The sequence below is a fragment of the Papio anubis genome, chromosome 13 (genome assembly GCF_008728515.1).
Source record: "Papio anubis isolate 15944 chromosome 13, Panubis1.0, whole genome shotgun sequence".
In the NCBI taxonomy this organism is placed as follows: domain Eukaryota; kingdom Metazoa; phylum Chordata; class Mammalia; order Primates; family Cercopithecidae; genus Papio; species Papio anubis.
In genome coordinates, this window is record NC_044988.1 from 101,899,498 (window position 1) to 102,041,443 (window position 141,946).

General features: G+C 51.7%; 2 protein-coding genes across 8 annotated transcripts in view; one reads left to right on the plus strand and one right to left on the minus strand.

The window, feature by feature from the left end:
• Positions 1 to 11,570: 11,570 nt before the first annotated feature.
• NTNG2 (netrin G2) lies at positions 11,571 to 92,718 on the plus strand. Its single transcript, XM_031654670.1, is given in 11 exon segments — positions 11,571 to 11,692; positions 14,919 to 15,008; positions 15,371 to 15,503; positions 15,739 to 16,433; positions 46,245 to 46,888; positions 76,440 to 76,612; positions 80,066 to 80,089; positions 88,801 to 88,968; positions 90,581 to 90,671; positions 90,673 to 90,713; positions 91,774 to 92,718. Coding segments are annotated over 8 exon segments (1,590 nt in total). The 5' UTR covers positions 11,571 to 11,692; positions 14,919 to 15,008; positions 15,371 to 15,503; positions 15,739 to 16,220; the 3' UTR covers positions 92,010 to 92,718.
• Positions 92,719 to 117,558: 24,840 nt separating this feature from the next.
• SETX (senataxin) overlaps positions 117,559 to 141,946 on the minus strand; it is a 99,926-nt gene continuing 75,538 nt past the window's right edge. For 2 of the 7 annotated variants that reach the window (XM_017949528.3, XM_009187954.4), the window contains exons 19-28: positions 139,384 to 139,533; positions 137,283 to 137,390; positions 134,063 to 134,250; positions 133,085 to 133,177; positions 131,215 to 131,379; positions 127,602 to 127,700; positions 126,404 to 126,442; positions 125,787 to 125,874; positions 125,575 to 125,661; positions 117,561 to 121,078 (exon numbers count right to left, since the gene is read on the minus strand). In XM_017949528.3, the coding sequence (XP_017805017.2) occupies positions 120,335 to 121,078; positions 125,575 to 125,661; positions 125,787 to 125,874; positions 126,404 to 126,442; positions 127,602 to 127,700; positions 131,215 to 131,379; positions 133,085 to 133,177; positions 134,063 to 134,250; positions 137,283 to 137,390; positions 139,384 to 139,533 (1,761 nt within the window). In that variant the 3' untranslated portion in view covers positions 117,561 to 120,334. Of the gene's footprint in view, positions 121,079 to 125,574; positions 125,662 to 125,786; positions 125,875 to 126,403; positions 126,443 to 127,601; positions 127,701 to 131,214; positions 131,380 to 133,084; positions 133,178 to 134,062; positions 134,251 to 137,282; positions 137,391 to 137,416; positions 137,528 to 139,383; positions 139,534 to 141,946 lie in introns of those variants that run through there. The other 5 variants (XM_031654671.1, XM_009187956.4, XM_009187955.4 and 2 more) reach the window with 5 other exon arrangements.

Consider the following 141,946-nt stretch of genomic DNA (forward strand, 5'->3'; position numbering starts at 1 on the left):
CGTGGTGCACTGAAGGCACTCAATAAATAACTGTGAAGGGAATGAGTGAATGGATGGATGGACGGATATATAAATGAACCTTCAAAATTCCTAGAAACATCCCTCCCAGTTCCTCTCCCTACTTTATCATCTAGTTGCACATAACATGTGCTCAATGAGCATGGGTTGGCCGGGCACAGTGGCCCACACCTGTAATTCCAGCACTTTGGGAGGCTGAGGTGGGAGGATCGTTTGAGCCCAGGAGTTTGAGACCAGCCTGGGCAACATAGTGAGACCCCTGTCTCTACAAAAAATTTAAAAAAATAGCCAGGCATGGGGGCACACACTTGTAGTCACAGCTACATGGAAGGCTGAGGTGGGAGAATTGCCTGAACCTGGGAGGTAGAGGCATGTCCTCACCACTGCAGCAGTCCTCGTGGATAGCAGCAAACCCACATGCAGATGCCTCATGCCAAGAGGTTCTTTCTGGAAACTGCCTGGTCATACCCGGTTAAGAGGTTCCAGCCTCACTCTGGCCTGGACAACAGAGTGAGATCCTGTCTCAAATAGTAGCAGTAGTAGTAATAATAATAATAAATACACACATATTCATGTTTAACATTGCCCTCAACTGAATGCACTTTTCAAGCATTGTGTGTGTCTGATGTGGCCCTGGGCTGACTATAGGGTGGGCAGAGACTCATCCTCATCCTCTAGAACAGGGAGAACATGGAGTCCAATGCGCCTCTCCCCCATCCCAGACAGACATGACGAATCCATCGCCAGGCAGCCATGACTAGTCAATCACGGCACTCTGTCCTGATAACCTGGGGTCCAGCTCAACACAGTCCCCTCGTCAACAATAATACTTGGAATTATCCCCCTCTATGCCTGCTGCACTTCTCCATCTGAGTCTAAGAGACCACAGACGAGGGCAGCCGGAGAAGAGCCCCCTCTTCCATAGGCAGAAGCTACTCTCCTCTCTGGTTATAAAATGCAGAGTCGTGGGTGGGCTTAGCTGGGGGAAGGTTTCTGGGGACAGTAAAGCATAGGCTGTATAGGACCAGAAGTTGCCTTCCTGCTCTGCTGTGGGGAGACCCCAAGGTGGCCCAACCCCAGTGACCTGGGCTCTGAGGGGGATGCTTGGGGGTCGGGTCTTCCTGAAAACACCCTAGGAAATCCCAGTGGACAGCAGAGAACCACATCACCCCAAAGTCTGGGCTGTGGGCATGTGCACATGTATGTTTGAGGTCAGCAGTGATTATCAGGATACTGAACAACCAGCAGGCCATGGGTGCTGCTCAAGGGGACAGGCAGGTGCCAGGTGAGTGCAGGAGTGAGATCTAGAGGTCCTGCTGCTGTGCCAGGCACTAGTCCAGGTAGCTGCTGGGTTTGGGGTAGGTCCAAGTATCTAGAGGTTTCCAGGGAAAGGTGCTGAATGGCCTGGGAAGTGGCATGGGGAGACCCTCCAGGGGCCCAGAATCGTGGCTCTTTGCCAACAGTAAATGCATGAAGTATTTCAATGTTTCAACAAATGGCAGTGGTGACCCTCGTGCATTTCAGCCGGATAGCAGCAGCCCCACGGGCGGATGCTTCATGCCAAGAGGTTCTTTCTGGCAACTGCCTGGTCATACCTGGTTAAGAGGTTCCAGCGTCACCCTTGGGCTCCCAAGGCCCTGCAGACACAGAGCAGTTGCTAGGTACATGTTTGGCCATTTAGCTAAAAAGGAGAGTTTTTCCCAGTGTACTGTAAGGCATTTCTGGAGCTCACATTGGCAAAAATTAAAAATCAAAGCGCAGACCGGAAGCTCAGGCCTGTCTACCCGGTCTGCCGCCTCCGTGTTCCCCAGTGGCCGCGCCGCTGGCTGCCCAGGGCGTCACCTGTGCCGTGTGCGTGGCATGTTAATGTCAGGCTTCTAACAATCCTGTTCTTAACACGTGTCTCTCCTCTCCTTAGGGAGTTGTCATTCTGTTGATCGTTCAAGGAAACATTTGTACTGGGTGAGCTGAGACTCCTGTGTCAGGAGAGGACCTAGGAGGTTAGCAGCTTATCTGAAAATGTTAGCACTGGAAGGACCCTCAGGGCCACCAGCTCAAACTCCTCCCCTGACGGATGAAGATCCTGAAGCCCAGAAATGGAGTCAGGGACTCAGCTACAGTCCCAAAGCTTTCAGGGGACAGAATTGGGGCAAGACATTCTGAGAAGTGTGGGAGGGGAAGGGTCAAGGCACTGGCCGTGGGGTCACAGGCGTGTGTTTGGATCCTGGTGTAGGACTTGGATAAAGTTGTTTCACCTTTCAGAGCCTCAGTTTCCCTATCTGTAAGGTGGGGACAAGGAAGAGCCCCCTCCTTCCAGGTCTGGCACATGTTCTGTTTTGTGGGGTGCGAGTCGGGGTTTGGAAGAGAGAGGCGGTGCTTTTGGCTTCACGGTGGCTGGATGATGTAAGCTGACCTCAGAGAATGAGTTCATTTGAATAGCAGTTCAGGGATATGTCCCTCTATTTGACAGGAAAGTATTTTCTTTGCCTTCCAATGTCACCCCAGTTCACTGTCTTATGAATTCAAAGCCAAAGGTGGCCTTTCCCCCTTTGAGGTGGGGTGAGCACTCCCTGTTGCTAGAGGCCCAAAGGCTGTTCTAGGTAAGGAGAGGTCCTTCTGCTCAGGCTGGGGACACTTTCCAGGGTCAAGGGTTCACCTGCTCCTGGCAGGGTGATCACCTGCAGGGCTCCTACACCCTTCTGAGCACTCTGCAGTCATGATTACATTCTTATCTTCTCACGACAACCCTGAGAAGTGGTGCTGTTGTGCCCATTGTACAGATGGAAAAATTGAGGTGAGAAGGCGTGTCCAAGGATATAAGTGGCAGCACAGGGACTCTCAACCTCGGCTGTCAGGTTCTGAGGCCAGGCTCATAAATGTCAGGCTTACCGCGAATGTGGCCAAAGACCATCAGATAGGCCACTGGAGGACCATCCTGGGGCCATCTCAGCGTCCCCAGGTGACCACGCCACACATGCTTGGCTCAGGGCCCCATAGGCCTCAAGGTGATCTCCAAAAGCAGTAAAAGGAGCAGGGGTCATCAGAGCTACGGAGAGGGGTCCCGGAGGAGCCTCTGGGCAGGGCAGGGCAGGGAGTGGCCCAGATAACCACAGAACTGCATCGTGCAGCCAAGTTGGACTCCAGAACCAGCAGGAACGAGAAGAGAGGAAGTCGGGCCCAGAACTTTTCTTTTCCTGTATTCAAAAGAAAATCTCCTGGGAGTCCTTTTGAATGTGAAAAGCCATGTCCCTCCAACTCCCAGGTGACACAAAAAGCAAAGCATGTGGCTAAGTGACCCTGGCCGCTTCTCCCTCCCAGCCTGCACGTCTGTGTTTACTCCACCAGTAAAAAAAAAAAAATGAACCCAGTGAAAAAGGAGTGAAGGGTAGGGATGGGAGGCAGAAGAGCCTGTGAGGAATCCCCAGGGGGGACAACTCACCAGGACCCCCAGGAGGAGGAGGAGTCCCACCCACAGAAATGGGGGCAGCTTGGGTTAAGTGTGGACATCCTAGAGGTCATGGGCAGCGGCCAGCCAAGTCCACGGAGCGAGAGACCAGTGGCAGCTGAAGCTGTCTCCATCCATTAGGTCGAGCGTCATGAAACGAGAAATCCATGCTGGTTCCCAAGATCAAGAGTTGACTCTGTGAGCAATGGTACCTGCTACCTTCTAGGGAGCCCTGATCCCAAGGCCTTCCTTTGAATAGAAAAGATTGACCAAGAGTATGGTAGGAGGAGGAAGAGAGAGGGACTCTGTCTCACCGTGTCTTACAGCCTGGACTGCCGGAAAGCACGGACGTGGGGATGTCTGGGGAAATATCACTGTTTCCTTTTGGCAGGATTCAGAGCAAGGGTCAGGGTCAAGGTCATAGGACTCAGAATTCAATGCTTTGATGGACCAAGAGTTTGTATGCCAATGGTGACAACTTAATGAGGAAATGGTTGCACACAACACAGCGTGTGTGAATGTGCACGTGAGATCAGGACAGAAGCAGCCAGGGAATACCTTTCTGTAGATCAGTTTGTCTCGTCGTGGGTCGTCGTTCAGATTTTTCAGCTGCCTTTCGTTACAAAGATTGCTGCGCCCGGCTTGCCTACAGCTGTCGTTCATCTGTGCAGGACTTTGCATGGTTGCAAGTGGGTGCTTTTGGGGTGGGGCCTACATGGGCCTCTTTTTGAATGAAGACAATGATGAGGGGAGTGGGGGTGGGGGTGCGGTGCTCTGAAGGTCGCTGCCATGAGCTCCCCAGGGCAGTGGGAGGCAGAGGGCTGAGGCGCAGAGCAGGTCGTTCTATAACTGGGTCAATTACTTCGTGACCAGCACATGTCTGAGAGGAAGGCCACATCTGCTTTGCTGTCCTGGAGGCCCAGATCACCTGCCCGGTAAGGAAGAAAGATGTTTTCCTCTAGGTGAGGAGTCACCGGTGGGAGGGGGAAGCAGCTTCCTCCCGCTGATAATGTGTTTTCCCTTCTGATTGCAGCCTTTCCTCAGCTCCTGCTCTCCTTGCTGATGCAAACCTCTTCCCAATCACCTCCACACACCCCTGCTGCCCCGAACGGGAGCCTGTGAGAAGCTTGCACACCTGGCGAGGGGATCAGGTGGACCCAGGAGAAAGATTCCGTGGCTCAGCCAGCTGCGGCTCCTTCCACAACTTCTCCAGCTCCCCACACTGGGAGTTGGGAGAAACTGTCCCAAAAGCAGGAGGGGAATGGGCGGGGTGAGGATGGAAATTCAGATTCAGATCCAAGAGCCGATTCTGAATTGCTTATGTGTGAAAAGAGACACTGTGGCTGGGAGGAGAGCTGCGGCTGGTGTTCCCATTTATTTCCCAGGCTTGATGGCCAGGTGACACTGGAGAGTCTAACCCCATTGCTCTTCTGACACGGAGCGGTGTTCCCCTGGACTCCCCATCACCGTGGAACAGAGAGCCTTGGCCAGAGGAGAGTCTTGGCCAATGATGACTAATGAGAACCGACATTTCTTGAGCACCTACTACCTGTAGCAATTCCTACACATTTTCTCAGTGAATCCATCCAACAATCCCAGGAGGTAGGTGCCATGACTATCCCCACTTGACAGATGAGGTAACTGAGGCCCAGAGAGGTGGGAGTGGAGTTCTGGGTTCCCACCAAGCCTGGGGATTGCTCTTGGCACTCCTGGTTTGAGCTTTCCTTGTCTCCTATCCTGAGAGGTAGGACTTGCCTCCACCATCGACTTTGTGTTGTCTAGTGTTTTTGGCAACACCGCCAGGCCAGCACGCTCACACTCGGCCTGCATGCATGTGTGTGTGCATATGCATCCTTATACGCACTCACACTTCCTCAGACTGCACCGCCTCCCTGATTTGGCCTGTGTCTGGCACATAGTAGGTGCTTAGACAACCTAGGTGAGGTGCACAGGCAGCCTGGTCGATGTGATATGAATAATCCCACTAAGACTTGCTGCACCCCAGAGGCAGGACCCAGTGGATCTGTCACCATGGGCATCCCCAGGGCTGGGGGATGCTGGCACACAGTAGGTACTCAGTGGGTAGCCCATAATTGCCCAGAAGATGCCCCCTGAGCTCGAAGCTGGCAGGACTGGGCAGTTACCCACTCTCACTGAGAAAGGGGTGCCAAGGCTCCTTTGCATCCTGTCTCCTGAGCCTGAGGAGTCCTCAGAGGCTCCGAAATTCATGGCAGTGAGCAGCAGTGGGTCCTGCCTCTGGGGCTTCCAGACGACAGACCGGCTGCCTGCGATCCCTGGCTCTCTGCTGCTCCATGGAGGGTGGAGGGGGCGGGCTTCCTTCTCACAGCAGAGACCCCTCCCCGGGGAGCTGAGCAGCTTTGCCTGGAGGAGCCTGGACTCTTCTGGGCTGAGCTTTGCTGCTTTCCTCTCCCTGTCATGCTGCTGGAACTCGGGAAAGAGACATTTCCATGGGAACTCACGGATTGGAGGGATCCCCGCCAGGCTCCCGGTGGAAGAAACTTTGCAGAGAAAGGCACGGTGGCTCAGTAGTATTTCCACCCAGTCCACAGGGGCTGTTCTCACTGCCCAGGGCTCACATGCCATGAGCCCTGGAGAAGGCACCAAGTCACTCCCAGCTCCCAGTCCCTGTATCTCCTTTTTTTTTTTTTTTTTTTTTTTTTTTTTTGGCTCTGTCACCCAGGCTAGAGTGCAGTAGTGCAATTTGATCTCAGCTCACTGCAACCTCCACCTCCCAGGTTCAAGTGATTTTCATGCCTCAGCCTCCCAAGTAGCTGGGACTACAGGCACGCACCACCACGCCTGGCTAATTTTTGTATTTTTAGTAGAGATAGGGTTTCACCATGTTAGCCAGGCTGGTCTCAAGCTCCTGACATCAAGCGATCCGCCCACATCAGGCTCCCAAAGTGCTGGGATTACAGGTGTGAGCCACCGCGCCCAGCTAGTCCCTGTATCTTTTGCTGGCAAGTGGAGACTGCAATGCTGGTTCCCTCCCAGGTCTGTTGGGAAGAAACAGTCTTGGAATGATAAGCTTGGGACCGAGACCATGTATCAGTGAGCCCAACCATGAGGCCTGGATTCAAATAGGAGCCCTGCCCTCCCAGAATAACCCAGGACACATCCTTCAACCTCGGGATTCTTGTCTGAAGAATGGCCAGGATAAAAGTCTCTTTCACAGAGTGGTGGTTAAAGCAGAAATTGGAGATCGTCAGTAAACTGCTGTGCTTCGTGCCTGAGTGTGTAATACCAGAGCCACCTTGTGTTAAGCACTTTCTAGGAGTCAAATTGATTTCAAGCATTAGTTCACTAAATCGTTAGACCAAGCCGAGGTATTGGAGAACATTCTAACCTCCATCTTCCAGATGAAACAACTGAGGCTTGGCAAGGTGAGTCACAGAGCCAGGAATGGGACCCCAGGGCTGCTTGACCCTGAAGCCCCAGATTTCAACTGTGACTGTATTAGGTGCTCATTTAAGATCTGGAAGGACCAACAAGGTTCAGCCACCATCCCATTTCACAGCTGAGAAAACTGAGACCCAGAGCAGGGAAGAGACCAGTTGAGTCACAGAACTGCTGGTGCTGGAACCAGGCCTAAGGTTCCACAATTGCTGCTCATGTTTATCGAGCACTTACTGCGTGCTAGGTTTGAAATTGCTTTCTGTCTATCGTTGTAGATCTTGACCATAACTCTAGGAAGATGGAGACTATCATAATCCCATTTTGCATTTGGGTAAAGTGAGGCAGAGAAGGAAGTAGCTTACTCAAGGTCGCACAGCTAATTAGCGGGAGAGGCACAACTCATACCCAGAGAGTCAGGCTCTAGGGCCCTCATCCAAGCCACTCTATGGCACTGCCTCCCAGCCAGGGCAGGCTGGCCTTGCCCGGCAGCCTGGGGCCTAGGCCGACTTGCCTGCCAAGGGGGTGGGATCTGCATGACTCCTACGGTACGGCTGCCACTGGGCAAGGCAGGGTGCTACTGAGCTGCAGTACTCAGGGAGACGGGCACGGAGCTGGGACTGGCAAGCTCCGTGTGCTCGAAGGCCATTAGCCCCCTGCCTCTCCGAAGAGAAGTTTATCCAACAAAATGCAGGCAAGCAAAGAACACGTTCCGCTTTATGTGTCTCTTGTTGTAGGCAGTGCACATCTTGGGAGACGTGTGGATGAAAGGCGCCATATAAAATGCAATCAATTATGAATCACCATTACTGAATTAATCACATGTATGATTAATACAGTAATAATAATTAATGGGAGTATGGTCTAGAGATTAGAGCTGAGGACTGACAGGGAGGGGTCAGATTGCTTCTAGCAGCCTCTGCCACTGCCTGGAGGTGTCACCTTGGGGAAGGCTGCAGGTTCCCCCTTCCCCTACCTTGGCAGTAGAAGGGGCCCCAGGACGTCTTGAATACCCCTAGATGGTCCTGGGCACAGGATCTTACCACTTCCTTAACAGCTGCATCTCAACTGCTCAAGGTCAAGGGGACAAAGAGTTTCTCAAAGAATCAAAATCTTGGCCTGGCATAAGTGAACAGAGTGAGCGAGGAGACGGGTGAGAACTTGGTAGGGGTGTCCTTTGAGCTTGCACTTGACTTAAATCTGCAATGTGAGCTCATTTTTTCTGTCTGTCTGTCTGCATCAGGACTTGTCTTCTCTTGGAAGTCCCCAGAGGGCCTGGACCTCATCTGTTACCTCTCATTACAAAGCTAGTAGATCATTTTTGCTTGTGACTTTATAATTTCCTGTTACTCATCTATACCATGCATATTTCCTCATTGTAAAGGAGTCAAGCAACCCAGAGAGGATATCTATAATAAAGCCCATTGGTCCTCCCTCATCTCCCCTGTTCATACTTTGGTGTATATCTTCATTGTCCACATATATAATGGATGTGTCCGTATATATAGTGGACTTGTATACAATCATATGGATATAATCATATATATGTATGGTTATATACAAATCCTTTTAAAAAATATAGATGGAATAAAATTAAATGCATTGTTCTGCAGATGCTTTTTGATAGCAAATTCCGCATACACAATTCAAATTAAAACTGTGCATTGGAGCCAAAATCCCACCAGTGAAGAGGATGATTAGGCTGCTGGTGAGAGGGGAGCCAGCGGTTATTTTCGGGGAGATTCATTAACACTTTCCTGCCCCTGGTGCTCAGCTTCTTTTCATGGCTGGAAAAAGGTCCTTTTTCAGAAGCTACCTTAATGAAGTTTAAAAATGAACGTCCCTCAACCACCTGGTCCCCGCATGGCCGAAATCCTATTTGTTCCCTATCTTGGAAAATAAGTGCTTTATGGTTCACTTGAAAGGAACATCGTCTCCTGGAGGCTGCTGTGGAGTGCAGTCAACTCAGGATCATAGCACAGGGACCACCCTCCTGGGCAAATCCCCTCATTGTCAGATGGGGAAACTGAAGCCAAGAGCAGGGAAGGGATCTTCCCCAGCCACACACAGTGTGGTAAGTGCTGAGCCAAGAAAAGCCCATTATCCCAACTCTCAGTGCAGTGCTCTTTCCATTATCCTGGGGTCTGGAAATAAGACCAGAAGACAGCTTCTGGCATAGGTCCCCGAAAAAACCCTGTTGGCATCAGCTTGTTGCAGAGGCAGGGAGTATTGAGGGGGGTGGGGGCTGGCGGGGAGGCACGTTAAAAATTGTTTCTAGTGGCACATATCTTTGCATACGGGTCACTGAAACCCTCCTGGCAGGGCCAGGGAGGAGGCACCCCTGGTCCCTCTGCTGTGTTTAGATGAACTACAAATAAGAAGCAGCCCCTCCATCTCTTTGGCTGTTCCCGACAGCATCCAGTCCACAGTGATGATGGAGGAGCAGGGCGGTTCCCAGGGACTGATGACCCTGCCCCGGGGTGACAGCAGGCTGAGGGCTGACCCTGGTCATCACTCACCCTGTGCAGGAGCCCCACACCCTGCCCTTCACTGCTGCCTGCAGGCTGAGTGCTTAAAAATCACGCCACTAAGATCTGTTCTCTTCTCCCAAGGAGCTTCCTCCTGCATAGAACAGGTAAACAGGGGCTGGCCCATGTCTGCCTTCCTGAACTGCTTGGTGGGATAGGCCCATCTCCGGTGGTAGGCATCTGAGAGCGTGTGCAGGTAGAGGCACACAATGGCCCTGTTTTGACCCCTCTTTGAAAAAAGAAGGATTTACCATTCATATCTCACATATGGGGAAACTGAGCCCCAAAGCAATCTGGGCCGTATTCCAAGTTAATCAGCCAGCCAGGCCAGTGACAGAGCATCACCCAGGAACCCAAGAGCCCTGCCTCCCCAGCCAGAGTCCTTAGCTATGTGACCTTGGGCAAGTTATTTAACATCTCTAACTTGAGGCTTTGCTACTAGCAGTGAAGTCACTGGGCTTTGGCGAAGATTCAGTGAATAATGCACACAAGCTGGTTTGCATGGAGTCTGGCATAAAACAGGTGTTCAATAAATATATTATTATTATTACAGCAGATGACAATCTTTAATTCTGCATCCTCTGCCTGTTATGTCACAATATTCTAAATATTATTCAGCAGTATAACTCCCTCGCCAGTTTTCAGGGCAGCTGAGAGCAGGGAAGGGTTAAGGTGGAGGTGAAGGGTGGCAGCAGGGCCGGGCACTGAGGTGCCATGTCTTGCTCCATTCCCAACACCCTCTATGACCTTGGGCTGGTCTCTCTCTCTGCCTCTCTCTCTGTCTGTCCTCAGGCCCTTTGTTCTTGATGCATCCAAATGATAGTGCTGGCTGCTCAAGGCTGCAGTGAGCCCACCCCAGGAGGCCAGGAGTGTCCGAAAACCACATGTGCTTTTGGAAGATGTGGAAACTCTCCCAGAAGCCCTGGGAGGCAGCCTGGTAGGAAACCACCCGGGGGTCGGAGAGTACAGGGCTGCCCGATGTGATGTTGCCAACTGGGTGGCCTCTGCCCTGGGTTGCTGCTGCGGGAGGCCTCCCACACCTGCCTCCCATGCTTGCAGGGGAGGGAGGCAGAGAACCCCTTAGCCAGGCCCCTCCTGCCCCCCTACTCTGCACTCTCTGCAGAGCTGGCTTGGCTTCGTCAAAAGCAGGGCCCATCAGGGTGGAGGCGGCGATGTGTCAGCTGGTATTCAGGCTCTGGTTGTGCGCTCAGATCGCTCCCCCTCCCCATCTCCCCAAATCCACCCACCCACCCCGGTACCCACTGCTTGGGGCCTTCTGGGTGGCAGCACTTCACAGGGAGAGACCGAGGAGCAGCCCTGAGCCCCTGGCTGTGGGGGGTGGGGGAACTGACTCACTTGGCCCCCCTCCCTCGTGCCGATGGGGCAGCCCCCACACCCATGGGTGCTGGCACCCCAGCAGGCCCCCGGGTTTTGGAAAAGGAAGCTGCAGCCCGGCTGCGCCTGACCGGAGCCGGCTGAGGATGCGCTCTGGGCGCAGGGACCCGCTGGCCCCCGGGCCGGGAGGCGATGTTTAGGCAGCGACCCCCCAGAGGCTGCCAGGGCCACCCTGGCCGCGGGCCCGCGGGGACTCCCCTGCTCGCCGCGCCCCTCCCCGGGCCGTGGCGCGTCCCCCGAGCCGCGCAGTATTTCCTTCCTGCACCTTTAAGAAGACCGTTGCTCCGTGGTGGGATGGTGTGTTAAAGCCACACAGAGGAAGTTACGCAGCCCGGATCAGACCGAGAGATAAAAGCCCCGATGGTGATCGTGAGTGATGGCAAGAGGATTTAGCCTCGGCATTAACTTGGAGCGGAGTGCAGGGGGGCAGTGAAGCGCCCGCCATCTGGCCCGCGCCGCGCCGGGGGGATGCCCCGGCTCCCCGACGAGCCGCCGCGAAGCCCACCCGGGCCGGGGGCCGCCCGGCGCCGGAGCGCGGGTCCTCCCCGGGCCGCCCAGGGGGGCCAAAAAGTTTGCACTTGTTAGCGGCGACCTCCCGCTCCTCCCGGGCGGGCGATGCGGGCGGCGCGGGCGGCCCCCTCCCCCGGCCCGCGTCTCCGGGACGGCTGCGGGCGGCCCCCCCGGCGGCCGGAGGGCTCCCCGGCCCCGATCTGACGGCGGCGGCGGCGGCGGCGGCCACAGCGGCGGGAGCGGCGCGGGGAAGGAGCAGCGGCTTGCAGCCCTCGGCCCGCGCCCCCACCCAGCGCCAGCCCGAGGGGGGAGGCGCAGCGCCGGAGGGTGGCGGTCCTCGGCCCTCCCGGGTCTCCGCGCCGGGAAGCCGCTCCGAGCCGGGGTAAGGCGGGCGGGGAGAGCCCGGGAGGCGGGCGGGGGAGAGGCTGCAGCTTGGCCAGGCTGGTTTCATTTTTAAAGGGCTTCGGTGACCATGCAGGCTTGCCGGGGCCCGGGAGCCACTTACAGCGGCCCGGCAAAGGCTCGGATGCAAAAGTTGTTTGGTGGCGGCTGCTACGAGCTGAGGACTGGAGTCGCCCCAGAGGGGTGTGTGAGGGTGCGTTCTTAGCAGCATCTTAAAGGGGTAGCTTGTCTTTCTGGCCGGCTTCCCCCGGGTCCTTTCCTTCGTGTGTGTGTGTGTGTGTGTGTGTGTGTGTGTCTATGTGTGTCGGGGAGGGATGTTGCAAGGATGCTCGGATGTGTCTCGAAAAAGGAAATTAACCCTACTCCCGCGCCTCTCCCCCACCCCAATTTCACCGCCACCGCTTAGAACCACCCCCATCCCGTGCCCTCCCATCTCTCTGCAAACCGGGAGCCTGTGAGTTGCACAGAGAAACTCCCGCGGCCGGGGCTGGAAACTTCTCCTGGCGCCGGGAGGGGGTCGGGAGGTGAGGGGGCGCAGGCACCGGCTTGGGGCCCGCGTGGAGTCGAACCTGGAACTGAGCGGCGCGCAGGTTGGGGGAGCAGAGGCGGCGGGAAGGCGGGAAGAGAGGACCGCGGGCTCTCAGGGTCCGCCCGCTCTGGAGTAAGTTGGCCGTCTGGGCGGGGGGCGGCGGCAGCCGGGTCGCCGCAGTCTACAGCGCCGGGGCAAAGGATCCAACTAGTTCCTGGGCGCCCTGCTCGGTGTCTTTTAATTAAGTGAGGCAGTGCCGAAAAAGGGGGCACCTCAGTCCGGGCCGGGCCTTTATTACAGGCTTAATTATTAATTGCTCCCGTGGCTTGCACGCAACTTTGGGAAGACAAAAAGCAGCTGCGGGGCTGCCGGGTCGTCGGTGTCCCAGGCTCGCAGCCGGCCCGAAGCACTGACTCGACCCCGGCCCCGGCCTCGACCCCGCCCGCCGGGACCCACCCGAGGCTGGATGCTCGCGCCCCGCCTCCCGCGCCCAACTTTCCAGGGCTCCTGCGGGCGGGGACCCAGGGGCCAGATAAAGGGCCCGCTCCGGAGCAGGGGACACCGGAGCCGCCGCAATTAGGACGCCCGCTGAGGCTGCGGTGAGCGCCGGGCGCCCGCTGGACCCCGCCCGGGGCGGAGGACGGGAAGGTGACCCCGCGGACCAAGCTTCCTTTCCCTCCCGGCAACCCCTACCCTCCCCCGAAGGCAGATTTCACCCCCCTCCGCCGCCCCTGCCGAGGAGGGAGAGGGAACCCCGGGGTGGGCTGAGTCCCCTCCAGTCCCAGGAGCCCCCAGCGCCCTCCCTCCGGTGCCCCCAGGGGCCCCGCGCCCGCCGCGGCAAGTTTCCCACACGGCGAGGGCGCAGCCGGCAACTCCAAGAGGAACCTGCTGGCGAGCCCAGCCAGCTCGGGAGGCGCTAATTCAATAAGACAGAGAAATCTGAGTTCAGAAATCCTGATAAAATCTAATTTTCGGGTTTTAATACCCTGGCTATCAGCCCCCCTCGGTTCCTGAGGACTCTTAAAAGAAAATAAAGCACATTGATTCTATTTGTTTCTGGGAGCTGCAGTTTCTTAATAATATCAGGTGAAGATAAATTTTCCACGGAGAAAACGATCCTCCGGGATGCAGCCTTTTACTCTGAAAATTTCCCTGCCGACTCCTCACTCTCTGCGTTCCTCCTCGTTATCCGGGGACTCCTGTGTCTCTTCCCCCCTTCTCTTTTTTCTTTTTGGCAGAACCCGCCTGTAATATTCGTGTGCTGAGCTCATAATTCCCCCTGCGATGCCAGCAACGCCCAATTGATTGACTAGTTGTAAACACATTTTTCCCCTGGCAGATTTTGTTGTTGTTAGGGGTTTTATTTATTTATTTATTTATTTATTTATTTTCCAGGGAATGCGTGGCATTTAAACCAACAGGACTGCAATTAATAGATTTGCGAGTTGCGCCGTGCGCGCCGCTCGCCCCAGCCTGCCGGCCTCCGGGCCTCGCTGCCTCCCCGCGCCCGGCGGCGTCCAGCGCCCTGCAAGCCCCGAGCAGCCGCGGGTCCTGCAGCTGAAGGAAGGCGGCAGCTGCGCCCTCCTTGCAAGCCGCAGCCCGGCGTCCTGGTTGTCCCAGCAGCCAGGAGCTCCCTACCTGTTAGTGAACAGTTGGGAGTCGACTGCTGGAAGAATTAATTAGGAACGTGCTGTGCTCTGGGCAGCGCGAGCTCGGGTAGTGGCATCCAAACCTTTGCCGGCCGCGCTATTTTATTTTTACTACATTTTCTCAGGTTGCAAAAATAGACACCGGGCACGTTCTTTCTGAGAGTTTTCTAGCAAGGAGCGCCTTCAAGGCCGGGCAGGCTCTATAACAGGTTCCTCTTTAAACAGCCAGAGGTGAGACGGGGAAAATGGTCCTGGCTGGGTTCTCATTCATCTCCATCAGCAGCCCTTCACCCAGAGAGAGGGGCAGGGGTCGCCCTGACGCAGATGAATGAGTCCCATGCCTGGAGCCCTGGGGCCCTGGCTGGGGGCTGCTCCCAACCTGAGGTGCTCAGGGCAGCAAGTGTCCGCCACTTCGGTTTGTCATTTTTGGCAGGAGCGTTTTTCTGTCTGGGTAGAGAATGGAGTTTCATGGAAGCACAGTTAACTCTTCAGGGGCCTTGCATGCACAGAAGGTGAAGAGGATGTCAGGGGAGAGCCAGGCTCAGACTGGACATTTGGGGCGGTTTGGGAAGTCAAATGCAATCATTGGAGGCATAGTAACCAGAATAATTAATCATGCAGGCACTTCTGCTGTAACTTATTGCAGTAACCTTTGCCCTATTGGCCAATATTTTTGGCCAGAATCCCATGCTGGCTGGACTTGGATTCTCCGGGTGATGTATCCAGTGTCTGGAACACACCACAGTACTGCAGTCATGTTATTTCCCGATGTAATGTTCATGTAACTGGCATCTATTTTGATATAACAGTTATATCTATTTTGATTTTAAATAATTAACAGAAGCTTAAAATAGCACAGCAATAATCATAATAGTAACCTGTTTATAGACCTACCCTCTAAGAATGATTTGCAAAATGCTGGCCTTGATCAGAAAAATCTGAACTCACAAAACAGTGTCACCTCTTTGGCAGTCTTCAGTATCCCTAGTTTCTTACAGTTAAAAAAAAAATTAAATTTGCCATTTCAGATTGTGCCTATGATTGGGGAGCTGTTTCTCAGTGCCTGGCTCTTCGTGGTTGGCCAGCACGTGGAGCACTCTGTTCATCTGTACATATAGGTATGGGCTCATCTGCACCTATAGTTACATTCTCATCTTTGCCTTCAACAACTTTGACATTCTGACTTGACAGTCACAGTATTTTAAAGCAACCATTAAATCTTGGCTCCTGGAGATGCTTTCAAAAGTCTCTGACCCCCAAACAGGGGCACTTCTGCTGAACTAACCCTCCCATAAATGAGAGAAAAATGCATCATCTTTTAAAGAACATGCCCGATCTCCAAATGTGCAACTCTGATATTAATAAAAATAACCCAGTTTTCTCGGGAGACTTTGCTAATGCAACCTCATTTTTTGCACATTTTGCCGGAGAGCTTTTGTTCTTATACGTCTCTATTCTCCCCCTCTTTAATTTGTTGCAGGTGTTGTTGCTAATGAGCTCTCTCTCTCCTCCCCTCTTACAATGAAAGACAAGCCAGACCCCAGGTACCTGGATGGATTGAGAGCTGAGATCTCAGAAACTTCATAATAAGTTGCCGATGGCTACCAGCCAAGGTCAGCTGGGCCCCATTAGTGCCGGCCCCCACCAAAGCAGAGCCAAATAGCCTTCTCCCCGGTTAGCACCTCAGTAGCTTTTTATTCTAGTCCAGTCACACAGCTGTTGCCACCTTAAGCTCATATGAAAGAAATCTCTTTTATTGGTCTGAGAACCCAAGTCCAGTCCCAAAGAGGGAACATGTTTCCAGCTAACATGTCCACCTCCTGATTTTATTTTATCTTTACAATGCAGGCTGGAGGGTTGTTTTGCAGTGGTGTTGAGCACGTCACCCATTAAGAGCCCTTTAAAGACCTGGATTGATTGGAAGGACAAAAATTAAAAGCAATCTGATCCGGCCTCATGCAGGATCCCTGCGGATTTTCTCCTTATCCCATTTCCATCCACTGTCACAATTTGAGAGTCTGCCTGATTTGATCAGATTCACCTCCGGGGGAGGTGTGATGACAAGGTTAGGAGGACGTGAAGTTGTGGGCAACTTTCTGATCTGTCCATCAGCGGTCTGAGAAACACTGGCTCTGAATTTTCCATATCGGCCTTTTGGAAACAACAAGTTCCTCGCTGTTTGCAAAGCTTCAGTGCTTGGGTCCCTGGGACACCCGGCCACCCTCGCCTGGTAGATGTGGCATTTCCATGCTGAGGCCACAAGTCCCGCCTGACCCCGTCGCTGCCTCTCCAGGGCTTCTCTGGGCCGCGCCCCTGCGGACTGCGCAGCCATGCTGCACCTGCTGGCGCTCTTCCTGCACTGCCTCCCTCTGGCCTCTGGGGACTACGACATCTGCAAATCCTGGGTGACCACAGATGAGGGCCCCACCTGGGAGTTCTACGCCTGCCAGCCCAAGGTGATGCGCTTGAAGGACTACGTCAAGGTGAAGGTGGAACCCTCAGGCATCACGTGCGGAGACCCCCCTGAGAGGTTCTGCTCCCATGTAAGTCCACTTACTGCTCTTTTGCTTGTCCAGGCCAAGTGGGAGGAGGTCTGGAGTAGATCCTTGGGGTGGATGAGCAGAGCTGGGGGACTGAGATGCAAGGCTGACTTTTCTGCCTCTTGATCAGGTCTGGACCAGACCTGGACCAGACCTGGACCAGGTCTTTGTCCCATCTTGGAAATGTGTCAAAACAGAGGCCACCCTGAGGACACTGGGGTCATGTGACATTGTTCTCTGGGGTAGGGGCATTCTCGGCCAGCTGGCCACTAGATTAGTTCCTTCGGGTAGCCCATAGTATTCGGCTCCCCAGCCTTGAGGGTAAGCCCCACCTCCTGTGTAGGAAGTCAGCATTCTGGGCGAGTGAGCGAGATGCTACCTGCAACATGATACCCCTCTGTTCATCCTTTCTGCGGTGCAACCTCTTAGCCCCCTCAATCCAATCCAGCAGACTGTACCATGAAGCTAGAGCATGCCAAGCACTGAGCTGGCCCTTTGCATGGGGAGGTTTGACGGAGGCTCAGAGGGGATTCACAAAGGAGGAAGTTGGGGGTCAGGCCGGGACAGACAGTGCAGCTGGGTCCCCTTCCAGTTCCATTCCTACATGCAATGGCGATAGCCCCCAGATAAGTCCGGAGAAGGCAGACATTCAGGCGTTGTCCCTTGCCTCCCTAGTTAGAGAAGGAGTAGTCCTAGGGGCACGGAGTACTTCAGTACTCAAGTAATGTTAACAGCAACAACAACAGCAGAGATGGTTGCACGCGAGCTGCCTGAGTGTGTGGGCTGAGCCTGATGCCATTGCCAGGAGTCCTCCCTTCAGCCAGCCAGGTGGATTCTGTGTTGTATAAAGAAGGAGTGTCAGGGGAAGGCTCTGACCCAGTGACGTCTGTGGGCTTCTGTTCTGTCATCTGCAAAATGGGCACACTAAGAGCACACACTCCTAGGATCATTGTGAGGAGTTTGTGGTTTAATTAATGTAGGTAAAGAGTTCGGAATAGGACCTGGCACAGAGTAAGCGCATGCAGATGTTAGCCACTGTCATTCCGGTCATACAGGTGGGGTAACTGAGGCAGTCCAGGGGTGGTGGGTGAAGGCATCTGGCCAAGGTCACGCTCCAGGAGGTGGCGAAGCTGTGATTCCAGCTTAGAGTGGCTCCAGTGTCTCTGAGCTAAGCTGCTTCCCGCTGGGCAGTGCTTTGGAGGCCGTCCCTGAAGGCAGGGCAGAGCCGGGTAGGACAGCCAGGCTGCAGGAACTCACAGGAGGGGGTCGATGCCATCCCCCAGGCAGCTTGTGCCTCTGCATGTCCTTGGAGGAGCCTCCAGGTCTCCGGGCTTATGGTGGGGCTGACCCGGTGCCCCCACCTCAGAGTCCTGAGGACTCGATCTCATGGGCCGGCTTTGCTCACATCACAGGGCAGTCAGCCCGAGAAGGTAGCTTCTTACTTGGGCTTGTCAGTGGCGATGAGGCTGTCGTTGTGGGTGGTGGCTGGGCCAGGGCCAGCTGGGGAGAGAGGGAGGGAGGGAGGGAAGAAGGCGGCACGAAGCCAGGAGCTGGGGCTGGATAGTCTGTGGTCATAACTGCCCCGGGGACCGCAGGGCCAAGCAAGGGGGCTGGGCTCTGGAAGCCAGGAGGAAAGCCAGGATGGGGGCTGGTGCTCCATCCACATCTCAGAGCCGGTGGGAGGGTTCTCTACACACTCCCGGGCACAGTCAACCTCTGTCATGTATTAGAGTCTTGACTGTATTTTTTCTCTTAAATATTAATCACTGCCTCAATGTGCTTGGGGGAGCAGTTAAATCATAATTCTAGAACCAGCTTCGGATCGAGGGCTTGAGGTGGGGAGATGACCCTCAGAGGCAAGTCTGAGGCCCTCTCCTGGCCAAAGCTGGCTAGGATGTCATTGGCCCTGGACCTCTGCCCCACCCCCACCCTCAGACAGAGAACCCAGCGCAGTGGGCAGCTGCCCTGGGGAGGTGGTCACCCCTCCCAGTCCCAGTGCTGGCAGAGCCTCATCCCAGGCAGCCGTCCTCAAGCCCTGGGGTCTGGAAGAGTGCACTCTCCCATCCCACCCCCTGCTCCTCTCCTGGGCAGACAGGTGGGGAAGGCAGGGGAGAAAGAATAGTCCCTCCACAATCTACCACATGGGCGAGTCCTCAGTGTCTCGCCACCTGTTTGATGGACTTAAATATTTCATCATGGGCTGCCATCCGGCTCTGCTTTGATTACAAATGTGCGTCCGATGAGGATGGGGAGGCCGCTGTGGCAGGCTGCCGGCTTTTGGAGGGCTGGCTTTTGGAGGGGTGGTTTTTGGAGGGCTGGCTTTTGGAGGGGATGGTTACTTCCAGACAGATCTGGATTCAAACCCTGATGTCACAGTTTATTGTGGCTTCCCTGGGAGGGTCCGGGCAGGTCTCATTTAATCATCTCTAGGATGCTCTGAGGTGGGTCCTAGTCTAATCTCATCTTAGGGATTAGAAAATGTTGCCTAAATCCTGCCAAGGTCACTTTGTTGAGAAGGCAGGCTGGGAACTGCCTGTGGCCAAGGCCCATGCCCACCCACCAGGTGGCACAGCCTCCCCTCTCTCAACTTCTGACCTCTCTGAGTTTCACTGTCTTCCTCTGCCCAGTAGAAGCCATAATGTAGGAGTGTCACGGTGCTGGTGGGACAGCGCAGCCTGGCCATGCTGCCGTGGTACGCACAGACACATAGTAGGTATTCAATGTGCAATACTAGTCACTGGCTTATTACTGTTGTGATTATGGCCTTGGTGACTTTCCTGGCTTCTCTACTTCCCCAGAGTCCTTTGCCTCTCCCCAGCCTTGGGGACACCACGCCTTGTATTTCTAGTCTCTGGCAGCAGGTGGAAGATGCAGGCTGGGGGAGCTTCCATGCCTAAGCCCCAGCAGCTGTTGTTAACCAGCCACCAGGGGGCGCCCTCATGGCGGCCAGATGCCCACTGCCCCCCTTAGCCTTGCCATCACCCATGGGTCCTTGCTCTCCTTCGCCCCTTCTGCAGCGGGTGCTAGGTGTGTCCTAACATCCAGCCTACGGGAGCGCAAGCCTGGCTGCACTCTGAGGGTACAAGAGGGGCCCGGGGCGGACGGCCTTTTCAGATGCAGATTGCAGACCCTCTCTCTCTCCCAGGCTTCTTGTCCTTCAGCAAGGCCACCTGAGAACTGAATTGTAAATTCCAGCCTTGCAAGGAAGGGGAGGAGGCTGAAAGACAAGATAAATGAATAAATAAAAACCTATTGGCTCTAAATGCACAATGAGAATTAATAGGGATGAGCTCTCAACCGAGGATTCTTGGGCAAGGACAAAATTGCAATGAGGGCTGTGGGAGAAGAGAAGCCGCCCCCACCCAGATTCCCAGGGCCTGCCCCAGAGGTCAGCCCGCCAAGGCTGTGGGCCGGGGAGGAAGCAGGAAGGGCGGCGGGCAAAGGCGTCTCAGCCCCTCACAGGGTAACAGCTGCTTGCAGGACCCCTTCGAGATGGGGAGGGCATGACTGGCATTGGGAGGTACCCCTTAGCGCTCTGCAAGGCAGGGCTCCCGCCGGCTACCAGTGCTCCCCGTGACAGGAAGGGGGAAACCTTTCCTTTGTGCCTTGGAGACAAAAGCTGGCCACCCGAGACTCAGGGGCAAGCTGATGGGCAGGAGAGAGATGGAGAGAGCTACTGCCCAGGCAGCCTCACCTTGATAGAGGTGCAGAATCCTAGACTCCGCCCCACACCTGCTGAGCCAGAATCTGCCTTTCAACAGGAAGTCTCTGGAGCGCTGGGGTGGGATTGGTCCACGGTGGTGGATGAAGCCTGTCATTGACAAAGTGGCCTGAGGTCTGTGGGTCCCATGGGGTCTGTGCAGGTTAAGGGGAGGGCATTGCTGAGGGGAGACAGGAGCCAACAGGAGAGCAGCAGGGGTCCTGGGAATGGGGGAATGGAGCTGGGAGCCTCGCTTACCAAGGCGGGGCAGGGGATCTGTGCTTCTGAGCAAGAGCCAGTGGAAGGTACCAGAGAGAGGCAGCACTAGCTCCTGACAAGAGCTACAGGCCTGGAATCTGAAGCCCTGAGCTCACATCCCAGTGTTGTCACTTGGGGGCTGGGTGGTCTGAGGTGAGTCATTGAAATTCTCCAAGCCTCGGTTTCCCTATCTGTAAAAGGGGTATGATCGTGACTGCCTTGCCCACCTCACTGACTTCCTGGGAGAGGAAATGCCTCTCACAACGTACCGGAAGGTGCTTGGCGGAGACTGTAAGTTCTGTTCTAGTGTGAGGCTTGAATATTATTGTTTATCCAATCTTGATAAGCTTGATGTTTCCACATTGACATGGGTGAACATTCGAATTTCAGCCATGTTGGAGTCTCCAGCATACAGAGGCATCTTGGCTTTGGTGGACAGGAAAGCCGAGGGCAGGCTGTGAACGTGCATCTTTGAACACACATCTTACTCAGTTAGAACCTGCTTTAGCTTCTCTGTGCCTCAGTTTACCCAGCTGCAGAGCAAATGGTTCCATTCCTCCCCCAGGGGGTCTGCTGGGCTGATGAATGCAGATAGCAGGCAGGTCCTGGAGTCCTCGAGCCACTCCCCACCGTGACACTGAACACCACATGCAGAATCAAGGTCAGAGACACTCTGCCTCCTGCCGGACCTCGATGATCATGAAATGTTTCCATCCAACAATGCAGAGCTGACCAGCCCAATGGCTCTGGCCTCCTTCCCCCTCTGTGTTTCTGGCCGCAGCCTCCCTCCTCTCGCCATCACACCCATCCAGTTGGTAGGTGTTTCCAGGTCTGACCTCATGCCAGGCGCAGTTGTGATGGGAAAGTGAGATGACTAGAGAGAACTGAAGCGAAAAACAAGAGAAAACACAACAGACATTGAAGACAATGCCCAGCTAACAACAAATGGTGACATCGGCACCTGATATGACAGGAGCTAGGGAAGGAGGAGGGCGTGTCCCTGCCCATGAGCTCTCCCGGCCGCTCCAGCCTTGGCCCGTGCTGTCTCCTCCACCCGAAGGCCTGCCCCTTCCTTCCTTTGTTTTCAAGGCTACCGCTTCTACCCAGATAACCCTGGCTCCTTTTTCAAGGTTCAGGTTGGACTCCACCTCCTCCTCCAGGAGGCTTTCTCTGACTCCCTTGCCCAGTGAGGTGACGAGGCCCCGTTTGGTCATCACCCTGCTTACTGACTGGCCTAGCAGTGAAGAGCTCTGGCCCTAGGGATGGAGAGTTTAGAATCCCGTGCTGTGTGATCTTTGATGTGAGACCTAACCTCTCTGAACCTTAGTTTCTCCAATGGGAGCTATTAATAGAACGTGCATAGGAGACTGTCATGAGCATGATGCTCGGCACATAGTAGGTGCTCACTGCGTGCTGGCTGTTGGGACCAATTCTCTAACTTTAGATGCCTGCTTTCCCCCTGGACTGTGAGTTCCTCAAAGGCAGGGCTGTCTCGCTATCTTTGCATCCCCAGCACCTCCCTCTGGGCTTGATCAGTGCTCAGTAAGCATTTCCTGAATGATTGGATGCATGGGAGGAAACATGGTGTGATCCAGGAACGCTTCTCAGAGGAGGTAGGATCAGGGCTGAGTCTTTTTTTTTTTTGGAGTCAGAGTCTGGCTCAGTCACCCAGGCTGGAGTGCAGTGGCACGATCTCGGCTCACTGAAAGCTCCGCCTCCCGGGTTCACGCCATTCTCCTGCCTCAGCCTCCCAAGTAGCTGGGACTACAGGTGCCTGCCACCACGCCCGGCTAATTTTTTGTATTTTTAGTAGAGATGGGGTTTCACCATGTTAGCCAGGATGGTCTCGATCTCCTGACCTCGTGATCCACTTGCCTCGGCCTCCCAAAGTGCTGGGATTACAGGCATGAGCCACCGCACCCGGCCAGGGCTGAGTCTTGAAGGAAAAACTGGGGTTTGGGTCACAACAGAGGAGACCCTGGAAGCCCCTGATTCTCACCTCTGCAGTCCCTGTTCTGTGGGATTTGCAACTGGATGAAGCCGGCAGGTTTGCACAGCTCTGTCCTTAAGTCAGTTGCAAGTGACTTTGGTGCCTGAGCTTCACCAGCCGTTAAAGCCACTCAGTCTCTTGAAATGCCCGAGGCAGGGCCCAGCCTAGGACAAGAATAGTTCCGTGAAATGACATCTTGTTGCACAGTGAAGTCTCCCTCCTGGGCAGTAGACAATGAGAAGACCGAGGCCCGGGGCCCACGGAGTGAGATCCTTGCTTCTGACTTCCCTTGAGGGAATGGGGTTGAGTCCAGACACCCCGTGGAAGGCAGGCAGCCATGCGAAAGGGCCCAGCGGGGACATCTTTCCAAAGAATGTCAGAGACTTACAGACCCCAGACCTTTCTGGTTTGCGCATCCCCACCTTCCTGGGCTGTCTTCCTCTATGCTCCCTAGCCCTGATGTTTACTCCATTTCCCTGTTTCTCATTTATTGTGGGTATAATCACAAGCTGCCTCCAATCCCACCTGCAACGAGGCAGGCAGTGGACGGACGGATGGATGGACAGGCAGGCAGGTCGCACCATGCTGTGGATGTGAACTTGGGCTTCCGGAGGGAGCAGACGGGACTCAGGCACATCCCACACTTCTGGGATGTGGAACTTGGGATAAGTCCCTGGTGACACTAAGCCTTGGTTTTCTCGTCTGAAACTGGGCGTGGCGCTGGACACAACCTCAAAGGAAATGTGTACGAATAAGATGAGACCAGGTGTGTGATGCCCTCAGCTGGGTGCCAGCACAAAAGGAATGCTCAAAAAAAGGGCCAGGCGTGGTGGCTCACGCCTGTAATCCCAGCACTGTGGGAAGCCAAGGTGGGTGGATCACCTGAGGCCAGGAGTTCAAGAATAGCCTGGCCAACATGGTGAAACGCTGTCTCTGCTAAAATTACAAAAATTAGCCGGGCGTGGTGGCGCTCGCCTGTAGTCCCAGCTACTTGGGAGGCTGAGGCAAGAGAATCACTTGAACCTGGGAGATGGAGGTTGCAGTGAACCAAGATCGTGCCACTGCACTCCAGCCTGGGCGACAGAGCGAGACTCCGTCTCAAAAAAAAAAAAAAAAAAAGTTGCATTTTTTATTTTTTTTAATTCTAGGATTTAGCTTGAGGGACAAAAGAGGACCCCACAGGCCAAACCCACAGCCAGAGGCACAGGCTGTGGGCTCAGAGGTGGGCCTTGCAGGATGGGAAGGGTCAGGAGAGCGAGGGTGTGGGCGGAAGGAATGGTTGGTGCAGAGATGCAGGGAAGGGGGCCGGATGATTCAAGAGGAAAGTGTGTGGGCGACAGACAGGAGACAGTCCGCACCCCTTTTCCACCTCATCCAAGCCCCTGGAGGTCTATTACTGTGCATCTGACTGGTAAATAGTCTGAGACTTCTCAAAACCCACTGAGTGTAGGAGCTGGGGATCAGCCTTTTAGTGTCTGGCTCCTGACTGCTCGCTAGGGTTAGGAGGAATTAGGCCACGGGCTCTGAAGAAGCAAGAGGGGCAGGAGGGCAACTGAGAGGCAATGGTGGGAACTCAGAGCAGGGAAGCCCTGCGCCACGGGGCTGGTCCAGAGCTCACCAGGCTGGACCACGTGGGTGCTGAGCCGTGGCCCCTGACCGGGGCTGACCTGGCCAGAGTCCCTGTGGCCAGTGCTGATGCAGGGCTCCTTCCTGGAGTGGCCGGGCGATGAGGAATGGGAGAAACAGCAGATGATGCAGGAACCCGTTCTGTTCGGCTTTGGTTTGCAGGTTCCGATTTGTCTTTCATCAGCAGCAGATTTGCTTCAATATATGAAAATGTGTTTCCTAGGCCGGGCGCGGTGGCTCAAGCCTGTAATCCCAGCACTTTGGGAGGCGAGGCCCAGGGGTGGATCGAGGTCCAGGAGATCGAGACTATCCTGTAGCTAACATGGGTAAATCCCGTCTCTACTAAAAATACAAAAAAGCAGGCCGGTGGCGCCCAGCCTGTAGTCCCAGCTGCCCAGGGAGGCTGAGGCGGGGAGAATGGCGTGAACCGAGGCGGAGCTTGCAGTGAGCGAGATGCAGCCACCTCCAACCTGGGAACCTGAGTGAGACTCCGTCTCAAAAAAAAAAAAAAAAAAAAGAAAGAAAATGTGTTTCTAATTCCCCGAGCACACACCAACTGCTGGCGGGGGAGGGGGTAGTGCATAGGAGCAGAATGAATGCCACGGGGAGCCAGAGTTCTAGGCCCTGGCTGCTGAGAGACCGAGGATACGCACCAGCCTCAGTTTCCCCAACTGAGCAACAGGGGGTTTGGCTAGATTAACCAGTTCATTCGATGTTCCCTGGTGATTGCCAGGTACATTCTGGGAGTTTAGGGAAATCCAGATTGGTCAGAGACAAAACCACAAAAAACGGTGGACTCCGGTGCAGACAGAGGGATCCCAGATGTATATACCTCGGGCTCAGCATAGCAATAAACATTTTAAAAAAGATTTTAAAACATTTTTTAAACTCAGGTGAAATTCACATAATATAAAATTAACCAGTTAAACAATGTTTTGGCGGGTGCAGTAGCTCACACCTATAATCCCAGTGCTTTGGGAGGCCGAGGCAGGAGGATCACTTGCAGCCGAGAGTTTGAGACCAGACTGGGCAACATAGTGAGAACCCATATCTAAAAAAAAAAAAGAAAAGAAAAGAAAAAAAAAGTCTTACTGTGTCTAACATAAAACTTGCCTTTTAAACTATTTTACAATATCCAATTCAGTACATTCACAGTGTTGTGCAACTAGCATCTCTACCTAGTCCCAGCATGTTTCCATCACCCCGATAGAAAACCCTGCACCCGTTAGTTACTCCTCATCCCCTTCCCCTGCCCCTGAAAACCACGAGTCTACTTTTTATCTCCATGAATTTACTTATGCTAGACATTTCATACAAATGGAATCAGACAATATGAGGCTCTTTGTGACGGCCTTCTTTCACTGGCAAAATGTTTCCAGGGTTCGTCCACATTGTCGCGTGAATCAGTGCTTTGTTCCTGTTTATGGCTGCATAATATGCCATCGTGTGGACACACCATATTTTGTGTATCCATTTCCTAACTGATGGACATCTGAGCTGCTTCCACTTTCTGGCTATTAGGAGTGATACTACTGTGGACATTTGGGTCCCAGTTTTTGTATGCGTGTACGTTTTCATTTCTCTTGGGTGTCTACCTGAAAGTGGAGTTTCTGGGTCACAAGATAATTCTATGTTTAACTTTTTGGGGAACCGCCAAACTTTTCTACAGGTGCTGCACCTCTTATGTTCCCACCAGCAATGTACGAGAGTTCCAGTTTCTCCAAATCCTTGTCAACACTTCTTATTTTCTGGTTTTGTTTTGTATCATTAGGATGAGCCTAGTGGGCATGGGGCAGTATCTCATTATGGTCTTGATTTGCATTTCCCTGATGGCTAATGATGTTAGCCATCATGTGCTTATTAGTTGTTTTTTGTTTGTTTGTTTTTGTTTTGTGTTGTTTTAAGACAGAGTCTCATTCTGTCACCCAGGCTGGAGTGCGGTGTTGCGATCTTGGCTCACTGCAACCTTCACCTCCCGGGTTCAAATCATTCTCCTGCCTCAGCTCCCAAGTAGCTGGGATTCCAGGTACACACCACCACACCCGCCTAATTTTTGTGTTTTTAATAGAGACAGGGTTTCACCTGTCTCAAACTCCTGGCCTCAAACGATCTGCCCACCTGGGCCTCCCAAAGTGCTGGGACCACAGGCGTGAGCCACCACCCCCAGCCTATTTTAACTTTAATAAACTCCAATGTATGTATTTTTTCCTTTTGTTGCTTGTGTTTTTGGTGTCATATCTAAGAAACCATTGCTAAATCCAAGGTCAGCAGTATTTACCCCCATGTTTTCTTCTAAGACTTTTATAGTTTTAGCTCTTGTATCTAGGTCTTTGATCCATTTTGAGTTAATTTTGTATCTGGTATAAGGAAAAAGGTCTATCTTTATTCTTTTGCATGTGGAGATTCAGTTTCCCCAACACTATTTGTTGAAGAGCCTATTCTTCCCCCACTAAATGTTCTTGGCAACCTCACTGAAAATCAATTGAGCATAATCTATGCACTTACTTCTGGACTCTCAAATCTCTTTTTTTTTTTTTTTGGAATCAGAGTCTTGCTCTGTCACCCAGGCTGGAGTGCAGTGGTGCAATCTCAGCTCACTGCAGCCTCCACCTCCCGGGTTCAAGCGATTCTCCTGCCTCAGCCTCCCAAGCAGCTGGGATTACAGGCACTCGCCACCACGCCCAGCTAATTTTTGTATTTTTAGTAGCGACGGGGTTTCACCACTTGGCCAGGCTGGTCTTGAACTCCTGGACTCAAGGGATCCGCCTGCCTCGGCCTCCCAAAGTGCTGGGATTACAGGCGTGAGCTACCGCACCTGGCCTCAAATCTATTCCTCTGAAGCATCGAACATTCTATGTGCACTACTTCATCGAACCCTCCGGGATAATCCACACAGTAGAAACTATTACTCTCCTGTTGTGCCCATTTTATAGATGAGGAAACTGAGACTACAAAACTGAGTGAAGTCAAGACTCAAACTCAGATCCCAGTCATTTAATGCCTATGCCACAGTGAGGCCTGAGGAGGGGAAAAACCCAAACGGTTACCCTCTCCTCCCTCTCCCCACCCTCATTTTCTTCTTCTGCTTTCAGGCTGGGATGTTGACTTGGATTCTCAGAGCAGGGGCCTTGGAAGGAGATGCTGTGACTTCTCTCTGGCCTCCAAATACCTCCTCAGCCTCCACTCCACCTCCGTCCCTCTCCCACACAGCCAGGCACTGTTCTATCCTCTTCTTTGTCGCACAGTCAGTGCTTGCATGTAGCAGGTACTTAATAAATGCTAAAGATAATTATCCATCATTTCAAATACAGACACACAACTTAGAAGGCATGCTGGAGATTGTCTAAGGCCAGAGAAACCCCAACATCAATAAGCATGGTACAGTGAAATTGACGGCTCCCGGGAAAGGGGACCCCAGAAGCAAGTGGCTGGTGTCCCTCCACCTTGCCCTAGGCCCCTGAGTTCCCCAATCCACCCCCAGGAAGTCCTGGGCTCCTGTGAAGACAATATAAACCACTAATCAGGTCAAGTGCAGTGGCTCACACCTGTAAATCCTAGCACTCTGGGAGGCCGAGGCGGGTGGATTGTCTGAGCTCAGGAGTTCGAAACCAGGCTGGGCGACACAGTGAAACCTTGTCTCTACTAAAAATACAAAAAAAAAAAAAAAAAAAAAAATTAGCTGGGCGTGGTGGTGATGTGCACCTGTAGTCCTAGCTACTCAGGAGGCTGAGGCAGAAGAATTGCTTGAACCCAGGAGGCAGAGGTTGTGGTGAGCCAGGATTGTGCCACTGCACTCCATCCAGCCTGGGCAACAGGCGAGACTCCTTCTCAAAAAAAAAAGAAAAAGAAAAAGAAAAAACCACCGATGAGACCCATCCCTCTCCCTTCTCATTTCCTATGGGGAAACTGAGACCCAGAGGGTTGGAGTGACTTCCTTGAGCCCCCATGAGGAGCTTCAGACCCTGGAGGCTCCACCCTAGGCCAAGGGCTCTCAAAGAGGTAGACTGGAGCCATGAGGACCCTCCCCAACCAGGTCTCTGTCCATCTACACACGCCCTGGATCTGACTTCACGTGATGGCATCTGGTAGGGGACACGGGATGCCTGCCCAGATGCCACTGCAGCCAGCGGGGGCTGGAGCTGCCTCTTCAGGGTCAGTGAGGGTGATGCATCCACTTCCCAGCCTGCTTAGGTGAGCTCCCGCCTATGTGTCACTACTGGTGACTCTGGCACGGCTCAGAGCCAGATCTTGGGGGCCCTGAGGGGATCAAGAGCGCGCCCTAAGCCCAACTGCCAGCCGTGGTCCTCTCTGTGGTGGAGAGCGTCACGGAAGGTGGACAGAAAGAGTGCTCTGTGCCAGGAGGGGGAGGCCGGATAGGATGGTGGTGGGAATGCTGGCGGTTGCAGCAATGCAGGCGATCATGGCGTGGGTCTCAGTGGTGTGCTGGACGCCTGGGAGCCTCAAGAGTGAGGCTGGGGCACACGTGCTTCCGTCGTGCCACACACCAGTGGTGATTCAGGGAAAGGCGCTGTGCAAAGCAACCCATGCGCGCGGCTTTTTGCCTGCTCATAACAGGACGGAACCAGTTCAGTGTGCAGATGAGGAGAGGGAGGTGCGGGGAGGGGGAGACGCTGACCCAAGTTTGCACGGCCAAAACTAGGATCAATCTCCAGGGCCTCCGTCACCGTCCTGTCCTGCCTTCTGTCACACAGGAGTCCAAATGGTAATTCTGAAATTGAGAGCTAGCAGGGCTGGGATCTCACTGGGTGGCCACAGAGGGATCCCCCTGACCTCTTGGGGTCTCATTGGCAGGAGGGAATTGTATTGGAATATCCAGGGGTGTGGATCCCTGTGAATCTAGCCCTGGAGTGTTCCAGAACTGCTCACTCTGTGGAAAGGGACTCGGGCCTGTCTTCAAGGACCTGGCATCCTTCTCTCCCAGTGCAGTTTATCTTGGGGACCGTTTGGGCCTCCTCAGCCCCTCATTCCACCTCCCTTCTGCTGCCCAAGTCATTCGTCCACTTGACTCCAAGAGTCGGCTGGGGAAATAAAAGGATATGAAACACGACCAGGCATTTTCCCTCGGCCGGAGCAGAAGTCTGCTGTCGGGCAAAAGGTGAAGAAGAGACCAGTGAGAGATGAGCCCACAGTGCTCCTGCCCTCTGCCAAGGCAGGCCGTCCTCGGCTGCCAGCCTGCAGTGGGGGCGGTGTCCTTCTGGGAGGTGTCCCTCCCTCTCGGAGATCAAGAGATGGCCAAAAGCAGGTGGAGAAGCCTGTTATCCAGAGCGCACCTTGTCTCTGTCCCTGTCCCCACTCAGGCACAATCCAAAACCTTTGCCCACAGTTCTGGGACTGGCACTGTCCTGGGGCCCAGCTCCTGGGGACGGGTGCTTCCCCAGGCACTGGCTGCCAGGAGCTGGGTGGCCCCGGGGAAGTCTCTTCCCATTTCAGGGTATAGATTTCCTGCCTGTAAAATGAGGGAGTCTGCAGGTCAACCTCAGAGTCCCACTGTACCCCCAGATTCTGCTTCAGGGAAACAGAGAGAGAGAGAGAGAGAGAGAGAAGGGAGAGGTGAAATAACCTCCCAGCATCCAGGAAGACCCGGAGGGGAGAAAGGCAGGGAACCAACCCAGAGAACCCTGGAGCAGGAGCTTCTCACTTTTAATGGTCATGGCCCCACTTGAGAATCCACGGTGCTCTTCACAGAACCATGCATGTGCACATGTGTGTGCAAACGCTGGGCTCATGCAGAGGCACACACACACAGATAAGGTTGCAAACACTTTCAGGGACTTCCCAGATTACCCTGAGTCCACCTGTGGTCACTTTCGGTCAACCATCTGGCCTGAGCAGGTTCTGCCCTCTCGGGTCTCTTTACCCTCAGGGAAATCAGTCTTTGGTTTCCTGTAATTGACAGGTCCAACTGTCTCAGGACTTTCTTTTTTTTTTTTTTTTTTGAGACAGGGTTTCACACGGTCACCCAGGCTGGAGTGCAGTGGTGCAATCTTGGCTCACTGCAGCCTCGACCTCCTGGGCTCCAGTGATCCTCCCACCTCAGCCTCCTGAGCACCTGGGATCACAGGCATGCACCACCATGCCTGGCTAATTTTTGTATTTTTGTAGAGATGGAGTTTTGCCATGTTGCCCAGGCTGGTCTTAAACTCCTGGGCTCACTTTCTTTTTTTTTTTTCTGAGACAGAGTCTTGCCCTGTCACCCAGGCTGGAGTGCAAGCGGCATGATCTTGGCTCACTACAACCTCCACCTCCCAAGTTCAAGCAATCCTTCTTCCTCAGCCTCCCAAGTAGCTGGGATTACAGGCACCACCACCATGCCTGGCTAGTTTTTGTATTTTTAGTAGAGACGAAGTTTCACCATGTTGGCCAGGCTGATCTCCTGACCTTAAGTGATCCATCCACCTTGGCCTCCCAAAGTGTTGGGATTACAGGCGTGAGCCACCGCACCCAGCCATAGCCAGACTGTCTTGATTCTATATCTTTCTCCTCCTCAGAGAAGCAACATCGAACATTTGTTGAGTGCCTCATGTATATCAAGCCCTTAACCTAAGTTATAGCTCATTGAACCCTCACAGAAGACTTAAGGTAGAGCTTGTATTTAGACCCATTTTGAATATGAGGAATCTCAGGTTCAGAGAAGTTAAGCCACTTGCCCAAGGCCACACAGCTTCAAAGTAGAAGAGCCTGGCACCTCCAGCCTGGGCCGCCTGGCCCGGCGTCCAGGTTCCTAAACAGGCTGCTCAGCTGACACGGGTCTCTCTGGATCTCAGAAAGCGCCTGATAGACGGAGGCGGCTGTCATCTGTGTGTGTGTGCGTGCATGCGGCCATGTGTGCTGGTGAGCATACTGTCCCTGTCAGCCTCTCCTCCTCCAGCACACCCCGGCGGTCTGGAGGAGGGAGGGCCCGGAGGAGTGACGGTGGCGTTCCCCACCCCCTGCCCTTTGAGACACGATGGAGTCTGTTAATCCAGTTACTTGATAATTCACTTATTTCATGTCTATTTGGCAGCAAGCGTGCTCCCACGCACCAGCTCCGGGGAAGGCGAGATGGTTTTGCCTGGAGGAACCCGATCTGTTTTTCTGGGGAAGGAGTGGGGAAAAAAACTGCACCTAACAATGGACAATAATGGGCCTAAAAATAGAGGGTGGAGGGTGCAGGGGGCGGAGGAGTGCGGTGTCTGCCAAGGGAGGGCTCCAGGCCTGTCTGCTTGGCATGAGGCAGGCCTACTCTCCTGCCCAGTTACCTGCCCCTGCAGTGGGTTGGCCGCCTCTCAGCCTAGAGGAGGGGCACAAGAAGGAGGAGGCCCAAGCGGGTGGGGGGCTGGGTGGCCTTCCTTGCTGCCTCTGCCCGCTCCAAAACGGAAAACTGTCCCACCCAGGGGGTCCTCGAGGCAGCAGCCACGACCTCGGGTGGACACTGCACCCCATCTGTCCTGACTAGCCGTGATGCCCGGGACCTTCCCCCAAGGGGCTCAGGCATCAGCTGAGAACTGCAGCTTTGGGTATGAGCTGTCTCCCAGCAAGAAAGGGAGGTGTCAGGGTTTTGTGGCTCTTTTCCATCTCCCAAGACTTGGGGCAGTCTTCTCGAAGGCGTCAAGTCCGGCGGGCAGCTATGACCCCACCAGGGGCGGAGCAGGCAGGGACCGGGCTGCCCTCCGAGCCACTTGGATGGCTCTCAGTCGGGGTGCACACTGGACTTGCCTGGGAGCTTTCCATTCCCCCCGCTGCCTCAGCTGCCTCCCAGACCAGCTTCAGCAGCCTCTCTGGGCAGCCCAGCAGGAGTAAGCATTAAACCTCCCCAGGTGGTCCCAGTGCACAGCCAAGTTTGAGAAGCACCGATTGAAACCTCTCCCAGGCCTGCCCTGGAGCCCTTCCAGCCTGAAGCATCTTGTTGTCTTAAAACTGAAAGACCAGGAGGAAGAGAATTCCATGGCCTGCCTTGGCCCTCTCGGAGCCTCTCTCACATCTGAGCTGCAGGTTCTCCGTCCTCCTTCTGGCTTCCTGGGTGCCGAGGGGTGCCGGCTCTCCAGTCTTGGGAGAGGGACACCTGAGCCCTCATACTTTGTTCCCAGGCTCTTCACCTGTCTTCCTGGAAGGAGAAGGAGGGGGGCTGGCCAGCATCAGGGCTCTCCCTGGCGCTGCTTAATGTCAAGCTGCCCATCTGGCTCCTGGCCTCCCTTTGGCCTTCTCTCCTGTGCTCCCCACCAAGCTCCTGGCTCAGCGGCGTGCATGTGTTAACCCATCGCTCCCTGCAGCATTTTGTGCGTCTGGCCTGGCCCTTTGCTCAGTCCACCTAGAGCACCATCCTCCCAGACTAGTCGAATCTCCCTCCACCTGTCCTGAGCCCAGATGAAATCCCACCTCCCCCAGGAAGTCTTCTGACTGCCCCAGCCTGTCACCTCCAGGGCGTGTCATCTGTGCCACTCATGGGGACCAGGACACAGGTGACTTCTCTGGTGGACACAGCAGAACGGTCGACATTCCCGTAAGCGAGCAAAGTGCCCGAGTCACCCCAAGTGTGACCTTGAGCAAGCGCCTGGCTTGGGGGGCCTTGGCTCCCCCACCTGTAGGTAAAATAACAGGAACAGTGCCATCGTGTGGGTGCCCTTCCCTGGGCCACCTGGACCAGCCTCTTAAACCTGGCCGCACATCTGAGTCACCTGCTGAGGGTTTTGGTTAGTTGGTGGGTTAATTACTTGATCGGTTAGTTTGTTGGTTTGTTTGTTAGCTTTCTTTTTTTTTTTTTTTTTTTTTTTTTGAGACGGAGTCTCGCTCTGTCGCCCAAGCGGGAGTGCAGTGGCCGGATCTCAGCTCACTGCAAGCTCCGCCTCCCGGGTTTACGCCATTCTCCTGCCTCAGCCTCCCGAGTAGCTGGGACTACAGGCGCCCGCCACCTCGCCCGGCTAGTTTTTTGTATTTTTTAGTAGAGATGGGGTTTCACCGTGTTAGCCAGGATGGTCTCGATCTCCTGACCTCGTGATCCACCCGTCTCGGCCTCCCAAAATGCTGGGATTACAGGCTTGAGCCACCGCACCCGGCCTGTTTGTTAGCTTTCAATCTGGAGTAGAATTTCTGACCTCAGGGCCCAGGAATGTTGCCACACCCCTCCCGTCCCCAAGTATTGTCATTGTTTTCATGGGTGGCCAGATCTAAGCGCTGCTTCTCTGGGGCTACTTGGTGCAGGAAGGATGTTCACAAATAGTTGATGAATAAGTGAATGAATAAATAAATGAAACTTACCAGCCCAGCCTCACTACTCACACCCGCCCCCCACCGCCAGCCAGGGTTTCATCCACAAAGGGGTGTACCTGTCCACGTGTCCCCAGGCAGACCCAGTGGCTTTACTCCTTCCTTGGCCCCGCCGCCTCTTAACTCCTCAGAGACCAGCAGGAAGAAACCCTTGGAGGTTGCAGCTTCTGGCTGTTCTCATGGGCAGACCCCGTCCATCGGGTGCTGTGTCTGTCCTGAACCCTCGTTCTGACTATGGAACACCCGGAGAGGGAAGGGGCTGAGGACGGGGAGTCACTCCACTGTGTCAGGCTCTGCCCCTGCCTTCCTGGAGTTCACAGTGGGGAGGGGACACATCCGTCATTAACCGAAGAAGCCACCGGGGAAAACTGTGACCCAGTGCTCCCCTGGGACTGGGGGACAGTGGCCAGGGGTGTTTTCCCTGAGGAAGATACATTTAAGCAGACACCTATAAAAGGCTGGAGGGAGAGCTGCAGACAGAAGGTGACTCAACCTGAAAGCTCAGTGGGGTGGAGGGGGCGTCCAAAAGGTGGGAGAGACTGGCCGGTAGAAAACGAGGCCAGAAGCCGGGCATGGTGGCCCACACCTGTAATCCCAGCACTTTGGGAGGCCAAGGCGGGTGGATCACCTGAGGTCAGGAGTTTGAGACCAGCCTAGCCAACATGGTGAAACCCAGTCTCTACTAAAAGTATGAAATTAGCCAGGCGTGGAGGCACATCCGGTAATCCCAGCTACTTGGGAGGCTGAGGCAGGAGAATCGCTTGAACCCGGGAGGCGGAGGTCGCAGTCAGCCAAGATCGTACCAGCGCACTCCAGCCTGGACATCAAGAGCGAAACTCTGTCTCAAAGAAAACAAGGCTGGAAAGACTCGAGAGAGAGGCAGGGCTGGTGGCAGAGCCAGGCCCAGGGTTTGGACTTCAGAAGGGGAAGGCGCTGGGGCTCTGAGGGGTAGCTGGAGACACGTGGATGTTTAGGAAGGGAAGGGCGGCTGGCTGCAGGTTGAGAATGGGCTGGGGGTGGGGAGGCTGGAGGGGTCGGTGCAGGCCCCAACCAAGGCAGGGCAGGGGAGAGCACAGTGAGCCTTTAGGAGAAACCACTGCTGGGGACCAGGCTTCACTCTCAGCCCATCTGGAAACCTCTTTCAGTTGATGCTTCCCTGCAACCCCCTTCCCCGGCCTGGGCCTCTGTTGGAACCTGGCTGAGGCCCTGTTGACCAGCAAGAAAGCCCAGCACAGCTCTCAGAGAAGAGGAGAGGGGCCCCCTAAAATGCCCCCAGGATCCAGGGAGGGGATCCGAAGAGAGGCAGCTACCAAGCGCCCCAGCCAGGGGGGCCTGCCCCTCACCCCACCCCGGCACTGAAATCCTCACAGCCACTTTTTTCCTCCCTCCGTGATGAAATATTCATGGTGGCAGAGTAGGCCCTCTTTGGGAAGGCTGCCTGGGTCTAGCTTATGCTTTGCACAAGCTTTTAAAGAGCAGGGCGCTGTTCCTACTCTCTAAGCATTTTCTAAGTCCTGAATCAATAATGCACTTTCCTGGGCTTCTCCGGATGTAGCCCTCTTCCTCTCGGTGCCCTTCCCCCACCCGCCCCCTTCTCTTTCTTTCCCTTTTCTTCTCTCCCTTTCTTTCCTCCTTCCATCTCTCCTTTTCTTTTATTTACTTTTTTAAAAAGTATGAAAGTGTTGAGCTGTTTGGGTGGCCAGTGAAGCCTTGAGTAGGGAGTGGGCAGGAAGGGAGGCACCAGATTGAGCCCCTGTGTGTGCAGGGAGGAGGAGGAGGAGGAGGGGGAGGAGGAGGAATGGGAGGAGGAAGAGGAGGGAAAGGAGGAGGAGCAGCAGCAGCTGAGCACTCCCGCTGGCCCTGGTAGGGAAGTGTTTGAGGATCACTGAGTTCCTGGTGTGGGGGAGGAGGAGGGCTTAGCCTCGCCCAGCCTCCCTCTCTCCTTTTTCTGATCAATTAGAAAATGTTTGCAGCATAGCCAGAGGAAAATAGGGAATCTGGGACAAAGAAAAGATGCAAAGCACCCGCCAAATTACAGCCCCACACTCAAAGGAGGGAGCAGTGGGGTTTGACCTATCTGCCTTCTGTGGTAATAAAACCCCTGTCGCTGGAGGTATGCAAAAGAAGGAGAGCCTTGCCCTGTCTGAGACAGGTGCCCATGTGTCTGGTCTGTCTTGTCAGTCGCCTGTGGGGGGCCCCAGGGATGCACGGGCACTCTTCAGCTGGGATAGCATTTCCCACCCCAAACATTCCTGGAAATCTGGCTGTGGGAAGAATCCACATATGCCCAGGGCAAAGCAGAATGTGTCCTTTAAAAACACAATAATACAGTTTTAAGTTCCTGGAGAGATTAACCCTTGTCTAGCCAGAGCCATGGCAATGTCTCTCTGCCCACCACACTCTGGCAGTTCAGCTGATGGAGATCAGTCATTCAGGGGTCTGCAGTCCTGGTGAGCAGTGGGTGCCCACGCCAGGCCTGGCATTTCATCCTTGCTCTCTGACCCTGGCTTCTCCGTGGACCCTCTCCCGGGCAGCTCGTCCGTCAGGGCAGCCCAATGCCCTCAGGTCCTCCGGAAGGATTTCAGGGTGTTCTGTGGGGACAACCCGAATTGGGATAAGAATACTAAGCAGTCATTCTGCTAGAACAGCATCTCCAAAGCAGCGTGAGGCCCACGGGTGCCCACCGCCTCTCCCCCAGGCAGCGTCCTACCTGGGCAGAACTGCCTGGAGCCACTGCAGAGGGTCCTTGCTCAGTTAGGAAATGTTTGTCAAACACCGCTGTGTGCAAACAGCTGTCGGGAGTGTGGCGCAAAGGCAGGCAAGGCCCCTGCTCTCCCAGAGTTCACACTCACAGAAGGTTCTAGAAGGAGGAACACTGTGGGCAGGGTTGAAAGGCCTAAAGTGCTCCCTTTCCTCCCAAATAATGCGGGGTGAGGGGTGGCGGGGAGAGCTGCTCTGGGCAACCAAAGAACTGAGATGCATTTTCTGGAGTTCTGCTTGGGCCAAGGGAGTTCGAGAGGTGGCCAGAGACTCTGGGTTCAAGGTGGACCTGTGCCCAGGCGACGCCCACTGTGGCCCGCCTGGGGGAGGGGCAGGGGCGGTCGCCGTGGCTTCTGGAGGCTCATTGCTGGGATAAGCGAGTCCCTGGGGAAGCAGCACGCAGAGGCTTGGAGGCGGAGGCTCGCTTGCCTGCGCCTGCCTTAGTAATTGCTTGGAGCTGGGAGGAAAATTGCTCCAACCAGAAAACAAAACAGAAAAACCACCTTGGCCAGCTGCAGCTCCAGCCCTGAAATGCCAGGTCGGTTTACGCTGATTCACGAGCAGGGAGGGTGACCTTGCTGTCTGTCGTCCAGGGCCTGTGCACGAAGAGAATCCGGAAAGGGAAGGAGAGAGAAGCCTGAACGCTGGGGAAGGAGTTAGCGGCACAGAGAGCAAGAGGGACAGCGATCAATGAAACCATAGAAGAAGAATAAGACACTCACACACACACACACACAGCGAGAGAGACAGAGAGAGAGAGAGAGAGACAGAAAGAGAGAGGGAGGGAGGGAGGGAGAGCTCAGAGAGTTAGAGACCATCAGGGCCGCTAGAATTAGAATCAGCTCTGAACAGAATCTCCGTTTCCGCTTTGTTAATAATTTATCCCCTCTGCAACTTTTCTTACCAATAAATAGGAAGTAATCTGTTAAGGAGAATTCCCCCAGCACCCCGGCTTTCTCCCTAGAGTCAGGGGAGGAGGATGTGTCTCTGTGCCCTTCCTCCTCAGCAGCACGAGGGGCCTGAGGAACATGCAGAACTTGAGACTTTAGGATGTTAGGGTCAGAGGCGGACAGCGCACTCCTGCCCGGTCATTTCGTGAATGGGGAAACCAAGGCACAGATAGGGCAAGGCCCCAACCAAGGTCACACATGGTGTTAGGGGCAGTCCCCTGAGTCCTCATTCCATGGCCCCATGGGTCAGGGCACCTACTGATTTATGCACCTGCGCAAGCCATAGGGTTTCCCCCAGGTGGCAGAGGCCATGTCCAAGGAGGAGGGTGGGGCTAGCTCGGCTGCCTTCCCTTGCCTTCTCCCACCATTGCTTCCCCCTGTGCTCGAGTCCTGGCCCTCTACCTGGGCACCCACACCCAGGGCCTCTCCTGGGCAGCCTCCAGGCTCCCACCTTGGATGCGGCAGCAGCCTCCCGTCCTGGTGAGGCTGAAGGGCTGAGGATGAGAAGGGTTCCGCTGGCAAATCAGCAGACAGGTTCAAAAACAATCTGTCAGCTGCTAAACTGTTCCCCAGGCCTGCCCATGCACCTTGGTGTCAAGAGCTGTGCCGCCTGCCTCTCCGTGGAACCCGAGTCTGCGGGAGCACAGTGCGGCCCAGGCAGCAGCATCCTTTTCCTTTTGGGTGAAGGGTACTATTTCCCAATTTGTCACAGAGCCCAGCTCAGCGGGCCGTCCCCTGGCTTCTTGTCTCACCTTGGCTCCTGCCGAGCCGCATGACCCTGGGACATTGCTCAGCCTCTCCGAGTCTCGGTTTCCTAAGGATCGCACTCTCCAGGATCCCTGAGAGAATGGGAGGTGGGGTTGACGCACATGGGACACCCAGCATAGGGCTGAGGTGGAAGACATGCTCCCTAACGGCAGGGCCTGCTGTGTGCTGAAGCACCAGGCCAGACAGTGGCCATGAATGTTCTCCCAGCGTCCGTCACCCGTGAGCCAGCGCCACCGAGGCACTTGCCATGGTTCACCTGGCGTTATTCCTATGATAACCCTGTGAAGCCAGTGCTAGCAACCTCATTGGGCGTTCATTCATTCTATGAAGATTTCCCGAGTCCCTGAGGAGGGCTGGGGGCTGGGGCTGGAGTGGGGACAGGATCAGATGTGGTCGCCGCCTGCATGAAGCTTCCCCTCCAACTGAGAAGCCGAGGTTCTCAGGAGAAAGATCTCTTCCTCATCCATCCTATGTTAGTGGCTGAGGCCCCCTCGTAAAAGACAGATTAACACGACCAAAGCATATGAGTGGATTTAATATAAGTTTTATGTGAAAAAGGCTTGCTTGCTTTTTCTTTCTTTCTTTCTTTCTTTCTTTCTTTCTTTCTTTCTTTCTTTTTTTGGCACAGTTATGGCTCACTACAGCCTTGACCTCCTGGGCCTAAGGGATCCTCCTATCTCAGCCACCCAAGTAGCTGGGACCACGGGTGTGTGCTACCATGCCCGGCTAGTTTTATTTTTTGTTCTTTGAGGTTTTTTTTCTGTAGAGATGGCATCTCCCTGTGTTGCCTGGCCTCATGGGAGCTTTCATAAGGAACGAAGACCCAAAAACATTGGTGAACATCTATTTTTTATGCTAGGTTTAAGGGAGAAATAGTCATGGAGAACTATGATTGGCTTTAAAAAAGTATCATCTCCTGGTGATAAACTGGTGGGAACTTTGCAAGGCCTGTGTGTCCAGGTCCCTCTCTGTGACCCGGCATCTTTGGAGATGAGAATGCTCTGTCCTCCGGGCATTGGGAGGGCACCTCTCAAATGAGCCTCATGTCCTGCTTCAGGGAAGAAGGGCAGGGAAGGTCAAAGAGTGATCTTCTGCTTCTGTGGTTTTCTTCAATCCCTTCAGCTTAAAAAACAAAAATTTTTTTTTGAGCTGGAGTCTCACTCTGTCACCCAGGCTGGAGTGCAGTGGCGCGAGCTCAGCTCACTGCAACCTCTGCCTCCCAGGTTCAAGCAATTCTCATGCCTCAACCTCCTGAGTAGCTGGGACTACAGGCACGAAACACTAGGCCTAACTAATTTTTTATTTATGTTTTTTATTTTTAGTAGAGACGGGGTTTCACCATATTGGCCAGGCTATTCTCAAACTCCTGACCTCAGGTAGTCAGGCCGCCTCAGCCTCCCAAAGTGCTGGGATTACAGGCATGAGCCACTGCGCCCAGCCTAAAATATTTTAAGAAGGTTTTAGGGTAGCGTGTCCCAGGCCTCATCGGGCTCAAGGAAACTGGGGGACTCATCCAAGCCGGTGGAACTCGTGAGCGGTTAAGGGGTGAGCCAGTGCATCCCACCACAAACCGCAGAGCCCTGCCTGAGACACTCTGGCGATTTCATCCCAGCTGTGAGATTTCATCCCAGCGCAGGCTTGGGTGCAAGGCCAGCTGCATGACGTTGTCTGTTCTTCTTCGTGAGACTTGGTGACCATTCCAGTGACCGCCCCTCCATGGGCTCCTTAGTCAGGGGCCCGGAGGTTCAAATGGCTGGGCTTCCCACGGCCACGTTTACCTCCATTCTGGCTAACGGTTCACTTTCCCATTCAATTATGTTTTTTGCCTGCAGCTTGCCTATGATGTTTACAACCTGGCCTCTGACTTTGGCTGTACCCTTTGCACAGAAAATAACATAAAAGGAAAAGCATTTAAGCTCCCATCACGAGGCTTGAAAAGCATGGCATGAAATGGTTTCTCCATAGAATATTTCATGCCAGGAGCTCAGGCTTGGCGTCTGCGTAGGAGGCTCCCCGTCACCCAGTTCTCTGGTGCTGTGGGCCTGGCTGACTGCCTTCCCTTCGCTCTGCCCACCCTCCTTTGACTTCTAGCCACACTGCCTGACTTTTCTGGTGACTTGCCTGTGTGTGTCCAGAGAGATAGGAGAGCTGTATACATGACGGGCTTGGTTTCCCCAAGATTCCTCAAGGTTGGGTCCCATGGAATCCAGGGGATGGGTAAGTGATATGCGGCCATGGGTACTTAGTGTCTTATCTGAGACATGGAGCTGACTGTAGCACCTGCCTCCCTGGGGGTTGCTGAGAGGGTGCAAGGAGGAGCGGCTGTGAAGTGCCCAACCCAGCCCGGGCACAGGGCTGGCACTCAGCGAATGTTATGATCATCACACTCTTCTGAGTCAGCAGTTCCTGGGACGGTCCATGCCATGAAGTTCCCGGGTTTCTCGTGCACAAGCCTGGTGGTCTCAGCCTCACCTCTTCCTCCTGTGGAAGGTTGCTGGGAGTGGAGTGTCCCTGAGTGAATACAAAGCTGCTGTTTCAAGCTAATCGCTCCCGTTTGGAGACATTTCCTAGGGATTCTAGACAGTGTGAGACACAGACCATCTCACAGGACATTCAGTGAGAAAACAGAGACTCAGAGAAGTCAAGTGACTTCGTCAAGGTCACACAGCCTCAAAGGAGAGAGCTGAGAGGGAACTCAGGGCTTTCAGACCCCAGGGCCCAAAACTGTATGGAAAAGGGGTATGTTACTGCATCTTTCTAGAGAAAATCCCAAGGCTGTTTTTAAAAATCAGGGGTATGGTTTTTGTTGTTGTTTTAATTTTCATGAAATATTTAAAGAAGTAGCTACTACTTTTGATACTATCAAAAGGCGGCTTTGGAGCCATCCTGAAAGGCTAGAGGTGTGCCTAACAGTCTTTCCCTGTATTAGGCCACTTTGTTCTGGCTGCTGTTTTTGTGATTAGTTGATCTGCTGTCCTGGAGATGGGTGGAAACGCACAGACCCGGAGGAGGCTGGCAAACCTTCACCCCCGCTCGGAGGAGACACTCCCAGTCTCAGCCCCACCCCCACGACATTATCAGCTCTCAGATGCTAACTGGGGACTGGGGTACGGGGACTGGGGTAAACTGGGCTTCTAATACCCCAGTGGGTCCTCAGAATTCCCTCAGTGAAGAATAGAAGGTCCAAGCGCAGTGGCTCACACCCGTAATCCCAGCACTTTGGGAGGCCGAGGCAGGCGGATCACCTGAGGTCAGGAGTTCGAGACCAGCCTGGCCAACATAGTGAAACCCTGTCTCTACTAAAAATACAAAAATTAGCGGGGTGTGGTGGTGCACACCTGTAGTCCCAGCACCTGGGAGGCTGAGACAGGAGTATTGCTTGAACCCAGGAAGCGGAGGTTGCAGTGAGCTGAGATTGCGCCACTGCATTCCAGCCTGGGCCACAGAGCAAGATTCTGTCTCAAAAAATAAAACGAAACAAAAAGAATAGAAGGAAAGTAAGAGGAAGCAATACTGTGTTTGCAGAGGAAAAGGAAGGTCAGGTCAGCGCCAACAGTGCCTTTGCTGGGATGCTGCACACTCCTGACCAGCTCAGTGGAATTCTGAGATCTTGGGGCGAGAAATCAGAGAGGGAAAAGGGGAGAGACAGAAAGAGAAAGCGGGAGAGACAGAATTGTGCTGGCCGCAGCTCGGGATTTATTTATTGTACTTGCTGTTGACTAAGCCCGCTCCGCAGCAGGCGAGGGGCCTGTAAACACACAGGCTGATTCATTAGTTTCTGACCATCTGCTTCCCGGGCCGGGGCGGGGACCAGAGGGCCCTGTAGGTTGGAGCAGCCAGCATGGAGCCCCCATCTCCAGCCAGAACCAGCTGTGTCAGTCTTCCCAGTGACAGGCCAGGCGCAACTGGGAGCTTTGAGGGATACCCTGTCCCCACCTCAATGCCTCCACCCCATAGAACCCATCAGGGACCTGGGCAGGGTAGGGCTAAGTAAGGCAGGAAGATGAAGAGAGACCAGGGAAAAGGTGGAAGTGTGGGTGGCTCAGCAGTTGGGGTTGACAGGAATACTATCAGCACTCAATAGAAGATATGTCAATATCACTGTCATTTGATTAATAGCTAATTAATATGATAATAATAATAAGTATAATTGAGTGAGTGGTTACTGAGGTCCAGGCCCAATATGGAGGCCTCACTACACTGTCCCCAATAAGTACATTAACAACTCTACAATGGATGATGAGAGAACTGGGTTTAAAGATTGATTCAAGGCCGGGCGCGGTGGCTCATGCCTGTAATCCCAGCACTTTGGGAGGCCGAGGCGGGTGAATCACAAGGTCAGGAGATCGAGACCACGGTGAAACCCCGTCTCTACTAAAAATACAAAAAATTAGCTGGGCGCGGTAGTGGGCGCCTGTAGTCCCAGCTACTCAGGAGGCTGAGGCAGGAAAATGGCGTGAACCCGGGAGGCGAAGCTTGCAGTGAGCCGAGATCGCGCCACTGCACTCCAGACTGGGGGACACAGCGAGACTCTGTCTCAAAAAAAAAAAAAAAAAGATTGATTCAGGTTAGGAGGGCCTCCTGGAGGAGGCACATGTGGAGGGCTCTGAAAACTAGGAGGACAGAGAGTGGCCAAAGGAGCACAAACTCCGAGGTGGGAGAGGACGAAGTGGCCTGGGAAATGGCACAGCTTCAGTGCTGGGTTGATAAGAGCTTTCTGGGGAGGTGAGGCAGTGTGACGCCACTTGGTGCCAGCGTACTAAGAAACCAGTCTGGTAGGGGAGACCCCAGAGAGAGCCTCTGGGGAAATCATCAAAAACTCCGGATTCATCTCTACCCCTCTGAGCCATTCCTCCCATTCCTCCCTGTTCCCTCTTTGCTCACACCTGGGATGAGGCTTGTCTTAGCTTCAGCCACCATAACAAAGTACCACACGAGACCCAGGTGGCTTAAACAACAAAAATGTCTTCCCTTGTTCTGGAGGCTGAAAGTCCAAGATGAAGTTGTTGGCAGGTTTGGTTTCTGCAGAGGCCTCTCTCCCTGGCTTGGAGCCAGCCGCTGTCTCACTGTGCCTTCCAACGGCCTTTTCTCTGTGCACATGGGCCCTAGCATCTCATCAGGCAGCCAAACTTCTTCTGAGGCCACCAGTCAGATTAGACTAGGCCTACCCTGAGGGTCCCATTTAACCTCAATCACCTCTTGAAAGATAATCTATCTCCAAATACAGTCCCATTCTCAGATACTAGGGTTAGGGCTTCAACATAGAAACCTTGGGCGAACACCATTCAGCCCCTAGGAAGTCCCCAGGGGCAACAGAAGCAGCTCTGGGACTTCGGGAAGGGGGTGATGGCTGGGCTGGGGGCAGAGGGGCATATACCTCAGTGCCAGAGCCCAGGTGCAAGCTCTTGGAGCGCCTGCCCACCACTCCTCCTCCCGAGTGGCACAGACAGAGCCCATTCTGCGTCCAGGCTCAGAGCGCCCTTCCTGGCTGCCAGCTCCCTCACAGGTCAAGCCTACCTCCTCCAGCCCAGCACCTGCTACCCACTCAGGCCATTGGGCCATCCCCACGGCCTCTCAGCCCCACACCATTCCAGGCAACAGCACAGGACAGGGCAGCATCTTGCCCAGAGTCACCCAGCCAGTGAGTGAGGAAGCTGGGAACCACGCCCCCTGACCCCGCCACGTCCTTCTGCTGTTCTGGCTCGGTGGGCTTGCCAGTGGTGTGGATATCTCTGATGGTAACAGCAGACTCCTCCTCAGAGGTGCCATCCGCTCTCCAGAAGGCTGGGGCCAGTCCTTCCCTGGCCCTGGCCTCAGTCTCCCCATCTGCTTAAGGAGGTACTGGACTTTATGGTGAGCTCCTGCCACTCTGAGGTTGCATGGGGGCCTGAGGACAGAGCTATTTTGGTCAAAGAGGGATTTGTGGAACCTGCCTCAATGAGCCGAGGGTCAGCCCTGCCACCGAGGAGCCCCAGGCAGCCGGGGTATCTGTTCTCCACCCTAGAGGATAGAAGCCCACGGGCTGAGGCTGCTGCAGTGGCACCTGGTGGGGGCCGCAGGGGTGTGGCTCAGTCCCTCAGAGGGTGATGGGCCCCACTTCCCCCAAGGAGGCCAAACAGTTCATTTGAGAGTGAGAAGTTTTAACTTAGATCCAAGCCATTTTGTCTTTGAGCAAACCAGATGCCTGAACTACTCATCAAAAAGGGCCGCAATGGTCTGGAGCACTGTGTGGCTGTTAGTGACAGTGTTCGATTATTTGTTTGTTTAATTAATTAATAGACTTAATATTTTAAAGCAGTTTTAGATGTACAGAAAATTGCGCAGATAGTAGAGAAAGTACCTAAAACCCCAGGCCGCCCTCCCCTACCCACCATCTTTCCCCGCCTATTATCAACATCTTGCATTAGTGGGGGATATTTGGGGTTTTGGGGGGTTTCTTTAGAGACAGGGTCTCTCTCTGTCATCCAGGCTACAGTGCAGTGGTGCTACATAGTTTGTAGAGACAGGGTCTCTCTGTGTTGTCTGGGCTGGTCTCAAATTCCTGGGCTCAAGTGACCCTCCAGCCTCGGCCTCCCAGAGTGTTGGGATTCCAGGCATGAGCCACCATATTAGTCATGTCTGATGAGCCATTGTTGATACATTATTATTAACTAAAGTCCATAGTTTACATGAGAGTTCACTCATTGTGTTGTACAGGTCTATGGGTTTTGTTTGTTTGTTTGTTTTGTTTGTTTGTTTTTGATACGGAGTTTTGCTCTTGTTGCCCAGGCTGGAGTGCAATGGCACGATCTTGGCTCACTGCAACCTCCACCTCCCGGGTGCAAGTGATTCTCCTGCCTCGGTCTCCCGAGTAACTGGGATTACAGGCATGTGCCACCATGCCTGGGTAATTTTTTTGTATTTTTGGTAGAGACGGGGTTTCTCCACGTTGGTCAGGCTGGTCTCAAACTCCTGACCTCAGGCGATCTGCCCGCCTCGGCCTCCCAAAGTGCTGGGATTCCAGGTGTGAGCCACCGCGTCCGGCCCAGGTCTACGGGTTTTGACTCATGCATAATGGCATGCATCCACCACTACGGTATTATACGGCATAGCCTCACTGTCCTAAAAATGCCCTGTGTTCGGCCTAGTCATCCCTCTGACCCTGGGAACCACTACGTTAGTGACATTTTCAGGTCTCTCTGGCCTGTTTCCATCAATGACACTTCTCACACCAAATGCGTGGGTTTTCCACACCAACAACCTATTCTCTAGCTCTCTGGACACCAACTGGGTGTCCGATGATTCTGTTTAATTCTGACACTGCCCAGAGCTGGCGTCAGAACCCTCAGGCGAAGGGCTCAGTCGCACCACACTGCCCCCACCTCTGAGGCAATTGCAAGTTCCGCCTCCCATACCTGCCCGATTGGCTGCAAATTGGGGGTTCCCATGACCCCTCCCTCAGGTTTGATAGTTTGCTGGAATAGCTCACAGGACTCAGAAAGGCATTTCCCCTATGTTCACTCGTTTATCAAATTCAGGAACAGTCAGATAGAAGAGACTCAGAGTAAGGGATTGGGGAGGGACCCGGAGCTTCCAGTCCCTCTTTGAGCACCTCGATGTGTTTACCAATCTTAAGGGTACAGGTAAAAAGGCTCAGGGGCCAGGCGCAGTGGCTCACATCTGTAATCCCAGCACTTTGGGAGGGCAAACCGGGTAGATCACCTGAGGTCAGAGTTCGAAACCAGCCTGGCCAACATGGCGAAACCCTGTCTCTACTAAAAATGCAAAAATTAGCTGGCCAGGGTGGTCCATGCCTATAATCCCAGCTACTTGGGAGGTTGGGGCAGGAGAATTGCTGGAACCTGGGAGGTGGAGGTTGCAGTGAGCCAAGATCGCCCCCACTGCACTCCATCCTGGGCAACAAAGCAAGACTCCATCTCAATTTAAAAAAATAAATTAATTAATTAAAAAATAAAAGGCTCGTGAAGGTGACTCAGCTAAGGCGATGTTTAGAGAGTCGAGAACGTGAATGGGAATTTTTGAGGCAGACAGAGAGTGGAAGGGCACGTGAAGGAGAGAGAATGCCATCTGCAAAGACTCAGAGGTACAACCAGGCAGGGGCAGGAGGACAGATGTCCTGGGGAGGCCCAGGCACAGTGTCACCAGGTGTGGGAGGGCAGGTTGGGGTCAGTATATTACAGAGTCAGGACTGTGTATTCTAGGCAATGGGGAGCCATGGAAGGCTTCAGAGCAGGGGACTAACACCCAGCCTCCTTGGTTGTCTGTAGTTAGAGCAGGAACAAGTGTGCATTTCTTGGGAAGCCATGGGATGGCACACCTCTGCACACATTGAGGAAATGGGCACAAATCCCCCAGCTATGTCTGGGCACCGGAGCACAGGCCCTATAGCCACAGAGCAGGCGTCTGGGCTTGCAAGCAGGGGCCAGGCTGGGCAGAGGCTTCCCAGGCCGTCCCAAGCATCCAGCACCCACCCTTCCCTTCTCCTCTCCTCGCTGCAGGAGAATCCCTACCTGTGCAGCAACGAGTGTGACGCCTCCAACCCGGACCTGGCCCACCCGCCTAGGCTCATGTTCGACAAGGAGGAGGAGGGCCTGGCCACCTACTGGCAGAGCATCACGTGGAGCCGCTACCCCAGCCCGCTGGAAGCCAACATCACCCTTTCGTGGAACAAGACCGTGGAGCTGACCGATGACGTGGTGATGACCTTCGAGTACGGCCGGCCCACAGTCATGGTCCTGGAGAAGTCCCTGGACAACGGGCGCACGTGGCAGCCCTACCAGTTCTACGCCGAGGACTGCATGGAGGCCTTCGGCATGTCCGCCCGCCGGGCCCGAGACATGTCGTCCTCCAGCGCCCACCGCGTGCTCTGCACCGAGGAGTACTCGCGCTGGGCGGGCTCCAAGAAGGAGAAGCACGTGCGCTTCGAGGTGCGGGACCGCTTCGCCATCTTTGCCGGCCCCGACCTGCGCAACATGGACAATCTCTACACGCGTCTGGAGAGCGCCAAGGGCCTCAAGGAATTCTTCACCCTCACTGACCTGCGCATGCGGTTGCTGCGCCCGGCCCTGGGCGGCACCTACGTGCAGCGGGAGAACCTCTACAAGTACTTCTATGCCATCTCCAACATCGAGGTCATTGGCAGGTAAGGCCGGGGGAAGCCCTGGATGTCACCTGCCACCTTTGATGCTACCCGTTACCTGGGATGTGTTTGGATACCTGGGATGTTACCTGGTATGTGAAACGTGATCAGGTTCTTGGGATGTTACCCGGTACCTCGGACATAACCCGGTTCTTGAGATGTTACTTGGTTTCCAGGAGGTTACCTAGCACCTGGGACATTACCTGCTTCCCAGGACATTACCTGATATTACATCATAGGGGCTGTCTAGGATGGCCAGGACTGTACAGACCCAATGCCTGACCTTTTCCACCGAAGGAGGTGCATGTGTTGGAGGAAGGAAGTACATGTGTTGGAGGTGTGGAGGGCAGGAGTGGAGTCTGTCTGGGCAGGGCTGGGCTAACTCCTGGTGCTGACTGTGAGAAGTGCTCTGAGGCTGTCCACTGACTCAGTGAATGTCCACTGACTCACATTCAAGGGTTTCCGAGACCACCTTTAGGCTCCACGATTCACTAGAAAATCTCACAGAACTCAGCAAAGCTGCTATATTCACAGTTATGATTTATTACAATGAAGGATACAGATTAAAATCAGCAACAGGAAAAGGTGCCCAGGTCTGGGTCCAGGAGATAGCAGGTGCAAGCTTCTCATTGTGCCCTCCCAGTGGGGTTGTGCAGGCAGCACTTGATTCTCCCGGCAGTGACATGGGACAACGCTTGTGAGCTATCGCCAGGCAGGGATGCGTACCAAAGCCTCAGTGTGGAGTTTTTATTGGAAGCTGATGGTAGAGGCATTGCTGATGATGTGGCTGGTCTTTGGCGTCAATCCCTGCAGAGGTCGAGCTGATACTACGTGGCCCAAGGCCCCCCAGTAAATCTCATCAGCATAGGCTTTCTGATGTGTGCCAAGACCCGCAGGCAAACATGGACACTCTTTCTACACAGGACACTCCAAGGGCTTATGGATTAGGGGTCACCTCGCAGTAAGCCAGAGTCAGACCTTTCTTTGGAATGTGCAGGGTGTGGACACCCCAGACCTGCTGAAGCAGCTCTTTCTTGGCCAGCTTTGGAGAGGAATGTGTTTTGAGGCAACTTTGAGGAAGGCAAAAGACTGTCATAGGAGAAGAAAGCAGCCTTTACCTCCCAAAACTGTTTAGATTGTGGAGGAATACATGGTTCTGTGCTGTCCTAAGTCATTGATTCTTTTGGCAGATAATATGCCAGTCTGTGGGGGCAATGCTGTCTTCCCTGGGCCATCTGTAGAATGGGGATGGTAACAAACATACTTCTCTTGCTGGATTATGGTGAGGGTTAAATGAGTTAAAGTTGATGAAGTACTCAGAACAGTGCCTGGCACATAATATGTGCTAAAAAAAAAAAAAAAAGGTGTTTAATAAAAAAAAATTGGACAAAATAATGGAGTGAGAGGGCTGGGGTGGGCTGAGGGAGGAGAGAGTTGAGACCCAAGGGTGCTGGGGCAGTCCGGGACAGGAGCCTGGCTTAGGCAGGTGCAGACAGGGGCTGCACCTGGGGAGCCCAGCTGGGATGATCACTCACTGTGGGCATCTCTCCACTGCAGGCTCTCAATGCCCACCCAAATCTGTAATGCCTGACAAGTGGAAAAAGTGATTTGCCATATGGCATGTAGAGCATAATCCTGTTTTTGTAAAATATATGATACGCCTTGTGTATCATTTCTGCGTCTTGAACACACATCGGCTGTAAGTATACACAAGACTGGGACAAACATCATGGGTTGGGGAGAAAGGCTGGAAGCCCGTTTGCCAGCCATGTGCTGTGGTGACACCTGCATGGTGAGGCTGGACAGGCCACTGTGGTGCTGCTGTTTCCAGCTTGTGTTTGCATTTTGTTTCACTTTGATGGTGTGTGTGGATTCCAGGTGGGCAAAGGCAAAGGCAGGTCGCTCATGAAGCCGGAGTCAGCTTCAAGTCTGGCAGATGGGAGTGAAGCAGGTGCAGACAGGGGTCCGTGGGTCTGATACCCGTGATCTCTAACCCACCTCAATTGGGACAGGATACTCAAAATCAGGAATGTTCTGGAAAACACCCCATATACAGGCACTGTGGTGGAAGCTGGTGTCCAGACTTTCAGCCCCTGGGCACCTCTGTGACCTCTGCCCTTGGAATGCCATTGTCTGGTTGTTACTAGACACCCGCCAATCCCCGGGCTCAGCAGCTCAGGGCTGGGAACCAGCTCCCCAGGCCCTGCAGGCTCCTGGCTTGTCTTCTGACCTTGGGCTGCTCAGGGAAACCCTCATCTTCAGGCAACTGTTCAAGGACCCTGCCTTACATTTCCTAAGGCGGCTCATGTGGGGCCCTCATGTCTGGGCCAGCTGTAGGGTCCAGAATGGGCCTGTGATGGTCAGGGTCTGGTGGTGCCACTTCAACCCCAGCAGGGTGACCTGGGGTTCAAACCCTGCCCCTCTGCACCCTGTCTCGATTTCCCATCTGTGACAAGACAACTGAGGCTGCCTGGAGCTCATATCTCCCTGGAGGTGGTTCCCTTTGGCACCCAGCCTCTGCGGGCGGCAGGGAGGAGCCGAGGTGGTGGCGAGAGTGTGCAATCAATTCAGAGAGAGAGTAAACACTCTTCAGGCAGCAGCTTGGCTTGTCGTTGAATTGGGTCGGGTTAGATGGTTCAAGGAAGAGCTGAGGCTACCTCCCCTTTTCCCTCTTCATTTCCCCTGGGAAAGTCCAGCCGTGCCGAGAAGCCAGAGACGCAGGACCCGTGACAAAGGGGGATGTGGCACCCGAAGTTCCTGAGTGGGCACCAGGGACCCCCTGGGGGTTCCCGGGCTCTGGGATTTCACACTGAACCTGTTCTGGGGATTCCCTCAGAATTTCATGACCGCCATGTTGCCCAGTGGCTCCGCTGCGGTCCACTAACAAGAACAGCAAATGTTTATCCAGCATTTGCTATGGGCTCATTTGCTATTGAGTGCTGTTATTAACGGCTTCATGTGTATTTTCTTGTTTAATCAATAGTTGTTTAATTTCCCGATGGTTATTGAATGGTTCAGATCCTGCAAGCCAAGGACACAGCACTGAGCAAGCCGGACCTGATCCCCACCCGCTGGAGCTCTCCCTGCGGGGGCAGTGCTCCCCCAGCTTCATGTTTTCAGATGAGGAGGCTGAGGCCTGTGAGGTCAGGGAATAGAAGGAGATTGCACAGCGCCACTACATGGCAGACAGCTAACATCCAGACACAAGCATGTCCGGGCTCAAGATGGACTCAGCCACCGAGCGGTCCCTAGCCCTGGCCTGGTGGCTGCCTCATTTCTGGTCCCAGCTCTGACTTGAGCCCACCTGGAACTCAGATAGCCTGTATGATGGGGCCATCCCACGGGACTCCCCTCTGAATTGAAGGTTCTTTAATGGGTGGTGGCTCCCTGCTCTGCCACTCAAGTCAGCGATTTCCAGCTCCAAGGGGGACCCCAATGGCAGGCAACAGTGTAGGCAGGAGGGGGAGGACAGAAGCACCTGGCTGCGGAGGAGGAGCTGGAGCAGCTGCAGCCAGCCCAGGGTCCTGGGAAGGAGGGACTGGTACAAATGGTGAGGGGGACAAGAGGTGGGGACAGACTGAGCTCCAGCCCCACCACAGGGGGCAGGTGGGGTGCCAGTGGCTCTGAGAGAAGCACAGGCACCCGCAAGTCCCAGCCACACCCCCTCCCTGCCTCCCGCGGAGCCTGCTCCACGTGCCCATTCCTGGAAGGCAGGCAGGGGGCGGGAGCTATTTTCTCCTTCCACACATGGGGAAACTCAGGTGCGGAGCTTGGAGAGTGGTTGGCTTCAGACTGTGCAGCAAATCTGGGGCAGAATCTGGATTTGAGAAGGAATGAGATCATTCCTTTATGGTGCTTGGAGCGGGAGGGGCCTCTGCTCCCACCCTCCACACGACCATTAAGAGAAGCGGGGCCCAATCCTGACCCAGCATCTCACAGGAGAGCTGTTTAAGACAGGGTTCCCCAGCCCCACCACTGAGAGCTTTGGGACTGGGAGGCTTCGGGTGAGGTCCAGAAGGCTGTGTCTTTGCAAAGCTCCTCAACTGAGCTGGAGAGGTGGAAGCTGCAGCATCCATGGAGATGGATGACCATAACCTGTTGGAACCTCAGTTTTCTCATCTGTAAAATGGAGAAATAGTAATGACGTCAGCTGCCTGTTGTGAAGGGTCAATGAAATGCTATATTCAAAGAGCTTATCCCAGTGTCTCATTCCTCTGGTTAGACGGTGGGAGAGGGAAGGCGAGGAGGCTTAGGATCAGGACTGCCTAGATATGAGGCCATTCCTGCACCCAACCCAGGTACTAGAAGAAGTGTGGAAGCATGCCTCTGGGTTCACAGGGGTTGCCATCACAAATGTCTGCAGAGGCTGGGAACATAGCTTATGTGGAAGCCAGGCATGGTGGTGTGCGCCTGTAGTCCTAGCTACTTGGGAGGCTGAGGCAGAAGGATTACTTGAGCCTGGGAGGTTGAGGCTGCAGTGATCTATGATGGTGCCACAGCACTGCAGCCTGGGTGACAGAAAGAGATCCTGTCTCTAAAAAAAAATATAAATAATAAATAAATTCAAATGAATAATAAAAATAATGAGAAGAAGACAATGTATATGGGTACCTATGGTACCATCAGAAGTGATAGGGAAGGGTGTGGCCTGGGGAGAAATGGAGAACAGCAGGACCCTCACAAGACAGCGGACCAAACATTCCAGATCTTCTGCAGTAACAAAGGAAGGTGCACAGCAGTATCTATGTAAAGTCTCTTGCTTTCAAAAATATTGGCACCGACTTCAAAAAGTTGTTTAAACTCTGTGCAGGGAAAACAAAATACACCTGCAGCCCAGGACAGCTCACTAGCTGCCGGGGGCACCCCTGCTCTGAAATGCTCAGTGTCCTCCTGCAGCTGGGGTAGCAGCCGCATTCGATGAGCCCGAGGCAGGGCCAACACACTGGAGCCAGGGCAGGGGCAAAACAGCAAAACAGCCCAGCCAGCCCTGCCCACTCCAGACCTGGGAGTCAGAGGGAAGGGGGCATCATCCCATGCAAGTTCCTCCGCCCAGAAAATCCTTGGAAGCTCCAGAGAGGCAGCCCAGCAGGTCCTTTGCCAGCAGGAACAGGAAAGGAGGAATGAGTTCCCCATTCCTGGAGGTATTCAAGCCCAGTGGGTGGTGTTTGTGGGAGATGATGAAGGGAGGTCCTTTGCACCAAATTAAGGTCTTGTGTGCCCATTCTGTTCAACAGGAATAAATGTGGATTAAGGGAACAGGAGAGGCAGGTACCATTTATTGGTTACGTGCCAGGCATTGCATCCTCACTCCCTTTCTGCCCAGGAGGAGGTTGAAGTCCTTGAGCGAGAGGAAACCCGTGAGATCCCAGAGGCTGAGCTGGGCCTGGATGGGCAGATCTGAGCTCTGGAGTGGCCAAGCCCAGCTCCTGCAGACCCAGCTTCCCCAGACCCTACAGGGGTCTAGCTGCTCTATGTCCCTGGGCCTCCCCCAACCTGGTTTCCCCCCCCCCCATTGACTCCCTCCCCTCTTTCTTGCCTTCTTGATTTCTTTCATAAACATCCTGTCCCTATTGATCGCCCCGCAACCGGAGATGGACGGACACTGGACGAGAATAGAAACAGCAGAGGGAAGAAAACCGTGGAGGGTGAGCAGGTGGGTGCGGGGAGGGGAGTGCAGAGACAGGCGATTTCAGTCACCCTATTCCTGTACCCACCCTCCCTGCATCTCTTTCTCAGCTGCTCTACAGGAAAAACAGAGGCAAGAAGGGAATTCTGTGATGTTATTCTGCCTGCGCTGACTCCTTGAAACTCTGGGAAGGCAGAGCCTCCTCCCTCAGCAATATTAACTGTCATTCACCAAGAATTCCCGTAGCCCAGGTAGCATCCCGAGTCCTTTATGTGCATTTCCTCATTAAGTCCTATCCTGTGCGGATCATTGTCCCCATGACATAGATGAGGAAACTGAGGCCAGAAGATTGAGATGTAGATGGAAAGGCTGGGGTGTGGTGGCTGGTGCCTGTAATCCTAGCACTTTCGGAGGCTGAGGCAGGAGGATCACTTGAGTCCAGGAGTTCAAGACCAGCCTGGGCAATATAGTGAGACCCCCATCTCAATGAAAACAAAATAGATGGAGGTACCCATTGAGGATGGCTGTTATTGGACAAGCAAAAAATGACAAGTGTCGGCAAGGATGTGGAAAAATCAGAACCTTCATGCATTGCTGGTGGGAACAAAAATGGTGCAGCCACAGTGGAGAACAGTATGGTGGCTCCTGAACAAGTTAAATATAGATTTAGCAATTCCGCTCCTAGGTATAGACCCAACAGAATTGAAAGAAGGGACTTGAACAGATACTTGTACACCCATGTTTATAGCAGCTTTATTCTGAGTAGCCAAAAGGTAGAAACAACACAACTGTTCATTAACAAAAGGAGACACGAAATGTGGCCCATCCATACAATGGAATATGATTCAGCCTTAAAAAGGAGGGAGAACCTGACACACGCTGCAACACAGATGAACACTGAGGACATGATGCTAAGTGAAATAAGCCAGACACAAAAGGACAAATACCATATGATTCTGCTTACCCGACGTCCCTAGAGTCATCAAATTCATAGAGACAGAAAGTAGAATGATGGCTGCCAGGGGCTGGGGGAAGGTGGAATGGGGGTTAGTATTTAATGGAGACAGCTTCAGTTTGGGATGATGTAAAGTTCTGGAGAGGGATGGTGACAGAGCTTGCACAGCACTGTGGATGTACTAATGCCACCAGACCGTACACTTAACAATGGTAAGGTGACTGGGTGCGGTGGCTCATGCCTGTAATCTCAGCACTTTGGGAGGCCGAGCCAGGCGGATCACTTGAGGTCAGGAGTTCGAGACCAGCCTGGCCAACACGGCGAAACCCTGTCTCTACTAAAAATACAAAAATTAGCCAGGTGTGGTAGTGGGTGCCTGTAATCACAGACACTCGGGACACTGAGGCAGGAGAATCACTTGAACCAGGGAAGTGGAGGTTGCAGTGAGCTGAGATCGCACCACTGCACTCCAGCCTGGGCAACAGAGAGAGACTCCATCTCAAAAGAAAAAAAAAATGGGCCGGGCGCGGTGGCTCAAGCCTGTAATCCCAGCACTTTGGGAGGCCGAGACGGGTGGATCACGAGGTCAGGAGATCGAGACCATCCTGGCTAACACGGTGAAACCCCGTCTCTACTACAAAAATACAAAAAAACTAGCCGGGCGAGGTAGCGGGCGCCTGTAGTCCCAGCTACTCGGGAGGCTGAGGCAGGAGTATGGCGTGAACCCGGGAGGCGGAGCTTGCAGTGAGCTGAGATCCGGCCACTGCACTCCAGCCTGGGCGACAGAGCGAGACTCCGTCTCAAAAAAAAAAAAAAAAAAAAAAAAAGAAAAAAAAATGGTAAGGTGATAAATATATACCTATATTTTAGCACACTAAAAAATAAAGGAAATAGATGGGTGGGTGGTCTCCATGTCAGACTGTCCAGGTGCAAATTCTGGATTAGGTGTGACCTGGGCAAGTTGCCTAACCTGTCTGCCTCCTTCCCACCTCCACAAAATGGAGACAATCACCCTGGGGTTTAAGTGAGACCATTCAGGGAGAGGAGCCATGGCTGTTGGGGCTGCATAGAAAGAACAGCAGATCACAGAGGGCCTGGAGATTCCTCTACTGGGGCCTGTGGGCTCTTAGGAGGGCAAAGGGTGGGCCTCCATGATCCATGGACTCCCTGAAATATATGCTAAGTGTCGTGTGTGTGCAGTCAGTTGGTGAGAGCCCCTAGTTTTTGTTCCATTCTCAAAGGGAGCCCATGATCCCAAAATATTTAGAGTCCCTGGAAAGGCAGCTTTGTGTTGTGCTTTTCATTTTTTTAAACCCAACTCTTGGCTGGGCACTGTGGCTCACGCCTATGATCCCAACACTTTGGGAGGCCGAGGTGAGTGGATCACCTGAGGTCAGGAGTTCAAGACCAGCCTGACCAACATGGTGAAACCCTGTCTGTACTAAAAATACAAAAATTAGCCGGGCATGGTGGTGGGTGTAATCCCAGCTACTCGTTAGGTGTAATCCCAGCTACTCGTTAGGCTGAGGCAGGAGAATCACTTGAACCCGGAAGGTGGAGGCTTCAGTGAGCCGAGATCGCGCCATGTACTCCAGCCTGGGTAACAGAGCGAGACACCATCTCAAAAAATAAATAAATAAAAATTAAAAAAATAAAATAAACCCAACTCTTTGGGGACACCCAGCTCTTTGGGGACAGACGTTCTGTTAAGTGCAGTTCACACACCTTCAGCTGTACCTCCCAGGCCCCCTGAACTGCTTCCCACCAAAAAGCCGGCATGCACGATTCAAGACCACGTCGGCCTCCACTGAGAAGTGCTGGTGTTAGGAAGGGACCAGACTGTACTAAAGAGTTGGGGAGGTCCACTGCCAAGGCCGGTGGTTGGCCCCTGGGCCTGAGGTCTCCTCTGGTCTTTGGCTCTGCTCCACTGCTGGGTGGGGCAGAGAGGGCAGGAGGGGCATCTCAGGCTTGGCCAGGGTCACAGGAGGCTCGGGGAGCCCTGCAGGTGCTTGGGAGAGTCACGCACAGCAATGCTTTCCCAGCAGCACTGGACAGAATCGGGGTTCCCTCTTCTCTTGCCTGAGAAGGCATTTCCACTGCGAGCTTTCTTGCCATCATATTAATTCACTCAACAGATGTTTTTTCTCAGACCTTGCGGGGATGAATTAACACATATTTCTAATGGACACTGCCTTGGTTTCTTGGAGCCTCCATAACAAAGTACCACAAACTGGGGGGAGGTCAGGAGTCTGAAATCAGGGTGCAGCTGGGCTCGCTGTGGACCCTGCAGGAGGGAACCTGTCCCACACCCTCCGCCCTCCACTCGCTCCTGGCGGGGCCCGGCAGCCTCTGGCGTTCCTGGGCTTGCAGCTGCGTCACTCCAGTCTCTGCCTTGTCTTGTGGCTGTCCGCTCCCTGAGCGTCTGTCTTACACGCTGTCTCCCCGTGTCTCTTCCCACAGGGCCATCAATCACATCAGATAAGGGCCCGCCCTCCTCCAGCATGACCTCAGCTTAGCTTATATCCTCATCACATCCACAAATCCCCATTTCCATGTAAGGTCACATTCACAGGCAATGGGGGTCAGGATGTCAACATATCTTTTCGGGAGACGTGATCTGGCCCACAGCAGGCACCTATGACGTGCTCAACACAGCAGGGTGCCAGGATCCAAGAGCATGGAGGGGCTGACGCTTCCATAGTGGGAGAGCAGGAATCCACAAACCCAGTACCCCCAAGTGCCCACAGGTGAGAAAGAAACCCAGGGCAAGGCCAGGCGCAGTGGCTCACACCTGTAACCCCTGCACTTTGGGAGGCTGAGGCTGGCGGATTGCTTGAGTGCAGGAGTTCAAGACCAGCCTGGGCCACATGGTGAAACCCCGTCATTACAAAAAATACAAAAATTAGCCAGGCACGGTGGTGTGCGCCTGTGGTCCCAGCTACTTGGGAGGCTGAGGTGGAGGATTGCTTGAGCCCAGGAGGTCAAGCCTGCAGTGAGTTATGACTGTGCTACCGCACTCCAGCCTGGGTGACAGAGCAAGACCCTATCTCAAAACCCAGGGCAATGTGGGCGTGGAGCTGGGAACCAGCCTGAGACCTGGACCCGGAGGTCAGGGAAGGCAAAGAGAAACCTGAAGGGGCAAACGGGGGCACAGCATTTGTGGCAGGGGACAGCAGGTGGGACAGGCGCGGTGCCTTCTAAGGACTCAATGTGATGCGGCTGTGGTGGGTGGGTAAGATTCCAAAGAAGAGCAGGCAGGGCCCGATCATGCCAGCCCTGCAGCCGCGGGAGGAAGTTGGTTTTGGTTGAAGTTTGGTGGGAGGGCTACAGGCAGCGGAGAGGTGTGATCTGATTTCTGGTGTTTGGAAATCTGAGTTGGGGGTGGTGCTGCTGGAGGCCAGCAGGAGACCGGGCGGGTCCTTCCAAGACCGGCAGCAGCCTGGCGGGGTTCTGGCGGGGACAGGGGCTGTGATGTGGGCCGCCTGGAGGTGGCCTTTGGTGGCAGTGTTGTTGCTGAGTGGCTGGTGGGAGCAGGGGGCGGGAGGCATCGTGGGGGACTCCCAGGCATCCGGCTTTGAGACACTGGGTGGATGGAGATGTTGCCTCGTCAAATGGGGACAGAGGTGAGGGAATTTTCTGGAGGGGAATTTTTTAAATTTCTTAATTTTTTTATTTTTATATTTCATATAGCAAAATGGACCTTTTGGGGGTGCAGTTCTAGGGATTTTAGCACGTGGATAGGTTCATGCAACTGCCACCACAGCCTGGGTCCACCACAGCCTGTGTCTCCAAAAACTCCCTATGCTACCCTTTGAGCCACCCACGGTCCCCGTCCTGAAACCCCTGGAAGTCCTCAATCTGCTCCCCATCTTTTCTGAAAATCTCCTGTAAGTGGAGTCGTGCGGCAGGTGGCTTTTTCAAGGGGTCTCTTTTGTCCTCGACACGCCTCTGAGGCTCATGGTGTGGCCACCTGCGTGGCTTAGGCTCGTCACTCCTGAGTAGGACTGTGCCGTGTGCGCGGCACATCGTGGTCTGTTTACCCAGTCTCCGTGGAAGGACGTCTCGGTGGCTCCCAGTCTGGGGTGATTATGAATAGAGCTGCTATAAACATTGGTGGCAAGGTTTTTGGGTGAACGTAAGTTTTCGCTTCTCTTGGGTAAGCACCCAGGTGTGGACGGCTGGGTCGTCTGGTGAGCGTGTTTAACTCTATAAGAAACTGCCAGGCCGTCTTCCAGCGCGGCTGTGCACTGGAGGAAGCCTGACTTCTATTTTGGACCTGTTGGTTGTGAGCGTTTTGGAGGCATCCGGAGCATTTGGGCCTTTTGAGTGTGAAGCGCAGGCGAGACTGGGCGCAGGGAGTCCTGAGCTCCGTGGTGCGGATGACGCCCGCCGTGGGGGCGTGCGAGACTTCCGAGAGGAGAGCCGGGGAGCCGGGCGGTCTGCAGCCCTGAGATCAGAGAGAGGGGGGTCTGGCAGGGCGGTGCCCCAAAACCACACGAGAGCCGTGCCTCCAGGGCAGCGGCCACCTGTGTCCGTGCCGCCGAGGGTCCAAGCGGAGGAGCCAGCGTGGGCCCATGGACCTGGGAAGATGGAGGTCACAGCAGAGGCACCCAGAGCAGAGCCCGGGATGAAGGCCGTTGTGGGGTGGTTTCAGGGGCGAATGCCAACACTTTTAAAAGAGTGAATAAGGGGTGAAAAAGAGGGGGTGTAGGCAAGCTTTGAAAACATTTGGCTCGGAAGGGGAGCAGGGAGATGGGGTGTGAGCTGCTGGGGGAATGGGGAGGGGAGAGGGTTCTTTCTGAAAGGCGGGAGGCGCGGCAGCGTTGGCGTTGGGATGGGAAGAATCCACCAGGACTGAAGATAGCTGCGGGGAGGGCGGGAGGGACACTGGGGACAGGAGCCGAGGAAGTGATTGGGGTGGGCGGAGAGCTGACAGGACAGAGGGCCCACCAGCATGCGTAAGGAGGAAAGGCTGACTGATTTCATATTTAGGTCAGAAACCCTGCTTCTAACACCTTCTAGAGACTCCATGTCCATCCTGACAACCCAGGGTGGCCCACCCTGGTGACTCACAGGAGTCCCTTTGTCCTGAGTAAAGAGTGGCACATCACGGGGCCAGTGAGCAGCCTGCCTGAGATTCCACCTCTTTCCATTTGCTCTTTTCTGGCAAGTCTCTTCCATTTCTCCAGGCCTCAGTTTCCCCACCTGTAAAATGGGATCCTGCTGTTGTAAAGATTGTCTGAAACTTGCCGGCTCAAGTCCCAACACTCAGGAGGTGCCTGAGGAAGGGGAGCCATTGATCCCTCGAAGGAGTCGGTATTTTGTCACCTGAACACACAGCCCATGTTCCTCCATCACTCACCTGGGGGCCGAGTGGAACTCCTCAGCTTCATCTCCAGCTCTGTCCTCTGTCCCTTCATCAGTCAACAGTCATGCAGGAATGAGAAGCTCAGCTCATAGTAGGTGTAGCCAAAGGAACTTCGGAGGAGAGTACTGCCACCAACAGCGGACAGGGGACTGAGCCCCACCCAGTTCTGCGTGAGCCACTCCCGCTGGGTCTGTAGCCACGACACCTGGCAGGCTCCTGTCCCCCCACCCCAGTTCTGTGGCTTGCTGGACCTCACCAGCCGCGATTGGGCAGGACAGACGGGGCTGGAGAGGGGACGTTGGGTTGGGAGAGGACAGGCCACATCCAGGCTCATCCTCAGGCCTTGTTCTGCCTCTGGACTGAGCTGCCTCCCTCCACATCTCAGCAGAGGGAGTGTTGGGGGGGCGGGGGGGGTCATTGCAGAGGATCCCTGGCCCTTCATCCCATATGAAGCCTGTTTTAGACGCACAGATGCTCCCTTAGATGTACCCGCCAAGTCACACACACACGCAGGCATTCACTCATCTGTAACGTGCCCCTGACTCACACATAAACACACACCTGCCCCACCCACACTCGCGAATCCGCTTCCAGAAGCACCCAGTCATAGACACATCACACTCCACACGGCCGCCTTGCACCCCTGCTCACAGACGCAGACCCACAGGATGAGCGGAGGCCTCCGCGGGGGCCCGGGGTTCACCAGAGGCCTTGGCTTGACTGCCCTGGGCTCGGGGCTTCTCTGCGCTTCTCCCCCATGTTGAGGCACCCTTCATGCTTTGGTTCCTGGAGGCCTCTTTCCATTCTGTGGGGCAAAGCTTCTAACCATCCCTCCATCCCACTCTCAGCCTGAACTAGGTCCCAAGGTGGACCCCCCCATCAGCAGCCCTGCCCCCTAGAAGAAAGGTGCAGGCTGGCATCAGGTTTTGGTTTGGGGACATGACTGGCCTCCCTCCCTCCCTTCAGTCTTGCCCTTTCTGTAGTTTTTTGTCCCTAAACACAAACCCAGTCACTTCTCTGCACAATATCTCTTGTGGTCTTCTACTGACCTTAGACTCAAGTCCATGCTCTGTGATCACAGACTCACCCTCTCACCTCCTTCTGCAGCCTGGGCTCTGAGACTCCCAAGACCAGCCACCCCAAAGGTTGGGTCCCTCCGGCTGGCCTAGGGCCTAGTCCTTCTGCCTGGAACGTGACCTGGCCTTCCCCGGCCTTCCTGTCTGGCAAACTCTTCACCCCTCAGGGCTTGGCTCAGAGAGCACCTCTCTGGAGCTCCTGAAGGCTGCAGACCTGTGCAACCAGCCCCTCGGTCCCCTTCTCCAGCCTTGGCGGCTGGCGGCAATCCCACAGCCTTGCCATAGCTACCATAGCTATGCACGTACACGTCTGACACCCGCCCCCACAGGCTCTGAGCTCCAAGGGAGCAGGGATGGGGTCTGGCTTGTTCTCACCGTAGCACCAGCACCCAGAACCAGGTAGGCGTGCTGTGTATGTGTGGAATTCATTCATTAATTCAGTCAGTCATTCATTTGTTTATTCATGAACAAATGAACTTACATGAACAAAGAACTATCTGGAACTTACTATCTGGAACTATCTTACTATCTTACTATCTGGAACTCTTTCCAGAGAAGAAAGAGACTGGAATATAGGCGCTAGGAGGCAGAGAAGCAGGACCAGCTGGGCTTGCTAGCACCCACCCCTGTCGCCTCCCACCCTTCCACCATCACACCCTGCTCCTTCTCCTGTTTTCCTCGTGTGAGAAATGGGCCTCTCTGGGCTACCACCTGGACCTGGTCCTTCCCTCAGGGGTGTTGGGCCTTCCTATAGGGGAAGATGCAACGTTGCTGAAGTCAGCCAGGCTGCTCAGGCTGGGGGTGCCTTCGCAGGCCCTGGCCATACCCACCGTGTTACCCCTAAGCCTCACAGCCAAGCCCACCAGCACCCGCCCGTCAGCCTCTGTCTTGTATGCAAGGAAGCTGCTGCCTCTGGCTTTGTAATGGGTAATAGGATTTATCAATAGACTGAGGAGGTGAGGTATGTTAAAGCACTTAATAGAAAAGGGCTTCGCACAGAAGCCCAAATTTGATTTAGCCAATGAACTCAATTGCCGGCCTGATTGCGTTCCAGGAGGCGCAGCAGCCGGCATTTGTCCACATTACCCTGGAAAAGCCAGGCTGCACCAGGCGACCGACCCAGACCGCCCAGACCTCCCCTCTGTCCCCACAGCTCTGCCGTTGGTTCCCTGCTTTCTCAGGGTCTCAGGTTTGAATGGCAGTCCTTTGACCCAAACGATCTCAAGTTTTCTCGCATCCAACAGCCTCCTTCCCTCTCATGCCCGAGGCTCCCCCATCTCGTGAATTAGCTAGAAGTCCAGTTTGCTACCACGTTCCTTTCACCATGATCCTCAAATCTGTGTGTCCTCTGGTCACTTGTTACTTCTTAATCAAGCTGGCCTCTGCAGGCTTCCCTCGTGACCATTTGTTGCTTCTCCGGGTGCTGTTCATCTCTCCACACTGCTTGCCCGAGCCAAGGACACATCTCTCCCAACCCCGCAAAGAAGACCAAAACCCCCAGGTCACAGTGTTTCATGACACCTTGACTCAGGCCGGGGCATAGCAGATGGGAATTACCATGTAGAAAAGAAGGACTTGAGGCCAGGCACAGTGGCTCATGCCTGTAACCCCAGCACTTTGGGAGGGCGGATCACCTGAGGTCGGGAGTTCGAGACCAGCCTGGCCAACAAGGTGAAACCCTCATCTTGACTAAAAATACAAAAATAAAAAAAAAATTTTTAAATTAGCTGAGCATAGTGGTGCGTGCCTGTAATCCCAGAAACTCAGGAGGCTGAGGCAGGAGAGTCACTTGAACTTGGGAGGCAGAGGTTGCAGTGAGCCGAGATCACGCCACTGCACTCCAGCCTGGGTGATGACAGAGCAAGAAACTGTCTCCAAAAAAACATTTTAAAAAAAGGACTTGAGAGGATTTCCATTAGCCATCACCAACCTCGAGGCTGTCCATCCATTGGCCATGGCCACCCACTGGCTGGGGAGGGGAAGCCCCTTGGCCATGTGAGCCCCCAGCCCCCTCCCAGGGCGGCATCCTTCCTCACTGCGGTCCAGGCCCCCAACCCCAGCTCTGTGAGTCCTCAGGAATGTAGCACCCTTGTTGCTTCAGCCTCCTGCTTCATCTTGCAGAACACGCCAGCCTCCCGTGCGAGCATCTCCAGGCCAACGTAAGATCTGAGATTTGCTTTAGGTTATTTTGTCCATAACCCAGAGGCTCATGAAAAATATTTTTCCAAAAACAAAAGAACACTCTTCACCCAAAGATAAATGCACTATCTGGCAAGAGAGATTGGAAAACATTGCTGGCTGCTTTAAAATAGTACTCTAACTTTAGCCCCCAAGGTACCAGAGCTCTGCGAGGCCGGTCTCAGTATACCCGACATGTAATAATGTGGGGATGGGTGGTAACATACCAGGAAAGAAGGAAAGAAGGACCAGGAAATGTGATTAGTGACCAGCAACCCCCATGGTCCTACAAGGAGGTGCTTTGAGAGAAGTTGGGGACTAGCTCTTCCCGCCCAGCACCTGCCCACCCCAGTTCAGAGCCATCGCCATGAACCCTCTGAAATCCCCATGGGGCTTTGCCTTTGCAGGGAGCCAGCCCTGGGGCCTCCTCCTCCCTGCCCAACTCCGGCACCATCCCTGGCTCGCTCACCCAAACTCACCGCTTCCTCCGTCGTTCCCCCCAAGGAGTGGATGACATCACTCTTTCCGGCAGCCAGGAGTTGACCTACATTCCACCCGCCCTCCTGTCTGGGAGACTCTCCAAACCCCCCCGCTCCTCTCTCCCTGGGAGGAGGGAAGGGCCCCGCTCACGATTTTTGTGGAGTGACGGTGCCAGGCCCGGGTCCAGATGGTGCCCCCGCAGCAGCTCCTAGGCACTGCCTGCCCCTCCCCGCAGGGCAGGGCACGCTCCCGCATGGCACGGGCCAGGGTCCCTGTCATCCTTCATGTGGCTGTCGGGCCCCCAGCTGAGCCTGCCACGTTTCCCGGAGAACTGTTGTCTGGGCTGGGCTCTCCCCTGGAAGTGAGGCCCAGTGCTGCCTCCTAACAGTTGTGGTCTCCGGGGGCTTAGTAGGGATTCGTCAATTCAAGAAAAAGGGAAACTTAGCTGAGAAGCTGGCTGTGACTCTGTCTTTGCTGGCAGCAGGGCCAGTATCCAGCAAGCGAGAGAGTGCGCCCCATGTCAGGCCATGAGAGAAGTCAGGGTCTGAGCAGAGGGGCCAGACAGCCACACGGGTAAGCAAGGTAGCAGGAGCAGGTGGGCCTGCCAGATGAAAGATGGGATGCCCAGTTAAACCTGAATTTCAGATAAACAAGGGAATCATTGTTTTTTTAGGATAAGTATGTCCCAAATATCTCATGGAATATACTTATACTAACAAAATCAGTAGTTATTTATCTAAATTTTTTTTTTTTTTTTTTTTTTTGAGACGGAGTCTCGCTCTACCGCCCAGGCTGGAGTGCAATGGCCGGATCTCAGCTCACTGCAAGCTCCGCCTCCCGGGTTCACGCCATTCTCCTGCCTCAGCCTCCCGAGTAGTTGGGACTACAGGCGCCCACCCCCGCGCCCGGCTAGTTTTTTGTATTTTTTTAGTAGAGACAGGGTTTCACCGTATTCGCCAGGATGGTCTCGATCTTCTGACCTCGTGATCCGCCCGTCTCGGCCTCCCAAAGTGCTGGGATTACAGGCTTGAGCCACCGCACCCGGCCTAAATTTTTTTTTTTTTTAGAGACAGGGTCTTGCTCTGTCACCCGGGGTGAAGGGCAGTGCAGTGGCACAGTCACGGCTCACTGCAGCCTCAACCTCCTGGACTCTAGCGATCTTCCTGCCTCCATCTCCTAAGTAGCTAGGACGATAGATGCTCACCACCATGCCCTGATAAATTTAGAGTTTTAAAAAATTTTTGGTAGAGATGGGAGTCTCACTATGTTGCCCAGGCTGGTCTCGAACTCCTGTTGTCAGGTAATCCTCCTGCCTGGGCCTCCCAGAGTGCTCGGATTACAAGCATGAGCCTCTGTACCAGGCCTAAAATTCAAACGCAACTCTGTGTCCTGTATTTTTATTTTGGAGATCTGGCAATCATTGTGGCATGGGGCTCTGTGGGGCAATGACCCCGAGAGGCCAGTGAGGGCTGGGCATGGTGGCTTATACCTGTAATTCCAGCACTTTGGGAGGCTGAGGTGGGCGGATCATTTGAGGTCAAGAGTTTGAGACCAGCCTGGCCAACGTGGTGAAACCCCATCTCTACTAAAAATACTAAAATTAGCCGGGTGTGGTGGTGGGAACCTGTAATCCCAGTTATTCGGGAGGCTGAGGCAGGATAATTGCTTGAACCCAGGAGGCGGAGGTCGAAGGGAGCTAAGATCAAACCACTGCACTCCAGTCTAGATGACAAAGCGAGATTCCATCTCAAAATAAGTAAATAAATAAAGGATAAATATTTGGCAATATATTACTGAATCCTCCAAGAGGCCAGTGGGTATGTCACCCCTTGTGGGCGGCCCCAGGGGCCTGGAGAATAGGTTGATTATCTCTATTTTGGGGAGCTGCAGGCTGCGGAGAGAGGCTCTGGGGTGGGTGTTGGAGGGGACGGCATGAATAAGGGGCCCTGCCCTTGGGGCCAGGCACCTCGGGGCTGCCAGGTAAGGCCGATCTTTGCACCTGGGAGCCCCTGTACTCTCATCTCCATCCCTCCCTCTATCACCTGTTGGCTGTTGACAATAGCAGCAATAATAATAGCTGACATTTCCGGAGGGCTTGCTCTGTGCCAGACCCAGTGCTGAGCACTCGAGAGTACCAGCTCAGCTCGACCCCTGACAGCCCTGCCACGTGGAAACAGCCACTTCCTAGGGTTACAGGATGCTGACTGATTCCCCAAGGCTGGTCACCTTCCTGCCTTTGCCCAGCTTGAGGGGTCAGAGGTTTTTTTTGTTTTTGTTTTTGTTTTTGTTTTTTGAGACGGAGTCTCGCTCTGTCGCCCAGGCTGGAGTGCAGTGGCCGGATCTCAGCTCACTGCAAGCTCCGCCTCCCGGGTTTACGCCATTCTCCTGCCTCAGCCTCCCGAGTAGCTGGGACTACAGGCGCCCGCCACCTCGCCTGGCTAGTTTTTGTATTTTTTTTAGTAGAGACGGGGTTTCACCATGTTAGCCAGGATGGTCTCGATCTCCTGACCTCATGATCCGCCCGTCTCGGCCTCCCAAAGTGCTGGGATTACAGGCTTGAGCCACCGCGCCCGGCCGAGAGGTCAGAGGTTTGAACCCGACTGTCTGGCCACCATGCAACCTGATGCTGCAGCCCAGCCGAGACACTCACCGGCCTTTAACCCAGCAGGTGCTCTGTGCTGGATGCTGCACAGAGAGCTCCCTTGCATTATCCCCTTCTTCCCTTGATTCTTTCTGCAAACATTGAATGCCTTCTCTGTGCCAGGCAGTGCGTTAGACATTGACCAAAAATTAAACCCAGAGAAGTGACTTGCTCAAGGTCACCTAGCAAATCAGTAGCAAACCCTGGGTGAGAATCTGGCTGCTGACTCAGCCTCTCTCTCTCTCTCTCTCTCTCTCTCTCTCTGTCTCTCTCTCTCTCTCGCTCTGTCTCTGTGTGTGTGTGTGTGTGTGTGTGTGTGTGTGCCAGTCCCATGGAGCCTTCCAGCTGCTGTCTGAAGAGCTAAAGCCGTGGGATTCTGCAATGGAGCAGGGGTGGAGAGGGAACAGCCCTGGTGGCCTGGGAGGGGTCTGCTGGCCTCATGGGCTGGCCAGCTTGCCCTGTCTCTATGTTCATTATTAAATCATCTTTTCTGATGGATGAGCTGAAAAGTGCTGTGTCAGGGGATCAGGTGGCCCAGGTGATGGTTTTCTGTGAGATTGATGGTTCCTGAGGGTCAAATTCAGAGAGCAATCCCTTGGGAAAATTGATCCCACAGAAGAAGGGGAAATATCTGGGCTGGAGTGCAGCCAGGAGCCCAGACTGCCCACCTAGGTCCAGATCCAGACTGCCCACCCAGGTCCAGATCCAGCCTGCCCACCCAGGTCCAGATCCAGGCAGAGGCTGGTGCCGGTAGGGCATGTGGCAAAGGGGGCTTCTTTCTTCTTCTGTGGCTGCATTTCCTTGGCCGTGGCTTGGCCACAGAATTGGTAAGCAGGGCCATGGGTGGCAGGCATGGGGGCATCTGGCTTAGTGGCCCCTTTCGTGGCCTTCTTTGTCCCCATGGTATGGACGCAAAGCCAGCACTGAGAGAGATGCAGGGGGCAGGTGGCTGTGAGATCCAGCTTTAGTGCCATGCAGCCCCGGGTGCCAAGCCTGCTTCTTCCACCCAGAGCCCTGGCCCTTGACCCATCTGAGCCTCACATTCTCACCTGTAAAGTGGGAACGACAGCGCGTTCTGGGTTTTCATGAGGATTTGGTTAAGAATGCATAGCGTCCGTCCACGTATGAGCGCTCAGCAAATTATTTCTATGTGCTTGCTTATTTATTTCATTTACTTCATCTCCCAAGGGCCTTCCAGAATAGGGCAGAGAAATCACAGAAGGCCAGCAGCCTGAGGCAGGGAGGGGAAGGGTGTGCCTCTGTCTGGGGGAGCTGCGGGGTGGCTGCAGTTCCAGGAGCCTGTGTCTGTCCAAGAGCCAGCACACTGAGACTTTTCAGGCTCTGCCCACTGCCTGCTTGAGACCCTTCCTAAAGTGGGGTTCACCGGCTGTGTGACCTTGGGCAAGTTGCTTAACTTCTCTTGCCTCGTTTCCTTGTCTGTGAAATAGAGATAGTAGTAGTATACTCTGCATAAGGTTCCTATGAAGAGGTGATAACTTCACTCATTGAAAGCTCTGAGGATCCCTGGCCCTGGGAGCTCCTGAGTATAAGAAATGGAAAACTGGGCCGGGCGCGGTGGCTCAAGCCTGTAATCCCAGCACTTTGGGAGGCCGAGGCGGGTGGATCACGAGGTCAGGAGATCGAGACCATCCTGGCTAACATGGTGAAACCCCGTCTCTACTAAAAATACAAAAAACTAGCCGGGCGTGGTGGCGGGCGCCTGTAGTCCCAGCTACTCGGAGGCTGAGGCAGGAGAATGGCGTGAACCTGGGAGGCGGAGCTTGCAGCGAGCCGAGATCGCGCCACTGCACTCCAGCCTGGGTGACACAGCGCGAGACTCCGTCTCAAAAAAAAAAAAAAAGAAATGGAAAACTGGCATGTCCTGGGCACCTGTTTGTCTTATGCAAGAGCTTTGTAGACTGTCTCGCAGCTGATCCTTCCAACAACTCCATGAGGCAGGTGTTACTGCCATCCTTATTTTACAGATTAGGAAACTGAGGCCGAGTGAAATTCAGCAACTTTCCTGAGGTCACACAGTCGTTGGCAGAAGATCCCAGGCCAGTGGGGCCCGGGGGATGGGGCTACCATCTCACAGTCACCCAGAAAGACAAAAGGAAGGCACACAAACCCCAGTGGGCACTGCTCTGTGCCAGGGCTTTTGTTTCGTCCCAGCCGCGATGCGCGTGGGTGATATGGCCGGTGTGGTCCACATCTCTCCTCAGGGCCAGGGTCACTGGTGTTCGTAGCAGCCTGTGGCATACGCAAGATATTGTTTCCCGCTCTTCAGGTGAGAAAAGCGAGATTCGGTTGGTTAAGAATTTGTGCAGGCCACACAGCTGTGTGCAACGTGAGCCGGGCAAAAGCCCCGCCCAACAGCACCACGAGGGCTCCCGGCTTCTGCCACATGGGCCACCCGGGAACGCAGACGCTAAGTTTGGCTCTGAATTGAGCTGCCTGGATTCAAGTCCTGCCTCTGCCCTTTACCAACTGTGGAACCTCAGGCAGCTCACTTCACCACCCCAGGTCTCAGTTTCCCCATCTGCACAATGGAGATAATAATGACATGTCATTTGGAGGACTGCTGTGAAGGGCTGATGTGCTAATTCAGGTGGCACTCTCAGAACAGTTCTTCATGCAAAGTGAACACTCTCGCATCAGCTCTCTACCCAGGAGCCTTCCTTTGAGGCACAATGTGATAGGGTTTTTTGTTTGTTTGTTTGTTTTTTGAGACCAAGTGTTGCTCTTGTCCCCCAGGCTGGAGTGCAATGGTGCGATCTCGGCTCACTGCAACCTCCACCTCTTGGGTTCAAGCGATTCTCCTGCCTCAGCCTTCCGAGTAGCTGGGATTACAGGTACCTGCCACCACACCTGGCTAATTTTTATAGTTTTAGTAGACAGGATTTCACCGTGTTGGTCAGGCTGGTCTTGAACTCCTGACCTCAGGTGATCCGCCCACCTCAGCCTCCCAAAGTGCTGAGATTACAGGCATGAGCCACCATGCCTGGTCACAATGTGATAGGTTTATACAAATAGGAAAACAAATCTCTGAAGATTTTTAGGAGAGATACTGCAAGAAAAGCCTGTAAGCTGTCAGCATGCAGGTAAGCCCTTCACTGTTTCCACACACCCCATTCATTCATTCACTCACAGCTTTGATTCACACGTACAGTCCACACATTTAAAGCGTACAATTCAGTCGCTTTTAGGTTATTCACAGAGTTGTGCAACCATCACCACAGGAGATTTTAGAACATTTCCATCACCCTAAAAAGACACTGTGGCCGGGCGTGGTGGCATATGCCTGTAATCCCAGCTACTTGGGAGGCTGAGCCAGGAGAATCACTTGAACCTGGGAGGCAGAGGTTACGGTGAGCTGTGATCGTGACACTGCACTCAGCCTGGGGGACAGAGCAAGACGCTGTCTCAAAAAAAAAAAAAAAAAAAAAAAAACACAAAAAAAAGCCATCTACCTATCCTAGACATTTTGTGTAAATGAAATTATACAATATGGCTGGGCACAATGCTTCACGCCTATAATCCCAGCACTTTGGGAGGCCCTACCTGGAGGATCACTTGAGGTCAGGAGTTCAAGACTAGCCTGGCCAACATGGCAAAACCCGTCTCTACTAAAAACACAAAAATTAGCCAGGTGTGGTGGTGGGCGCCTGTAATCCCAGCTGCTCAGGAGGCTGAGGGAAGAGAATCACTTGAACCCAGGAGGCGGAGGTTGCAGTGAGCCAAGATCATGCCACTGCCCTCCAGCCTGGGTGACAGAGCAAGACTGCATCTAAAAAAAAAAAAAAGAAAAAGAAAGAAAGAAAGAGAGAAAGAAAGAAAGGAAAAAATGAAGGAAGGAAGGAAGGAAGAAGGAAAGAAAGAAAAAGAAAGAAAGAAAGAAAGAAAGAAAGAAAGAAAGAAAGAAAGAAAGAAAGAGAAAAAAAGAAGGAAAGAAAAAAAGATTATACAATACGTAGTCTTTCATCACTGACTGCTTTCATTTGGCGTAATGTTTTCAAGGTTCATCCGTGTCATAGTGTGGATCAGTATTTCATTTCTTTTTATGGCTGTATAGTATTCCATTGCCTGTTTACACCACATTTTTTTTTCTATTGATGGACATTGGGTTGTTCCCCCCTTTTGACTGTTATTAGCAATGCTGCTACCAATATTCGTGTACACATTTTGTGTCCCTTTCTCTTGGTTATATACCTCAGTAGAATTACTGGATAACTCTCAGTTCACCTTTTGCAGAACTTCCAGACCACTTTCCAAAGCAGCTGCACAATTTTACATTCCCACCAGCAGCGTATGAGGGTTCTGATTTCTCTGCATCGTCACCAGCAGGTGATTATCTGTCTCTTTGACTCTGCCTATCCTGGCGAATGTGAAGTGGTATCTCATTATGGCTTTGATGTGCATTTCCCTGATGGCTGTGATGTTGAGCATCTTTTCGTCTGCTTCTTGGACATTTGTATGCCTTCTTCGGAGAAATGTCTGTGCAGATCCTTTCCTCATTTTAAAAACTGGATTATTTGTCATTTTATTATTGAGTTTTAAGTGTTCATTAGATGTTCTAGATATAAATTCCTTTTTAGCTATGTCATGACTTGCAAATTTTTCTCCCATTCTGTGGGTTGTCTTTTCACTTTCCTGACAGTGTCCTCTGAAGTACAACAATATTTAGTTTTGATGAAGTCTAATTTATCTGTTTTTTTCTTCTGTTGCTTTTGCTTTTGGCATCGTGTCTAAGAAACCATTACTTAATTCAAGGTCATGAACATTTGACGCTATGTTTCCTTTTTTTTTTTTTTCTTCTTCTTTTTTTTTTTTTTTTTTTTGAGACACAGAGTCTCGCTCTGTGCTCAGGCCAGAGGCCAGGTCACCCTGGCCTGACCTCATGGGTCTAAATAACATCTCTAAAACATGAACTTTAGGCCAGGCGCGGTGGCTCACACCTGCCATCTCAGCTCACTGCAACCTCTGCCTCCTGGGTTCAAGTGATTCTCATGCCTCAAGACCTCCCAAGTAGCTGGGATTACAGGCACCCACCACCACACCTGGCTAACTTTTGTGTTTTTAGTAGAGACGGGGTTTCACTATGTTGACCAACTTCAACTCCTGACCTCAGGTGATCTGCCTGCCTCAGCCTCCCAAAGTGCTGAGATTACAGGCGTGAGCCACCATGCCTGGCTCCTACATTTCCATCTAAGAGTTTTCTAGTTTGCAGGTCTTTGATCCATTTTGAGTTAATTTTTGTATGTGGTATGAAGGATCCAACTTCGTTCTTTTTATGTGGGTTTCCCATATTATTTATTTATTTATTTATCTAATAATTTCTTTAAATTAATATACTTGAAAAATTTGGCCTCACTTAGGTAGTATTTTTGAGATCCCAGGTCTTATGAGTTTGACATTTAAAAAAACGTACTGCGTATTCAAAAACAGATACTAGCCTGTGAAGCTGTTTTACAGTCTGTGCGCCCATCTCCCCCAGTCTTCTGGTACACCCCACTTTGGGAGCCAATGCTGATCATGAGTTTTATGGAGAGGGAGAGTGTAGCAGGGGGTGATTGGAGGTAGGGATCGTGAAAGGCCTTCCCAAAGAAGCGGCATTTGGCCTAGAATCTCTCACCACCTCTAAGTATTAGCTCTAGGAGAAGGGGCGGAGCCTGTAGTACATTCCAGGCAGAGGGAACAGCATGTGCAAAGGCCCAGAGGAAAGCAAGATGAGAACATCTGCTGGACAGAGACGTGGAGAGAGAGGCAAAGAGACAGGAGAAGACAGAGACATGGAGAAAGGTGCACTGAGAGAGTCAGAGAGGCCAAGAGGTCATATACAAACACCATGTCCACACACAGACACAGAGGCAGTGCCACCCACAATGACCTGCAAAAGTCAGGGACACCAGAAGCACCCGCATTGACCAGGTACCATGTCTGTGCCAGCCTTGCCAGCCTTTCCCCACACTGTGCCAGCTCCTCCCTGCAGCCCTGCCAGGCAGGGCAGTTCTCTCCTTTGGAAGAAGCAGCACTGTGCTTGTTCTGGGGCTCAGCCGTGGAGTTGAAGAGGCCAGGACATCTTCTCCTGTTCCCGAGGAAGACAGGACTGATAGGAGGGGCTGGCCAGGATGGAGCCTGGGCAGAGCCAGCTGGGGAGGGACGTCTGGATTTGGGTCAGGAGAAACCAACTGTGTGACCTTGGGCGACTCCCCACCTGCACCACCCAGCCTGTCCAACTCCGACATCCAGTGGCTACCTATTATCACCGTTACAATATGCTTCTTGGAATCAGCCGGTCTTCCATGCATCTTTACTAAGCCAAGGTCAATGTGATCACCCAAAGTTGATGGCAATCTTCTCTTTCTGTAGCTGATATCTAAAAATATCCCTTCTTTAGGCCAGCAGTGCTGAGCACATCCCCGGTTCCATACAGCTGCAGTGCTCTTCTCCGGCCAGCTCAGGGGGGTGTTAGATAGGAATTCAGAAGAGGGGAATTAAAACCTCCCCAGGTCAGATTTTGCAGACAAACTCTTGTTAGACAAAGTCAGACAGGTTTCTTCCCTGCAGGTCTTGTCAGAGCCTTTAATCTGCTGAGACGTACTATGACCCTCAGTGGAGTGAGGTGGGATCAAGGAGCAGGTGTCAGGGGATTTGGAGGGCATCATATGCTTGACCAAAAAGGTTTAAGCATGGGGACTGTCTGTGCCAAGGACCATCTCTGGGATCTGGCGTCTCCAGAAAGAAGGGTGCCCATACCAATAGGTGCCTGCTGTCCTCCTCTGTGCCTTTACCAGAGCTAAGCACATAGCAGTCCTGCAGCACGCGTGTGGCAATGGAGAGACGGGAATGCCAGGCAAAGAGTGAAGAGGCTTTTTAATGCTCTATTTATTTCAGCTTGGTGTTGCAGTAAAACCTCGGCAGGGTTAGTGTCCAGGCTCTCAGGGGAAGATGTAGTTAAAATAACACAGACTTCAGCGGTGGCTAGCACTGCTGGCCAGGGCTCTTGCTCTGCCTTGGAATTCTGTTCCAGAGAATTCCAGAGACGTCCTTCGTCCTAGGAACTGAGCATCGCAGCACAGTGGACACATGTAACCTAAAGCGGTGGGTTCCTGAGTACCCCCTCTCCCACGGCCCGTCCAGGGGCTGCAGGATTCTCTCCTTCTCCTGGGAGGAAAGGCGTGAGCTCAGAAACCCACCACCTTCTCCACCCTCGCCTGACCTCATGCTTCTAAATAACATTTCTAAGACATGGACTTTAGGCCAGGCACGGTGGCTCACACCTGTAATCCCAGCACTTTGGGAGGCTGAGGTGGGCAGATTGCTTGAACCCAGGAGTTTGAGACCAGCCTGGGCAACACAGGGAGCCCCATCTCCACAAAAAGTAGAAATAAAATTAGCCGGGCATGGTGGCACGAGACTGTGGCCCCAGCTACTCGGGAGGCTGAGGAGGGAGGATCGCTTGAGCCCAAGAGGCAGAAGTTGTAGCAAGCCAAGATTGTGCCACAGCACTCCAACCTGGGTGACAGAGTGAGACCCTGTCTCAGAAAACAGAAGGATTCCATCGCCTGGATGTACCATAATTTCCCTAACTATTCTGCAGGATAATTCGAGGACAGAGAGACGCCCCCAAGGAAGAAGGCAGCCCTGGTGACCAAAACTGGCAGATGGGGGTTACCTGGGAGCCCCAGGGCTGGTGGATGCAGGGGCCACTGTTTCCCCACCCAGATCCTTGCTCTGGAAGGCGCCCCCCAGAGGACCCTTCATTCCCAGTCAGATGGGGACAGAGGCGGGGCAGAGCCGAGGGAGGAGGGCTCAGATGAAGCGCCTGGCGGGACTGATATATGAGGGAGGCCGGACGCGAGGAGGGAGATTCACAGCCTGTGGTGTCCAGGAGGATTTGGGGACTGTGAGGTGAGAAAACAAAAAACCTCACCCAGCGCAGTGGAAGGGGAGCATGAAGAGAGAAGAAAATGCCAGTTACACATCCTCAAGACAATCTCTGAATGGACGAGCGCCAGTCAGGGGGAAACGGAAGTTGCACTGAGCCAAGATTGTGCCGTGGCACTCCAGCCTGGGTGACAGAGTGAGACTCTGTCTCAAAAAACAAAAAGATGCCCCACACCCCAGGCACGACGGGTGGGACCAGGTGCCCTGCCCTGGTCCAGGCCTCTATTCACAGGGTCTCACTGGTCTCTCCCTGCCCAGGCTTTTGTCTCCCAGGCAAACCAGTCTCCATGAAGCGGCCACAGCAATATAAAATACGGCCCAGAGCAGGACACACTTAACCTGTCAAAGGCTTGCAGAGTAAAATCCCACCTCTGTCTCCTGGTCTGGCCTCCTCCACCCCTCAGCCTCATTGCAGACCTCCTGGGTGGAACTCCTTTCAACCCCAGGGCTTTCCTCATGCTCTTGCCTCTTTCTAGAAGGTTCTCCCCTTCTGGCCCAGCAACTCTTGATCCTCCTTCAGGTCTTAGTTTAAAACTGTTCTTCCTGAAAATCCTGGACTCCCTTAATGCCTTCTTTGCACAACACATGGGCTCTTTTAATGGTTGAAATGAACACTTGAAGAGGTGTGTGATTCTTATTTTTATAATTAATAGACTTTATTTTTAGAGCAGTTTTAAGTTTACAGAAAGTTGAGCAGATAGTACAGAAAGTTCCCATTTCCCCACCACCCCTGCACAGTTTCCCCTATTGTGGAGTATATGTGTTACAATGATGAGCTAACACGGATACAGTAGCATTCACTAGACCCTGTTGTTCACAGCAGGACTCACTCCGTGTTGGACACTTCTGTGGGTTTTGCCATATGCGTAATGCCAGGTATCTACCATTGTGGCATCATAAACAATGGTTTCACCACCCAAAAAAATCCCTGTCTGCCACCTATTTATCCTCCCTCCCTGTCCCCTCCAATCACTGATTTTGTTCATGGTCTCCCAGCTAGACCCAAAGCACCATTAGGGCAGGGAACCATCTGCTTTGTTGACATTATATTCACTGTTCCCAGCTCAGAGCCCCTGCCACATAACAGGGGCCTGATAAATATTTTTCTTTGCATCTTTTAATAAAAATAGGATTCTACTAAACCCATTGTTCTGCAATTTGCTTTTTCCAAATATTGACAATATATCTTGGAAATCTTCCCATCTCAGAATATAGAGCACGCACTCTCTCTCTTTCACTTTCTGTTATGGAGAATTTCCAACACAAAAGAAGACAGAATCTGCTAGGACAAACCTCTGTGTACCTCTCGACTGCAGTTATCAACTAGTGAACCTTCCTGTTTCATCTGTACCTCTGCCCATCAGATAGTTTCGTCTGTAAATATTTCTATGTGTAGCTCTCTCTTTTTTTTTTCTTTTCTTTTTTTTTTTTTTTTTTGAGATGGAGTCTCACTCTGTCTCCCAGGCTGGAGTGCAGTGGTACAATGGCTCACTGCAACCTCTGTCTCCTGGGTTCAAGCGATTCTCCTGCCTCAGCCTCCCAAGTAGCTGGGATTACTGGATGCACCACTACACTTGGTTAATTTTGTATTTTTAGTGAGATGGGGTTTCACCATGTTGGACAGACTGGTCTCGAACTCCTGACCTCAGGTGATCTGCCTGCCTTGGCCTCCCAAAGTGCTGGGATTACAGGTGTAAGCCACCACGCCCGGCCCTTTTTTTTTTCTTTTTTTTTTTCTGGAGTCAGAGTCTTGCTCTGTCTCCCAGGCTGGAGTGCAATGATGCAAACATGGCTCACTGAAGCCTCGAACTCATGGGCTCAAGGGATACTCCCACCCTAGCCTCTTGAATAGCTAGGACTGCAGGCATGCGCCACCACACTGGCTAATTTTTTTATTTTTTGTAGAAACAGGATCTCACTATGTTACACAGGCTGGCCTCAAATTCGTGGGCTCAATCTATCCTCCTGCCTCAGCCTCCTAAAGTGCTGGGATTATAGGTACGCACCACCATGCCTGGCCTGTGTGGTTCTCTAAAAGATAAGGACTTTAAAAAACATAACCACGATATTATCATCACACCTAGTAAACATCAATTTAATATCATCTAATATAGGCAATGTCCAAATTTCCAGTTATCTCATATATATACGTTCCATTTGTTTGCGTGTTTGATTTTACAGGATGTTTGAACCAAGGGCCAGAGGAGCTTCATGTCTGCCATTAATCGGTATTCTTTTGAGGTTTCTCCTGCTCTAGGTCCATCCTTTTTCCATATCAATTTTTTCTCCAGTCAACTCGTCCCTTGGAAAAAGTGGATGATTACTGCCGGAGATTCCTCCAGTCCAGATCTTGCGGATGGCGTCCCCTGGTGTCGTTCAGGGTGGTGCTGTGTCCTCTGTCTTTCTTACGTGCTCACAGCTCGGTCTAGAGGCTTGATCTGATTCAGGTTCAATTGCTTTGGCTTCGGGTGAGGGTGTGTTCTTCTAGAGACGCTCACTGTCTGCTGGCCTCTCAGTGGGAAATTCTGGGCTGGTGCGGCTCAGTGCCTGGAGCCATTCATTCATCAGGGACTGCAAATTCTCCTGTGAAATGCTTCTACAAAAAAGAAGCTTCCCCTCATCAACTTTCGGTTACCCCGAGGTACAGTTTATGTAGGACAGGCAGGATAAATGCTTGATTCTTTCCCTTTATTTACCAGTTTTCAGAATAATGAGTTGCCTATAAATATTTGAATGAATGGATGAATAATACATGTGTGAATGAACTGATGGGGGTGTGGGAGTTGGGGGTTCTGTCACCCTCAAGGGTGTGGCCGTGGACCACAAGCTGACAGCAGAGGTCCAGCCCTAAGCCAGGTGCCTTTCTACACAGTGAGGTGCAGCCCGTGGCCAGGTCCCTGTCTCCACCAGGGGCTGGCAGCAGCCTCTGCCACCCATCAACCCACCTCAGTCAAAAGCTAGGTGATCAGAAGCTGCATTACTAAGAATCTAGCATCAGGGACAAGGGAGTACCATCACTCTTCCTGACTGAGATGTGAGGAATCCTTGAAACCAGCATCGGAGCAGAGAGGAGAGCCGCGCAGTGAGTGCAGCGGTGGCCTTCGGAACGCCGCGTTGATCTCTCCGCAGGAAGGGGAATCAAGGAGTTTCTGGCCTAAAGGTTGGGATGGTGGCCTCCAGGGTTTCTTCCTGGGCCCCTCCTGGGAGGCTCTCCTTTCCCCAGAGGCCAGGCCAGGCTGCCCACAAGCTCTCTGACATCTCTGCCCTCTCGGTGTCTCCCCAGGTGCAAGTGCAACCTGCACGCCAACCTGTGCTCCATGCGCGAGGGCAGCCTGCAGTGCGAGTGCGAGCACAACACCACCGGCCCCGACTGCGGCAAGTGCAAGAAGAATTTCCGCACCCGGTCCTGGCGGGCCGGCTCCTATCTGCCACTGCCCCACGGCTCTCCCAATGCCTGTACGTGCCACTCCCCGGGGCCACAAGCCTGCATGGCTGTAGTCTTCCCCACCCATCCATCCCAGGAGCTGTGGATCATACACACACGCACACATACCTGCACACAGGCACATACGTGTGCACCTGCATGCACATGTGCACGCAGAAACATACGAGCATGCATGCACAGGCATGGGCATACATATAAATGCACAAACACGTGCATGCACAGACACACACATGCATGCATGCCCCCCACACACACACTTTGTTCTACAGCTCCCAAGCACCAGGTCTTGTAACAGGTCCCTCTAGCATACCTGCATCCTGCCGAACGCTAAGCTGCCCTTCCAGCCCTGGTCCGCAGGGAAACCCGAGATGAGCAGCATTTCTGTAGCCCTTCCCCTTAACCCTGACGGCTGGCAGGAGGCCCCCGTGGGATGGCAGGGAGTGATGAGGTGGGACCCCCACTTCAGGTGAGGGGATCAGTAGCGTCATCCCTGATCATGAGCATCTCTGGGGTGTTTGGGGCAAGCCACAAAAGCCAAGTGCTGCGTGTTCAGCACTTCCTCCATCCTCAGAGCAACCCCTGGGAGCTGAGCTCCTGTCATCCCATTTTACAGATGTGTACTCTATGGCCTGCACCAGAGTCCCCCGCACGTGCTCTCTGCCCACCCCTCTCCTGTCCTCGCCCAGCCATGCCAGGGAGCCATCCTCAGGGTCTGCCCACTCGCATCTGCATCATAGTCCCCCTTCAGAGGACCCCCACTCAGGAAGCCCCTGGGCTGCAAGTGGAGAAGGCCACAGACTGCCCCTGGGGTGGGCTCTCCCTGACCCCCACCGTTGCCACTTTACAGATGCTGGCCGTTCTCAAGTGCGTGGTTGGTGCCCAAGGCCCTCCTGGGCACTTTGTGTATCTCGCTTCCACCTCACACAGCCCCACAGGGCGCAGTCCTTATTATGGTCCATTGTCCAGATGAGCAGACTGAGGCCCAGCGAACCTCGGGGTCCTCCCAGGTTTCACAGTGAGTTGCGTGCCAACGCCAGGGCTTAGGGCAGCTACTGGATCTGATGCCCACACCAGGCCTGGGCAGTGGGCTCCTGCACCCCATCTGGACATCCTCCCTCGACGGGTGGAAGATTTATGTGACTTTAGGCTGATCAAAGCTGAGAGCCATGTGCAGAGGCCATGACAGGCGTGTCACGCGTGTGCTGCAGCAGGCGGTGAGACAGGCCTTTGAAGGGGTGACTTGGCAGGCACCAAACAGCACTCTCGGGTCTTCAAAGGCACAGAGAGCGCTCCGGGGGCTGACAGCCCACTCCAGCCACTGCCTCCTCCCAGCTTGCCGTCCCCATCTCTTTGTGGTCCAAACCCTTTCCTGAGGTCTCTCTTTAGTGGCCATCACTCTCTCCCTGACTCACAAATTTGCTTCCCTTTGTCTATCCTGAGGGCCTCTCTCCCTTCCCTCCTCTCTGCCTCTGTTCTCTCCATCATCACGGCCTCCTTTTTTTTTTTTTTTTTGTCTTAGAGATAGGTTTCTCACTCTGTCGCCCAGGCTGGAGTGCAGTGGCGCAATCATGGCTCACTGTAACCTTAACCTCCTGGGCTTAAGCGATCCTCCACTTCAGTCTCCCAAGTAGCTGGGACCACAGGTGCATGCCACCAGGCCTGGATAATTTTTGTGTTTTTTGTAGGGAAAAGGTTTTGCCATGTTGCCCAGGCTGGTCTCGAGATCCTGAGCTCTAGTAACCCTCCTGTCTTAGTCTCCCAAAGTGCTGGGATTACAGGCATGAGCCACCATGTCTGGCCATTTCTGACTTTTTTCTTCTTCCACTTGCCTCCTGCATCTGGAGGTTCTGCAAGGCCTCCCTCTGCCCGTCTCTGGCCACCTGAGACACTTAACTGCAGGTCACACCTAGGAGGATCCACTGTCCCCACCCTCACCACCACTCACCACCACCGGTCTAGCCAGCGATGGACAGACAGGCCTGTAGGGACTGCGCAGCTGGGGCTTCCTTATTTAGGGGAGACTCCTGGAGCCTGCCCCACCTCCTGCTTCCCTGGGAGTCCCTGGGAATTGCCTTTGAGGCCCCCAAGCCCCAGGAAGGAGGGGTTTCTTCTGATATTTGCAGGCGCTGCTGTCCTCAGCACCCGGGTCTCCTGCCTTCTCTGGGGCACCAACAGGAAACAGCCCAAGGAGACACAGAGGCTAATTTTGCCCTCACCCTGCCCCTGCCGTGACCCCTCCTCAGTAAGTGGCACCGACACACACGGGGCCAAGCTGCAAGTCTGGGGGTCACCTTGACTGGAGACCCTCCTCCCCCACGTTCTTCCAACTTCCCTCCATCCCCCCAGGTCTCTCCCAATGCTACCCTCAGCCCTGCAGCAGCCCTCACTCCCAATGTCTTCCCACCTCCTTACCCCTCTGCCCCCACCTGGCCAGCCCATCATCACCCTCCAGGGCCCAACTTAGAGGCCCCAGGACCTCCCTGTGCCCTGCCTGATGTCCCGCCTGTCCCCACGGAGCCTCACTTGGTCACCACCCAGTCCTGGTGGTGCTTACTGTGGCTGCACCCCGAGGTGTCCTCAGGGTCTAGCAGATGCCTGCCCAGACACGGAGGTGGAAGAAGGAGTGGGTGGGGATAGGCTCATCCTCCCAGGCCCAGGAGAAGTCCATGAGCCACACGTCCCACTGCTGATCCCACAGCGTCCTTTCTTGGGAACACTGTGGAGAAAGCTGTGGCACCAGCTCCTTCCTTTTGCAACTGGGATGAATCTCACTCCAGGATTTCGAGGCCCCTGGTCACACCAGGATCATAGGCCTCCCCCATCCCCTGGACACACAAAGACACCCAGATTCGAGTCAGGCCTCGCCCGCTCCCAGCTATATTTCTTCCCCAGCCACGTGTCCTCAGCTGTAGAATCAGGACCGTAAGGAAACTCCCTCATGGGGTTCTTATGAGGACGGCACGGTTCATGTAGGGGATGCTGACACCGTGCCTGGCACGTGGGACGCACACCACCTGTGACGGCCGCTCCCATGGTTTCTCAGCGAGTTTTCCAGCCACACTGCACTTCTTAGACAGGAACACTCCATCCAATGTCCTTGTCCTGCACTGGAGGGCCCAAAAATCTAAAATAGGAGTGTGTATGAAGCTCCCAGTGGAGCGTTTGGCACCTGTCAGCATGTCCCCAAGGGCAAGTCACCGCTCTGAGATTCAGTGTCTCCATCTGCAAAATGGGCCAGTAGTGGTTCCTCCCTCCCAGGGCTGCAGTGAGGATGGAACTGGATAATCCACCCCGGTCCCCACACCCTGCAGGTCATCATTGCTAGCAGCTGTGTGGTGCAGCAGGTGCTCTTGAGGGAGGAGCACCTCCAGGCCCTCCCCTGCCCTGCTGGCCCCTCTGCAGGGAGGCGACAGCCAGGCCCCTTCCCCTGGGGCAGCCAGCTCACGCCCCTCTCTCTCCCGCAGGTGCCGCTGCAGGTTCCTTTGGCAGTAAGTACACGCCCAGGGAGGGCGGCCAGGGCCCCTCTTTGCATGTCCTGGAAAAAGCAGGAGAGAAAAAAGGGGCTTCGGTGTCCCCTCTGGGACTTGGGCCTATTCACTCCGTCCTCTAATTACGCCCCATCTGCTTCTCCACCTCTCCCCCCTCCCCCTCTCCCCTCCACATCCTATGCCATGTGTCATGTGTCATTTTGCCGTGGCCTGCTGTCCAGCAAGTCTCAGGCTCTCCCAGGAGCTCCATCAGTGCTGCTTTGGAAAACGGGACCGGACCTTTTGCAGGTCCCTTGGCCCCGGGTGGGCTCCCTGCTCCTCCTGCCACCCGGGCCTCTTCTCTCACCTGGATCTGGGAGAGGAGTCTCTCCTGCCAGGCAAGAGTGGGGTGACCTTCCCCCACCAGGGGTAGAATCCACCCCCCAGCCTGACCGTGGGGGCAGCCTCCCTCTGAGCAGCCTCTGCAGCCAGCTTGGCCCAGGGCTCTGCTCGTCCAGGTCAGCTCAGGTCCCAGGGGAGTCGGACCAAGGAGGGGCATCCGCAGGAGATGGGGGTCCTGAGAGTTCCCCAGGAGGGTGAGGGCGACATGGTGCCCGCAGGTTATCAGTGAATGTCATCGAGACTGTCCCCAAACACTCACAGGGCGCCAGGCACAGTCTCTCATTTCAGCCTTGCAAACCCCTCCCCATGGGAGGTCGCCATCTGCTCCGAGAGGCAGCAGGAAAGGACTGGCCAATGTCAAAGAGCCAGCCGGGAGCAGACCCCAAATCTCAGAAATGCTTCTGGGGTGCACTGTCAGCCTCCACCAGGGCTCCGTGGGGCCCCACATCCCACCCACATTGTCCCTCTCAGACCCAGAGGGCCCCTGGCTGGGAAGCCAATGGGCCGAGAGGGCGCCAAGGACGCAGGCCTGCACAGCCGTCGTAAGTTACTTCTCTGTGGTGTCCCCACCCCAGCAACCCCCCCACCCTCTCTTGCTTTTCCCATCTCTCACCAGGCATCAGCAGGTCCCAGAAAGACCCCGACCCCAGAGGCCCTGTGGCCACTGCGGCCACCACAGCCATGACAGGGGCTCCCACTACTCCTGTCCCCTCCACGTCCACTGCCTGGGCCCCCACGGCTCCCAGCACCCCACAGCCCACAGGTGGGTGCCAGGGTACAGTGACCCCTGCCATCCCACCCTCTCCTGCTTCTAGCCTGCGTCCCCGCCTCTCTTGGGGTGGGAGGGTCGGCAGCCCTGTGCGGGAGAGCAGGGGCTTGGCTCTTAGAATAGAGACGCTGCAACCCTAGAGCTGGGAGGCCACAGGCCAAAGGGGCTTCCAGGTCACCTGGGTCAACCTGTTCCTGAGCCCAACCAGGGGATTCAATGGTCAGTTCAGCTTCCGAAATCGTCTTCCTCCTGCCCTTCAAGCCATTGCTTAGAAGGTCTCCCAGACCAGTGTGGCCAGACAGCTGCAGGAACTGGGAGGAAAGGTGCTGGGGGCAGCAAGGCCATCCTGACAAGCAGCCAAAGACCGGCCTTGTCTCCCAGTGGTGCTTCTGCCTCCACGGTTGCTGGAGTCCCGCCCACACCCTGCCCCCACCTGGCCCCCAGGGCCTCTCTGTCCTTAACCCCTCAGCAGTGCACCGGTGGGATGGATGGAGCAGGGTTAGCCCAGAAAGCAAACGTCTCTGATCAGCAGGCCAGAGGGAGCCTCTGGAGTTGGGTTTGGCTGCTGGGAATGTGGGGACTGCGTGTGTAGCGCAAGGCCAGGCCAGGGCCAGACGTCCTGCCCCCTCAGGGGTCTGCCACAGACAAGCATGGAAACCTGATTCTCACTCCCCTCCGAAGGAGGGATTCGCATACATTCAAGGCTGGGGGTGCTGGGGTGGGCCTCTGCTCTCACCTGGACTCACCTTGGGAGTGTCCCTGGACTCTGCGCACTGCAGGTGCCAGGGGTCTGAAAGGATTTTTCCTTCCCAGAGGGCTCCAGGAAGACAATGAGCAAGGGGAATTCTTCCTGGTCCCAGCCGGGGAGGGGTGCTCCAATAACCTGCCATATCCTGTCCCCCACCTCCCTGCAGGGAGGACCTGGTGGGGACTCCTGACCCCTTGGGTAGTGCCCTGGCCCTCCCTCTCTCTGATCCAAGAGGACCTGCCCCACTGCTCCTTCCCCCTGGAGGGGTGGCATTTCTGAAGGGCAGAGTCCCCTCCGTCAGCTCCTGCCTTGGCCTGTTGCTGCGTGGGCACTCAGGCTCCCCAGGCGGGGGCAAATGCTGAGAGAAAGACCTCCTCCTTCCTAGGCCATCCGGAGCGGGCTCCCCTGGGGGCAGCACATCCCACTTCTCTCTACATCCTTCCCTTTCTGCACGAGGCATTTACAGGAGGCAGGGGTAGCCAAAAGATTGGAGGATTTCAGGGAAGCCTCCTGGCCCAGGAATCCTCCTTGGGGTGGAGGACGTGGGTCACTCTGAGAATTCTGGACTTCAGACATAGGTTGGCCCAGCCACAGGGGAGCTGTGCTTGGCTACTGAGCCTGTGGTGGGCAGACAGAAGCAAAAACAGTGGTGGTGGGTGCTGTGCCTGCCTCCAAACAGTGGTCTGGCTGGGAGGCCAGATACTCTCCATATCACATGTGCAAGTGTACACACGCACACACACATGCACACACACGTACACACACATGCATGCACACACACGTACACACACACACGCAGGCACACACACGTACAAAAACACGCAGGCACACACACGTACACAAACATGCATGCACACACGTACACACATGCATGCACACATACGTACACAAACACACATGCATGCACACACGTACACAAACACACATGCATGCACACACGTACACACACACACATGCACGCACACGTACACAAACACACATCCATGCACACACGTACACACACACATGCATGCACACACGCGTACACACATGCATGCACACACACGTACACAAACACACACACGCACACACAGAGGAACCTTGAATCCATTTGCGGAGCTGCTTCTGACTTGGTGCCAGGGCAGCCGTGGGAGGCTGGGCAGATTGTGCAAAGTTGGGAATTAAAGAGGAAAAGTCAGAGGCCAGAGTGGTACATGTGGGGGAGGCAAGGATCCCCAGGATCCCCTCGGGGAGCAGAAGGCACACCCTCCCTCTCAGCAAGACAGTGTTGCTCTGTACCCTCAGCCCTATGTCAAGAAGCAGGACATTAGGGGAGGAGGTGCCTCCAATGTGACAGTCAGTGGCCCCCACAGCCCACATCTAGGGGCTCCTCCCTCCTTTTCAGCAACCGAAGCCCCTGTCCAGAGCCCCTATTAATAAAAACGATCATTGCAGTTGCTGAGGGTGAGTTCTCCCGGGCTAAAGGCTGTGCTCCTATCATCGTATCATTATATTCTGGGGTCACAGCTCTGTGAGATGGAGGCTGTTATTTTCCTAGTCCCACAGGTGAGGGGAATCGAGGCTTAGGAAGACGCAGCTGGATTTTATGATATGTAAATTATACCTGAATCAAACTGTTTCAGAAGAAAAAAAAAAAGAGGCAGCTGCCCGATGTCCCGGGATTATGGAGAGGCACAGGCAGGATTTGAACTCAGGGTGCGCCAACTCAGCCACCCAAAGCTGTTACCCTGAGGCCTCCAGGGGCTATGCTATCTTTATTTATTTATTTATTTATTTATTTTGAGATGGAGCTTCGCTCTTGTCGCCGAGGCTGGAGTGCAATGGTGCGACCTCAGCTCACCACAACCTCCGCCTCCTGGGTTCAAGCAATTCTCCTGCCTCAGCCTCCCAAGTAACTGGGATTATAGGCACCCGTCACCGGGTTCAGCTAATTGTTGTCTTTTTAGTAGAGACGGGGTTTCACCATGCTGGTCAGGCTGGTATCGAACTCCTGACCTCAACTGATCCACCCGCCTCAGCCTCCCAAAGTGCTGGGATTCCAGGCGTAAGCCACTGCGCCCGGCCAGGTACTGCTGTCTTTAAGGCCTGGCTTGCAGGGCTTCCCAGTTCCAAAGGAGCAGAGCAGGCTTCCATGGGGCCTTGGCACAGCACACAGGCCTTGGCGAGAACTTGCTTCCTGCACACCTGAGTTGTGTCCCTGGGCAGCCCAGCCAGGACTCTCTCCCTCCCCAAAACCCTGGTCCCTGAAAGATCCTGAATATCCCCGGACGCCTCTCAACAGGTGCTTTGGGCTCTTTGACCAGAGTCCAGCTGGGCCTCTGAACTCCTGGGCCAGATGTTTCTCCCGCCTGCCAATGTCAAGCTGTCTGGAGGACAGCGCTGGGGGTGGAAAACGCCGCTGGAGACACTAATCCTCTCCTGGGCTGGGCCACGGAGGGTGGAGGGAGACAGACTCCGAAGCAAATGCCTTCAGGGCTGGCTTTCTCGTGGCTCTAATTAAGCCCTTGCCAATTTGGGCCTGGCGGCCTCATCGTCCCACTGAACATCGTATTAAAGTCAATTGATGTCCAGAGCTCTCGGCTCCCAGCTGGGAAGTCTTCCGCCCTTGTTAGCTGGTAGCTTTTCCTTTTCTTTCCCCGCAGCCACCCTTGTGTATAATCCCTTCAAGAAGGAGAAAACAGCAGCCCTCCCCTGTCCCCCTGGGTTTGTCCTTGGAAATTTGGGCACAGGACAGTTCTTTGCCAGCCCTGCCTGCCTTCCTGGCTGGGGGTCCTGTTAGTCTAGGGGCTGAGCACTGTGGTATTTGGGGGCTGATTCATGCTGGGGTCCCTGGTGAAAATGGGCCCAGGCCAGGGGTCAGGAAGGTAGAAGGGCGGTGATCAGGGAAGCAAGTCAGATGCTGGGGGAGGCTCCGGTCCCTGGATTGGAGCTGGACAGGAAGGAGGCCTTCCAGAACGCTTCTGGACACATCTAAGATCTTGGCCGGGACACGTGCCCCACTTTGCAGCCATTAGAGACATCAGCTCAGAGAGGTCTGGGCCCAAAGACGGGACCTGGTCTAGCTCTGTCCTTCCGTCAGAACGGGGATCACACAGGGAGTGTAGGAGGGTCTCGCTGAAGCATATGCAGATTCTCAGGCATGAGGCCACCTCCCATCTATCTGGCTTGAAGTCTGTATGTGCTGCCCACAGACTGTAATAGTGTAGATGCTGCCTCTGAAGTAGATTTGGACCCAGTTCCTTTGGCCAATGTAGACAGAGCCTCTCCTAATAGTGCTGCTGCTTTAAGGGGCCTGTGGGGTGCGGGGCTGTGGTGCCTCAGTAAGTGCCCAGCTTCCCTCAGCACCACCCCCTCACATAACTTGGTTTCTTCTCTTCTTCCCCACAAGAGTGGACCAGGCCATCTACGGCTGCCCCTCTCTCAAGCAGGTGGTCCCAGGTGGCCGCCCGTGCAGAAGGTATGGGGGCAAGGCCTGTGATGGGCCTGAGACCCCGGGGAAGCGCCCTCTTAGACTCATAGGCCCCTCCCCCTGTAGTGGAAGTAGCAGGGGTGCGTGGTGGGGACCTGGGGTCGGCGGGGGGGTGGTGGTGCAGCAACCAACTGAGGGCACGGGTGTAGAATGTCGGTGCCTGGGAAGCTCTAGGGCATGGTGGTGAGGGAGCGGCCTGGCAGAGCAGGTCTACCAGCTCTGCCCCCAAACTTCACCTGCTTAGAGAGGTTCCATGTGGCACCGCCACGCCAAGCTCTTCCACCAGCACTCCCTCCGAGGGCTTCGCAGTCGAGTGTAGGTCCTGCCTCCCATGACAGGAACCCCCCTTTCCAGCTCCCTCTTGCTCACAGGACACCAGGGCAGTTGCTGGATCACAGAGAGAGTCAGAGGGGGCTCCCTGCAGGAGCGGGGGCCATGAGACCTCAGAGGGTGAACTGTGGCGGGTGAAGGAAGAAGGTGGCATATTCCAGGCCGCAGGACCAGCCAGGGCAAAGGCTTGGCAGTGGGATGGCAGGGAGCCTGACAAAGTGGAAAATGTGTGGGTTAAAGGTGGGAGGACGGGATCCTGGAAGACACTGACATCCTCCTGTTACATGGGAGGAGATGCACGGGCTCATCTGTAGCCGTAGACAGACACGCCAAGGAAACGCGCAGGCCTGCCTGACTCTCCAGAAGGGAAATGGTCCCTGGCCCCAGTTCACCAAGCCTGGGCTGGGAATTAGGGCCTGAGGTCTAGGGAACCGGTGAGCTGTTCCTCCAGCTCACGTGTTCAAATTCCCTCCAGCCCCAGCTCTGAGCAGCGAGCCGAGCTTTGAGCGCCCTCTACTGGCAGGAAGCTCTGGCGCTGGAAGCATATTTAGAGAGGGTCGGATGGTTGGTTCCTAGAAACCCGGAGGACCTGGGTCTGGTGTCCTCTCTGGTGATCGAGACAAAGCTGACGGGAGCCATCACTTCCCTGCCCTGGGCCCACCAGGCCGCCACAGACCCCCATGGGGAAGCCAAGGCAGTGACGCTTCCGGGACAGTGGCCTGCTCACGCACAGATAGGGCGCTGCGGCCCCGGTGGGATGCTGGGCAGGGCGTCGCTGTTCCTGGCTTGACAGCACTTGCGAGTGGGACTCCAGGGAGAACGAAGGATTCACTTTGGCTGGAGCAGGAAGATTGTTTCAGAAAGGGAGATGCCAAAGTCCTTAAATGCCAGGTTTAGTCTCTGGGTTTGATGCTCCCGGAAGTTTGAAGAGGAGGTGGGGAGAGCAAGAGACAGGTATGCAACACGCTATCAATCCATCTAAAAGCCGTTCGGCTTCCAAGAAGGCCTTAGCAGGGCGCGGGGGGTGTCACAGGTTACAGAAGTCATTTGGGGGAGTAATCCAGCCAGATGTGTCCATGGTCTGGGCATGGCTGATTTGCGAGCTCGGGATGTGCTGTGTTTCCTTCAGGAAGGGGCCCCATCTCCCTGGGCTCTTCGAGGAGAGGGGCTGTGTGATTTGAGGCCAGAGGGGCCTCTCCCTGCCTCACTTCTGAGCAGGCGACAAGGCTGCCTGCCCTAGAGCTGGCCCAGGGCTGCTTGGAAGCCTTTGCTGGGCTCTTCCCTGGGCAGCGGGACCATGGCAGACGAAAGAACCTGTTTCTCATCTCTCCAAGCTGTGGGCACCCCTGCTGCTGCCCCTGCCCCTGCCAAGGGCTACAAACTTTTCCAGCTCAAGCCCAAATCTCCTCAAGTGATGCCTATTGAAGAATTCCAAGGTAAGAGGATGGGCCTGGGGCCCCATCAGCCCTCCCCGCCACCTGTTCCCCAACCGCCACTGGAAAAAGACGGTGCAGGACAAGACGGTGCAGGACAGAGGACAAATGCCTGGCTCAGAAAACCCTCCCAGAGTAGCTGGGCCAAGGTTAAACTGCGTCTCTCTTCCCTACAGGCCTCCCTCCCCAAGGGAGCTGGGAGCAGGTGTGAGTCAGAAGCCAACTTGGGCACAGTGGGCAGGCCACACAGCGGGCAGAGCAGATGCCAGAAATAGCCTGTCCTGGCTCCCCTGGGAGGTGTGGTCCAGGGGCTCATCTTGGCTGAAGCAGAATCTGGGACACACGGGTCACCGATGCTGCTCTTTGGGACACTTAGAGGATGCCTCACCTCATTGTCTCTGGAGGGACAAAGTGAAGGGGGCAAATCCAGGTGGCCCACAGGTGGGAATGCCCACCATCTCTCATGGGCACAGGCTGTTTCTCCAGGGTCTCCCATGCCCTTGACCACTGGGTCAGTCCCTCCTTATCCCATCACAAAAAGGAAGCTGGGTCCTCTAGAGATACACAGATGGTGTTTCAAGAGGGTGGCCGGTGTCCTTCCTGGTTCAGGGGCAGCCACATTGGCTTTCTTGCTGGAGGGTGTGTGGGCGGGTGAATACTGTGTCCCTTCGTAGGAACATCAAGGGATGCCCCCCCATTCTTAGGGATGGTGACCTTCCTTACCAAATCCTCCACTGACATTGTGGGGTTCACCTCCAGTCCCTGAGAGCCTTGCCCCATGCTTGTCTGGTCCTTGGAGCGGAGCTGATTAGGCAGGGGTCAACCTGAGAACCACATAGGAGTGGGGTGCAGGAGGTGGCAGGACATGGTGGTGGTGGTCCTTGGTATGAAACCATGTGTTTCCAGGAGCAGCGAGTCACAAACCGGGCCAGGGCCAGGGGGAGGCAAACAGGTTCCTGGGGCACCTGCTTTAAAGTGGCACTCACTCTTGGCATCCTGCAAAACAACCAAACTTGCAGAAAGCTCAGGCTAATAAGAAAGGGTCCAGCAGGTGGGCATTTTCCTCCCAACCATCTTCCAAAGCAGCATGGGCAGGAGCTCCTGGCCCATTGCATCTTGTCCAGCGTCCATCCATGCATTCATCCACCCGAGGACACCACAGGGAGCGCGGTGAACCCAGGCGCCGCCCTCCCCCAGTGCACAGCCAGGTGGCATGACCCCGCCCCTCCTTGCATGAATCACTTTCTAATCACTCCAGCACGCGGGCATCCTTCAGTGAGCACTTGGCCCTGGTGCCCAGCCAGGCGTTAGCAGGTGCTGCCCACTGGCCCTCCCCGGTTCCCTGCCCACAGGGCCAGGTGGGAATCCCTGGGCTCAGCCTACTCAGGTTCTCCTTCGGGCTCAAAGCAGGGAGGCCTGTCTCTTCCTGAATCCGACAGAAGGGTTGGAGGCCTAGGGCACCATCTTTTCCAAAGATGCCTTCCTCCCTGCATGACCTGGGGTGAGTCCTTCCTTGCCCTGTGCCTCAGTTTCCCTGAATTATCACTGATCATTGATATTTTTCCTACTTGGCCGCCCCAGACTGCGAATGCTACGGTCACTCCAACCGCTGCAGCTACATTGACTTCCTGAATGTGGTGACCTGCGTCAGCTGCAAACACAACACGCGAGGTCAGCACTGCCAGCACTGCCGGCTGGGCTACTACCGCAACGGCTCGGCAGAGCTGGATGATGAGAACGTCTGCATTGGTGAGAGGGCGCGGACACGGCACAGGGAACTTGCTGGAATGCGTGCCCCCTCTGGGGCCCCCCGCATCAGAATCACCTGGGGAGGCTGTGGGAATTCTAACTCCAGGGCCCACTCCATCTCTAAGGACAGAAAGCTCCAGAAGCTACTCTATTAGTAACCTCCCCTTGCGGTTCTCCGGCAGGCACTGGAGTTGCAAAACTTACCAGTGGCCTTTCCCTCTCTGGGCAACTGGAGGGGACACTGACCCTTCCTGGTTCCAAAGAGCTGTGACTCTAGCAGGTGGCAGGCACTCAGTGGCAGAGGCCACTGAGCATCTGTCTGGGGCTGGTGTCGGGGGGGGGGGGGGGGGGACAGTCCCCCTCCATAGCTCCTTTCCAGAAGGGTGGAGGAACAGCCTATCCCTCCTCCTTGGGGGCCAGTTGGGGGCCAAAAGATGGCCTTGCTGCATACATTTGGGCGGGTGCCTTCCCCTCCCTGGGCCTTGGCTTCCTCATTCATCAAATCGGGAGGCAGATCAGATTAGTTTTCAGCTCTTTTTTTGTGGCTGAAGCTTTTCTTCAAACGCTTTACCAACCGAGGTCCAGATATAAAGCTGCTCTTCACCCCCGGTGGGCACCCGGTCTGCTTTCTTCCAAGTTCTACTCAAGGACTGGCTTTGGGGTAGAGAAGGAAGTTCATCAGGGCCTTGGGCCTGGGCAAAGACCAAAGCCATGACTGCCAACCAAAACGCACCAGCCTGGAATAGTTGCCCCCGTCGTCAGTAGAGGCCAGGTCTCAGCCCCAGGGGCTGTCCCCCAACCCTGCCCAGCCAGGCCCCTTGGGACACCATCGCCCATCCCCCACCCAGCAGGCGGCTCTGGCTGCGCAGAGGAGGGGCTCCTGCAAAGCTGGAGCTGTCGGTTTGAATTATGGCGGCAGCCGTCAGATAATTCCATCAACTCTAAGTGATCAAAGCCGCTGACGTCACAGGGGGCCAGCTGCAGGAACAGGGCAGGGCCTTTGGATCCAATTAGAGGCGCCCCCACCCTGGCACCGTCCTCCTCTCCCTGGCTCTCCCTGCCTCCACCCCCAGAGCCATCACTGAGCTGCAAGGTTTCTCAGGGTGGAAGATATTCGCCCCCTCCCACAAAGCAGAGCCCCAAGGATACCAACTGGGCCCCCCCGAGAGCAGGAATAGGCTGTTCCTCCACTCCCCTGGAAAGGAGCTGTGGAGGAGGGCCACCCCCACAGCACAGCAGCCCCAGACATGCTCAGTGGCCTCCGCTGAGCTTCTGCCATCTGTCGGAGTCATAGCTCTTTGGAGCTGGGAAGGGTCAGCGACCCCTCTAGTTGCCCAGAAAGGGGAAGGGGCTAACCCGGGTCACGCCAGAGCCAGGGCGGGGAAGGCGGGGCTGGGAGATTTTTGATCCCAGGGAAGGAAGCCGGAGTCTTCCCTCCAGGTCTGGACACCCCGGGCAGTCCCCACCCGCCGTCCAGCCGCGGGCTCACGTGGACCCAGTGTGGGGAGCATCCCCTGGGGAGTGCGGAGACCTGGCTGCGAGGCCGGGAGAGTGGGGGTCCGAGCAGACGGCGCCCACAGGTAGCCCTGACCACGTGCCCGTGTCCGTCCAGAGTGTAACTGCAACCAGATAGGCTCCGTGCACGACCGGTGCAACGAGACCGGCTTCTGCGAGTGCCGCGAGGGCGCGGCAGCATCGACCGCCTCCCCACGTTCACTGGCGCCAGGGCTGCTATCAGAGTGCGCGTCGTCGTTCGCATGAGCCTGTGGAAAGGCGGAAGGGGGCAGACCGAGGAGGCAGTGGCGGGGGCCTAGTACATCGCCGGGCGTGACGGGCCCAGCGCTGTCGCGACAGGCAGGAGGTAATAAATTTGATCTGGTGGGGAGGCGGGGCCCCGAAGACGCGGCAGGGCGTTCCACGAGACGGGCAGGGGAGAAAATTACCGAGACGGGGCAGGGGTGGGCGGCCCCCACGAGACGGGCAGGAGGTGGGCGGGCCACCACGACGGGGCAGGGAGGTAAGGGCCCAATGAAGACGGGCAGGAGGAAGACCACGAGACGGGGCAGGGAGGGCGCAACGAGATCGGGGTCAGGGGAGGTATGGCGGGGCCCCACGAGCCCACGGCCAGTACCGAGACGGGCTGGGCGGCCCCACGACGGGGTCAGGCGGGGCTGGGGAGGTGGGCGGGGCCTCACGAGACGAGGCAGGGTCGTGGAAGTTGGCGGGGGCCTGGTGAGATGGGGCAGAGCCGGGGGCGGTGGGCGGGGCCTAGCGATACTGAGCGGGCAGGTGGGCGTGGACAGGATGCTGCTGGGGTCGGGGTCCGGGCCGAGGGGCGGGTCCAAGAGCTCGGGGCGGGGCCTGATGCGATCTTGGGCATGGTGGTGCGTGGTGGGAACTACGAGAAAGACGGAGCTGGAGTTGGTTGAAAAGGGTTTTGCGGGGACAGAGGGAGGGAGGCTGTCCGAGTCGGCGTTAGCCGCGGGCAGAGGGTGGCAGGGCGCTCCAGGCGCATGGAACAGCACGTGCACAGCTCTGGAGACTGCAGGCGCGTCTGAAGAACCGCACCGAGGCCAGTGGGGCGGGGAGAGAAGGGCCGCGGTGGGAGGCAGCCGGGGGCCAGATCTCGCCCGGGCGCCGTTACCCTCCCAGCGGGACGTTTCACACCCAGCGCGCCCGGAGCCTTCTACACCCCCGGCCCAGATGGCGCCCCCAGGAGCTCGCGCACCCCGCTTCGCAGGAGCTCGGAGGTGGGGCGGGAGGGACCGGGCCATGCCCCGTGCTGACCGTCCCCTCCGCCCGCAGCCAACGTGTGCGATGACGACCAGCTGCTGTGCCAGAACGGAGGCACCTGCCTGCAGAACCAGCGCTGCGCCTGCCCGCGCGGCTACACCGGCGTGCGCTGCGAGCAGCCCCGCTGCGACCCCGCCGACGATGACGGCGGCCTGGACTGCGACCGCGCGCCCGGGGCCGCCCCGCGCCCCGCCACCCTGCTCGGCTGCCTGCTGCTGCTGGGGCTGGCCGCCCGCCTGAGCCGCTGAGCCCCGCCCGGGGGACGCTCCCTGCACCCGGGGGCCGGGGGTCCCGGGGCGGAGCCGGCGTCCGAGGCCGGGCGGCGAGAAGGGTGCGGCCCGAGCTGCTCCCAGGTGCTACTCAGCAGGGCCCCCCGCCCGGCCCACGCTCCCGCCCGCACTGCCCTCCCCCCGCAGCAGGGGCGCCTAGGAACTCCGGTCCCCGCACCTGCGATTTGGTTTCGTTTTTCTTTTGTATTATCCGCTGCCCAGTTCCTTTTTTGTCTTTCTCTCTCTTTTTTTTTTCGCTGGCGGTGAGCCAGAGGGTCGGGAGAAACGCTGCTCGCCCCACACCCCGTCCTGCCTCCCACCACACGTGCACACACGGGACTGTGGCCGACGACCCCTGGCCTGTGCCGGGCTCACGGGCGGCGGCGGACCCCGACCTCCAGTTGCCTACAATTCCAGACGCTGACTCGGTCCTGTTTTCTATTCTTTATTTTTCCTGCAACCCATCAGACCCCAGGCCTCACCGGAGGCCCGGTGACCAAGGAACTCACCGTCTGGGGGAGGAGGAGAGAAGGAAAGGGTGGGGGGCCTGGACATTTCGTTCTGTAGAGAACTATTTTTGTTCGTATTTACTGTCCCCTGTAGGGGGGACTGGGCGGGAGTGCCGGTCACCGCGGGGGCCGAGGGGCGAGAATCCGAGGAGTAAAGAGTTTGCTCACTGCTGCCTCCACGGCCTGTTTTCTTTCTGTGTTGGGGACGCTGGGCAGGTTTGCGGCTTAGTGAGGAACCCACAACAAAGCCTTAAAGAAACGGTTTCCCTATTGGGGCCACCATTTCCCTGTCCTCCTTACCTTCTCAAGATTAAGGAGGAGTGCTGGAGGGGACGGGCAGCTTGGGAGTGGTGAGAGGAAGCTCCTTCATTCAGGGTTCATCCCCTGGGACCTCTGCTTCAGAGGATCCAGCAGCTCTCCCAGCTCTGCTTGGTGTCTCCAGCCCTGGGGCCACACTTCCCCCTCGGTCCAGCCTCCTGTCCACCTAAGTTTATTTCAGAGCAGTGCCGGGGATCCGGTCCCGGTTGCTAACTGCTCCCACTGCTCCACCTGCAGGTGCTCCCAGCACTGACTTCTGCCACCACACCTGTTCTTTCCCGGCTGCGAGGTTTAGACCTGGGTCCTTCCCTTGAGTCCGCAAAGCTAAGCTAAGACCGAGTGGAACAAACTTGGCCTTGGGGACAGCAGGAGAGTACAACACAGAAAAAGAGGGGGAGGTATGACAGGACACTGCATAGGACTCACAGCGTCCCCAGCCCACATGCCAGCCCCTCCTGGCCTCCTCTGTTAGCTCCCACCCCCAGCACCCCGCTGACCCGTAAGTGCCTTCTGCCAGCCCTGATCCTCCCACAGCTGACCCATCTCTACGCTCACCTTCTTCCTTATGCACAGAACCCCACTGCCTGGGACCCAAAGCACCCAGATAAAACAAAACACCTCTCTGGGGCTTCTTGTGGATAGGAGTGGCCAGGGGACATAGCTCTGAGCAGTGAGATGTAAGCAGGAGTGATGGGTGGAGCTTCCAGAAAGTTCCTTAAAAGTCATGCCTTCCTCCACACCCCACAAAGCCTCAGTTGTCCAAGTTTGTGGCTCTGTTTTTTCTCTCTCATCCCTCCCTCTGTTCTTCAGTCAGCAGGATGGGGAAGGAGCCTTCTTGAGATACTGAGCGTAAAAGTGTCACCCTCAGGACAGTGAAGAGTGGAGCTGGGGGTGGAAGTTGCAGCGCCTGGGACACCTGCCCTGGCTGCAACCTCTGCACTGCTTTTATTTATCTACTTATTTTTTATAGAGTTGGGGGGGTCTCACTATGTTGCCCAGGCTGGTCTCGAACTCCTAGGCTCAAGTGATCCCCCGGCCTTGGCCTTCCAAAGTGCTGGGATTACAGGTGTGAGCCACCGCACCACCTGCGTGTCTTACTGTGTGAGAAAAAAAAATAAACGTTGATGTGATTAAAACACTAGAATTTGGGTTTTCTGTTCCATGCACACTTTCCAAGTTCTTGTGACCCTCCCTGATTGGCATATGGGCCCCCTGAGTCCTCTAAGGCCAGAGAGACTGAAACCCACCCTTCCTTGGCCGCAGTCCCCTGTGGTGACCCTCAAGTCACCAGGAAGAAGACTGTCCATGACTCAGGCTGAGGCGTCCACCTCTGTCCAGAACAGGACTGCCCCTGCCTTCCAGTGAGCACAGGGCAGCCGAGCAGAACTCACCCCAGAGAAAAGCAGCACTGGCCCCAGTCAGTAAACAGCAGGTGCTTCCTCCTAGTCATCAAGATGATAAAGTATCACCTAGAAGCAGAACTAGAGGCAGAACTTGAGACAGGGCCAGCAGGGCCCAATCCCAGTGGCCAGCCCTGGTCCGATCCACCAGGCTGGGGACCCTGGAGCGTCAATGACGTCCCAGCACTGTTCTTGTCTGGAGGCAAGTGGGTCACCCTCTGTCAGGCACCAGTGCCAGGCTGGCATGAGGGCTGCAGTAGAAGCCCCTGGTGCAGAAGGTGGGCAGCTGGGGGCTGTGAAGAGGCCCACACGGTGGTGCAGAGGGCATACCTCTTTATGTCACCCTGAGTGTGTCCCCGAATACCCATGAGGGGTCTGGGAGGCAGGGGCCTCTGTGGGCACCCACTCTGTCCTCCTTCACCTCTGTCAGCTGGGCCCGCTCTGTGTCAGCTCTTCTGGCACCGGCCTGTGCATCCAGGACCGGGGATGTGGAGCTCATTGTAAATCAGAGTGGCAGTCCCAGTCCCCAGGGACACACTCAGGCCCTGACCTCCCCGGAGGGTGGACAGAATGTTGCCAGTGGCCATTTGGAAAAACTCTGACATCTTCCAGGCAGCAGGAGAAGGAGAAAACAAGGTCGGCGGAGCCAAAAGTCCTAGACCATTCTCTCTTAAAATGGCACACCCTTGTCCCCAGAGCTCATATTTTGACATCTGGTTCTGGGAGGTAAGGAGGAAAAGGCTCCCATTGTGCGGCTTGGATCATCATCACCGCACTCCCAGGCGCTGTGCTTGCATTACTGCATTAACCCTCACCTGCACCCGAGGGCAAGGTTTTCAACCTTGGCACCATTGACCTTGGGGGCTGGGTCATTCTCCATGGCAGGGGGTGGGGGGCTGCCCTGTGCATGTGGGATGTGCAGCCGCATCACTGGCTTCCATGTGGCACTTCGATGTGCCCTGTCCCCAGTTGTTGCAAGTCAAAGTGCCTCCAGTAATTGCCAAATTCCCTGTCCCCAGTTGTTGCAACTCAAAGTGCCTCCAGTAATTGCCAAATTGGGGGCAAAATCGTCCTAGATTGAGACTCACTGCCTCCGGAGGAAGGGATTGTCATGCCCATTTTACAGAGGGGTAAGTGGAGGCTGGGAGAGGCAAAGTCACTTGCCTGGGGTCACAGTTTCTAAGAAGCAGAGGCGAGAGTTGAACCCAGGGCTGCCTGATGCCACAGTCCAGTGTTTCACCCCCAAGCCAGGCAGCCCTGGGCAGGCATCAGGCATCCACGCCCCCGCTGGGTGGCCGCAGCTGCCCCCCACCTCCATGCCTCCAGCTGCCTCCTTCCTTTGGCACCCAGAGCCAGGTCAGGCTGAGCAAGGAACCCTGGGGAGCCCAGCTTCATCTGAATGGCTCTGCTGTCAGGGGAAACGCCTCCCCTCCCCCCGCCCTCTGCAGCAGTGTGCCCTGTCCCCTGCCCCCACCTACTCCCCTAAATAAGCAGAATTGCTGCGTCGGCGTTTCCTGCCCAGCCCATGCCTTACTGTTACGAGGCATTTATGGGAGCCTGGGGAGCATCCAGCAGCATCTCCCGGCAGACCTGGGCCCGCCTCCTTGTCCTCCTTGTCTCCCCAGAAGCCTGGTCCATCCTGGCGCATCCCAGCCAGAAGAGTTAAGGGAAAGGCACCAGGAAGAAAAACATTACTTATTTATTTTTCGGTTTAAATCACTTGTCACAACTTGTAGGAAAGTTCGAAAATACAGAAAAGCAAAATCATAAAAATTTGTAAATTAAACTCACCCACAATTCTTTATCCAGAGCTAATAACTATTAATATTTTCTTTCTTTCTTTTTTTTTTTTTTTTTTTAGACAGAGTCTCGCTTTGTCGTCCTGGCTAGAGTGCAGTGGCACGATCTCAGTTCACTGCAACCTGCACCTCCTGGGCTCAAACCATCATCCCACCTCAGCCTCCGGAGCAGCTGGAACTACAGCCGCGCACCACCACACCCAGCTAATTTTTTGTATTTTTGGTAGAGACGGAGTTTCACTAGGTTTTCCAGGCTGGTCTCGAATCCCTGGGCTCAAGCCATCCTCACTCCTCAGGCTTCCAAAGTGCTAGGATTACAGGTGTGAGCCACCACGCCCAGCATAACTGTTAATATTTTCTGACAGGTATTTCCAGTGTTTTTCTGTAAAATGAAACCCACACTCAGACATCGCCCCTCACCCCTGCATTTGCTAAGCCCTAGCACTGAGGCTGGACATGCCTTATTTCAAGGGTCTCTGCAGAGATGCTGAGAGTGGGATCAATTAATATAATATGGCCATCTTACAGCTCCACACACCAGGGCTCTGAAAGCATCCTGGCCAGCGACCTTAGCCACAAGCACCAAAACAAAACACCAGGTGATTTAAGAGGCAAAGGAGATTATTTGAAGGATCACAGACCCCTCAGACACTTCAGGAGAGCAAGGTAAGAGTAGGGAAAGTGGGCTGCACGGTGGCTCATACCTGTAATCCCAGCACTTTGGGAGGCCAAGGCAAGCAGATCACTCCTGAGGTCAGGAGTTCAAGACCAGCCTGGCCAACATGGCGAAACCTTGTCTCTACTAAAAAATACAAAAATTAGCCAGGCGTGGTGGTGGGCGCCTATAATCCCAGATACTTGGGAGGCTGAGGCAGGAGAATCCCTTGAACCTAGGAAGCGGAGGTTATAGTGAGCCAATATTGTACCACTGCACTCCAACCTGGGCGACAGAGCAAGATTCCGTCTCAAAAAAAAAATAGTAAAAATAAAAACCAGCTGGGTGTGGTAGCAGACGTCTATAGTCCCAGCTACTCAGGAGTCTCAGGCAGGAGAATCTCTTGAACCCAGGAGATGGAGGTTGCAGTGAGGTGAGATCACGCCGCTGTAATCCAGTCCGGGCGACAGAGCAAGACTCCGTCTCAAAAAAAGCAAACAGCTGGGCACGGTGGCTAATGCCTATAATCCCAGCACTTTGGGAGGCTGAGGTGGGCGGATCACCTGAGATCAGGAGTTTGAGACCAGCCTGACCAACATAGAGAAACCCTGTCTCTACTACAAGTACAAAACTGGCCGGGTGTGGTGGCACATGCCTGTAATCCCAGTTACTCAGGAAACTGAAGCAGGAGAATCACTTGAACCTGGGAGGCGGAAGTTGTAGTGAGCTGAGATTGTGCCACTGCACTCCAGCCTGGGCAACAAGAGCAAAACTCTGTCTCAAAAACAAACCAACAAACAAAAAAAACAAAAAAGAGGAGGGTGAGTGGAGCCAGGAAGGGCACCCAGTATCCTGCACAGGGTGGCTGGAGAGCCAGAGCCCCAGATGCTGCCCTAGGCACAGCCCTTACCCCCAGGGATACCCCCTTGCTGGCCTCCCCACCACAGCTCCCACCACGCACCTGCACCCTCCAGTCCAGCATTTCCCACTCCAGCAAGGCGGATGGGCTCTCTTTCCTCAACCAGAGGAAGAAAATACAGAAAGAATGTTCACCGCAGAGCAGGTGTGTAAGTTGCCCGGGGTCACACAGCCAGGACGAGCCTGAGGCCAGGATTTAAATGCACTCTCTTGGGCAGGCTGCATAGCCCTGCACCTTTTCTTAATTGTATTTTTTCCGTTTATTTATTTATCTTATTTATTTTTAACAACAATGGCCTCATCGTGTACACATCCTTCTTTAGCCTGCTATACAAAACTTAGCACTGTATCTAGACTATCAAAGGAGGCCTTTTAAAATGATAGAGAGGCCGGGCGTGGTGGCTCACACCGACAATCCCACCACTTTGGGAGGCCACGGTGGATGGATCACCTGAGGTCAGGAGTTTGAGACCAGCCTGGCCAACATGGTGAAACCCCGTCTCTACTAAAAATATAAAAAATAGCTGGGCGTGGCTGCAGGCACCTGTAATCCCAGCTACTCAGGAGGCTGAGGCAGGAGAATCACTTGAACCCGGGAGGCAAAGGTTGCAGTAAGCTGAGGTCACACCATTGCACTCCAGCCTAGGTGACAAGAGTGAGACTCCATCTCAAAATAAATAAATAAATAATAAAAAATAAGAAATGCAAGGCCGGGTGTGGTGGCTCATGCCTGTAATCCCAGCACTTTGGGAGTCCAAGGCAGGTGGATCACTTGAGGTTAGGAGTTCCAGACTAGCCTGGCCAACATGGCAAAACCCCGTCTCTACTAAAAATACAAAAATTAGCTGGGGCGTGGTGGCAGGCGCCTGTAATGCCAGCTACTCGGGAGAATAAGGCAGGAGAATCGCTTGAACCCGGGAGGCGGAGGTTGCAGTGAGCCGAGATCATGCCATTGCACTCCTCTGGGTGACAGAGGGAGACTCCGTCTCAAAAAATAAAAAAATAAAAAGAAATGCAAAGCCCCACTTTTCGTTTTTTGCCCAGCCTCTCACCCTCTTCCCCTCCCAGCCTGGGTCCACTGGCAGTGGGACTCCGGCTCCCAGGGCAGGGGGTTGCCAAGCGCCCTTCTGACACCTCAGGGTCTGGCCCAGCGCCTGTGCTCCTGGTGGCCCAGGAGACCTTGCTGTTCCTCAGGGGCGGCCAGGTGGAGGCACCTGCAGCCGAATTGCTCCAGATGGCTTCCAGCCAGAGGCTCTCTCCCTGGCTGATGGAGCAGGTGGCCCTTGGGACCCAGCCAGGAGTAGCTGGAGTGAGGCCCAGAGTCCTGGGAGCTCGTGCCTTTCCAGCTGACCCAGTGCTCACATTTCTGCCCGTGAAGGGGAGGGCAGCTCCCCAGGCAGAAGGACAGTGAGCTCTGGAATCTGACCTGGGCTCGAAGCCGTCCCCCACCACCTACCAACTATACGACCTTGGGCAAGTTCCTCGGTCTCTCTGTGCCTTGGCCATCTCATCTGTGAAATGGGGATGTTAAAAATAGTGCCTACAGGAGGCTGAGGCAGGAGAATGGCGTAAACCCGGGAGGCGGAGCTTGCAGTGAGCTGAGATCCGGCCACAGCACTCCAGCCGGGGAGACAGGGCGACACCCCGAAAAAAAAAAAAAAAAAAAAAAAAAAAAAATAGTGCCTACATGGCGGGACCGTTGTGAGGAATGAATGAGTTGAGCCGCCCAGTGTTTAGAACAGGGCCTGGCACAAAGTCAGCCACCCCTAAGTGTCAGCTGCTGTGATTGCTTTGTTTCCTCTGTGCCGCCCTCTCCAAAACCTGCCACGAGGGTGCAGGCTCACTCACACCTCCTTTCTCACTCGTCATATTCCTGAGCACCTCGACGTGCCCAGCCTGGCCCAGTGAACCAGACAGACACAGGCTCTGCCCTCCCGGAGCTCCCAGTGGGCCCCTCTTCTGCCACCTGCCTTACACACCAGGCAGGATTGAGATTCTTCGTAATCTGCAGAGGGGCCCAAGCTTTTGTGCCAACAGGAAGAACCAAGAAGATTCCCAAAGCCCCTGCCTGCCCCACCACCCTCACCTGGCCAAGCCCAGCCCCACCCAGCATGCCCCAGAAACCTCGGTGCCTGTTCCTCAAACACCCCGACACCTCGTTTTCCTTTCCCCTCCTGCCCACAGGAGGTTTCGGATTGGGGATGGGGTTGGTGGAGTGGTAGGTGATGAGGGCAGAGGGAGGCTCACAGGACTGGGGAGGTGGGGTGTGAATGGAACAGGTGGGGACCAGGAAGTGGAGGTTCCAGCACCCTTTCTAGCAGGCACAACTGACGGTGCCACCTGCCTTCAGAGACTTCTGCACGCCCAAGAAAGGACGCATGGGTCCCTTGGCTTGGCCCAGCAGGAACATGAGGGCCAGGCAGGGCCAGTTCCCAAGAAGCTGAGCCTGTGAGGGACCCGTGGAGAAGGTGGGCCTGTAAGTCAGGGATGGGGCTCCTGGAGGCCCCCACATCCCAGGCCAGGCTTGCAGTGCTGGGGAGTGCGGGCCTGGACAATGCCTTTGGTGGGGTGGCTTTGAGACCTGTGGCCCGAGTTTGGCACAGCCAGGCAGCGCTAAGCCCAGAGACCAGGATCCTGACCTCTGGGTGTCGACACCGCACCCCCTGAATTTCCAGGGCTGGGACGAGAGCGCAGATAGAGGCCCCTGTGCCATGTGTCTAAATATTTAAAGCCGCCCATCAAGCTGTTGAATAAAATGCAGCCAGTCCTAGACAAGCAATCTCTTCACAATGACCTGAAAGACCAGGCTCAAATCTGCACCCTTGGACTCTTCCAGCTGCAGCCAGCATGTGGTGGGTGGTTGGGCCTGGCTTCCCCAACCAGTCACCCTGCCCAGGCCTTGATCCTGGGTGGTCTAGAAGGAGGGTGCAGGCTCTGGGGGGCATGCCCCTTTGGCCCATGGCGGGGTTGGGGAGGCCCTGAGCAGGGCTGGAGATGCCCAGCCTCACCTCCTGGGTCCCCCTGGGGCCACAGAAGCTATTGGGCAGCCTCTGAGACCCCACTTGGAAGACCAGCCACAAGTACCCACAGTTGCATGGTGCACATAGGGGCGGAGCTCCGGGGTAGCATGAAACCTACGAGTGGAGACATTTGGGCCCACCCCCAGCCAGTCAACTGTCGGCCGGTCGGCAGCGAATGGGTACTGCTGCGTGTGCCAAACTGGACAGCCCTGTGTCAGCCACTGGGGCAGCCAAGGGAAGTCTTGAGTGAGATGCAGCCTCAGTTCAGACTGGACGTGTCAGGGGGTCATAAGCCCTCATGTTGCTGGTTCTTTAGATCAGCATTTCCCCAGGGACCAGTTTCGTGGAAGACAATTTTCCCATAAATAATCAGTGGTGGCAGATGGTTTTCAGGTGAAACTGTTCCACCTCAGATCGTCAGGCATTAGATTTTCATCAGCAGCATGCAACCTAGATCCCTTGAATGCACGGTTCACAACAGGATTCATGCCCTATGAGAATCTGGCAGGAGGTAGAGCTAGGCAGTGATACTTGCTTGCCACTTGCCTCCTGCTGTGTGGCCCCAATCCTAGCAGGCCATGGACCGGTACTGGTCTGTGGCCTGGGGGTTGGGAACCTCTGCTCTAGATGTTTCAAGAAAAACCAGAAATCTCAAGTTTAATGTCAACGTTTGGATTTTCAAACATTGGCAACTACCTTGTCTGTCTTTAAAATCGTGCAGACCAGTTCTTCAAAAAGCCAGACAGAATTCACATATGATCCAGCAGTTCGGCTCCTAGTACAGGTCTCCAAAGAACGGAAAGAAGGTATTCAAACAAAAGCTTGTACACAAATGCTCATAGTGGCACGATTCTCAATAACCAAAGGCTACTGGGAAAACAGCACAAAAGCCACATTTGGGAAACAAATTGTCCATCAACTAATGAATGGATAAACAGAATGCTGTCCAGCCACACAGTGCACTGTGATTCAGTCAGAAAAAGGCATGAAGCACTGATATACCTACGATGTGGGTGAACTTAAAAACATTATGCCAGCCGGCCGCGGTGGCTCACGCCTGTAATCCCAGCACTTTGGGAGGCCAAGGCGGGAGGATTACCTGAGGTCACGAGTTCAAGACCTGTAGGGACCAGCCGTACAGGGTCTGTGGGGTTTTCTCCCCATGTGCGGAGACGGGAGATCATAGAAATAAAGGCACAAGACAAAGAGATAGAAGAAAAGACAGCTGGGCCCAGGGCACCACTACCACCAAGATGCGGAGACCAGTAGTGGCCCCACATGCCTGGCTGCGCTGATATTTATTGGATACAGAGCAAAAGGGGCAAGGTAAAGAGTGTGAGTCATCTCCAATGATTGATAAGGTCACGTGAGTCACGTGTCCACCGGACAGGGGGCCCTTCCCTCTTAGGTAGCAGAGGCGGAGAAAGGACAGCTTATGTCATTGTTTCTTCTATGCTCTTTTCGGAAAGATCAAAGACTTTAATACTTTCACTAATTTTACTACTGCTATCTAGAGGGCAGAGCCAGGAATACAGAGTAGAACATGAACGTGAAATAGGAGCGTGACCGCTGAAGCACAGCATCACAGGGAGACGGTTAGGCCTCCGGATAACTGTGGCCGGGCCTGACTAATGTCAGGCCTTCCACAAGAGGTGGAGGAGCACAGTCTTCTCTAAACTCCCCCAGGGAAAGGGAGACTCCCTTTCCTGGTCTGTTAAGTAGCAGGTGCTTTTCCTTGGCACTGACGCTACTGCTAGACCATGGTCCACTTGGCAACGGGCATCTTCCCAGACAACGGTGTTACTGCTAGACCAAGGAGCCCTCTGGTGGCCCTGCCCGGGCATAACAGAAGACTCACACTCTTGTCTTCTCGTCACTTCTCACCATGTCCCTTCAGCTCCTATCTCTGTATGGCCTGGTTTTTCCTAGGTTATGATTGTAGAGTGAGGATTTATTATAATATTGGAATAAAGAGTAATTACTATAAACTAATGATTATTGATACTTATATATAATCATATCTATGATCTATATCTAGTATAACTCTTGTTATTTTATACATTTTATTACACTGGAACAGCTCGTGCCCTCGGGCTCTTGCCTCAGCACCTGGGTGGCTTGACACCCACAAAGACAAGCCTGGCCAACATGGTGAAACCCCATCTCTACTAAAAATACAAAAAGTTAGCCAGGGGTGGTGGCAGGTGTCTGTAATCCTAGCTACTTGGGAGGCTGAGGCAGGAGAATTGCTTGAACCCAGGAGGCAGAGGTTTCAGTGAGCCAAGATCACACCATTGCACTCCAGCCTGGGTGACAGAGCAAGACTCTGTCTCGAAAAAAAAAAAAAAATACATGTGTGTGTATGTGTGTGTGTGTGTGTGTGTGTGTGTGTGTGTGTGTGTATAAAATGCCACATGAAACAAGCCAGACACAAAAGGCCACATAATGTATCATCATCCTTTTCTATCAAATGCTCAGAATAGGCAAATCCATGGGGACAGTAAGTAGATTGGTGTTCGCCAGGGGGTAGGGGAGGGGAGAATGGGGAGTGCCTGCTTAATAGACACAGGATTTTATTGGGGGTGATGCAAATGTTCTGAAACTAGAGGGAGATGATGGTTGCACAACCTTGTGAAAGTACTAAATGCCACTGAGTTGTACGATTTGAAATGGTTCATTGTGCTATGTATATTTCACCTCAATTAAAAAGCAAAAACAACTTGTGCAGACCAAGTAAGCCTTATCACTAGCCCATCTGAGGTCCCGGGCAGTGGCTCTGTGTGCCTGGGTCCTTGGCAATAGTCAGGGCAGTGGGCAGCCCTTCCCCAGGCACTAGGCTGGCCCCCAACACCAGCTGGGCACAGGGTGCGCCCTTCCCTGTTCCAGTCACTTTGGCCCCTCTTCATCCTCCACCATGTCCAGGGCCAAGGCCATGAGCCACAGAGGCAGGGGCTGCCCTTTGGGGCTCACAGCCCAGTAGGGGAAGCTACCATATCCACAAACAGTGTGACAGGATAACAGGGCAGGGGAGAGCAGGAGTAGACCCTGGATATAGAGATGGGGAAGCTCTAAGGCTGGGCGTGGTGGTTCACGCGCGTAATCTTAGCACTCTGGGAGGCTGAGGCGAGCAGATCACTTGAGGTCAGGAGCTCGAGACCAGCCTGGCCAACACGGTGAAACCCCATCTCTAGAAAAATACAAAAATTTAGCCCAGTGTGGTAGCACCTGCCTGTAATCCCAGCTACTCAGGAGGCTGAGGGACGAGAATCGATGGAACTTGGGAGGTGGAGGTTGTAGTGAGCTGAGATTACGCCACTGCACTCCAGCCTCGGTGACAGAGTGAGACTCTCTCAAAAAAAAAAAAAAAAGATGGGAAAGCTCTGAAATTGTGGAAACTATTCTACAAATGGGAGCGTTGTCAGTAACATCAGGAGTTGTATTAAGAAAGGCCCAGCGGAAAGGCAGGAGGACTGGCAGGACGAGGCAAAAACCTGGAGGGAAGAAGGAAAGTCAACTCCTGGGGCCTCCAGTCAGAGCGTGCCAGAGCCCAGGCCCTCCAGTCACTCCTGGCCCTCGTCTCTCTCCACCGTGGACACTGAGGAGCTGCACGTGCGGGTGTCCCTGGTCTGCCTGTCGCTCCAATGAACTCAGTTCCAGGAGAGCTTCTGACAGAGGAGTCAGAATTGGTGGCAGGGGAGGGCGGTGTTCTGGGGCCCAGCACTGGATTCTTTTCCTTTTTCTTTTCTTTTCTTTTCTTTTTTTTTTTTTTTTTTTTTTTTTTTTTTTTGAGACAGGGTCTTGCTCAGGCTGGAGTGCAGTGCTGTGTAATCTTGGCTCACTGCAGCCTCAAACTCCCAGTCTCAAGCGATCCTCCTGCCTCAGCATCCTGAGTAGCTGAGACTACAGGCACACACCACCATCCTTGGCTAATTTTTTTTTTTTTTTTTCTAGAGATAGGGTCTTGCCCTGTTGCCCAGGCTGGTCTCAAATTCCTGGTTTCAAGCCATACTCCTGCCTTGACCTCCCAATGTGCTGGGATTACAGGTGTGAGCCACTGCACACAGCCCTAGCTCTTGGTTTCTAAGCACCCTTCTCCCTTAAGAGGAAGCAGAGTAAAGGTTGGTTCATGACTGCTCAAAGAACATAGAAGGAGAGCCTGGACATCTCATCCCACGGGCAAGGAGGTGCCCAAGAACGAAGAGGATGCATCTGAAGCCTGGGGCTGGCTGACCGGGCTCCTGCTGACCAATTCGGAATCATCGGAGCATAAAAAGTAATAATGACAGCACTGAGTTAGACGCCACACTGATTTTTTAAAGGAAATCAGGGGACTGTAGCGATACTCAAAATGATTTGGGGTTGCAGGAGGAGGACAGTGGGGATCCCTTCTTTATAAAAGAATGTCAGCCAATGAATTTTAGGTGACACATTCAGAAAACAACACATTAGAAAATTGTAAGTTTTTGGCCGGGCACAGTGGTTCACACCTGTAATCCCAGGACTTTGGGAGGTCGAGGCGGGTGGATCTCTAGAGGTCAGGAGTTCGAGACCAGCCTGACCAACATGGTGAAACCCTGTCTCTACTAAATACAAAAAATTAGCCTGGTATGGTGGCTCAGGCCTGTAATCCCAGCTACTTGGGAGGCTGAGGCAGGAGAATGAATTGAATCTGGGAGGCAAATGTTGCAATGAGCTGAGATTGCACCATTGCACTCCAGCCTCAGCAACAAGAGTGAAACTCTGCCTCAAAAAAAAAAAAAAAAGAAAAAAGAAAATTTGAAGTTTCTAACCTCCAGTGTGACTGCGGATTCAGGCAGGCTCATAGACAGATGCTCAAGGCACTGGCCAAGGACCTGTGGGCCACAGGGCACTCCCAGGGCCACAGAGTTTTACCCCACAGACGGCTGATTAATTACACAGACTGGAAGCTGATGGACACGCCCTGGAGCAAGTGACCAACTCAACGCCACCAACAACGGGACAAACATATTTTGTGCCTCCTGATACAACAGCACAGGAAGGACACACTACCACTGACACAGTATTCTTCCCCCAGATATGTAACCTGACTCTACGCACGAGGACACAATCGGACAAATTCAGATAGTGAGGCGTTCTCTGAGATAACCGGCCTGTACTCCTCAACAATGCCCATGTGTGTGCAGGAAGGCTTATGTTGGAAAAAATAACAATAAAAACAAGAAAAAAAAATACCAGTATTGTGAACGACCAACAAAAAATAAAATAAAAAGGGAGTGGAGTCGTTCTGAACGAGGAAAACTAGAGATAACAGGACAACCATGTACAGTGCATGATTCTATGTTGGATCCAAATTAAATCCTTTTTTTAAAAAAAAATACAGCAATAGGCCGGGCACAGTGGCTCACGCTTGTAATCCCAGCACTTTGGGAGGCCGAGGTGGATGGATCACGAGTTCAGGAGTTCGAGACCGGCCTAGCCAATATGGTGAAACCCAGTCTCTACCAAAAATACAAAAATTAGCTGGGTGTGGTGGCGTGTCCCTGTAATCCCAGAGACTCAGGAGGCTAAGGCAGAAGAATCGCTTGAACCTGGGAGGTGGAGGTTGCAGTGAGCTAAGATTGTGCCACCGCACTCCAGCCTGGGCGACAGAGTGACACTCTGTCTCAAAAAAAAAAAAAAAAAAAAAATACAGCAATAAAGGACATCTTAGGACCATTGCAAAATTGTGAATGTGGATGATATATTAGCTAGTGTTATTATATCAAGTTTAGATGCGATAATAGTGTTGTGGTCATGTAGAAAAATGTCCTTATTCCATACAGATATGTGGTGAAGTGTTTAGGAGTGGAATAGCCTGACACCACAGCATAGTTTCAGATTGCGCAGTGAAAAACTGAACACAGACAGAGTATCTCATGACAGGCTGGGTAACATCAGGAGACGCCGTCTCCAAAACAGAAAGAAAAAAGGGAGTGCAATGTGGTGAGACTGGTGAATCCGGGCAATGGCTATTTAGATATTCCTTGTACTATTTCAACTTTTCTTTAAACTTAAAATTTTCAAAATAAAAATTTGGATAAGATACAGGCCGGGCGCAGTGGCTTACACCTAAAATCCCAGTCCTTTGGGAGGCCGAGGTGGGTGGACCATCTGAGGTCAGGAGTTCGAGATCAGCCTGGCCAATATGGCGAAAACCTATCTCTACCAAAAGTACAAAAATTAGCTGCGTGTGGTGGCGCGTGCCTGTAATCCCAGCTCCCCAGGAGGTCGAGGCAGGAGAATCTCTGGAACCAAGGAGGCGGAGGCTGCAGTGAGCAGAGATCATGCCACTGCAGTCCAACCTGGGCGACAGAGTGAGACTCCATCTCAAAAGAAAACATAAACAAAAATTAGCCGGGCCTGCTGGCAGGCGCCTATAATCCCAGCTACTCAGGAGGCTGAGGCAGGAGAATCACTGGAACCCTGGAGGCGGAGGTTGCAGTGAGCAGAGATTGTGCCACTGCACTCCAGCCTGGGTAGAGCGAGACTCCGTATCAAAAAAAAAAAAAAATGTTGAATGACTATTAATAAATAGAGCTAGACTGATGTGGTTGCATTTATGAGAAGTGAGGAGAAAAATTCTATCCCTTCCGCATACCATGCCCCAAAATAAATTCAAGTGGTTGAAGACATAAATGAGAAAAGTGAGGCTTTAAAACGCTTAGGAGATTGATTAATTCAACTACATTAAAATAAAAACCAGCCGGGCATGGTGGCTTGTGCCTGTAATCCCAGCATTTTGGGAGGCTGAGGCGGGTGGATTACTTGAGGTTAGGAGTTCAAGGCCAGCCTGGCCAACATGATGAAACTCCGTCTCTACTAAAAACACACAAAACTTAGCTGGGCATGGTGGCTGGCACCTGTAATCCCAGCTACTCGGGAGGCTGAGGCATGACAATCTCTTTTTTTTTTTTTTTGAGATGGAGTCTCGCTCTGTCACCCAGGTTGGGGTGCAGTGGTGCGATCTTGGCTCACCACAACCTCCGCCTCCCAGATTTACGCCATTCTCCTGCCTCACCCTCCCAAGTAGCTGGGACTACAAGCGCCCGCCACCATGCCCAGCTATTTTTTTTTTTTTTTTTTTTTTTTGTATTTTTAGCAGAGACGGGATTACACCATGTTAGCCAGGATGGTCTTGATCTCCTGACTTTGTAATCCACCCGCCTCGGCCTCCCAAAGTGCTGGGATTACAGGCATGAGCCACCGCTCCTGGCTGAGGCATGACGATCTCTTGAACCCGGGAGACAGAGGTTGGTTGCAGTAAGCCGAGATCACACCACTGCATTCCAGCCTGGGCGACAGAGTGAGACTTTATCTCAAAAATAAAATAAATAAAAACCTTCTGTACAACAAAAGACATCAGCGAAAAAGCACAAGCCGTGGAGTGAGATGAAATATTGGAAATATATATGATACATAAAATTAAGATGAATATGGAAAAAATTTCTTTCCATGGAGTGCAGCCGCACGATCTTGGCTTACTGCAACCTCCACCTCCTGGGTTAAAAAAATAACAAGAGGCCGGGACGGTGGCTCACGCCTGTAATCCTAGCACTTTGGGAGGCCGAGGTGGGCAGATCATGAGGTCAGGAGCTCAAGACCAGCCTGATCAATATGGTGAAACCCCGCCTCTACTAAAAATACAAAAATTAGCCAGGCGGCACACACCTGTAATCCCAGCTACTTGGGAGGCTGGGGCAGGAGAATCGCTTGAACCCAGGAGCCGGAGGTTGCAGTGAACCGAGACTGTTCCATTGCACTCCAGCCTGGGTGACAGAGCGAGACTTCATCCAAAGAAAGAAAGAAGGAAAAGGGAAGGGAAAGGAAGGAAGGGAAGGAAGGAAGGGAAGGAAGGGAAGGAAGGAAGGAAGGAAGGAAGGAAGGGAAGGAAGGGAAGGAAGGAAGGAAGGAAGGAAGGGAAGGAAGGGAAGGAAAGAAAAGAAAGAAAAGAAAGAAAGACAGACTTCATAAACTAGAAGGAACCACTTTGATGTGGTTCCTGAGAGCCCTGCCTGTGTCTACCCTGCCAGCCAGGGTGCCCGGCGCCGGTGTCTGTCTACCCCGCCAGCCAGGGTGCCCGGCACCGGCTCCCTCCTGCTGTGCATGAGCAGGAGTTTGCTTCTTCGTGATCTGTCACTGCCACCTTAGTGTCATCCATACCGTTGACGCCGTTGTGGGATGTTTGGACACAATTTATACTGCAGCCCAGGAACTTGAGCTACTCTTGGCCCCTAAGTTTATATCTCGTGTATTTCGTGTGCATGAGCTCCTATCCACTTATAAGCGATGCATCGGCTGCCAGCAAAGAGATGACTTGATTTTGTCATTCTCCCCTGAAAAGCAGGGACACTGGCAGAGGCCCTTGTACCCTAAGGGGTCCTGAGTCAAAAGACTGTGAAAGCCGTAGAGCAGCGGATTTTACATCTCTCCACCAAGATGCACACTCCAAGCACCTGCTTTATCACAGCCCACGATTGCCCGGCTGGGTGCTGGAGGGAAAACTCACTCTTCACGCCTGCTCTGCTCTACATGGCCCAGCTCGACTCCATTCTTTGTCCGGCTCTTTGTAGGCTGAGCTGCTCCCTCGGTGCGCTGCAGCCCCAGGGTGGCAGCACCAGCTCTCTGTCCCCGGTCCCAGGCAAATGTGACTCCAGGGGCCCAGATCCCCAAAGCAAGGGTGAGTGGGGGTGCAGGGTGAGGCAAAGGGCACTGGCACTGCAGGGACCACAGACCCCTTGGCCTGGGCGCCATCCACGCTCCACCTGGGCTCCGCACAGCTGCTGTTCTGGCCATTCATTCAATAAAGCCTTTCTGAGTCCTCACTTTGTGCCCTGGCACTGGGGGTCCAGGGCAGAGGAAGGGAGGAGGGGGAGAACAGAGGGACTCATGGGGGCAGGTGTACCAGGGGTCTTTTGGATGTAGGCCCCCACCCATGAGGTTACACTGAGCCCCAGAGATAGGTCAGCTTCTGTCCAGCGCCCCACAAGGACTTCATGCTCCTGGACATGGTCCCCAGGGCTTTGCCATGATCCGGCTCTGGAGAAAGCCTTTTTTTTTTTTTGAGACGGGGTCTGGCTCTGTCGCCCGGGCTGGAGTGCAGTGGCCGGATCTCAGCTCACTGCAAGCTCCGCCTCCCGGGTTTACGCCATTCTCCTGCCTCAGCCTCCGGAGTAGCTGGGACCACAGGCGCCCGCCACCTCGCCCGGCTAGTTTTTTTTTTTTTTTTTTTTTTTTTTAAAAAGAGAGATTGTCTAATGATATGGTGTAGATATTTGTCCCTGCCTGAATACCATGTTGAAATGTAATCTCCAAGGGTGGGGATGGGGCCTGGTCGGAGGTGTTTAGATCGTGAGGGCAGATCCCTCATGTCTCGGTGCTGTCCTCAGCATAGTGAGTGAGTCCTCATGAGATCTGGTTGTTTAAAAGTGTGTGGCATCTCCCCCTACTCTCTCCCTTGCTCTCACTCTGCCGTGTGAGATGCCTCCTCCTCCTTCCTCTTCTGTCCTGATTGTAAGCTTCCTGAGGCCTCCCCAGCAGCAGATGCCAGTGCTATTTCCTGTACAGCCTGCAGAACCGTAAGCCAATTAATTTTTTTCTTATAAATGAGCCAGTCTCAGTATTTTTTTTTTTTTGAGACGGAGTCTCGCTCTGTCGCCCAGGCTGGAGTGCAGTGGCCGGATCTCAGCTCACTGCAAGCTCCGCCCCCCGGGTTCCCGCCATTCTCCTGCCTCAGCCTCCCGAGTAGCTGGGACCACAGGCGCCGCCACCTCGCCCGGCTAGTTTTTTGTATTTTTAGTAGAGACGGGGTTTCACCGTGTTAGCCAGGATGGTCTCGATCTCCTGACCTCGTGATCCGCCCGTCTCGGCCTCCCAAAGTGCTGGGATTACAGGCTTGAGCCACCGCGCCCGGCCCAGTCTCAGTATTTCTTTATGGCAATGCAAGAATGACCTAATACAGAAAATTGGTACCAAGGGCCAGGGCATTTCTATAACAATACCTGAAAATGAAGCAGCAGCTTTGGAACTGGGTAACAGGCAGAGGTTGGAAGAATTTGGAGGGCTCAGAAGAAGACAGGAAGATGACGGAACGTTTGGAACTTCTTAGAGACTGGTTAAATGGTTGTATAACCGAAGTGTTGAAAGTGATATAGACAGTGGAGTCCAGGCTCAGAAGACAGGAAGATAAGGAAAGGTTGGGAACTTCTTAGAGATTGGTTAAATGGTTGCAACACCAAATACTGATAGCGATCTAGACAGTGGTGTTCAGGCTGCCAAGATCTCAGATGGAAATGAGAAACTTGCTAAGAACTGAAGCAAAGTCCACCCTTGTTATGCCTTAGCAAAGAACTTGGCTGAATTGTGTCCATGCTCTAGAGATCTGTAGGAATTTGAACTGGAGCCTGATGATCTGGGGTATCTGGTGAAAGAAATGTCTAAGCAGCAAAGTGTTTAACAGTGGTATGGCTGCTTCCAGCAACCTATGCTCAGATGCAGGAGCACAGAAATGACTCAAAGTTGGAATTTATATTTAAAAGGGAAGCAGAGCATACAAGTTTGGAAAATTTGCAGCCTAGCCATCTGGCAAAGAAAGAAAACTTGTTCAAGAGAGGAATTCAAGCAGGCTCTGGAGCAACCACTTGCTAGAGGTATTTGCATAACTAACATGGATCCAAGTGCTAATAGCCAAGGCAATGGGGAAAAGGCCTCAAAGACATTTCAGAGGCCTTCTCGGCAGCCCCTCCCATTACAGGCCCAGAAGCCTAGGAGAGAAGAATGGTTTCATGGGTCTGGCCCAGGGCCCTGCCACCTTAGTAGCCTTGAGACACTGCTCCCCACAGCCCAGGCCACTCCTACACCAGCCTTGGCTCAGAGGATCCCAGATATAGCTCAGGACACTGCTTCAGATGTTGCAAGCTGTAAACCTTGGCATCTTCCAAGTGGTGTTAAGCCTATGGATGCAGAGTGCAAGAGTTAAGGAGGCTTGGCACACTCTGCCTAGATTTCAGAGGATATATGGAAAAGCCTGAGTGTCCAGGCAGAAGCCAGCTTCAGGGGCAGAGCCCTCACAAAGAACCTCTGCTAGGGCAGGGTGGAGCAGAAATGTGGGGTTTCCATTGGGACACTGCCTAATGGAGCTGTGAGAAGGGGGCCACCACTCTCCAGACCCCAGAATGGTAAATACACGGGCAGCTTGCACCTTCTCCTGGAAAAGCCACAGGCACTCAACAACCTGTGACAGCAACAACAGGGGATGAACCCTGCATGGCTACAGGGGTGGAGCTGTCCAATGCCTTGGAAGCCCATCCCTCATACCTGTGTGCCCTGGATGTGGGACATAGAGTCAGGGAGATTATTTTGGAGCTCTGCAATTTAGTGAACGCCCTGCTAGATTTCAAACTCACATGGGGCCTGTAGCCCTTTTCGTATGGCTGATTTCTCCCTTTTGGAATGGCAATATTTACCCAATGCCTATACCCCCATTGTATCTTCGAAGTAAATAATTTTTTTATTTTACACGCTATAGGTGGAAGGGATTTGTCTTGGATGAGACTTTAGACTTTAGAGTTAGTGCTGGAATGAATTAAGACTTTGGGGGACTACTGGGAAGGCATTGTATTTTGCAATGTGAGAAGGACATGAGATTTGGGGAGGCAGGGGTGGAATTATATAGTTTGGATATTTGTCCCCATTTGATAGAGTCTGGACGTTTGTCCCCACCCAAATCTCATGGTGAATCATAATCTCCAGTGCTGGAGGTGGGGCCTGGTGGGAGGTGTTTGGATCATGGGAACAGATCCCTCATGGTTTGGTGCTTTCTTTGTGAGCTCTCACAAGATCTGGTCATTTAAAAGTGTGTAGCACCTCTCTCTCACCTCTGTCTCCCTCTCTTCCCCTCTCACTCACTCCTCCTTTTGCCATGTGACATGCAAGCTCCTGTTTCACCTACCACCATGAGTAAAAGCTCCCTGAGGCCTCCCAGAAGCCAAGTGATGTTAGTGCTATGCTTCCTTTACAGCCTGCAGAACCATGAGATGATTAAACTCTTTTCCTTATAAATTACCCCATCTCAGGTATTTCTGTATAGCAGCAAGAATGGTCTAATACAGAAAATTGGTACCAACAGTGGGATATTACTATAAAGATACCTGAAAATGTGGAAGTGACTTTGGAACTGGGTAACAGGCAGAGATGGAAAAGTTTGGAGGGCTCAGAAGAAGACAGGAAAATGAGGGAAAGTTTGGAACTTGTTGGAGACCAGTTAAATGGTTGTAACCAAAGTGCTGATAGTGATATAGACAATGAAGTCCAGGCTGCCAAGGTCTCAGGTGGAAATAAGGAACTTACTGGGAACTGGAGCAAAGGTCATGCATGTTATGCCTTAGCAAGGAGCTTGTCTGCATTCTCTCCATGCCCTAGGTCTCTGGGGAAGTTTGACCTTGAGAATGATGACCTAGGGTATCTGGCAGAGAAAATTTCTAAGCAGCGAAGTGTTTGAGATGTGGCTTGGCTGCTTCTAACAGCCCATGCTTTGATGCAGGGGCAAAGAAATGACTTAAAGTTGAAATTTATATTCAAACAGGAAGCTTGATGTAAAAATGTGGAAAATTTCTGGCTGGCCACATGGCAGAGAAAGAGAAAGCTCTTTTGGGAAAGGAACTGAAGCACACTGTGGAGCAACCGCTTTCTGGAGAAATTGGCATAACTGAAAGGGAGCCAAGTGCCAACAGCCAAGCCAGTGCGAAAAAGGCCTTGAAGGCATTTCATAGACATTCCTGGCAGCCCTTCTCATCACAGGACCAGAGGCCTAGGAAGGAAGAATGGTTTCGTGGATGAGGGCCAGGGCCCTACTGCTCTGCACAGCCTCAGGATACTACTCCCTGTATCCTGGCTGCTCTGGCTCCAGCCTCAGCTCAAAGGGCCCTAGATACTGCTCATGCTACCACTTTTTTTTTTTTTTTTTCCTTTTTAGACAGAGTCTTGCTCTGTCACCTGGGCTGGAGTGCAGTGGTGTTATCTTGGCTCACTGCAACCTCCACCTCCCGGGTGCAAGTGATTCGCATTCCTCAGCCTCCCAAGCAGCTGAAATTATAGGCATGTGCCATCATGCCTGGCTAATTTTTCTATTTTTTGTAGAGATGGGTTTTTGCCATGTTGGTCAGGCTGTTCTCAAGTGATCCACCTGCCTCAGTCTCCCAAAGTGCTGGGATTACAGGTGTGAGCCACCATGCCCAGCCTCATGCCACCACCCTGAAAAACACAAGCCAGAGCACAAGCCACAGTAAGCCTAAATGCCTTCCACGTGATGTTAATTAAGCCTGTAGGAATACAGAGTGCAAGGGTTAAGGAGGCTTGGGCACCCTCCACCTAGATTTCAGAGCTTGTATGGAAAAGCCTGGGTGTCCGGGCAGAAGCCTGCTACAGGGGCAGAGCCCCCACAGAGAATCTCTACTAGGGTAGTGTGGAGGGGAAACGTGGGATTGGAGCCCCCCTACAGAGTCCCCATTGGGGACACAGCAGTTGTAGGAGCTGGTTTAAAACAGACAGAATATGCTGAGTCCCACCTTCACTACTATTGCATATTGGGGATTAACTTTGAACATAGGAATTTTGGGCAAATGCAAACAGTCCACAGCAGAAGGGAATAATTATTTGACTAGATTTTTCATCAGGAATGGTGGGGACAGAAGACAGGGAACATCACCTTTAAAGGAAAGCACTGTCAACCCAGAAATCTATATCCAGCAAAATATTCCTCGAGGAATATTTTGGACAAGGGGGCATAAAGAACATTCTCAGATGAAGGAAAACTAAGAGAATCATTGCCAGCAGATTTCCTCTAACATAAATAATTCCAGATGATGGGAAATGATTCCAGAAGGCAACTTGGAACACCAGGAATAGGAGAAAATCTACAGACATGTTAAATAGCTGGGTAAATAGATTTTTTTTCCTTTTAAAATCTTTAAAATTTGTATGACTGTTAAGCACAAAAAATATATATATTATGAATAAAGGCATGTAGATATATCACATATGATGATCATAAAATCAAAAAGGGAGGGCAATAGGACAGTTCTGGTGCTGAAGCTGGGAGTCTGCAGGCAGGCAGTTGGGAAAAGGGTATAAGGTGAGGAGAGCAAGGAGAGTCAGACACCCATTTGACAGTAAGGAGGCCTAGCTGCGGGCCTGTCTGCTGCTCCATGCTAACGAGCCTGCAGATACATGACAACACGCATGAGCTACAACAGTAGTGCCTGGTGTCCCTGTGGCAACTTCCTGAGCATGAGAATAGGGCTGCTGCTTCATTTCTGGTTTCCAAATCTCACAAATAGTGTCTCCTGTGGCCCAGTCTAAAGGGAAATATAAAAGGAGTTCTAGAAATGGAGCCTGCTCAGATTGACAAATTATATACCCACCACCTCCCTTTCCAGAACCTCAGAGGTCAGGGCCTGGAATTTTGGAAGTTATTGGTGAAAAGAATCAGAAGAGAACCCAAACCCTAACTACTATTTTCAGGCAAAGAAAGGAAAATCCACGAAGGCCGTGAATGGCCCACGGCCAACGCCCATGGTGGAGCTAAGGCAATCTCTAGCCTCCTTTCCAGGTCACACCCCCTGAAGGCCTATTTCTGCAGCAGTGTGGCCAGCTTGGCATTCAATCTTGCTCAGGTACCTACTGTAATGATTATAAGCAAGGGTTTTGGGGTAATAAGAACTGAGTTTGCAATGGCAGCTTTGCTAGTTCTTAGCTTTACCATCCTCAGCAAACCATTTCATTGATGCTGTTTTAAAATCTGTGCAATGGGAATGCTAGCATGGGCATCATGGGCTTCGTGGGAGAACTCAGAGATGACGCAGGGGGCGCAGATGCCTTGCAGACCACAAGCACTCACTGCATGCACCATGGGTTCCTTGAACTCAGAGCGCTGGCACTGTGTTTTCTTGCTTAGAGAACAGCTATTCTGGCATCCCTTTGCTGGGGGCCAGAGAACACCCCCAAGACGGATGGCCTGAGACCTCATTGGCCACACTGATTCATGCCGGCTCGTCCTAGACTTGGGGAGCCTTCTACCTTCTCCCTTCCAGGGGTGTCAGGAGTCACCCGAGCTGTTTCATTTTCCTTCTCTTGGCTCTGCTCTGCTGTCTTTGGGAACCCGCTTCTGAACACCTTGGCCAGGGTACCCGGAGATGAGGTGCTGACGAAGGCACACATGACCCTCTCTGGGCTGCTGGAGCTTCTCTTTCCTCCTGACCTCAAAGGAGCCAGGCTCCCATGCTGGCTGCTCAACGGAATCATCTGGGAGTGAATTTTTAAAAACCTGAGTTTTAAAAAAAAAGCAATTGCAATCAGATGAGCAAAAATTTTTAAAAACTAAAAAAAAAAGAAAGTTAAAAAATCAAGGGCTGGGCTGGGCGTGCAGGCTCACGCCTGTAATCCCAGCACTTTGGGAGGCCGAGGCAGGTGGATCACCTGAGTCAGCAATTCGAGACCAGCCTGGCCAACATGGTGAAACCCCGTCTCTACTAAAAATACAATTAGCCGGGCGTGGTGGTGGGAACCTGTAATCTCAGCTACTCAGGAGGCTGAGGCAGAAGAATCACTTGGACCCAGAAGGCAGAGGTGGCAGTGAGCTGAGATTGCACCACTGCATTCCAGCCTGGGCGACAGAGCAAAGCTCCGTCTCAAAAAACCAAAAAAACCCCAACACACACACACACCACCACAAAAATACGGTTAGTGGCTGCATCCACAAACCACTGTATCAGTCAGGATGGATCCCGGGCAATCAGAATGTTTTTAAAAAGTCCCCCAGGTAAGCCAAACGTGCTCCCTAATGTTAAAACTCAAGGCTGAAAACTACCAATCTGACAATTCTGTTGTAATGCTGCTTGAAAACAAAGGCAGCCGTGTCTACTGAGCTGACAGGACAGCAACAGAGTTCCTCCTCCCGCAGTTTCAAACACCCAAACTACAAATGCCATTTCTGCCATTTGACTTGACAAATGCCTTCTGTACAGAAGGACAGGGTGACGGTAACTCAGGTCTTTTCAGTCATGGAGGGATCCCTTGTGTACAAAAACTGCCTGTGTGGTGCTGTACGACACTATCAATTCTATTTAAGTCGAGGCTAAATTTTAGTTTCCTCCCTGAATTATTTATTCCTCAATGAATGGTGAACCCCAGGAGGTGGGGGCGATTGTGGGGGTGGATGGGTCAGGAGAGAGATGTCTGGTGACTTCAAAAACCGTCGCTAAGGCTGCTGCAGTAACAAATTCCACAGATGACCACCATGCAGCACTCATCTCTTGCCTGGCCATTGGGCAAATTTATTATTCCCCCTAAGTCCCAAACACCCCATTTTACCCTCCCTGGTAATTTGTGTATGCATACTGAACGAACCAAGCTGGCCAAGAGGGCTGTGTGCACACGCTTCTGGGTACGGAAAGAGACACGGAGGCGGAGGTCAAGTGCCTTTCAACAGGCACAAGTGTGGGGAAGCTGACTACATTTCCTGAAGTTATTGTTTTATAAAGCGTGTTCCACTTCTATAACCATCAGCAATTACCCCTGGCCAGGGCAATTCTACCCTGTCCCTCCACCAGTGCCCCTGGGAGCTCCTTTCATGGGTCACTGTCCATCTGTTCCTCCTATCTCACCTCCACCCCAATTCCAGCCTAATGATGAGCACGTATTTCTGTTGGACCAAACTTCAGTCAGTAACTGAACAGCACAGCTGGCCTCAACGCACCTCACTACTGTACAGAGAAGAGTCCAAAAGGAGCGAGGAAGGAGGGCTGGGCTGGATAATGAAACTTTTTATATCTGAATTACACAAATCCCCACCAAGTAATTTCAGCATAAAGCAAACCAAATGGCAGACGAAACGGATGTTAGTACCTTGTAGTTTACTTCAGTAATACATAACTTCTAATCCATGTCCGTCTTGTTTCTTTTAATTCTGCCATTTCCTCTTAAAATTTAGGGTTTAACAAAGACAACAGGGCTACTGTTTGCCAAATCCCAGCTATTAATTCACAGCATAGAAAAGTCAAAGCTATAGCAAAAAATTGCTAATCTGCACAACTTTAAAAAATAGTTCAGTACATTTTTGTTATAAAATTCATTTACAGGAGGTTATTCACATATACTTGTCAAATTTACTCCTGATAATTCACAAAAACATACAACTCAACAAACTGCGCACAACAAATCCAAGGCAAGTTATATACAAAGAAACAAAACAAGTTTGTAAGTAGCACACATTCATGTTGAAGTAACTAATATTGAAAGAAGACAGGGAACTTTCTTTTAATGCCATGGCAAAGACAAAGCAAAGAGCCACACTTTACACCCTGTAAAAAGAAGAGCCCTGTTCAACAACGCTGTGCTGACAGCCACATCAAGAGGGGCCACAGCAAACACATGAAATGCCTTTGGCAAATACCTGTACCAACCGGAACGAGTGAAGTTTCCAAAGTCATGTCAGGGACAACTGCATTCCGCTGTGAAAGGCCGTCACAGGACACAGGCTCACTTGTTAGAAAGGACGACGTAGTTCTACCACTGATTCTTGCAGAATCAGATCTGGTGAGTGGTGAACCAACAGGTGAACAGGCATCAAACTTAACTGGAAATAATACTGTTCAGTGTGTGGCAGCAAAATATGCATTTTAGAGAAAACTTTTCTCAAATCAGGTGTTAACAGTATTAACATGAGCAGTGTGGGAGACATCCTGACCCCAACTGTTTTTGCCATGCCTCCCTTTGGAAGCTTAGGAGTTTGTACGTTCCCTAAGTGGTCACCACTACAAGTGTCTGCTAAAATGGGCACTTCATCAAGATAACAGAAAAGTAAACTTAAAGTAACGAGATTTCTTCCCAAAGGCACATGGAAGAGGCTGATAAAACCCCTGACCCAGACAGAGTGGGGCCCATCCCTCCCCGTCCTGAACTGTCACACACTGCATGGCCAAGGACAAACTCTCCGCCCCCACACAGGAAGCAGCAGCTGCCTCTGGGGACAAAGCACTCTAGGAAGTCACCTGCTGCCTGGGTTTCAGGAGTCTTCAGCCGACGTTAGTCAGATGTCCGGACACCAGTAAGAGAGACACAGGTAATGAAATCGAATGTTCAAACTTTTGGCAAGCAAAAGTTGTTTTTTAAAGCTCTTTATAATCTGCTCAAGTAGAATTTCTAACACAAAATCCTTTTTTGCTTAAAAATGACAAGGGAAACGTCAAATAATGCACATGAACCTTCAGCTACTTTCCTACCCCCAAATGAGGTAGGGGCTGCACCGCATTCACTACAGACCCCTAGTTTTTACAACTGTCAGCTGGACATTCTCATGTTTAGGATCCTCCAATTCACTGTGTGGCTGCTTGGAAAACTGGACAGAATCAGGCAGCCCGCCCCTCCCTTGTCCCGAGCCTCCTCGATCTCCATTCACCATGGCCAATTTTTTTCCCCCACAAAAACACTATCACCTCTAACGGTAACTGGAAACAGCTATCAGATATTCTAAACAGCATGTGTTTTCAACAGGTAGATGATTTCTGAAGATTACAGGAAGTCTGCCACTCTCTTCTCAGTTCTGAACTCCTCTGGTTACCCTTCATTTTAAACCGGGTGCTTCTTTCCCGCCCAAAATATTCTATTTGGCCTGCCCCAGCGGTTCCCAGGCTGCCTGGTGATCAGAGTCCCTTGGGAAATGTTGAACACAGTTTCCCAGGCTTTCTGGAAAACTAGTTACATCTGTCTGACATCTGTAAGCTGAGGTGATTCTTCCACAGCTGAGTCAGCGCTCATCTAGCATTTGGCAACTACATGTCTGTACCTCACCAGTCACACAAAGCTCACAATATGCTGGGAGCATTTAAATGATAGTTCAAGAATTATTCTTTCACTCCATATTCTTCTCTTTCAAGAAGATTAGGGATTTTAGCTAGGGAACTATGTGCATACTAAACAGGTAAATGAACTCATCCCAGAAATAGAATACCCTGGGCCTGTGTCTAAAAATGCACCATGTCAGCAGGATTTTACCTAACACAATTCTGCTGCCCAAAGTGTCCCCCAGGAGACTCCAGGTTTTTTTTGGTGGGGGGGGTTTGCTTTTTTTAAATAGAGCTAGAGACACCAGCACTAACTCAGCTTATTCCAAGCTAGGCTGTTAAATAAATCTGTCTTGCCCTAACAATGGTTGAAAGGACCTGCCCTCCTCCCATCTTTTTTTTTTTTTTTAATATAAAGTTTGTTCTGTTGAAAAATGATTAACATTTTAAACAGGGGAAAGAAAAGCGGTCTACTAGATTAAATTTTAAAAGGATTTTGTTATTTGCTATACAAATATACATTTCAACTTTTACAACATTCACTCCAGTCTGACCTCCTTGTCTATAGAAGAGGAAGAGAGCAACATTTCCGGTCTCTGACTTCAAGGACATTATTACTGATACACAATGCCCTCTGAAAGCTTTTGCAAATGACAGAAAGTACTGAGGATGACCAGAGGCTCAGGTGTTAAGGATGCATTTTCCGTGTTTTCCAACAGCACACAAGCTCCTTACAAAAAACAAATAAGCTTATCTAGATGGTCCCCCGAGCTGGTCATCTTCAGTTTACAATATGCTGTGGCTGCTGGCCCATGTCATTGGGCTTTCCTATAAAAGCTTTCTTTTCTTGGAACTGCTGTCCTCCTGCTCCGGTCTCCTCTTGTCCCACCTAGAGTTCCTCCTGGTGTGAGGGATCTCGGAACCACACTTCTGCTCGCCTTCACTGAAAGCCCTGGCCTCTCTCCTGTGACAGAGCTCCTCTTCTGGGTCATCACATTTGCTCTGACACGTGGAAGCCTCGGGACTGGCAGCTGGAGGTTCGCCCTGCACGGGAGGTTTGTGGCTGCTCAGAGCAGCCACTACAGCAGCAGGCTGCTGTACATGGCCCAGGTCCTGGTGAACGACAGGGAAGCTCGGCTCTCCTGCAGGAGGTGTTGCTCCAGGATGCTGGGGGCTCGAGGGCTGTGGATCCCATAGGAATATTCCTCCTTTGACCTCAATGCCCATCCTCTTCAGCAGTCGTGGGTCCCGAAGTTGGTCATGAACAGGAGGTCTTTCAGGGTCCTTTGAAGTAACAGTAAGAGTAGTTTCCTTGGAGTCAGAGGGTGTGTGGTATAGAGAAGCAGCAAAAGATGTCTTGGCAAATCCACTGTCTAGCTTGCTGCTGGGCAAGCCACCCTGGGGTCTGGATACCTCTGGGGCTATGGTAGGAGGGTGAGTAAGACTTCTCTGTAGCACGGGCTTGAGTTTCAGAATCTTCACTGCATCATGTCTATAGTTTTTGTCACAGGTCTTAATAATGGCACCACGCTTCTGAGCATCCTGAATCAGCTGATTCCAATGCTGGTTTTCCTTGAAACAATGAGAAGGGAAAAAGAATTACACCCCAAAGAAACACTGCTTGGGAAGCATAGAGTTCCAGCATTCATTTCTGAACAAATAATATATATTATTGTATGAACAGATTCTCAAGATTCATTACTCATCAGACAAGCATGAAAGGAAAAAATAAATTCGAATACAAAATGATAAAGTCCCATTCCTAAAGAAAAAGAAAAGACCTGGTCACAGCCTATAAGGGAGAACTTCAACTTTTTTTTTTTTTTTGAGATGGAGTCTCACTCTGTCGCCAGGCTGGAGTGCAGTGGTGCGATCCTGGCTCTCTGCAAGCTCCGCCTCCCGGGTTCATGCCATTCTCCTGCCTCAGCCTCCCAAGCAGCTGGGACTACAGGCGCCCGTCACCACACCCAGCTAATTTTTTGTATTTTTAGTAGAGACGGGGTTTCACCGTGTTATCCAGGATGGTCTCGATCTCCTGACCTCATGATCCGCCCACCTCAGCCTCCCAAAGTGCTGGGATTACAGGCGTGAGCCACCACGCCAGGCTGAACTTCAACCATTTTTATCGGTGCATTCAACTGCAATGCAGGTCTGCGCTAGTCACTAGGAGCATCATGTTGCTATTTCTATTTCAATAAATTAAAATAAAACAAAATATAAAACTCTGTTCCTAAATTGCAGCAGCCACATTTGAAGTACACAGCGGTCACACGTGACTAATGGCTGTTGTACTGAGCAGTGCAGACACAAAACATTTCCATGATGACAGAAAGGTCCTTTGGACATTGGTGATCTAGAGTGCTGCCCACACCTCTTGGCAGGGCTAACATTCCCAAACAGGAAGGTCTGGTTTCAGAAAGCAAACTTCTGAGTGCACGTGACTGTTCCAGAAAAAGGCCCACGGCTTTCACTGGATTTCCAAAGGCCTCCCAAACCCCAAACGGCCAAAACATCTTCATCACTGAGATCTCCAAGAGATCATCTCACTTTCTGCCTGTTTCCTAAAGGAGCTTAAGAAATAAAATCCCATCTCGGGAAAGTCGCCAAACACATCCATCTCTCCTCTCTTCCTGACAGTTTCCTCAGAGGAGGCTGCTGCTTTACAACCACTAGAACTCAGGTCTCTTTAGAAAGAAGAGAGGAAGAAAAAGGATAGCTACCCTCTCATGGGGGCTCCTGTACTATTCCTAAGGATATGTTAGGGAAGCAGGGAGGTTGCACAGTATTTACTTGCTGTGTGACCTTAGTCAAGTCACTTGACCTTTCTGAGCCTGTTTCCTCATCTGTAAAATAGGAGTAATATTTTATTTAATGGATTCTGAAGTGCACATTGCTTTCACATTTTACCATTTCTGACCTTGGGGACCCTCTTGCCCATGTACCTGTCCTTGGGGATTTCATGATGAGGCAATTATAACCCTTAGACTTTTAGTCAATAAACCATTTAAAGATCTCGCCTGAAAACTTTCTACAGACATTTTCTGATCAGACAAGAAAACACCAGCATTAAAACTTATGCCTTGGGCTGGGTGCAGTGACTTACGCCTGTAATCCTAACACTCTGGGAGGCCAAGGCAGGCGGATCACCTGAGGTCAGGAGTTCGAGGCCAGCCTGGGCAACATGGTGAAACCCCGTCTCTACTAAAAATACCAAAATGAGCCAAGTGTGGTGGCACACACCTGTAATCCCAGCTACTTGAGAGGCTGAGGCACGGGAATCACCTGAACCTAGGAGGCGCAGGTTGCAGTAAGCTGAGATTGTACCACTGCACTCCAGCCTGGGCAACAGGGTGAGACTCTGTCTCAAAAAAAAAAAAAAAAACCAAAAAAACTTTATACACTGGAGATCAAGGGTTCTAAGAAAATCCTGGAGACAATGGTGAAACTCTTAGCAAACGCTAAATTGCCAATCTTACTACTACACTGAGGATGAATGGCAACACTGGTGACTACAGACTGGGAAGTGATTCATTCGTGCTAGATTCTGAAAGTGAAATAATTTTAGGAATATCTTAACCTATTATTTTACTTGTATTTTCTCTTTTGTGTATGCATAAGAATGTGATAAAAATCTGTCTCAAGTCTTAAAAGAGTCCTTTCAATAAATATGAAAGTTCTAAGTGAAAATAAAGCACTGTATCATAGTCTAATAATGGTACATAAAATAGTGGTGGTGCATATTATAATGAATGGTTTGTTGAATTTGATAAACTATGGTAATAAACTGACTTCACAGTAGTTTTTTAAGGTTTGGAGAAAGTCATGTGACCAGAATAAAATGCTTGGCACGGTGGCTGGCATATTCCAGACAGGTCTGTGGAGGGAGTGCCAGGCTCTGTGGCTCAGTTCTCTTTCTCACTCAGATCTCTAGAGATCCTTAGCCTGTGGCTCAAACACATATGTGAAGCAGATGGCCTTGCTATTTTTGCTAAGTTTACCACACCTAAAGTTGGTGTTTAATCCATTCCTAAGATTACAAAAACAGTTCTGAGCAGGCACAATTAGCTTTGGTTTTACAAAGGAAATCAAACGCTTTAATGATTGATCCCATTTCCAGAAGGGGAACTAGGCTAAAAAATTAAAAACAAAAACAAACAAATTCCCAAAACAACAAAGAAAAAGCCCAAGGACAAAAAAAGTTAGAAAGCCCAGCTGACAAATTGGGAATTTTTAGATTCTAGTCTGTCTCTTTTTGTAGCACTGCCTTCCTAGAGTGAAGACAATGTCGGTGCCATTAGCTGGAGGTCAGTGGTCTGTACAGTTGTGGAAGGGTGTGTGACCCAAGGGCTCCCAAATACTGTCTAAATGGAACGTGAAAAAGGGTTATGGAATAAACTTCCAAGCCCCAGCTTCCCATGTCCTCCTTGGGCTGCCCTGCCTGCTGCACCGCACCCTTCATAATCACGATGGGCCTCATCCACCCACAGAGTGCACTGCCAAGACACATCAACACCCTGAGTTGCCAAATAAAGGGAGGATGAAAAACAGTAGTGCCCATGAAGCTCCTTTAATCAAGGCATCACTAAAAGATGTATCTCTAGTAACATTTCATTTACTTTTCAGGTTTAAACATGATCAAAATCTGTAATATTAAAAATATTTGTCTTGTTTTGCTCAACTGTACAAATAAGTGTTAACAGGCTATTCAACTGACAAGAGATCATGTTTTAACACTCAGATCCTTATGGTCACAGGAAAAGCAATTTTTAAAAATCCAAACCTATATTTTGAGATAACTATAGAGTTACAGGAAGTTGCAAAGAAAGCACTGAGAGGTTGCATGCACCCTTCACATGGGTTCCCCAAGTAGTTATAAAAATCAACTTTTTAGGCCAAGGTGGGATGACTTGAGCCCAGGAGTTTGAGACCAGCCTGGACAACATGGTAAGACCCTGTCTCTACTAAAAGCACAAAAAATTATCAGGGTGTGGTGGTACATGCGCCTGTAGTCTCAGCTACTCAGGAGGCTGAGGAGGGAGAATAGCTTAAATCCAGGAAGCGGAGGCTGCAGTGAGCTGTAATTGCACCACTGCACTCCAGCCAAGGTGACAGAGCGAGACCCTGTATCCAAAAAAAAAAGGGGGGGGGAATACAACTTTTTAAACTTTCAAGTTATACAGAAATTATCATGAGAGAGATGTAGCTCAGTGAGATTAATATAAAGGCTTTTAATTCTAAAAAGAGATTACCCCAGTGAATCTTATCCCAAACAAGTAGGAATAGAAGTACAATTTCAAAGAGAGGAAAAAATAAAATAATATTGCTTTCTATTCCACTGAATATATTTAAGAGCGATGTAATAGTTTTAATTGCTGTATTTTAAAATGTCAATATTGATAATACATCAGAAACATAATCTTCAGTAATATTTAAACATACAAAGATTTTTTCTATCAACTTAAAAATGGGAGGTACATAAAAATAAAAGGTACACAGCTTTTAAAACTTCCTTCAGAGTAGGCATACAAATGACAAAGGCGGGAGTGATAAAGAGAAGAGTGAAACGAGAAAGGTGTATCTGAGCGCCACCTGGTGGCAGGAACCAAAACCAGGGGAAACAGCCACCAAGTTGGCTCTTCTTAGATGAAATCAATGACTTTATAAAAAGAGAAATGAGAAAACCTACAAAGTTATTACCCCTAATGAGACAAACAGCAAATACGGGAGACATCTAGCTGTGGTATCAGTGAATTAAGTTGTACCATTTGTCTACTAAAGTTGGAAACTCGTACACCTCTTCCAGAGGGGCGCCAGTCCTGGCAGAAGAATGCCGGAGGCGCTAAGTGCTGGAGAAACAGAGTGAGCAGCACGGCTCCCAGTGCCAGCAGAAAAGCAGAGCAGAGTACGCGCCTGCAAACTCTCTCTGGCATTAAGCTGGGCCAATAAACAGTCACATTTACTGAGTGTTTACTAAGTGCCAAGTAATTGCTATGGCACTTTACATTTGTGGATTTAATATACCTTAACAATAATCCTATGATGTGGATAATTTGTTTTAAAATGGTCACCTTGAGAGCCCAGTGTAGATACTTGGGTTCTGGGCTGAAAAAAGGCGAATGGTTCACGTGTACACAAAAGCTCCTAGGAAGAAGTTGCTGGAAAACATAACAACCATTATTTTGTAATCCAGAAATCATTTACAGTTTGATGGAAAATAAGAACAAAAACTCAAACAAACAATAGTAACAACGGGTAAATTTCTGAGCTCTCTGGTACCTACCATCAGGGTCCTCAGATGTCCGAGGATGAAGAGGCTGTACTTGGCTCGTGTGATGGTGACATTCAATCTCTGCAAACTTGCCAGGAATCTAGGCAATAAAAAAAGAGTTCCTTCTTTGTCTAGAATGATTTAACACACCTGTGTGAGACACAGGTGGACTCTACAATGACTTAGTGTGCCCGAGACATAGGAGGACTCTTAGAATGACTTGGCGTGCCCGTGTGAGACACAATGTGGACTCTAGAATAACTCAGCGTGCCCAAGACACAGGTGGACTCTAGAATGACTCAGCGTGAACGTGTGAGACACAAAGTGGACTCTAGAATGACTCAGCATGCCCAAGATACAGACGGACTCTAGAATGACTCAGCATCCGCATGTGAGACACAGATGGACTCTACAATGGCTCAGCGTGCCCATGTGAGACACAGGTAGACTAGAATGACTCGGTGTGCCCGTGTGAGACACAGGTTGGACTCTAGAATGACTCAGCGTGAACGTGTGACACACAGGTGGACTCTAGGAATGACTCAGCATGCCCATGTGAGACACAGGTGGACTGCAGGCAGCTTTTCCAGGATTCCTCCACTCCTCTAGAAGTCACAGTGCTTTCTTACTCTCTGTCCCAATACAGGGTACCGGGCACAGAAGAATTCCTATTAAAAACAGTAAACAAACCAAAACCTCAGGGCTTCCTTCAAAGTGATGTATCTATCAATTTCCTATTTTTACCTGGATGAGATAATTGGAAATTTTAACAGTGCAATCTTGAAGACTTAAAAAATCCTAAAAATGTGGTACCAGCCCATTCACTTTATTCTTACATTTAAATATATCCAAGTTGTTAAGATATTGTAGAACTAGTGTAGAAATACATGAATAGCAGATAAATACTTCAACAGCTGAGAAAAAGAGCTCAGAAATAGAACTGATGTACGACAACAGTGAAATTTCAAATTAGCTGGGAGAGAAAGGACTATTTATAAACTGACCCTGAGATATAACTGGTCTCTGTATATGCAGCCCATCCCAGGGAGATGCGAAGGTTACTTTAATTACTATTTTATTTGAAAACAAACTAATTTATAACCTGTAAATTCTATCTGCTTCTCATGACAAAGAACAAATAATTATGTAAGAGTCTTGGGCTTGGGGGAATATTCTGTCACTCATACAGATTGTCCTTAGCATCTTAAATACACTGACAGTAGTTAAGGTTAACAAACTTAGCCAAAGCAGGAAAACACAAAAAACAATGACACTTTGACACATACTATGGAGAGTAACATGCCTCTGCAAAGTATACTTAATCTAATTGTCTATTTGAATCTTATTAAATAAAAGAACAGATTCACACTATGAAATGGGTTAATATAAAAGACACCAAAACCAGGCACGGTGGCTCAGGCCTATAACCCCAGCATTTTGGGAGGCCGAAACGGGTGGAGCACTGGAGCTCAGGAGTTTGAGAGCAGCCTGGGCAACATGGCGAAACCCTGTCTCTACAGAAAAATACAAAAATCAGCTGGGCGTGGTGGCACATGCCTGTAGTCCCAGCTACTTGGGGGGCTGATGCAGAAGAATTGCTTGAAGCCAGGAGGTGGAGGTTGCAGTGGGCCAAGACTGCACCAAGATCTAACAGTGGGTCTATTTCACAACTTAAAAGAGAAACTTTCATAATATTACACAGGTTTTCACAAAAGAAAATTAAGAAAGCAAATGGTGTTCTCTAACAGTGATAATGAACCTAATCCTGAATTATAAACAAGCAACAATGTATAAAAGTATAAAAGAGCAACAATGACAGTAACTCACCCAATTGAACCTTGCACGCTATTTGCTCTGACACATGTAACAATAACACAATCCTTCTGCCGACCCTGGAACGCATCCACAGTATCTACTTCTGCTGGTCTATTTACAAAAGAGAAACATATTTACTGGAAAAAGGAAGATAATTATTAAATAAACATATTTATAAACTAGTTTTTGGTTTTTTGAGAGAGAGTCTAGCCTCACTCTTGTCCAGGCTGGAGTGCAGTGGCATATTCATAGCCCACTGTAACTTGACCACCAGAGCCCTGTCTCAGCCTCCTAAGTGGCCAGGACTACAGGCATGGACCAACACCCTAATTTTTCCATGTTTTGTAGAGATGGGGTCTTGCTATATTGCACAGGCTAGTCTCAAATCCCTGGCCTCAAGCAATCCTTCCACCTCACCCTCCCAAAATGTTAGGATTATAGATGTGAGCCACCTTGCCTGGCCTTACAGTCTTTATTTTTAAAGAAACTTTAAAAAAAAAAAAAAGAGAGAGAAAGAGAGAGTCTCACTACGTTGCCCAGGCTGGACTCAAACTTCTGGGGCTCAAACAATCCTCCTTGCCTCAGTCTCCCAAAGAGATGCATGCACCACCATGCCTGGCTGCTAAAAAATTTTTTAAATATTTTCTTGGAGGTTAGCCTGAAGTCCTCCTCTCTCCATTCCCTGGCAACCACTAATCTACTTTGTCTCTACAGATTTTCTTATACTGTGAGTTTCACATAAATGGAATTACAAAATGTGATTATTTGTGACTGTTTTCCCTTAGCATAACATTTCCAAAGTTCATCCATGTTGTAGCATGTAACAGAACTTCATCCCTTTTTTTCATTAATATTTCATTGTACCACACAGTACAAAGTTACTAAGACTTAGTGTTAGATGGCAGCACTCCCCAAACTGATCTACAGATGTATTCCAACTGCCTTTTTTACAGAAATGGTCACACTGATACTAAGTCTTTGGCTGGACGTGGTAGCTCATGTCTGTAATCTAAGCTCTTTGGGAAGATCATGTGAACTTGGGAGTTTGAGAACAGCCTGGGCAACTTAGTGAGACCTCGTCTCTACTAAAAATGAAAAAACACCAAAAAATGCAAAAAACAAAACAATACTAAGTCTTCCAGTCCATGAAAACAGGATGTCTTCACATTTATTTAGGTGGGGTTTTTTTTTTTTTTTTTTGAGATGGCGTTTCACTCTTGTTACCCAGGCTGGAGTGCAATGGAGGGATCTCAGCTCACTGCAACCTCCGCCTCCCGGGTTCAAGTGATTCTCCTGCCTCAGTCTCCAGAGTAGCTGGGATTACAGTTGTGTGCCACCATGCCCGGCTAATTTTTGTATTATTAGTAGAGACAGGGTTTTACCATGTTGGCCAGGCTGGTCTTGAACTCCTGACCTCAGGTGATCCACCCACCTGGGCCTCCCAAAGCGCTGGGATTACAGGCGTGAGCCACTGCGCCTGGCCTATTTAAGTGTTCTTTTAATTCAACAATGTTTGCAGTTTTCAGCATGTAAGTCTTACATTTCTTTGGTTCTATTTATTCCGAAGTGTTTTATTCTTTTTGATGTTATTGTAAATGGAATTGTTTCAACTTCCTTTTCAGATTGTTCGTTGCTAGTTGTATCAAAATATAATCAACTTTTACATATTAATCTTGCATCCTGCTAAGCTTATTATCTCTAATAAGTGTCTTTGAGTGGATTTGTCAGGGTTTCTAGAAATAAGATCACGCCACCTATGAAAAGAGATAGTTTTACTTTTTTCTTTCCAATAAAGATGCTTTTTACTTCTTTTCCTTACTTAACTGCTCTGGCTAGAACCTCTAATACAATGTTGAAAAGAAGCAGTAACAGTAAGATTTTCAAACATCTTTCCTGATCTTAGAGGAAAGGCTTTCATTCTTACTATCAAGTATAATGTTAGCTGAGTTTTTCGTAATTGTCTTTTATCAATAAAAAAAGTTCCTTTGGGCCGGGCACGGTGGCTCAAGCCTGTAATCCCAGCGCTTTGGGAGGCCGAGACACGCAGATCACGAGGTCAGGAGATCGAGACCATCCTGGCTAACACGGTGAAACCCCACCGCTACTAAAAAATACAAAAAACTAGCCGGGTGAGGTGGTGGGCACCTGTAGTCCCAGCTACTCGGGAGGCTGAGGCAGAAGAATGGCGTAAACCTGGGGGGCGGAGCTTGCAGTGAGCTGAGATCCAGCCACTGCACTCTAGCCTCGGTGACAGAGAGAGACTCCATCTCAAAAAAAAAAGTTCCTTTGTATTCCTGGTTTGATTTTTTTTTTTTTTAATCATCAAAGGGTTTTGGGTTCTGTGCAATTTTTTTTCATATCTACTGAGCTGATTATGTGGGTCTTCCCATTCTTCTAATATGGTATATCATACTGATTTTCACATGTTGAAGCAATCTTACATTCCTGGGATAAATCCCACTAGGTCTTGATGTATAAATCCTTTTAATAAACTGCTAGATTCAGTTGGTCACTATTTTGTTGAGGATTTTTGTATCTGTAGTCACAGGGATTTGGGTCTGTAGTTTTCTTGTGATGCCTTCCCTTGGCTTTGCTATCAGTGTAATACTGGCTTCGTAAAATGAATGTGGGTGTTCTATTTATTGGAAGCATGTGAGAAGGACTGGTGTTCATTCTTCTTTTAATATTTGATAGAATTCACCAGTTTAGTTTGGTTCTGGGCTTTTCATTATTGGGAAATGTTTCATTATTTGTTATATAGGTCCGATTTTTTTTTTTTTTTTCAATGGAGTCTTGCTCTGTCACCCAGGCTGGAGTGATGCAGTGGGGCAATCTCAGCTCACTGCAGCCTCCGCCTCCTGGGTTCAAGTGATTTACCCACCTCAGCCTCCCGAGTAGCTGGGACTACAGGAGCACACACCACACCCGGCTAGTTTTTGTATTTTTTTTCAGTAGATGGGGTTTCACCATGTTGCCCAGGCTGGTCTCAATCTCCTGACCTCAGGTGATCTGCCCACCTCAGCCTCCCAAAGTGCTGGGATTACATGTGTGAGCCACTGCACCCAGGCTATAGGTCTGATTTTCTATTGTTTTCAAGATTCTATTTTGGTAGTCTGCGTGCCTGTAAGTTAAGATGATTTTAAGGTTATGGATTTCCATAACCTTAAATCTTTAAAAATATCTTTAATCTAAAAAAAAAATCTTTAATTTTAATCTTAAATTTTACTGCTGAGGTAAGAAGGAAACAAAAACATCATCTTCATTCTACACATAAAGGCAATGCAAGGGGTTAAGTCATTTATTTAAAGTGAAATGTCACTTTTAGTCTTGCTGGAACAAGAATTCTGATGACGAAGTCACGGAACTGAAGGGTAAAGACCTGGCAAGTTTCTTAGTCGATTCCACTGCCAAGGAGAATGTTGACATTCCAACTGCCAGAAAGTACCCTGTCTGCCCAGGAGCTCCACAGCACAAGTGTCTGAAAGCCAGCAGCATCCCGGCTTCCTTGTGCCGCATCACCAATGTGCACAGACCACTCCTTAAGAGTTTCCTTTTCTTCTTTCCTTCTATGTCCTCTCAATCTAATTCAACAAGAAAACTGGAAATATTTATAGAAATACCTCACCCTTTTCTATCGAACTCTTTGTCCAAATCCTTCTGAATCATCGTCTTCTGGGCCTTGTAATGAGTTATTATGCCAATGTTTCGAAAACTAACATCCTTTCTTTTGTCTTTAATAAGCTTAATTATTTCCATCACCAGTTTTATTTCTTGAACATTTATGTATGAGCTAAACAAGATGGAAAAAGAAAACACAATGTTATCAAAACTAATAGCAGGCTAACTGCTAACTTAAGTTCCATTGAGTTTGTTTCCCATTATAGTAAATGGCAGGCAGATAGGTTTCATCTTTTATTCAGCTAGCAGTGACTCCAAGAGGCTGTTACCATGACCATTAATATGGTATATATGAATAAACGTGAAAATGCTGTGGTAAATATGAATACATGTGAAACGTCCAGTGAAAAATGAAGCTGTAGAGAGAAGAGTTTGAAATCAACTGAAGTTTAGGCACCACTTTCTTCATCTGTTAAAAGAGGGATAGCAGTAGTAAGAACAGCAGTATTAATAAGAACAAGGATGTGAATAAGACATAGCTAACATGAATTAAGGATTGACTATCTTCCGAACACTGAGAAAATGCTTTAGATGTATGATCTTCCTCGTCCCCCACCACTGGCTGCATACAACAGACACCACGCAACTGAGCAGCTGCCATCCACACAGATTCAATGTGAAGGATGTGTCCTACTTGACCCCAGTTGAACAACATGGGGCCCTGGAGCAGGTTCATGTCCTCTTTATAGTCCTCACCGGTCTCATATCCTATACTCTCAACCCCTCCTGAAACCACATGCTCCCTCATGACCATACCAGACCCGAAATGCACCAAGACCAGGGGATGCACTGCCCCTATCCCTTGATTCCTGAGGATACCTTACCCACCTTGCTTTACGAGCCTTAAATACCCATTCTCCTAACTTTGAGAATTACTATATGGACAACCCAGTCAGTGAGCGATCTCTTCCATCCCTGAATTCTTCATTTTCCTTGGTCCCCTCCCAGATTAACCCTCTCTGGTCAACATTCCGCTCATAACCCTCCTTCCTGATGCTCTGGGGCTTCACTCACAATCCTCTGCTCTCCTCCAATAGGTCCCATTAAAACCTTTAGGCTGCAGTCCCTCCAGCACTACAATCCCATGGCCAACTCCTCCTCTGTATGTTTAGCCTCTTCAATGAGTGTTCCCTACTTCCACCTCTGTATCCTATCTAACACCTGATTCTCGCCTGAGGACGCCACCTGCTCTGCAGTCATCCCATGATGTAGAAGTGGGATTTGTGTTTCCTCCTACTTCATGACAGAGTGGTGCTTGCATCTGTGCCAACAAATGCTGCCCCTAGACCATTCCTCCCCTAGTCTCTCACAAGAATCCCCGGCTCCTCTGACATTGCCACTATCTAGCAACACCACCACTCCTCTTTGCTGTCATATACAGACCACCTGAACATATGCCCTTATTCACAACCCAATACCATCCAACCTCTGTCACTACTTCCTTCCTCCCTTTCACATCCTCATTCAACTGAATTTATACTTAGCCTTCACAGTACTTAACCCAACTGGAATAACTGCTTACCTAGGTGATTACCTGGTGAAGGTCTGTCTTCCCATGAGATCACCATCTTGCAATAGGCACGTCTGTTTCCCTCACTGCTGTGAGCTCAACAAGTATCTACTCAAGTGCTTGCTTATGACATTAGGCAATATTACCCCCTTATACAGAAAAAAGAAGCATCAACTTAAGTGAAAATGACTGTGCCCTGACACTAGGCAGAGAGATGTGTATAGGAAATGTATTTAACAGAAATATGAATGCAAATCATGTAACAATTCTGGGACTATCAGAGGACTGAGGCAAGAGGAGAACATACTCATTATCCCGTCTTTCTGAACCATCTCCAACATCAAACACAAGGTATGGTTGAAATGGCCAGTCTGATGAACATCGAATGGTTTCTGTCTGTCTGTAAAAAAAAGCAGTCAACATTCAGAATAAAGTCAAGATTTAAGAAAATATTTTGGTGTTACTACAATTTTTTCTGTGTGGTGATGTGGGCTGGGGCAAGTAAGGGGATAACAGGAATATTCTTTTCTATACGTATATTAGTGAAAGGTACAAAACAAATTCTATTTCTTTCCTGGCGCCAGGAAAGGTATCTTTATCATTAAAATATAAGAAATATGATTGGAAAGACACTCATAATAGAGTAAGCCACAGAATACTATGTTGAGTAAGGTCCCACATTTTTCCTTCAAAAATTTAAAAAGTAAAAAAAGATATGCATGGTAAAAGGACTGAAATGACTCTCGCCTATAATCCCAGCACTTTGGGAGGCAAAGGCAGACGGATTGCTTGAGCTCAGGAGTTTGAAAGTAGCCTGGGCAACATAGTGAAATCCCGTTTCCACAAAAAGAAAAATACAAAAATTTGCCAGGCATGGCGGTGACTGAGTGTAGTCCCAGCTAATCAGGAGGCTGAAGCAGGTGATCAATTGAGCCTGGAAGGTTGAAGCTACAGTGAGCCAGGATTGTGCCACTGCACTCATTCTGTCTGGGTGACAGAATGAGACCCTGTCTTCCCAAAAAAAAAAAAAAAAGGACTGAAAGCAGATATGCCAAAATGTGTTACCAGTGATTATTTCTGGTTAGTATAAATATAGGTGACTTTTTCCCCCTTTCATTTTTATGTGCTCTGCTGTATTCAACATGATGGCTATTATAACAAGAGAAAATTATTAATCCTCCGTGATTTACGCTTTTTATGACAAGACCTAAGAAGAAGATAGTAAAATGTCTATTCTTCATAAGTAGCTAAACTACTAAGGTCACGAGCAGTAAGGGGAACTCACCTATTTGTTTTTAAGTTTCTGTTGTAAATATAATTAGAAGGGAAGAGGCATATGTCTGGATGCATCCTGTACTGCACAGTGAGCTGCAGAATAGGCAGCCTGCTGATCATGTTGTGTTCTACATTCTCTTCCAGCAGTCTGCAGAAGCGAGCCATCATTGACTGGTCGTAGCCATACTCCTGTGCTTTCTGTGAGGGGCAAAATAAAGCAATAATTTCCAAGAATTCGTTTCTATCTTTCCCACTATCATAAACACAATTACTGAGATCTAATACTTACATGGCAACGTTCAGGTAGCATAAGATTACCAACCACAGCTTCAGACAAAAAAGGTGTTTCTGACTCTGATCCTCAAAATGCCATGCATCTTTTTTTTTGGAGACACAGTAGCGCTCTATCGCCCAGGCTGGAGTGCAGTGAGTGGCATGATCTCATCTGCAACCTCCACCTCCCAGGTTCAAGTGATTCTCGTGTCTCTGGCCTCCTGAGTAGCTGGGATTACAGGCATGAGCCACCACACCCAGCCAAAATGCCATGAATCTTGAATACATGTGGAGGTATTTTCTACTCATATACTGCTAATGAAAGAGATACGATCTCGTGAAAGACGACTGATGCTATTTTGATGCTACAAGATGCCACCCAAAAAACCAACAATAAAGGAAGCAGAGAAATGTAACACAGATTTTAACAATTATTTCCGGGGGTATACCCTCACAGACAGATATACTGAATGCCACTGTAAACAAGCCTTTTGAAGACAAAATTCTTCATTCATCCATCTAATGTGTACTAAGCACCTATAATCTGGAGTGCTAAGACTGCCAGAGTGAATAAGATCAAGTTTCACGGGACTTAATTTCCAGTGAAGGAAACAGACTCGACTTACGTGTTAGCCATCTCTAATCCAAAAATTCAAAATATTCCAATGAGCATATCCTTTGAGCGTGAACTTTAAGTATAATGTCAGCACTTGGGAAGTTTCAGATAGTGAAGCATTTCAAATTTTTGAATTAGGAAAGCCCAAGCTGTGCTAAATGGATTTCACAAACCAAATAATGGGTTATACTCTGCAATCTGAAAAACAGTGACCAAAGTGACAAACGGGATAAACTGTCTTGATGTTATTACAGTTGTGCCTTGGGATACACTTCCCAACGGCAGCATCATAGAAAGTTTCAAAAAGTACTTTATCTTAAATAACCTGGAAGTAAAAATGTGCTGAAAACTTCACTAAGATGATGGAATCTTCATGAGTGATGTGAAAGATACTGGTACTGAAGATGTGCAAAGCCTGAATAAACTTGTTTCACAAACTATGAGAGTGGAAAAAAGGCACTACTTAACCTATTCATATGTGTGATTTTAAACAGGTTTGTGTAAGTAAAAAATAATAATTATTAATAGACGTATGACAATTTTGCCTAAATCCTCAAAAGTTTATCTGCGTTAGCTCACAAAATCTAATTTTTAATCTTTTCTTTGGGCAAACAGAAAAGGAACTTATATAAGGTAACACATCTACCTTCAGACAGAACCTTAGTCCATTCTACAAATGACATAGAATTTATTAATATATATTCTGACATGGGAGAATGTCCCTGATTTACTAATTGAAAAAAAAAAAAACAAAAAACAATTCTGCACAGAATGATTTTGCCACCTTTAAACAAAATCAAACCCATGTACATATACACATAAATATATACATGTATACAAACCATATACCACTTTTTAGTAACTGACTGCTATCCCCTAGAATATAAACACCATGACTCATGGCAGGGATTTTGTCTGTTTTCTTCACTGTCATAACCCCAGGACCTAAACAGCACCTGAATTATGCTGGCATTCAGTATACACATACTGAAAAAGATGAACAAACACACAAATGCCCAGCGATATCCATTAAAAATACTCACTTTCACTGTAATTATCACTAGAAATAGGTGGTCACAAAAGGCACCTTATGGAAATGAACTTTGTAATTATTTTCTCAAAATAGCCTGTTTTATTTGTACAACAATTTAAAAAGCACAAACGGATTTTTTTTCTAATTTTTGTTGTTTTTATCAATCATTAAACTAGGCAGTAAAGTTGAGGCCCATTAACAATCTCTCTTTTCACTATATGCTAAGGCCCTTCAATGAAATACTGCATTATTTAAAGAAATGGGATACAGAATTTGCTCTTCATTATTTTCCATGAACAGAGTTACCTGCAGCAGTTCTTCCCTACACACACGGGTTTTCAGTGGGTGACAGGTGTGCTTCTGGGCCACACACTAATGTGATCATGTACCTATGCTCAAATGTCATACAAAGAACTGCACTATCATTCTGAATAATTCCAAAGTCAAAAACCACTAATGATAACCACCTGCATTCATGCCATACTTCAACAAAAATGCTTTGAAAATGATCTATTTTCTAGGATTATTTGAGGCCACTGCTCAATTATCTGTATAATCTATGTTATTAGTAAAAAATACACATTTTATTAAATTTCAAAACCTCTTCAGATTACTTCAAAACATCTATTGAATCCTGATTCTGATGTGCATTTCCAGGAGACGTCTTTCGTGAGATTTAAAAAAAACCGAACAAAGTAGACTCGACTACAATCTGATTCTTCTCTTCCTGAAGTCAGAGTTCACAATTCTTTTTTTTCCCCCAGTACCCTCACTTTCAGATGATGTGAGGGGCACAGACATGTTCTTGTATGAACAACAGAATATCAAATTCTAAAAATAGAAATGTACTCCAAAATTAATTTAACCTCATATTTCCTCAATTTGTACATATTTAAATAAAAATGAGGAGGGTGGGATTCTTCTCCTTATTTCTGCAGTTTTTCTTTTATTACTCTTTTGGTGTTTGTATGATTAAAATAAATCAGATTCAGCTCTTAAAAGACGTGCACACTGCCTTTCCCAAAGGTTGGTTTCCATGGCACGTCATCCATCTAGGCTTCCAGTCCCTGACACACTGCTTCTGCCACACATACACAGAAGAACAACTATGAACAAAGGGGCATTTTTAGGAATTTTTTTTTTTTTTTTGCTTATTAAGACTCAATCCATGCTTCTCTTTTCTCAGTTACTGCTTACTTTTCCCTCCAAATTAAGAGGCCAATCCAAGAAAGGTGTCTCTCCCTCCTGAAAACAAACATTTTAAAAAGCCCCTTCCATTTTAAAGCAATCTGAACATAAAAAACTTACCATAGAGATGACTGTGGGAGGGAGCTGCTTGGGATCTCCTACTAGGATGAGCTTATTGCAGCGATGGATGAGTGGGGTAAGAGTCTCAATTTCACAAGACTGTCCAGCCTTGGTAAGATACAGAAGGGAAAGGCAGTCTTAACAATCTTTACCATTTATCCATATAGTTTATCTGATTAAAGTTCTAACCATTCAGAAAAGTACCACACTTCTCCTGCACCAAATGTCAAAAATAAGGATTTTCCCTGAAATCAAAAAACAAAACAAAACCAACAAAATAAGTCCTCCAGGCTGTGTGCGGTGGCTCACACATGTAATGCCAGTACTTTGGGAGGCTGAAGCGGGTGGATCACCTGAGGTCAGGAGTTCAAGACCAGCCTGGCCAACATGGCGAAACCCCATCTCTACTAAAAATACCAAAAAAATTAGCTGGGCGTGGTAGCCAGTGTCTATAATCCCAGCTACTCGGGAGGCTAAGGCAGGAGAATTGCTTGAACCCAGGAGGCAGAGGTTGCAGTGAGCCAAGATCACATCGCTGCACTCCAGCCTCGGTGACAGAGCGAGACTCCGTCTCAAAAAAAAAAAAATGAATAAATAAAAAATAAATTCTCCAAACACATTTTTCAAAAAAATCAAACATGTATTTTGAAGTCAGCCACCAAGTCAGCCACTACCACTTAGGAACCAGCCGTAAGTTCAGAAGGCCATGCACATCCTAGATGTGTGCTCTTTGTTCCTGCTGGACATAAGCCTGAAAAAAACTTTTCTCCTCTAAAGTCCTTTTAAAACTTTATTTTAAAATTTTTATTTATTTTTAAATTTTTTTTCTTTGAGACAGAGTCTCACTCTGTCACCCAGGCTGGAGGGCAGTGGCATGATCGTCGTTCACCGCCTCCCCGGCTCAATCCTCTCACCTCAGCCTCCCAAATAGCTGGGATTACGGGCGCATGCCATCACACCTGGCTAATTTTTGTATTTTCAGTAGAGACAAGGTTTCACCATGTTGCCCAGGTTGGTCTCAAACTCCTGGGCTCAAGTGATCCACCCTCCTCAGTCTCCCAAAGTGCCTGGATTACAGGATTGTGCCACCATGCCCAGGCCCTTTTCAAAACTTTGTATCTGAGGTTCAGAAATCCCATTAGGAGCGTCCAGGGGTGTGTTTCCCCATAGCTTTCCTCCTGGTTCCTCAGCACGCCTCTGATCACGAGACTCAAATTTCTCTTAAATTCAATGACATTTTCTTCAACTATTTAATCATTTCCACTTTTTGTCCTTTCCTTCTGGTGAAAATTGGATCTTAGGTCTCCTGATCACTCAATTCTCTGGTTTTTCCTGCTCCATCTCTTTTGTCTTCTGACTCTACATTATGACAAACAGCAGGTACCCAATAAATGTTTGCTCAAAGAGTGAACTAGGAATAAAGGATGTCAGGTGAACATACTATGGCTCAAAGCTGTCCAAAATTATATTAAAACTACATCAAAAGGTTACCAGAGACACTCTCAGCAGGAGCGAGACAGTCACTCAGCAGAGACTTCGTTAGAAACCATCAGTCATCCTCAAGACTAACCCCCAAATACTGGAAAACCCACTTTCACTATGGAGGGCCATTAAGGAGCGTATTTCTTTTTTTTTTGAGACTGGTCTTCTGTTGCCCAGGCTGGAGTGTGTGCAGGGCTAGGATCTCAGCTCACTGCAAGCTCCTCTCCGGTTCATTTTATTCTCCTGCCTCCCCTAGCCTCCCTCGAGAAGCACTTGCAGGCGCTCGGCCACCTCAGCCTCCCCTGCTAGTTTTTTTTTTTTTTTTTTTTTGTACTTTTAGTAGAGGTGGGCTCGTGTTCGCCCAGGATGGTCTCGGGAATCTCCTGACTCCTCGCGGGATCCCACTCTCTCGCCTCAGCCTCCCAAACTGCTGGATTACAGGCTTGAGCCACCGCGCCTGGCCATAAGAAGCGTATTTCTACATAAGGGAATACACATGTAATAGCACGTAAAAATCAGATGCAAAACCACATCTCCTCAACATCTCAGCAGCCACAATTAATCTAAGACTTACTCCTCATAGTACTAGTCAAAGTTGTATGGCTGACTGTCGACTGACCTCATCAACAATGACACAGCTGAAGGGGACACCCCCTTGCCCCCGGAAAGCAGATTCAAGTAGTAAGCCACCACTTGTGCTCAATGTGCAGCAGATGACATGGGACTCTAAGATGATGATACTCTGTGTTTTCTGTGGGCGTCCTTGAACCTAAGAGAACAAAGATTAAATCAATATTCAGCTGTACATCAATCCTTGACTACGACAGGCCTATGTTTACTATAAAACACTCACTATTTATTAAGTGACAGAAAAACATTTAGTAAAAGTTAGGGGGAAACCCTCAAATCTAGGAAACAACAGAAACGTTCAAGATAATCCCAAACCGGAAAGAATGTGTGCTTTGTGGCTGAAACACAGAATATGATTTAAGCACATTAAAAATTCTTATCCAGGGTTTGACTTGGTCAAAGTAGATTACAATCCTTCCTGTAGTCAGATATATGTAGGTAGGTATCTGAAGTAGAGATGTAATAATCCTGAGTTGTGAATTATCTGAGTAAAACCAGGGTTAGAATTCAGCTTGAATGTACATTTTTCTGTTAGTTTTTAAGTATATAATATTGTCCTTTCCTTTTTTTTAGTGCTTTTGCTAGTACTAACAAAAATGCCTGTGAACCTGACAAATATTCTATTTCCACAGTAAGAAAAACAAGTGTGGCCTCCTTCTATAATGCAAAGTACTGTTATGGAGCCAGACAACGTGGATGATGCCTCACAATCATACCATACAGTGCTCAAATAAATCAGCATTTTCATCAGAAATTCACTTTGCTTCTTTTTGCTACTAAGAAGTAGAGGTGATTCATCTCAGCATATATGATATATTCAACCATGCAATTCAAGGCATGTGTGTGAGCTTTAGGAAGATGGTGGCACTGTGGTCCTCCACGGCTCACACAGTAAAGCACTGTCAGACACTGTCCTCAGCCCTCCAGTGAGTAAAACTGCAAGCACAGTTTCATGGCCCACACAACACATGTGATGAGCAGCAAAAAACATCTGTGAAGATGGACTTCATCTTTGACTTAGGAAAGATTAATCTGGGGTTCTGTTTATAACTTTAATCAAAAGCTTTCACTTTAATCAAAAGCTTTCACATAATTTTTAGTTTAAATAAACTGCTAATGAAAATATGTATTAAATTCAACTGTATTTTAGTCCACAGAGAAAGATCACAATACATTCAGGAGAAACACTTCAGCAAAAATACTACTAACGTCATCAGTTACTATTACCCTCTTTCCTTGACCCCGATGCGGTTTGATTAGGGCTGCATTCTGACAATCAGGGTATACACCTGGCTCAGCCAAGCTTCATTAGTCTAAATCTTACAGGATATTTTCACGTCCAAAAAATACTGGGGAAAAGCTACAAAATATTACAGGAGCCTTATGATCTAATGCAAGTACAAGGAGTTTATGCTCTAAGCCAAGAATTGCAAAAAACAAAAACCAAAAATCAAAGTGCTGTACTTTCTTATGCCAAATTCTGCCCATCATCACTCTACTTGCGCCCAGGTTGGAGCTCTGGAGGGCTCACAGTTGCCACCCTCATCCTAAAGCTCACACAGGTGACTTTTTTTTTTTAATACGGAAAACACCCATAAAGCTAGTTTCATTAACTGTTTATCTGATGATAATTATCATAATTGTTTTTTGCAGTCTGTGGGAAGCAGAAATAGAGCACCTCATAAGAAGGAATTTAAATATTTATCGAGACCTAAAACAGAAAAAAGATAATTTATAACCACCTCTTTCTTAGAAATCTTAGATGGTGTTAAGAATTCATTCTTAGGTTAAAGAAAATAATGCAAATGTTGTTACACCATTTTCTCCATTTCCACAGAAGTTTGTAATTTTTCATAACAATTTAAAACGTAACTGAGAAAAGCCCATAGGTGGCTGGGCATGGTGACTCATGCCTGTAAAGCCAACACTTTGGGAGGCTGAGATGGGCAGATGACTTGAGGTTGGAAGTTCCAGACCAGTCTGGCCAACATGGTGAAACTGCGTTTCTATTAAAAACACGAAAAAAAAGGGCCTGGCGTGGTGGCTCACGCCTGTAATCCCAGCACTTAGGGAGGAGGTGGGCAGACCATAAGGTCATGAGATCGAGACCATCCTGGTCAACACGGTGAAACCCCTTCTCTACTAAAAATACAAAATTTAGCTGGGGGTGGTGGCATGCGCCTGCAGTCTCAGCTACTTAGGAGGCTGAGGCAGGAGAATTGTTCGAACCCGGGAGGCAGAGGTTGCAGTAAACTGAGATCGTGCCACTACACTCCAGCCTGGTGACAGAGTGAGACTCTGTCTCAAAAAAAAGGCCAGGTGTGGTGGCTCACGCCTATAATCCCAGCACTTTGGGAGGCTGAGGCAGGAGGATCACGACATCACGAGATCAAGCCCATCCTGGCCAACATGGTGAAACCCCGTCTCTACTAAAAATACAAAACTTAGCTGCGCATGGTGGCACATGCCTGTAAACCTAGCTACTCGGGAGGCTGAGGCAGAAGAATTGCTTGAACCCGGGAGGTGGAGGCTGCAGTGAGCCGAGATCATGC